At 36.3% G+C, this 142,425-nt stretch overlaps 3 protein-coding genes and 4 pseudogenes across 3 annotated transcripts; 4 read left to right on the top strand and 3 right to left on the bottom strand.

The window, feature by feature from the left end:
* Nucleotides 1-16,506: 16,506 nt before the first annotated feature.
* Nucleotides 16,507-20,592, bottom strand: LOC109057235 (dual specificity protein phosphatase 6-like). The gene is made up of 3 exons (XM_019074440.2): nucleotides 19,724-20,592; nucleotides 18,718-19,152; nucleotides 16,507-18,118 (listed from the first exon to the last, which is right to left on the bottom strand). Exons 1-3 carry the CDS (start codon nucleotides 20,121-20,123, stop codon nucleotides 17,808-17,810), a joined length of 1,146 nt encoding a protein of 381 aa, XP_018929985.2. The 5' UTR covers nucleotides 20,124-20,592; the 3' UTR covers nucleotides 16,507-17,807.
* A 4,776-nt stretch (nucleotides 20,593-25,368) lies between these two features.
* On the bottom strand, nucleotides 25,369-74,049 carry LOC122135676 (annotated as a pseudogene).
* A 637-nt stretch (nucleotides 74,050-74,686) lies between these two features.
* Nucleotides 74,687-80,477, top strand: LOC122135677 (annotated as a pseudogene).
* A 2,938-nt stretch (nucleotides 80,478-83,415) lies between these two features.
* On the bottom strand, nucleotides 83,416-88,322 carry LOC109050678 (annotated as a pseudogene).
* Nucleotides 88,323-89,885: 1,563 nt separating this feature from the next.
* Nucleotides 89,886-98,141, top strand: LOC122135678 (annotated as a pseudogene).
* Nucleotides 98,142-122,797: 24,656 nt separating this feature from the next.
* Nucleotides 122,798-127,055, top strand: LOC109065157 (caveolin-2-like). Its single transcript, XM_042715379.1, has 3 exons — nucleotides 122,798-123,037; nucleotides 123,742-123,929; nucleotides 125,651-127,055. The coding sequence occupies exons 1-3, from the start codon at nucleotides 122,888-122,890 to the stop codon at nucleotides 125,799-125,801; spliced, it is 489 nt and encodes a 162-aa protein (XP_042571313.1). The 5' UTR covers nucleotides 122,798-122,887; the 3' UTR covers nucleotides 125,802-127,055.
* A 1,750-nt stretch (nucleotides 127,056-128,805) lies between these two features.
* cav1 (caveolin 1) lies at nucleotides 128,806-135,271 on the top strand. Its single transcript, XM_042715917.1, is given in 4 exon segments — nucleotides 128,806-129,030; nucleotides 129,730-129,897; nucleotides 134,809-135,018; nucleotides 135,020-135,271. Coding segments are annotated over 4 exon segments (666 nt in total). The 5' UTR covers nucleotides 128,806-128,994.
* Nucleotides 135,272-142,425: the final 7,154 nt, after the last annotated feature.

Consider the following 142,425-nt stretch of genomic DNA (forward strand, 5'->3'; position numbering starts at 1 on the left):
CAAGACCAAACCCTCTGAGGCAGTAAAACCCAGTCTGCAGTTGTAAAGTAGGTTCTTCCCTCACTGTGAAAGCTAATGAATAGTGGCATTTATCGCGTGGTCATGTGGTCCTCGACAGAAAACAGTGGCAGTTATATCTGGTCTCCTCTATATATCTCATGATACCATTTGTACAGAGGATTAGGAAGCAGAGAAAGCGTGAGAGAGTAACATTCTCTAGGTTGTTTTATTTTTAGTTCATGTCAAACTGTTTATATGTTTTTATTTTGTTTCATTTTGTTGTATTTATTGATAGTTCTAATAGGGAAAAATAGGGAAAATGCAGCAGTGCTGTGAGTGTGACTATATATTTTTTGTATCCTAAACAGGCCTTGATAATCAAAAAACTAATGGAAATAAATATTTTTATCTTGGTTTTTACACTATGTCCAAATCAGATGCAATGTGAGCAGAAATTTGTCCACAGTGAAAGAATAATGCTCCGTGGTGGGAGTCCACAGTGAAAGTTTATGGTTCTCGCATTCTTCTGCCAATGTGGAGGAATCTTTGTGCTAAAATACTCTTACAGTTTCCTGCAACACCTGAATCTGACTCTTATGAGTTGATTCTTTTTAGTGAATCAAAATCTGTATAGTTACTGACTAGCTGTTCATATCACAATAGGCAGTTAAAGAAACATGCATCATAGTATTTTATAAATATTACTGATTAATTAGTGTTGTTATTAAAGCCAGTTATTGCATTTAAGGTAAAAAACAAACAAACAAACAGACAAAAAAAAAACGAAATGCTTCTAAAAATAAGTGTATTTGTTTTTGAAATGATCATCATTTGGCAATGAAATTGCACTTCTTTTTTTCTGATTATGTGATCCTTATGGTGTGTGCACACCCAAAACGAATTACATTATTTGCGCAAGTAGATTAGATACAAAGTCAATGCAAAGACGCAAATAGACGCAAATTCGATATTCGCCTCAATCGCGTCTTCTTCACAAGTTGAAAAATTTCAACTCGAGCGGGAAATTCACATGACACGTTGTCGCGCAAGCCAGTCAGCAAAGAGTTTATTGAAAACAGAAAATGGAGAGAACACACAATGTTTTTATTCCTGCAAATAATGCAAAAAACATCCTGTGAGTAATTTAGTGCCAGTAAAACGCTATATTAATATTTGTTTCGCTTTTGGTGTGCACACACCATTACAAATAGTTACTAATGACTTACTAAAAAAGAAAAAAGCATTTTGATGCAGAAACTCCAGATGTGTTCGATAATTCTTTTTCAGCAGATTTGCTGGTTTAACATGATGAATATGTGGAATCCACAGCATTCCAAGTATTTAACCTCAGCAAGTTAAGTCAAAGTGTTCCCGTAACACTACAGAGTTATTTCCACCGTGAAGGATTCTGGCTCATCCCTTTCACTTCACATTGATCAAACCTGAAAAGACCTTTCTCATGAGACCAAACAGTCATTGTTCTGCACCAGGTGTTCGGCCTCCTGAGTGCTCAACAAGAGCAAGGTCACCCGGTTCAAGTCCGGCAGAGCAGAAAAAGACGTGACAGCACCTGTTTGTGAAGGTGTGTCATCACTTCTCTGGAAACCTGATTATTGTGATTGTGGGGTTTAAAATTAACACCCACAAGACCAAACCTGCCGCCACACCCTGTTGAACAAATATCTTATTCAAACATTTATATTTTATTTTATTTGTTCATGAATGGAAGGATATGAGATTTACTCTTTTCCATTTACAACTCGTGACTTAATATTTAGAAGAAAAAAACAACAACAAAGAGTCATGGCCATTTCCTAATACAGAAACTACCGTTTTAACCCATTAATCTAATCTAATTCAAGTGGATCTGATTTTTAACAACTATTCAGATTAAGAGATTCTCTTCCTAATAATATATATATATATATATATATATATATATATATATATATATATATATATATATATATATATATATATATATATATATATATATATATATATATATATAAAACACACTCTATATATAGTTACAATTTAGTAGCTAAGCGGATTCAGCTTCTGGTCACCTGATCAACTGCCCAGAATGAAAATAGCTTAAGACAGAGACCAAAGCAATCACACTTCTTCTTGCAATCATACAATCTTTCTAATTATTCACTCTGTCATTGTTACTGTTTAGCGGGTCTGTTATTGCCAACAGACTGGAAATTGCTGGCTAACAGTTGTTTATTACAGAGGAAACACTTCCCACTCCCCTCATCTCCGGCAAAAACATTCTTGTGCGTCCATAAACTGGCATAAAGACTGTAGAGGTGTTTATGTGGAGGTCTTTGTAGAGGCTCCTGTGGTTTTGCCTCATAACAGCTTTACCCAAACATCCTCTACTTAATTTAAAAGCTGAACTGCTCCGTCCAAAAGAGCCTCTAGCAGACTAATGTGTCTGCCTATGTCCTTCCTCCTGCCTTAGCTGATTAGCGCTGGACACTCGCTTTTATTGACCTCACAGCTAGCAGGCCAGGCCAGACAACCACACCTCTCCTTCTCATTAGCGCCAACATAATATAAACATTTGCCTCAAGGCTGTGCTAAATAAGCCCCACAATGCACTAATACACACCAGTCAATTTTTAGTTGCCTGTTCCCATAGTTTTATGATAACTGGAGGAGGTGGCGTGGCTGTTTCCTGTCTGGAGTGTTGTAAAAAGCCTCATTTTGCATCGCATTTGTTCTGTCTCCAGACAAAAGTTCACGAGGACTCATACAGGCCCCAATAAATGTAGGTGAACGCCTGTTAATCTGTTAATGTGGTGGCGGTACCGGAATTTGGCTTCAGTTATTTAGTGGAGAGTTAAGCACTTTTCTCACTTTGTGCTGTTGGGAACTTATAACTTTAAAGCAAACTTCTGCTAAATGTGTGTGGAGCAAGATTGCCAGTGAAGCTTTTAGTGTATTAGACCTGCGAGGCAGCTGGATGTTCTCTTTTAGAGCTGGGTGATCGTGACTGTGGGCTCACACAACATGGAACTGGCACACAGATGCTGCGGTGACAGCTACAATGTTGTTGCCACCTTCTCAACACCCCCAAGCACACAATCTTTCCACTTCCTGTACCACCTTTCAGCCGTTCTGTTCAAAATCTTTAGGAATTTAGACAATATTTTACAAAATGTGATATTTTTTGTAGATTTTAGTGGATGTATGAAGTCAATTTGACAACCAGAAATGATTTAAATACTATTTGTCTTTATTTTGAACATTATACACTAATGTTCAAAAGATTTTTAAATGATTTTAAAGGCTACACGTCTTTTAAAGCTACATTTATTTGATGACAAATACAGTAAACACAGTAATATTGTGAAATATTATGACAATTTAAAATGACAGTTTCTATTTCAATATATTTTAAAATGTAATTTATTCCTGTGATGAAATGCTGAATTTTCAGTATCATTACTCCAGTCTTCAGTGTCACATGATCCTTCAGAAATCATTCTAATATGCTGATTTGCTGCTCAAGAAACATTTCTTATGATTATCAGAGTTAAAATTAGTTATCCTAATCATATTTCTGTGGAAACAATTATGTATTTTCCCCCAAGATTACTGTCACTTCTGATCAATTTAATGCAACTTTGCTAAATAAAAGTATTAATTTCTTTGAAACAAATAAACAAACTGTTGAATAAAAACATACATGTTGTTTTATGATTTAAACAAACAGCTTTTGTGAAAAAATCCCTCTTAGTTTGCTATTTAATGCAGTGTCATACAATTTATGTGTGGCTTAAGTGTTCAGATACTGTCCTATGTAACACTTCTCTCCCTCATGCCCCCCTCATGAACCCCAGATAGGAGTGTGCTATGGTGAGCAGCTGGCATACCCTTTAGCAACGCGTTTACAATGTGCCTGCCAGTGCTTTGTGGATTTCGCCTCTTGCACAGAGCATAAACATAAAACATACACATGTACAGTACAAACGCAAGACTACAAATAAATGAGATGCATAAAAACTCGAAAAGGTAATTCAATCATTCAGTGACATTTTGAAAGTGTCCACATGCTCACGAGGGCTTTTTTATATACAAAATCTCATGGACAACCTAGGCTATAAGGTATACAATTAAATTAAGTTTAATTTATAAACAAATAAATACGTTTAGGCCATTTTTCAGAGCATCCCATGGCTTTGCAATATATATTGTTATAGGAAATAGCTTTCTTTCTTTCTTTGTATATTATTTGGATGTATGTTAGGCTATTTTTTATTTGGAATATATAGTGATATTATTTGGAAATTTATTCATTCATTCATTCATTCATAAAGTGATGTTTGAACAACACCAGTTGGCATATCATCTTGCCCTTATATCCACTAGAGAGGCATATTATTCACATTTGATCAATGAAGGTGCAGTTAATCCGAGAATGATGTTTAAAACAATTAACAAACCTCTTAAACCTCATAACAAAAACACTTGTTCTTCTGTTGAGAAGTATAACAAAGTTCACAAATACTTTACAGAGAAAATCCAAAATATCTAGTTCCATTGTTACTGGTTGCTCTTTGCTCTCTAATGAGTCCCATCTTATAAATTCATCTTCCGTTTTTCTGATTGTGGCACTGTCAGCACAGATGAGATTTTGAAATTGGTCATGTCTATGAATTCATCCGTATGCTCTCTTGATCCCATGCCTACTGAGGTTTTAAAAAAAAGAATGCTTAACATTCTTGTGTCCCTCTATTACTGCAAGCATTAATAACTCCTTATCCACTGGGCAGGTTACTTCGGCTCTTAAGTTAGCTGCCATCACACCAGTTCCTACGAGTTGTTGTTGGCCAGCTACAGCAATATCTGTCCATTAACATTCTCTTAGAGCTGTTTCAGCCTGGATTTAGATCAGGTCACAGCACTGAGACTGCTCTTGTCCGCATCACAAATGATCTTCTCATTTCTGCTGACATGGGGGCTTGTAGTATTTTAGTGTTGTTAGACATTACTGCTGCTTTTGACACATCTCATGCTGTCCTTCCTGAAAGGTTACGTGTTTGGTTGAGCATCTCTGGTACTTTGTTCGAATGGTTTAAATCTTATCTTTCTAATCAATTTCAGTTTGTATGTCTGGGAAAAAATCAATCTGAACCAACACTAGTTCAGCAGGGTGTCCCGCAGGGGTCTGTGACTGGGCCCACCTTGTTTAGTACATATGTTGCCTCTTGGTGAGATCATTCGTAAATTCGGTCTAGGGTTCCATTGTTATGCTGACGATAAACCGGACTATATCAGCACGCACCCTAATCCAAACCTTGCAATTACCGCTCTTACTACTTGTTTGGATGAAATAAAAGTGTGGATGCATGACAATTTTCTGAAGCTTAATGAGTCAAAAACAGAACTTTTATTTGTCGGTAAGCCAACGGCTTTGCATAAACTTAGTTCTAATTTGATTACTGATTGTGATTTAGTTACCCCATCCTCTTAAGTGCACAATCTTGCTGTTATTTTTGATCCACAACTGATGTTTGATGCCAATATTAAAATGGTCTCAAAAATGGCATTTTTCCTTCTAAAAAATATCGCCAGACTTCGACCTTCCTTATCATTGTCTGGTGCAGAAAGGCTTATTCATGCCTTTATTATGTCAAGGAATTTTATAATTGCAACACACTTTATTTTGGTCTCCCTGATAAGTCTATCAAGAAATTGCAATATATTCAGCCACATGGGTACTGACGTATACAACTGCCCATCAGCATATTTCTCCAGTACTTTATAACTTGCATTTGCTTCCTATACAGGCATGTATAAGATTTAAAATACTGATTTTAACATTTAAAGCTATTCATGGGACTGCCCTGCCTATTTCTGCAGCTTAGTTGTCTCTTATATTCCAACTCGCTCTCTTCTGGGTCATGTATTCTTCAGCAGTCTTCATATAAATTAAAGTCGATGGGGGCGGGGAGCAGCTTTTTCTGTTTCTGCTCCACGTTTGTGGAATGCTCTTCCTTCAGTGATTGGACACTCTTTAACACTGGACTGTTTTAAGAAGTCTTTAAAAAGTCATCTTTTTAAACTGCGTATTGTAATTGAGTGTACTATGTTATTACTGTATTATTACTGTTATCTTTTTATGCTATTGTAGAGCTTTGAAAAGCACATTAAAAATAAAATGCATTATTATTGTTATTATTATTATTCATTCATTCATTCATTGCATCCAAAGTCTTTGGGATATATTGTGATTATTTGATTTTTTTGGCCTCGGATGAATATTTGTATGAAGGATAATATTTGTCAAAGATGTAAATGACTGGAAGTTCAAGCATGTATTTTTTTTTCCACTGTCACAGTCTCGTCAGATCTCTATTGTTGGATGTTCTGCTAGAACGGGGAGCTCTTATCTCTTTGAATCTCTCTTTCTGATTTTTCAACTTGAAACTCAAAGGTGACCTTTTGACCTGGCTGTCAACCTCACTGGCCCCCAAACCCTTCCACGGTTTCTTTGAAAGGGAGTTGACAAGAACAACAACTGCACTCATCACTTAGGAATTCGCAACCCTTGACCTTCCTGCATTCATCACAATAGTCAGAGGCGAGTGTCAAGAGTCACACTTTCAACTCACCGTGGCTTTCAGAATGCACACTTGCGTGTTTAAATGTTTATGGATATTCAACTTCTCAGATTGCAAATGTGACACACTCGGTAAATTCAGTAACGCTGTCCTGATTCAATGTCTTCGGTCTTTGTTTTGCGTCACTCTTTGTCTTTTTCATCACTCTCTCCCATCCGCATTATAAGAGACCCCTGAGAGCAGCAAAGGGGGAGAGAAAGAAAGAGAGCAGAGGACTGGAACAAGGCAAATGGATAGAGGGGGGTTATTGTAGAAAAAGGGATTACTGCCTGGTATTGTCCTGCCTTAATCCCACCATTTTACTATCATTTAACACCTTTCAGTGGTGGCCCCCCACTTCCCATCCTCCTCCGCACACACAATCTGCTCTCAGCCTCCCTCCTCAGACAGTGGGAAATCTGTTATTCAGCCCAGGTCAAGCAGGTGGGGGGGCTGGGTGTTGGGTGGGGTGACAAGTATGGTGGTGTGGGGTGTTTTGGGGGGAGGTCCGGCCATTTTCTGACCCCAACTTCCTCTATTCTCCACAGCGCGGCTCAGGGGCCCCATAACCCCCTTTGTTGAGATTGATGGCCTCCTGTTGTAAGAAAAACCAACATGCTGCTCAAACAAGCATACACGGACATTACTGGCAGCAAGACTTGTGACGGCATTCGTGGATGTTTCCCAAATTACTTTCTTGTCTTTCTTCAGAGCAAATGTGTTTAAGTGCACACTTTTCACCCTGTAATTGATAAGATACACTATATATAATGTACACTCTAACTAGTTTCTTTAATTTAACTTTCTGAAATGAATTTCCACCATAGTTTTATTTCTGCCATGTATAACATTCTGTTGCAGAAAAAAAAAATCATACGCAGGTAAAAATTACATTTTGAAAGTTTTTTGAAAGACATGGCCAACTAATTTGGCTTCCTTAGGCTTCCTTAGAATTTTAGGCATACAACATACAGACAGTTAAATTATAATTTGATACATATTGGATCATTTTCAGGAAAAGTTTTAGGAAATTATTGGAAATTGTGCTCAATAAAAATATTCTGTGCATATTTACCTTTTCTTCACACATTATATGTTCATCTCAAGTTTTTCTCTGGAACTGTTGTACCCTTTAAAACAACAAATACTCTGAAAAAACTTGAGGAATTTTTTTTTTAACATTGTCAAAATGACATTACAGCTGTGAGAAATTTTTATAATAAATTTATAATAAATACATTTTTTTTATATTTTTATTGTAAATTAAAACAATTACAAAAAGTGAATTCAAAAAATATTTTCAGGTAATAAAAACTGAAAATACAAAATGAAAAACTAATTCAAAATATTAATAAACATTTATATATTATAAATAATACTTAGTTTACACTGATTTTCACAAAATAAATATCAATAGATTTGAAAACATTTTAATTCCTAATTTTATAATGGATTTTCATAGTTTATGATATTTTCACAAAATATTTGAGTTATGATATAGCAATAAAATCTATACATAAATGACATTTGAAAATTAGACAAAACAAATGAAGAAAACATGATTAAAAAAGTCAGTTTTAATTTGACCATCAAAAAAAAAAAAAAAAAAAAAAAAAATCAATCAATCAAATCAAAAAACTGTTAGTTTTAATAAAAGTGTTCTTGAGTTTCTATCCGCAGCACAAAGGGCAAAGAGGTAGTAGAAGCCGAGAGGGGCGACTGCTCTGTGGGTAGCCTTGAAGCTGGTGGTATCACAATCAATCCCTTTAGCCACTTGAAAAGAATTTATTTTTCCCCCATCTATCCGTCCATCCATCCTTCCTTCCTCTCCATGTTGCCCTCCTTCTAAGTAAAAGTGCAGCTGTCATTTGTAGTTCTCAGTTTCTCTGCCCCCTGTGAGCGCTCTGAGGGCCGTTCCTGGGCCGGGGGTGGGCGAGAGCTGGGAGGGAGGGAATGTGGGGGAAATTGAACAGGTGCTGCTCCCCATTCACTCTTTCTGGAGTCCATCTCTTCCTGTGTCCCTGAGGAGAGGAAGTCAGGGCTCTGCTGAAGGGATTAGAGCTTTGGATCAAACAGAAGAGCGGCCGTTCTCTCTCTCTGTGAGGCAAACCCATGAATTGGTCAACACTTGCACTGCGCCACATCAACAACAAGCAATAATTGGTTTCCTAATCGCAACATGCTGGCATATTTCACATTTGACAGGCACTTTTTATCCAAAGCAACTTGAATTCAAGGAACGCAATTTAGAAATTCACATTCTCTGGGAAATGAACCCATGACCTTGCTGCTGTTAATGCTGCTGTTTAAGATTGAATGGTCTGGCTAATATTTTTGGAGTGAATAATATAAAAGATTCATAATCAGATTCATTCTAGTCAATCAGTCTGTTTGGATAGTTAAGGTAAATTAATCTTTTATGATTTTGAATAAATGCACTCAAAAAGGAATATATCATGGTTTCCACAATAAATAAATAGATAAAAAAAAATTCCAGCAACTGTTTTCAACACTGATAATAATATCATTATTAATAACGGCGCACCAAAAAATAACTGATAATAAATTCGCATATTAGAATGATTTCTGAAGGAGCATGTGACACTAAAGACTGGAGGAATGTCTGCTGAAAATTCAGCTTTACATCACAGGAATAAATTACATTTAAAAACATATTCAATTTGAAAACAATAATATTACTGGTTTATTGTATTTTTGATCAAATAAATGCAGCCTTGTGGATCATAGGAGACTTTTAAAAAACACAAAAAATCTGAACTATTTTAAAACTTTGACCATTAGTGTATGTTTAAGAACATACTCATTGTTAGTAGCATAATGTAGCGAACTACTTTTCCAAAACATATCTCCAGTGTAGTTGAACTGCTTATTAAATTTGGATTAGCTTAACTTGCCACCCTACTGTTTCAAAGTACCATTGCCAAAACCTTTTATGGGAGCTAAATGTAAAAATCTTTCAGTAATCCAGTAAGAATTGCTAGCACATCTGACAATGCTTTTACACTTACCACCAAAAGATGAGCTTTGTTGTTTACCAACAAAAGATGAGCCATGGGACAAACCCATCAAAGTATTATGATGGCAATATCCTGACACCAGCAATAAACCTGAGAGGAAAACAATGGCAAAGGACATTAGCCTCGCCTTTGCCTCAAGTGAATTTTGGACAGGTTGAAAGAGAGGTCAGAGCAATTTAACAACACTTTGCTCAAAGGGGAAGGTCAGGCTTGGGCAGGTGGTGGTCAGTTTAGCAAAAAGAGCGTCTGCATTCTTTGTGTGTTTGTGCAGGACAGGAAACAAAACTGTAACACTAGTAACTAGCAGCACACAGTCATCTGACACGATGGGAAGCTGGAAAGTGGGAGATATGGGATGGGGGCGCTTTAGCTGAAACAGAAATATGACTGCTAGCATCAGTGTTTTGGCATGTGGAGGTTTGTACAGTGTTGGGTTTCACAGTGGCTGGCATCCTGAAAAGAGAAAAAAGGTGGTGGTTGTTCTCAGCGCTAGCTAGCTTCCTGTTGTGGCTCTGGGTCTCTGTGTGTGTTTGTTTGAGCTTGTTTATGAGGATGTTTCTATGACACTAGGAAGTGAGTGAGTCATTTAGGGCCAGTGTGAAGTTTCATTCTTAGTATGTGTGTGTTCTAGCTTCTTTGGTGCCATTAAACGATTTGTCATACTTACATTTATGACTGTCGTAACTTCACCTCCGATTGCACGTTTTTAATGCCTGCAGGGATGTCATTTTTAAATATGGTTTTGTACATTAGAGCCAATAAGACTCGTACTGCTGAAGTGCCTTAAATTATATAGAAGTGTATCTGTTTTAGTGTTTGTCAAGTCTCCATTAAAGGTAGAAAGGACAGGGCTAAAAGGAACATATTGATTGTAATGTGTTCCCTGTTCTTAGCTTTCACTCTGGTGTCAGTCCTCAGAGAGAACACAGTGTTCTGACAGATTGTGTGTGTGTATATACGACAGTCAGACAAGAGCACATCACTGAGCCGAGACAAAATTGCATCACAAAATCATCAGAACAAAAACAGTAAGAGGTACAGTAATGAGTTTGTTTTTTTGTGATTTTATGATAATGAGTATTTTATGAACAACTGTGCCCCCCACCACCCCCCTCCCCGGGTTTGACCCAGGTTTCATGAAATTCAGGCCATGTATGAGCGTGTAAGATGTAATCATAAACATCTGGATTATACCTTTGTGTGTATAATAACATATTTGGAAAGACACTCAGTCCTGCCTCTACACTCCCAAACACAGTCCTTTCTGGAAATGATATAGTCTTCCCGGCCTATCTGGCAACATTTATTCAAACAGAGACCGGTCCATTCAGAAGCCCAGAGTGCAGTCATTCATGCTCAACACAAGCCCTGACTTCGCTCTCTCGCTCTCTCTCACACACACTCTCTCACTCTCTTGCATTCACTTTCTTTATTTATTTATCTCCTGAGTTTGCTTAGCAACTGCGCCACAAATTGAAGCACTGCAGCGGTGAGTCAACCTGCTGTCGCACTAGTGAGAAATGGAAGGACAGATGATGCTGTCAGACTGCATCCATGTGCATTTAGTCTGAACAAGGTGAGAAACCGATCCGATTCAGGTGTGAAAATGATTGGTTTCTGTTAAAGTAAGGTCACAGAGGTTAGATGCACAATGTGATTTGGCTGCTTATGAATCAACGTGCTTTTCGTACCTAATTATTCTTGAGAATTATTTATTTGCAGGCACCTCAAATGCTGGGCACACTCTCCCACTTCTTCTTTACCCCAGTTCTCTCCCTTACTCCTCTCTTCTTGTTTTTGAAGCATGAGACATATTAATCATTTCCTGGAGTGCAGCCACTCACAAGGCCGGTCTGAGCTCCTGTGATCTGAGTGAGTCTTAACTCACTTCCTATGTCTGGCTAAGTGCAAAGTGGATGAGAGCCGTGTCACAGCACCAGAAAAACAATGAGAAAGACAAAGATGCAGAGAGAATATATATCTGCAGGACAGTCTGTATGTGTGTAACCCTGTCAGTAATTCACTTTTATTTAAACAGCAATATTTGCCTTTTGGAGTTGATTTTCAAGGGGATTGTTTTATGTTTTCAATGGCATATGTTATCTAACCTTACTAAATTTTGTCAAATAAAAATATATAATATATGTTTATAATTTTATGGTTTTTTTTTTTAAATTCTAAACTTTTTATGTCTTCAAAAATGTTACAGTTTAATAAAAGATTAATAATTATTAAAAAACAATATAATATAAAAGAATATAATAAAGTAAACAGAAGTTGGTCTAGCTATACAGAATTTATAAACCCCATATATTTTAATAAATTTTATAATTTCAAATTTAACAAGTTTTCTGTTTATAATTGTATACGTATATATAGAATTAACACAAATATTAACACTAATAAATGATTAATTTAGGTTTTTTAATGATAAAATAACCACCACACCACAAGGCCAAAAACCTAAATGAAACCCTTAATACTAAACTAAAACGTGCGACTTCAAACTCAACAGATTGTCTTGTATACTCTGGTTCTGATCCTAGTGTGTCTGTCCAACAATGGTGTCTAATATTTGGGTCTAATGCCTGGTTTGCTGGAGGTAGTGTGGATTGAGGCACAATGTTTTTGCTCTTTCACACCATTTCTGTCTCTGTTGCTCTCTACCCCTCACATGTTATTTTTAAAAGCGCTTTTAAATGATAATGACTATTTTTACTCCTTTTCCATCAAGCTGCGTGGGCTCACACAGAGACAGCGGCGGATGATTCATATCGGCTGGAGTGCTCCTTTTGTGAACTGCTGCCACCACATCTCTGCTGTAACATGGCCTTCATAGAAATGAAGCCACGAAGCGCCTTGAAATGGATGGAAGCAACACAAACCGGGAGCTGTAAGCTGTAGGCTGACATTCACGCAGCGAATCTATTCATAGCCGATGGAGAAACTCAAGGTTTAAATGTCTTTATTTGATTTGTGCCTGTAGCTTGTGATGAGCAGCACCATGCTAAACCTTTATCAGTTTTCATCCTGTTATGAATTCAAATGTGTTGCGCACCTGATTGCTAATAATGCAGACACGCACTTACACACACTTTTGTTTCTGGTGGATTAGATAATATGGCAACAAGTCTGTCATGCTCTAAATCAACAGCACATCTCATCTCTGCAAACAGAAACGGAAGGAATCTGGTGGAGTTTTGGTCGTGGAGAGACACGCGTGGGCTGAGATGTAGCGCTGAGTAACAGAGCTCTTGTTTTGCCACTGCTGAAGTCCACAAGTGAGTGAAAACACAAAAAGCTAAAGCTTTATTTCCAAACAAAGCACTTCTATGTGGCCCTTCTTGGAAGACATTCCTCTCCAGCATTCCAGTGAGTGTGGAGGTGGAGGTCTCAACCACTGGCTTTGAGGATAATTAAGTTTGTAATTTTTAATGAAATGTCCCACCTACATACACTGAATGTCCTGAAACCTCTTTGTCTCTGTCTGACTACCTCTCTCTCCACACACATATTGAACTTATATATAATATACAAAAATAATTAAATGTCTGTCATTAATATTAATTATTACAACATATATTTAAAATATATTATTAAATATGTTACACATTTATTATTTGTAAATTAATACATTAATAAATGTAAACCTATTAATATAATTAGTATTAACAATTATTAATACAAGGTAATGTTTTTTCTGTACATATCAAACCCATTAATTGATTTTATATTATTATAAATATGATTTTTTAAATACATTTTAATTATTTTGAAAATTATAATAATTTTAAATAAATAATAAATGGTCACACAATACATTATTTATAATTTACATACATTTAATTACAATTACACAAAATATAACGTTCATATATATATTAAACTATATAAGCATTTTATAAACTATATACACTACACTACTTTAATAATTTCAAAATTATATATACTTCTAAGTACATTTTGTCATTATAAATGAAAATAAATAATTTTTTTATATATATATATATTATATATATATTTTATATTATAGAGATATATTTTTTTGTGTTATTTTTTTTATTTTATTTTTTGTAAAATATATGTGTAGTATTTTTAAAGATATTTTTATATGAAATGAAATTGTATATGCATGTATGTAATCTATATGTATATGTGTGAATTATATATATGCAAATTTATATGATAATTTCTTAAGTTTAATATTTATAAAACAAAGAAACAATGGGAATGAAATATATACTATATACGCTACACTACTTTAATAATAATAAAGTTGTACATAGGGTTGGGAATCACTAACAGTTCCTTTTTTAACATACTGGAATCAAATGATTTTCATGAACTTTGTTTCCATTATGAAAAATTTAGAAAAGTTTCGGTTCCAGTATGTTAAATAAAGGAACTGTTAGGGATTCCCAACCTTACTGTACACTACGCATTGCTCTACATAGATTTATAATGAAAAGTATCACCATTACTGACATCTTCTAAGCAGTTCTGGCTTGTTCGTAAGCCTCTTCGTATTCAAAGTGAGTGTGAGATGGAGAGCAGGAGGTAAAGAGATCACTTTGCCAGGGGTGAGTTCTCTCCCCACGTTGGCGGAAGTTCTTACTCTGCATGTGGGTGGTTTGGAGAAGAGCCCGTAGCAGTTAAGTGTGATAACAGCGTATCCACTGTGCCCACTGTGCTGTTTACTCACAACACTCTTCTGCCCTGTGCATAACCTCCAGGATGTTTGTCATTGAAGAAAAGAAAGATGAGCTAATAGATATACTACCAAATTTCTTTTAATCAGTACACCTCCACCATGTTTACAGAAAAAGGACAGATGTGTCAGCTTTTAATTGGTATGTATGTCTGTGGCTTGATTTACTTTTTGCAGCACCCTTTTGTTTCAAGAACCATTTTAGCTGTACCAGGTTCTTGAGATGCCTTTTGGACTAAAAATGCTCTAGATAGGTTTTTCAGATCACCATTTTGGATTCCAAAGAACTGATTTTGAAAGAAAGGTTCTGAATTTTGGTTACACTCTTAAAAATGAATGTTCCAAAATGGAACCATTTTTGTTTCCTCAATGAATCTTTCAGTAAACACTTGGTGTGAAGAACATCTAAAGAACCCTTTTCCACTATAAAGAACCTTTTGTGCGATTAAGAGTTCCAATGGATGTTAAAGGTTCTTCGTGGAACCATAGATGCCAATGAAGAAACTTTATTTTTAGAGTAAATTGTTTAGAAATTGCACAGAAAATCATCAGTGGAGAAAGGAGGTAGATCAAACCATCTGTGATTGTTTGGTTACACACCTGCCCATTAAAAGTGACTGACAACAGACAAGGTCATCTAGACAGGGGTAGCCTTCTCTTCTGCCACTCACATAACCACACAAATGGAAGAGTGCAGCTGGTGAGCAGGGAGGTGGTGGGCGGATGATGCCTGATGGGAGTACAGGAGGTGGGGTTTGCGAGGAGGGTGGCTTTGGGGTCACTGGAACTTGAGCACCGGAAATTGCTGGGCATGTTGGCAAATCCTTCACAGCGCAGCCTGTCACAAGAGGACGACAGGGACTGAAACCCTTCACACAGGATTAGCACACTGGCCAAGTATAGTCACAATCTGTTGGGTTTATTTTCACTGCTTAAAAGACTTACAGACCTGTAACAGTAAAACTGGGACACATGTTGTCATAAGACAATTGTGTCTTGGTCACTAAAAAGCTATTACATTTAATTGAACAATATTACAATAGAAACTGAAATCTATCTTTTTTAAATAATGAACTAAATTGCTCTATATATATATAAAAATAGCTCTTTAATTAGTTTATTATTTAAAAATATAGATATTTGATTATAGATTATATTATAGATTAACATATTAAATAGTATTAATATATTTATACTACACATATTAATATTAATTTAATAAATATTAATATATTTAGATTGATAGATTTTGTTCTCGTTATATTTTTATAATAATAATAATTCAATTCTATTTTTTACTAAATTAATTTAAAATTATTAAGCTATTTTTTAATTATTATATCATTACATTTTCATAATTAATACATTTTATATAAAATTGTATTATATTTACGTATAGGTGTATATGTAAATGTATATAATAATTTCTTATATTTAATATTTATAATACAAAATAAATTAATGGAATTCAGACGTAGGGGGGAAAACATTACATGAGTGTCTAATATGAGAAAATCCATTCTAATACTACTCCTACTCAGTGTTCATGTTGGCAGATATGAAAAATTGATCGTTGTTATTATTATAACAACAAAACACTGCTATTTTGCCATCAGAAATAATAATTACTCATTTTAACCCTATTTCTTACTCCCACACAGGGATTATAACCCTTTATCTGATGTATGCATCATGTATGCAAGAGGGTGTGAGGTTGTGGGGTTTTTTACTGTTTTTTGAGTTTTTTGGTTTTAGAGTGGTATCTTGTTATGTTGTCAGGAAGGGGGGGTACATTTTGCTCTAACCAGCCCTTAACTGGAAATACCAGCCTGTTCACATGGAAAGTTGTTTTGCTCACTTAACAACACTGAGTAATACTTTATCTTTTTGGGAGGGGACTTTTTCATTGTATATCTGTTCTACACTAAAGGTTAATCTAGTCTTTGAGGTTAACAGTAAATTTTTCAACTAAACACTAAGTTAAATAGTTTTTGTGAATGACTAATGAAATGTGTTTTTAGTAAATCTATGATTCTGCTTTGGACAAAACCAATAAATGTTACTTTTTCTGAATGTATTTGCATTTCGTAATTAGTTTGAATTCTTGTTTTCAAGTGAGGCAAAGAAAACAGAGAGACATTGATAGATTTGAATAGACAAAATAGCAATTTATTAATAACTTATCATTTCTTTACATTCGTTACATTGGGGGGAGTGGTTTTGTGAAACAGCCCCTCCCCCCAACCAGGCTTTCGCTTTGAAGGGCAACAAAACCCTCATGAAAACCATCACTTTTCTCACAAAAAATTGCATGTCACAGAACTTCCCTGAACAGGAGACACACAACGTTCTCCCAGCTTTGTCAACAAAGACCTCAAATCCTTGCACACAAAAAAAATCAGCGTTACTTGCTTCAACCCTCTGAAGTCCCCAGAAAAATTACAAAAAACGAGTAGTATAAAGGCGTATGGGTCCTAAATGGGCATGCATCTGAAACCCCACCGAATAGCATTCGAGGAATGCCTCGTACAGGTACAAGTTTGGACGACCCTTCTTAACGTGCAAGCACGTAAGGTCGGGCCCACTAAAAACGTACTGGTGAAAAGAAACAGCTTATGGGAACTGCTCTGAAAGGTTACCACACAATAACACTCTTATGTACAGAACTAAGGCAGGAGAATGACAACTTTGATCTGTGATGGTGGTTAAAAGGCAGGGAAAGGCGGAATTGATCCGTAAAGCAAAACTGGAATATATTACACATATACACATGGCAAAAACCTGTTCAAATTTTTGGCATTTAACTCGTCGATAAAGATAATATTGAGCGATATTCAGTTTGTTTACATAAAGAGGATGAAAAAGAGAAGAAAAATCTACAGCCGTTCCTTTAAAACAGGTATATTCTAACTACGGCAAGGCTTACCAACATCTTAATATACACATGTATAAATGTTTCAAAAATTTCTCCACACAAATAAGTTGGAGTACAGTACACTCTGCCATCATTACCGAAGGGAAGTCTCGTCCCAAAAACAGGCAAGTCTTCATTGAAGACAAAAAGAGCACACCTAGAAAATGTTAAGGTGCAAGTGCTAAACAAAACAAATGGAGTATTTGTAATTGTTCAGTTCCAGTCAAGTCTCTTTGGCACACCAGCCCCAATATATTGAATGTTCTTTCCATTTTGAGAGTCTTTCCATGCTTGAATATGTATATATATGGATATATATATAAAACGAACTACTTTAAAGAGTCTTGGAGATATAGAGTCACGTGATCTCTCTCCGTTAAACAGCAGCGTAGAAGCTCTGGGCAACCGCATGCCCCATCAGTGGCTACTCTGGTCGGCCGTCGTCTCAAGCCAACATCAATAACGTCAGGAACCCCTCGACAGGTGTCGAAACAAAGAAACGCACGTTCAATTTGAGTCAGGGCAGGACCTCACGTGGACTCGAGAGGGTCCAACTGGAAAACGTTGTGATTGGTCGGCGTGGTGAAGTACAACGGTTGGGTCGGAGCCGGTACTCGGTTGTCACACGGGCTCTTGAGTCCCAACGTGCGCTCAAAGTCCAAAAGTTGGCCCATGAAGTTAAAATTGGGCGAGATGTTGGACTTCTTCATCTTGACTATGTCGTACGCAGTCATGGACAGGTTGAGCTTCTGCATGAGGTACGCCACCGTTACTGTGACGGAACGGCTGATACCGGCCAGGCAGTGAACGAGAACGCCACACTTCAGTCCGCGGGCCTCATCTGAGGGGGGAAAAAAAAGACGAGATGGTTAGTTAACTGACTTATGAATATGCAATTGTACATAAGCTTGGTTGTCAAGAATTCATTACGGTCCCAGCATTGACAAAAGGGGCCTCATTCAGCAGGATTTCTAGTGCATGACTGCAGGCTGAGAGGAAAAACAACTCGCCATTTTCTCAGGGAACGTGACGTGGAAATGGGCTATTAAGGTTAATCAAATGATCCTTCCGCTTGCCAGGTTACTCGACAATGGTAGCATTTGGCCGTGTAAATGTAGAAGTCATGGCAGCGCCCTGTCAAGGCTAACAGGATGTCAACACTGCCCTGTAAATGGTCCACATTGTGTGGAGAAACATTGCTCTGTCCTAGATTACTTTCAATGCTGCTTGCTTCCTTCCTGTTGAGCTCAAATTACCGCCTACCCCCTCCGTCTCCCGTTTCATCATAAGCCTTTGTGTCACAATTGCACAACTGTGGGATATGTTACTATGCAAACAATAAAAAAACGGTGCCATCCGTTTGGTTTCAAAACACTGAAAGACCCGGTAGTTTTAATCAAAACTGGGACTGAATGAAAAGCAAAAAAATGTTTTACTTACCAATAAAGCTGATGGCTTCTGGGAAAAACTGAGAGAGATTCTGGCTCCAGTGATCGGAGATGGGAATCTGCTTGTACTTAAACTCCCCGGCGTTCTCGAACATGTTAGGAAGATTAGGGGTCACGTTCAAGATGTACTTGATGCCAAACTCCTCTAGTATATCCAGGTTTGTGGAGTCCTTCGCGCAGCCTAGATACAGATGCGGCAGGATCTCCACAGGGAACGAGGGCTGGGGGTTGGAAAGAGGGCTGCCGTCTGAGTCGGTTGCGCTGCTTGGGTCTCGGTCGATGTCTGACTCAATGTCTGAGGAGTCAGAGCTGATCCGGAGCCCTCCGAGACCCAGCACCTGGGAGGTCGGTGAACTGCTGCTGGAGGAACCGTCGAGGTTCGTCTCACACATAGTAGGGAATTCAGCTTGAAACTTGCTGAAGCCACCTGTGAAGTTCAAGTTAGAAATACATTTAAAATGTATCCCTTAAAACTAACCACATATTTTTATCAGAGTACTCATTTTTTAGTTACAAGTAATGACGAGCAGTTTTTTTTTTTTTCACAAGTATCCATTCATTACATACAAGTGCTCTTTGTTTACTAGTATTTACTTATTTGCATTTCAGTTCTAAATTCACTTGATTATGTATTAGAGTACACTAGTGTGTATTCCTATTGTTACTAGTAATATTTTCCATATGTCTGGCACTGTTTTTAATTCTACAATAAGGAAGCCATTCAAAGTAAGTCCAAATGTAACTAGTACAATACGAAATGTGACTACAACTGGGATATCTGCTAGTGTATCATAGCTATTTTTTTTTAATAAAGATTCACTAGTAAAATACATTTCAGTTGGAATACACACTAGCTTGATGTATAAACCACAGATTTCCATAGAATTCAATGGCAAAATATGAAATCTGTTATTATTAACAATGAAAAGTCATTTAGTTGCCGTAAACCACAAAAATACACCAAGTAAAATCACAAAACACGGTGAAAGTGAACGTACCCTCAAGATAGAAAGCCTTGTAGCCCTCGTCCTTCATTCTCCTCAGCAGTAAACCCAACACGGAGCCGCCGTCGATGTTTTCATTCCACTCTCGGCTGTACTCGTCGTACAACACGATAGTGTCCGTCTTGCACCTCCGCGCGAACCTCTCCCTGTCCTCCCCGTTGGAAAGCAGGGACTTGATGGGCAGGTTGCCCTTCTTGAGTCGCCGGAGCATGAGGCTCGGGATGGCCACGTTAATGGCCGTTTCGACGTGCGACGATTCGTAGAGCCCCTGCGCTCGGCAGTCCATTACGAGCAAACAGTCCCTGCGCGTCTCCAGCTGCTCCTTCATCCACTCTACCGTCTTGCTTATGGCCATGACCGAATCGAACTGCACGGGTTTGAACTTATCAAGCATTAGTGAAACACGGTGCGGTACCGGGAGACCTTAAACTGCGGAGAAGACGCGCTGCTGCAAGAGGCCGTAGACGTCTCAGGCCTGGAGCATTGAGATTCTCAAGTCAAATTCGCTTCTGCACTGCCGAGATGGTTAAAATCCTCGGGTTTTGCTTCGAGAGTCAAGCGCAGACTCGCTCTACTTCCACCTCATTCATGCGACTGCGTGCATTTATCAATGACTCACACTAGCCAGTGAGTGCGCGAGCCCCTGACGTTGTTATATAACTTCTCTTCTCTCGCCGTCGATTTTCACACGACTCGATCTAGATATCCAGTCGAATTTCGATCGCAGACGTGTCACGCAAGCAAAACGCCTCGTAGCTTAATTTCCTTTAGATATCTATCCCGGAGAAAGCAACACTGCGTCCTCCGCTGCTCTAGTCCTAGATGCTTGCTCTGTCACTGCGAGCTACTGAATGGATACAAGCACCAGGCGTTTCAATGGATACATTATGTCGGCCAGCCAATCAGGAGGCGCCGAGCAAGCGTCGCTGTGGAAACGGGGCCGGATGGAACGGACTATGTTGATGAATTGTTAATAAGTTTGTCATTCACAAAAACGGAAAGGAATTTCCGCCCCGGATCAGCGGAGTGCAAACAAACAGTAGAGAGGCACCGCACGGGAAGGAAGGAGGAGTGCGCGTGTATTTGGTGAGGGGTCTATATACCTCATGCTCAGGTTACACACTTGAACTCCGTTTAGCCGCGTTTCAGTTTCGTCCGGCTGCGGTTTGTAACTCGGTTTGTGGAGTCTAGTACGCCGCTGGCTGCCGACAGTTAAACCCAGCTAACAAAAATAAGTTGCAAACGTTCCCATTAAATTATGAAAACGTTATTTCTGAATGTCCTCTGTACTTTCAAAACGTTAAAAGTTTTAAAAACTTGTATTTTTATTTGTGTTTTATTATTATTCGAACGTTAATAGAGCATTCTATTTAACCATTTCGTCCCCTTGGAATTATAAGGTTCTATAAAAAGTCCCACAATGTACACAACTTTAAAAAAATCTATCACATAATGTAAATACACTGACACAGAATAAGAATATGCGAATAACTCAATTTTGACAAAAATGTCAGATAGAACCTCATAATTCCAAGTGGACGATTTGGCAAGTATTATGGGAACGTTCATGTTTCAATGAACATTATGAAACAAATAGGCTAATATCAATAAAAACGCATTATATGACTGGCTGTCTGAATAAAATATTTCAGTCAGTTCCATGACCGATCTATAAATAATGTTTTGTGCTAACGTTTTGAGAACATTATTCAAGACCACATGACATTAGCTACTGGAAGAATGTTATTACTTTAAGAGAACTTTGCCAGAACGTTCATCCAACGTTCCCTGTTAGCTGGAATCGAACATATTTCATATATGTGCTGTGTTTTAAATTAAGCCATTTTTAATTTCACATAGGCTATACACTGTAAATAATTTACATTTCATATTACATTATTGGTATGCTTGTTTCACACACACACACACACACACACACACACACACACACACACACACACACACACACACACACACACACACACACACACACACTAAATAGGCCTACTAACTAGTTTCACTAACTAAACAAACAAATTCAAGTAGCCTAAATAAATATGCATTAAAATAAACATTCAACAAAACGATAAAAAAATGAAATTGTTAGTCTATGAAAAATGACAGCTGTGCCAGACAAAACAGGCCTATAGGCTTAATATTAAATAATCCATTCATTCATTACAATTGCATAAAATGTAAACAAAACACCCTAATGTGGATAACTGATAAAAACACAGTAATATAATTGTTTTATTGTAGTGTTTTTACCCCTTTCTTTCAAGCTATTAATTATATTCGCTCACTCAATCCGAATCAATGAAGGTGGGAAGAGCGCTAAATGAGCGCCTAATAAACATAAATAGAGCCATCAAAATAGTTTAACACCAGATGCGAATTGTGAGTTTCTCCTTGCCTCCTGCAGTCATTTCCTTCACTGAAGCTCGTGTCTTCTTGTGAGTCGAGAATAGCGTGTGTGCAAGCTTTGAAAAAAGATCACTCACAAATCCTTCAACAGCTGCACCGGATTCCTGCGCCTACATTAAACCAGATGTCTTTGATAATATTTTTACATGCCATTATCCACAATTTTATATTTGCTATCGGTTTCAGTAGAACAAGGTTAATTTGAATTGCATGCTGATAAACTAAAGCCGTGGTGTTTGTTTAAAAGGTCAGGGAGGTCTCTGGTGCTCGGAAACGCTGAAGCTCGAAAACAAGCAGTCGAATGTTATTCAGCGTGTTCAATTTGCATAAAGTAGGCGAGTTTAGAGAGACAGAGGAAAAATATAAATGTGCTGTTTACAGGCATGGCCTATGGTGAAGCAATAAATTAACCTCTGGAACTAAATACAGCTATTAATACAATAATGCTAATAAAATATGTGTTGAGAATGAATGTAGTAGGCCAGATTAGGGTGATCTGATTAACATGTTGTCAGACATCCTGTCTCCTGTGTCACTTGGCAGTCAACTGCCCTTTAATTGTCCATCAATGCTCTCTGTCATCATTCACATGCACAGTGGTCACATGGGCCAAAGGTGCATTCAGTTTCACCATATGAAACACCACACAGTACCTAGATAATGGCCATTATCCTGTAGCTTGTGGAGATCCTTCTGGGAAGGCTGAATTGTATTCTCATTGTAATCCACTTTGGCTGCTTTACTGTTTGAAGATACTGCATCTGGATGAGCTTTTGTCTTCAGAGACATGTTCCCTCCATTTTCCAAAATCTGAAATCTTATAAACCACTGATTCTTCCACTTGTCAGTAGTAAAATGAATAAATAAGTAAAACAAAAATAATAAAATAATAAAAATAATTAAAATGGATAAAACTTCAAATGAATCTTCTTGATTACTAGGATGTTCTTCACACAAATATACAATAATTGCATTTACTTTTTATGTTTTCAACATAAAAAGGAAAAAAATATATATTTTTGGAATAATTATTAATTGTTAAATTAATTCTATAATTATATTAATAAAATAAATGACAATAACAAATATTATAATAACATGAATAATTATAGTAATAATAATAATAATAATACCCATAACACACAAAAAAAATGGCTGGTGGTTACAAAAATACAAAGAAAAGAACATTTTGAATAAATAAATAAATAAATAAATAAATGGAAGAGGCAGACTGCATCGTATATAATTTAAAGTCAATTATATTTTTAACAAAATTTTAAAAATGCAATAAAATAAACAATTAAATAATAATTAAGTAATAGAAATTAATGTTAAGTAATAAAATAAAAAAAATCTATAATTTTAATGACAATATAAAATATAAAGAAGGAATATTTAATATTTAAATTATATTTCAATTATATTTTTTTTTATAAAAATATAAATTTTAAAAATTTAACCTATGTAATAAAATAAATATAATAATAAATATAAATAGATTTGCTTGCACTCATCAGAAAAATGGCTGCTGCATACAAAAAAATATTTAAAAGAACATAATATTTTTCTCTTAAAATTGAAAAGGTTTTATCAAAACGTAAATGAATCCAAAATATTTTTTTTCATTCACATGTCCGTACTGTATGTGTGCACAACTGACAGAATAAAACTGATAAGAACTATTATTTAGAAAATTTCCTGATAAATTATTAGCTTTGCCACCTTATTGTTATACATCAGTCTGTAAAGATTGTCAATTGTACCTTGTACCTAAATTGTTTTTAGTAGAGTCATTTATGCTTTAAACAGACACATGCAGGTCATCCGGCTCCGGCAGCATGCCTACAAACTGATAACAACTCAGTTCTTCCTGCTATTATCACAGTGCCGATGATATCTTGTGTGTCAGAAGCAAACACAGCATAAAACAGCTCTGTGCTGAACATCCAAAAGTCCTGAACTTTGCAGGTATTTTCATTTAGCCAAATGCGTATTACAGTACATTTGCAGTCATGTATGAATTTCATTGTTTGTATTCAAAAACATTCAAATACATAGGGAGGGATATTTTTTAGAATAGCGTGTATATAGACTTGTGGTTCAGTGGAAAGAAGTGACAGCTCTTTGTTCCCCCCTTCCTAAGTTCCTGGGTGGGACTGGATGTTTTGTAAGTTTCTGCCGCTCACCAGGCCCACTAGACAGTGAGGTTTGAGACAATGCCGGCTCCGCTTTTATCTGCGGCTCCATTGGGCCGGGTCTATGTCCTGCATCAGGGTCTCTGCTGACCCCCCACTATCACTGACAGCAGCTCACATGCTCTTGGGATGAAAGGTCAATCTGATTGTGTTGTGAATCACTGAGGTTTCTCTTTTCTTAAACTAACTGCTGCCCTCACCTCCCCCTTCACCTATGATACTGTGTGACTTCCTGCTCCCATGATCTTTACTTCCTATCTCACTGTTGTAGCTCTTTGTATGCTGATTTCTGCTGGGGGGTTGGTGCACTTTCACAAACAGCAGAAATGTTAATGATGTGTGTAAATAAAGCTGTTTGAGAAGTTAAAAGCATGTGACAAAAGTCATTAAAGTGATTATTTCTATATTCAGTAAAACAACGGCTGAGGTAAAGTGTTTGTTCTCAGCATAAATACATTTATATGTATTATATATATATATAAAAATATTTGCTCTCAAATGGATGAAGCTATTTTTCAGATATGATTTGATTCAAAATATTGAATACAGTAAATATGTGGTTAAAAATAAAGAGAACAAATAAATAAACAAATTTTCTTGCACTCTTTAAGTTTTTTTTTTTCTTAAGAATTTATATTTTTATTCAAGGACACATTAAAATTGATCAAAATTGAATGCAAATAAGATATTTATAATGTTACAGAAAATTTCTGTTTCAAATTAATTCTGTTCTTTTGAAATTTCTACCCATCAAAGAATCCTGGGAAAAAAATGTATGATGATTTCCACAAAAATATTAAGCAGCACAACTGTTTTTAACATTGATAAAAATAATAAATCAGTATATTTGAATAATTTCTGATGTGACACTGAAGACTAGAGTAATGACTGTGCTTCACAGAAATAAATAGCATTTTATAATATCTATTTAAATAGAAAACAGTTATTTTAAATTGCAATAATATTTCACAGTATTATACTGTTTTACTATAAATAAACTTCTTTCAATCATTAAAAAATCCTACTGACCCTACGCTCATGCACCAAAATAACAACATATCATAACAACAATTACCAACATATATATTTAAACATACATGAAAAATAAAAAGTGGGAAAAATCCCATGAAAACCATCACAATATTGCCTAATTGTATAATTGTGAATATATAGTGAATACTTAACATGTCACCCTACACCTATATGAGGCACCTCTTAATGCAACAACTTCTAATAATTTTAGCAGTCTGTCTATTTGAATAAGACTTGTTTGTACTTTTAGCAGGACAATAAATAGGTTTGCCTTAGGCTAAGAGGAGGGACACATTAAAGGACACTCTTGGGAATCTAGCAGAGGTTTCAAAGCTGGGCTGGTTTTAGTGGATCAAAACAGGAAGCAGAGCCACGAGGGTCTCTCCAGAGAACCGCAGTAAACAAACAGCCCCGGTGGGCCCTCCAACAGCAGCCCTACAAACAGGAAGTGATGAGAAATTGTTCAGATGAAACTGAGATCCAATGTTTGGAAGTCATCAACAAGTCATTAGGTCACTGGACAGCTTTTATTCCGATTGATTTGCCTTCCAGGACATTATTCATGTGATTTCATGCATACATATGGACATTCAGCCACAGGAATGATGTCCAGGACATATTATTGATCAGGATCACCCCGCAGGGCGTGTTGTCGGACTACCCTGGAACACGAAAGCCCATTGTGGTGGTTCAATTTCACCAGTGTTTCCACAATCGTCACTTCTCATTAACACATTTCAAGTTCCTGAACTTCACTTTTAGAAAATTCCAGTTATGTGTAAGAGTGTTTCATCAACTTTAGGCACTAAACACGTGAAGTTTACACACAAGAAACACAATTTTATTTTGTTTTAGAAAGTTTTTGTCTATTAACAATGTCCAATAATATTTATAATATTTATTTGATAAAAATACAGGGGGAATATTTATACTGTCAAATATTATTACAATTTAAAGTAAATGTATTCTATTTTGGTATATTTTACAGTGTAATTTATTCATAGGATGTAAAGTTGAATTTTCAAGAGCTGTTACAGTCTTCAGTGTCATATGAAAACTACTTAATATTTTTGTGAAAATATATTTTTATATTTTATATAATATATACGATTGTTTGATAAACAGAAAGTTCAAAAGAACAGCATTTATATGAGATGATTGATTTGAGATTTTGTTTTTGTACAAATGTATATGTCATTAATGCAATTTAAAGCATCTTTGCTGAATAAAATTATTAATTTATTTTAAATATATATATTAATGACCCCATACTTTTTAACATTTGTGTATATCACGTGAGCATTTTGTTTTTATTTTTTATAAAAAATTTTCCCCCAAAATAATTAAAAAATTCTAGTCTCATTTCTATTATTTTTATCTTAATTATTTTGGTGTATCTTAATCATTGTGATGTAAATAAATTTTTTCTTTGGGGAAAAAAAGGGCCAAGTAATTGGTCTTGCAAAGGATAATTTCATAGTCAGCATTTAATGTATCCTAAATACACAAAAATAAATATTTTCACACTTTGCATCTTTTCTCAAGCATTTAAAAAATATAATTCATGTTTTTATGATTCAAATACAATTTCCATATTTTAAAATTAAAAGTCTTTATGTTTGGGTTATTAAAACAGTACAACTTATAAATAAACTGAATGTGAAAAGTAGTAAATATAACCAATGAAAGCACTGCAAATAGATTCCAAGTTTTAATGTGGACACAGAGTTGGTTAAATGTTTAAAGTTGGGATTTGTTATTTTTTTTATATATCAAAAAGTAGGAAGTAAATGTGCCTAAAGTCAAAGAGACACCCATAAACATTCTCTCCTGTCATCTCTTTCACCGCAGCGAGAGAGAATGTTCTAATCTCAACACATTCTTGCTGAATGATTCGGAGCGGCTGAGAGCTGTTGAGAAAGACCCTTCTGCAAGGCGTCATTCCAGACCCAGCTGTTTTCCTCAACCCCTTTAACAGAGGTCCTGCAGATCCTGAAATATGACAGGAATTTGTAAACAGTGGCAGACAGGAGGCCCCGGGTGAGAGAGGGGAGGGTAATTGAAACAGAGCAGGATGAAGGTTATTATGTGTTTGTATGGCAACTCAGGAGTTGATGGCATGTAATTACAGTGCTGGCTGAGAGGGGAACACTTTATATCCTCTTGCAAGTCCCAGCAGCGACCCACTGGTCTGTGCTGAGATGTAATGGAAAGGCAAATTGCAGAGTAATGGAATGTTTATTCTGTCCTTAAACATCCAGTATATTTGCACCTCAGCACCTTGTTCTCTTGCACTGATGTTGTACACTATAATGATGACTGCAAACTTACTACAAATCCTGTAGTGCCTGGTTTGGCAGATGCATCAAAATAAAAACAAAAAATAATCTAGTACTATTAAAAATCTAGCACCAGCCAAGCAACTGTCATTGAGATGAATGGTAAGGCAAGAGATAGTTTTCCCTGCATATTATCACAGACCCCATTGGTTGTGACACAAACTTATTTATTTATAGATATTTCAACATCACTACATATATAAGGTAGGAAGCAAAAAAAATCTTTATAAATAAAATAAAGAATTAATCAAATAATTTAATAATTATAATTAAATTATATATAATAGTATATTATAAATAATAAATTATATCACATTTTATATGGTATTTGGTTTTTTGAATAGTTTTTGTACGTTAAAAACAAAACAAAAAACAGATAAGTTCATGTAAGATGGATGTTATAAATCGAAACTCATGCGGTTTAATTTGTTGAAAACGATGTGAAAATGAATCCTGGCCCTCAGTGAGGGCTCTCTCACATCTGTAACGAGAATTATACAAAAGTGGCAGGATTCATATTCATCCTTGCTTCACAAAGACATAAGAGCTGCTCGGAAAGCGGCTTACAAAGCCGGACCACCCACCAAGGCTGAGTGTTCGTCCAGCACATGCCCATTTTTAGCCAGGTAAGTCAGACCCAAAGCGTTGCGTCAGCCCTCAAAGAGTTTCAACATTTCCTCAAGCAAGACGCCGGGGCTATTCTGGATAGAGCCGCTGGAGACGGTCGATAGACTGGGAGCTCGAGTGCTACACCACCCCACTAGCATATTCACAGCATCTCTTTTATCCCTCTTTAAGGGGAGTCTCTCACAAAGGTCACACTATACAAAGGTGTGAGGTTCCAAAAAGCAGTTCTGCTACATAATAATATCTGAGGTACTTTGCTCCAAGACCACCCACAAGGTTGTGGCCAGTTCCGCCGCCTCAATGGGAACATTGTTTCCCCTCTTTGGAGAAAACCAGATATTTCATCTAGCCAGATCAAGACGGCCTGAAACAATTACTCAAGTGCCATTCGAAATTTCTCACAGGCAATTGAGACAAATAATCAGAAAATCTTAAGGGGCTGCAATCCTGCTCGGTTTAGTGCTCTACAAAGTGAAGTGTATTAAGGGTTAATGCAAATGGAGAGGGTGGCACTCATTGCGTTCTTGGATTGGCATGCTGGTCTGCTCATATTTAATGCCCAGACTAAACAAGTCCTCAACCTAAATACAAGACTGTTGAATCTTTCAGTTGAGTTTACACTTGGCTGTTCCATCCCAAACTGTACTATTCACTTCTTGGTTGAGTTTAAATTGCCAAACCGAAAAGACAAATGACTTTTTATCTTGTAGTTGTGGTTATTTCACAACTACAAGTACAACACTAGTACTTGTGACTAGTGACAATAAAGGGCTACTACTATTTCACACATTTGCCATGTAATTTCTCATTATTTGGACATTTGTGGGACATTAGAACCATAATGTATCCTTCAAAATAAAGGTTCTTTGTTGGAATTGATGGTTCCATGAATAACCTTCAACATGTATGGAATCTTTTAATCAAACAAAGGATCTTCAGAAAAAGGTACTTCAGATTCTAAAAATGTTCTACACACACACACACACACACACACACCCCTAAAAGGTTTATTGAAAGGTTCTTTGAGGAACCCATGATGGCTCCAAAAGGTGGTTTTCGCAGTGAAGCTGTAGAAAAGGTTCCCTAAAGAACCTTTTTAGTGAACAGTGAACCATTTTAGGAAAACTTTTCCATTATAAACAAACTTTTGTGCAATGGAAAGTTTCCACAGATGATAAAGATTCCTCATGGAACCATGGATGCCAATAAATAAGCTTTATTTTTAAATGTGTAGGTGTACAGTGCTCATTCGAGAGCTTTTGGATGCTAGCAGAGAGTCAGCGCACTTGAGGGAAAACAGAAGCTGCGATAATTACAGAGGCTGAGGTCGGGTGAGCCTCCACCAGCTGCGGATGTCCGTGCCGCTCGTCAAAATCACTGTCAGCTTGCGAGTGTGTTAAAGCTGTCATGGTCTGGCGGATGTAGGTTTAACAAGAGAAAAAGAGCAGATGCAACAATCATTTCCACCTTCTCATTTTCACAACCTGCAAAAGTGTGCGAAAGGAAAAAGGGTGAGATATTGCAGGTTGTCTTTGTATTTTCACTTCGGCAAAACTAGCAGGAAACACAACTCAAATATTCTTTTCTTCTTTTTTTAACCACATATAATGTAAATTGTAGGTGGGAAGCACAAAAATGAGAAGACTTGTTACCACGCTAACATTTGCATAGTATATGGGATAACTAGCATAATGATAACTCCCAAAACGACAACATTACAGAACATTAAGCATAAAATTCTCAGCATGAACCCAATAAAGTTTAGGCATTTGAAACTAGGCTGACTGAATCTCTTGCATAAACAGTGATTTAGCAGTAGCTCATCTAGCATGATGCACCACACATCTCGTGTCAAATCAACAACAAAAGCTATTCTGAAGAGCTCATATAAACAGACAGAAAACATCCTTTCAGTTAATCTCACAGCGAGATGACAGTGGTGAGACAGGCTTGAGACAAAGAGCATGCTGCCCACCTCAGCATGACGTTCTCTCGCCAGCTTGTTGGATGAAGGTTTGCGTACAAAACCCTGTCATCCCATCATCCAGGCGAGCTGCCCGGATGGTCTCGTGCGCAACAGCATGTTAAGAGATTAGGAAATGCTTCCTAACCTGCTTAACACAAAACTACCTTTGGCTCAAACGCAGGTTCACCTAACCAAATGTGACTGCCACTTCCACAACAGATCACTGCAAGCAAATGCTAGTGAAAGCACAAACTTCTAGAAAGCACAGAAATCACTAATTAGATATCTTTAATATCTCAATTGTTTCTATTACAAAAAAATCAGATTAAATGGAGAGTCTCCCACTTTTCAGATTTTTCTAGCGAGTTCATTCAATGTGTGCTGTCAACAGCAATGCTACAAAAACTAGCAAACTAGCTAAGAGGAAATATCTACGTAACTATTGTACAATATAATTTCATATTTTATAAGGACACAAAAAAATAAGGTTGACAAATACATTACATCACATTAAACAGGCTACTGAACTATTGAAAAACGTAGCTGAGCGGCTAGTCACTAATGTAGCCAAAAGAAGCTTACTCTCCAACACTCGGCAAAAATTCTCTCCTTTCTTCTTTTCCTGATAATTTCAGGAGTAATTATGATGCTAACTGAATATATAAACATAAGCTTTGCTCCCTATTCCCTTGTTTATATAAATATATATATTACTGGTTAAAGTAATATAAACGGTCATATCTGAAAGCGCCAAAACTAAGTAGTAAATGTCTGTTGCGATGTTTAATATAAAAATAAGTGTAATTTGGTTATATTAGATGTGTCTTTTATCTTATTCAACCATAATCACAATAGTTGCATTGTAACTGTTGATTCTGACACACTTTTTTACCTACAAGCAGCCATGTACAAACCATACCTAGGACTAATTAAACTCAATAACATCGCCAGAGTCCACTTCTGGTCAAATAGAAAGCGCCTATTATACACTAAAATGTATTGGCAAAGTACACAAAGAACAACCCAAGTTGATGCAAAAACTGTTATGGATTTAGTAATGTCCCTAGAAATCATTGCTAACATTTACTGCTACATAAACACAACCATTTGGCATTGCTTTTTTAATTAACCAAATCATAACATGATGAACAGCAGGACATTAGCATGTAGCACCCAGCTACAGCAACCAAACAACATGACTAGCGTTGAGAGGGTTTACACCAGATGCAATTACTTCCTAACTTCTTTCACTAGCTCATCCTCTTTTCTTGTCCTCCTCTTCTCTATCCTCTCAGACTCCGTTCTGGGATGGGGCTTGGTGACAGATGGGTTTGGGACATCGGGCTGAGGGTCGGGACGTAGGGAAGCGGCTAAACTAAAACAAAAACAGCAGTTGGCAGATACCACCCCCTCAGCCGAAGAAAGCTGAGTGATTAGAAGAGTTGAGAATGGCCGAGAGCACCTGGAGAGGATTATAGACAAGTAGACTCGTACACAAAGCACTCTGTTCTCTAGGGCAGTGGTTCCCAACCCTGGTCCTGGAGGCACCCCCCCAACACAGCACATTTTCCATGTCTCCTTTCTCTGACGCACCAACTTCAGGTCTTGGAGTCTCTACTAATGAGCTGAATCAGGTGTGTTTGATTAAGGTGAAGATTCAGGATGTCTCCGACCAGGGTTGGGAACTACTGCTATAGGGCACTGCTTTGTTAGCACTTTTTGGGATTAGCAGGGCCTGCCCATAACACACTTGCACATCAGTGTGGGATTGATGGTGACCATTTGCTTACATAAAGGCTTACAGACGGGAAGAAGACATGACATAAGTGGACTAAGCATGTATTATCTTACTATGTGTCATAAAAAATGAGGTAACTGAGATACACGGTCGTTGCATAATGCTGCTTGGAGTATTATGCCGCATCTAATAACACGCAGTAGGTTGAGACAATTGCAGAGCAATTTATGAAACAAGAGCCTGATTCATTTGAAGGAATGTGACCAATGGGGAGAGAACAAAAACAAACTATGAAGATTTCAGCTTCACCTAACAAGAATTAGTGGTGTGACAAAACAAAATGATGTAATTTTAAATATACTAATACAGGTGCGAGTCTCACAAAGACAAAAAACATGCATGTCATATTTCACCCCAAAAAACAAAAGAGAAAATAAATTTTATTTAAATAATAATATTAATAAATAAATGTATTTTAAAATATATTTAAATGTGTGTGTGTATTATAATAATATATATATAATATATATATATATATATATATATATATATATATAAATAATTATGAAACTATTTAATAATATCTTTATAATTAACATTCCATTTATAATCTGCATTATCAAATATACAAATTATTAAGAATATATTACTATATAGCATATATTAAGAATTGATTAAAATTATGTATTAAAATTATATTTCACATAAAGAAAATTAAGCTTATGTTCTTCATTATGAAATTATTTTCTTGACAATTATGGATCTTCTCATCATAGAAAAGAAATAAGTATATATGAAAAATCTATTTTAAATTTTATCTATCCAGATCTATATTTATATACACATAAACACACAAATACATACATACATATATTCATGCAATGTACAGTATTATTTGTTATTTGTTTGTTACTGCATTACACCAGTAACTATTTAGATTTGCTGACAATGCCACAGATTCTTAATGGTCCGTAAAATCTTTTTATTTTCAAAAGATATTTTCTATTTTGGGGTGAAACATGACCACTTATTCATGAGATTCCCCCACAGAAACATTAAAAAGTTAATAACAACCCAAAAATGGGTGTCGATGTTTGCAGTAGACTGCTTTTCAAAGCATGAAAGGCTCAGGAAGCTAACTTGACCTAACTTTCTCAAGCTAAAGTGAAACTCTGTCACGCAGCCAATCCAATCAAGCCAGATGGAAGGCTGAGCCACAGAGGACAATGAGTCTCACCGTCACATACATTCCTTAAGGATGAATTGACAAACAACGCTAGTTCATTCAGACCCACACCACCCGGCTAGACACCCAAAAACAAGAGTGGGTGTAGAGAAGTAAGATTACACAGACGTCTCCACCTGCCAGCTCTCTGTCAGGAGGCATCAAGGGAATAGGCTGAAAGTCTTGCTTAAGGAAAAGCCATTAGGATTGAGATGTGGAGATGAAGTCTGGATGCTCGAGTGGCACATGACTGGACAGGCACATGGACACTAGAGCAGAAAAGACGGCTGTGATGCTGTCCTGCAAACACAATGTACACAAATACAAAATGGCACAAATGTGTGGTATCCCTGTAGTCACCACTTAGTGCTCAGCTGATTTGACTGAGATTCATTTTAATAAAATTAAACAGCATTTTAAAAATATGCTGGCTTTGTAACAAATAAAATCAGGGAGACAGGGACTAGTTGTCACAGTTTTTACTCTAGTGAATTATTAGGTATATTAATGCATATGCAATTTTTAGTGTGAATAATAAGAGTCAATACCCCAATTTTATTCATTTATTTTTTTAAATGATTTGTCAGCTTGATCTCATTAGTATTCGTATGTTTTCCTACATAAGCATTACATTAAAAATGCTAAAAACTTTGACAGTATCTAAAATGGGAAAGTACTTGAAATATGCACAGTTTTAGAAAAAAAAATATATATATTTATATAATAAATATATAGGCGGAAAATAGGTATATTTTAGTTACAATAAACTATTATACTTCCAAAGATATTTTTAATCAATTTCTAAGAATGGATTATGTTTCTGACAAGCCATATCTGCCAAATAAAAATGAATGTTAAAAAAGTAATGATTAAATAATATATATAATTGATTTACTGTAACAATTTTAAATTTATGCAAGTTAACTCATTCACAGTAAATCAATCAATCAAACATCAATCAATCTGCCAAATGAATATACAGGTCCTTCTCAAAAAATTAGCATATTGTGAAAAAGTTCATTATTTTCCATAATGTAATGATAAAAATTAAACTTTCATATATTTTAGATTCATTGCACACCAACTGAAATATTTCAGGTCTTGTATTGTTTTAATACTGATGATTTTGGCATACAGCTCATGAAAACCCAAAAAAAAAAAATCTCAAAAAATTAGCATATCATGAAATGGTTCTCTAAACGAGCTATTAACCTAATCATCTGAATCAACTAATTAACTCTAAACACCTGCAAAAGATTCCTGAGGCTTTTAAAAACCAGCCTGGTTCATTTACTCAAAACCGCAATCATGGGTAAGAGGTTAACCCAGAAGGCCATCATTGACAAACCTCAAGCGAGAGGGTAAGACACAGAAAGAAATTTCTGAACGAATAGGCTGTTCCCAGCGTGCTGTATCAAGGCACCTCAGTGGGAAGTCTGTGGGAAGGAAAAAGTGTGGCAAAAAAACGCTGCACAACGAGAAGAGGTGACCGGACCCTGAGGAAGATTGTGGAGAAGGACCGATTCCAGACCTTGGGGGACCTGCGGAAGCAGTGGACTGAGTCTGGAGTAGAAACAGTCCAGAGCCACCGTGCACAGGCGTGTGCTTTTGAACCAGAAACAGCGGCAGAAGCGCCTGACCTGGGCTACAGAGAAGCAGCACTGGACTGTTGCTCAGTGGTCCAAAGTACTTTTTTCGGATGAAAGCAAAATTTTGCATGTCATTCGAAAATCAAGGTGCCAGAGTCTGGAGGAAGACTGGGGAGAAGGAAATGCCAAAATGCCTGAAGTCCAGTGTCAAGTACCCACAGTCAGTGATGGTCTGGGGTGCCATGTCAGCTGCTGGTGGTTGGTCCACTGTGCTTTTATCAAGGGCAGGGTCAATGCAGCTAGCTATCAGGAGATTTTGGAGCACTTCATGGCTTCCATCTGCTGAAAAGCTTTATGGAGATGAAGATTTAGTTTTCAGCATGACCTGGGCACTGCTCACAGTGCCAAAACCACTGGTAAAGGGTTTACTGACCATGGTATTACTGTGCTCAATTGGCCCTGCCAACTCTCTCTGACCCTGAACCCCATAGAGAATCTGTGGGATATTGTGAAGAGAAAAGTTGAGAGACACAAGACCCAAACACTCTGGATGAGCTTAAACTGTTCACCGAGGTCCTACGGGCCTCCATAACACCTCAGCAGTGCCACAGGCTGATTGCCCTCCATGCCACGCCGCATTGAAGCAGTCATTTCTGCAAAAGGATTCCCGACCAAGTATTGAGTGCATAACTGAACATAATTATTTGAAGGTTGACTTTTTTTGTATTAAAAACACTTTTCTTTTATTGGTCGGATGAAATATGCTAATTTTTTGAGATAGGAATTTTGGGTTTTCATGAGCTGTATGCCAAAAATCATCAGTATTTAAAACAATAAAAGACCTGAAATATTTCAGTTGGTGTGCAATGAATCTTAAAATATATGAAAGTTTAATTTTTATCATTACATTATGGAAAATAATGAACTTTTTCACAATATGCTAATTTTTTGAGAAGGACCTGTAGCACCAGAAGTCACATTTAATAAACACAATAAAAAATCAGCCTATTAATTCCATAAATATAATATTCTATGAATTTAAAATAGTAAAGTGCTTAGGTTTTAGATGCTGTCAATAATGTACATTTCAGTGTCTATGCAAACCTATGTGTGCAATAACCCCCCACTTACAATTAATAACAATGAAAAAAAATTATGTATTTTTCACCCACAGGACGTTCTGTTCATCTTATCTTTTCTACAGTACAAAGAAAATATGTTTTGACAAGGTCAGATTTCTCAAACCAGGTTGTGGGGAGACAGGATGGATGTTCTTGCTTTTGCAATGCGACCCTGGCAGCACCCTTTCCAGTTAAAGGCCTGGTCCCATATGGGGAAGGTGGGAAGTTCCGTACTTTCTTATCAGCAGCAGGGACAGACCGGTTCCCACATTTCCTCCTCCAGCTGAATGGACACGAGGAAAGAAAAAACATATCTATGAAAACCGGAAGCTCATGAGACTTTACAGGAAAAGGGCCCTTTTCTAGACTTTGTGAAATGTAAGCATAACAAAAAATAAAGGGTAGTTTGAGATGTGTGTGAGAGGAAATTGTAGAGACAGAATCGATCGTTTTTTTTTACTCCGTTTTTTTCCCCCCCAGAAACAATATTTGGAAAATCACAACAAGTGGTATAAAAACTCCCTAACACCAATGATTTCCCACACAAATGGCATTCCCGGGGTGAATAAAAAGACCTATTGAGACAAAATGTTTTGAAATAAGCAAAAAGACAGACATAACAATCTGTTAAAAACAACTTTACTACCCACTTTAATGTAAAACACAACAACAACAAAACCCTGTTAGTTGTGAAATAAAAACACACTCTTCCCTTTTCATGTTCCTCTGAGGTTTATTAAGTGCAGCTGTTGTAATCACACACACCTCTGTGTCCTTTGAACTTGACATCTTCTCTTCTGAAAAAAAACCCATCAGGCTCCTTGTCAGTTCCTTGTATTTAATCAAAGAAAACTAAAACACATTTGGGGTCAAAGGATTTGCTACAGGCCGTGCAAATGTGTGACTTCAAAGGTGGTGGGCTTAAAAAAAAACAGTTTGAGAAAAGAGCACAGGGGGTTTTCGGTTAGCAGAAAAGACTTGTTTTAAGGTTCTGGGAAAAAAACAAAGGAGGAAAAGTTGCTGGGTGGGGGGTTATTAGCCCATCACACCTTTTAAAATACCTTTCTTAAAGAGATTTTGACAATTTAACAGTGCGTGTTAACCCAAGCCATTGTTCTTCATTCATCATATGGGTCTTAATTTCCATTGCAAATTTTCAGACTCAACCCTTTTGCAAACACCTACAAGATTCCATCAGCTGTGGTAAAAATAGTGCAAATACTCCGTTATTATTAACAGCGAGTGCTATGAATGTGTTGCAGTTTTTATCCTGCATCGAATTTCTCCACAGGCTTTTTAATGTTTGAGGATAATAATGATTAGAAGTAAAATTATGAAATAAGATAAAGGTACAACGCCTTAAAATTACTATTTAGATCTTAATAAGTATTATGACTTACTGACAGACAGACAAAAAAATAAAAATAAAAAAAGGTGGAAAGACACTTTAAAACACAGATGTGAATGGTTTTAAAGGTCATGACATGAACCACAGATTTCATGATAAGTGCATGTGGGATTTATAACAAGACTAAAACAAATGAATCTGACTCAGCTTTAAAGACCAAAATGATTAGATACAATTCTGGTCCCCTAATTCTAATGGCCAAGCAGCTTTCCAAGAGTTTTAATGTTTTCTCTACCCCAGATTGCTTGAACTAGGGTTTCTCTCACCAATTTCGGAAACTTCCACTTCAGTAAAGCCACTTTCACACTGTCATTCCGGAAAATACATGGGTAATGTGTCCAGCAATTTTTCTCGGGTCACTAGATTTTGCCCCTTTCACACTGCCAGTGATTTCCCAGAATATGTGGGTGCGTTCACACACAACCCATAAAGGTCCCGTAATGACACGTGACATCAGGATGTGACGTGTAATGTACGAGTCCAAAACGCTAGGCATGTTAACTTTCACTTAAGATTTAAGCTGGCAAACGATCTCAGCTTCAGCGCGAATAGTGAGGAGCTAACTGATCGCTGCTTCATTACAGTTTGCATATATTTTTTCATCGCGAACGTTGATCTGCCTTCAAAACACCTGGTAAAAGAGTCGCACGATACGGTGCGTCATTACAACAACACACCCTTTACAGCATTGGTTCTGGCTTTTGTTCACACAGAGCTCGTTCCGGGACTGAAACCGGCAATGTTACTAGGTCCCCAACCCGGGACTGATCCTGGAAACAATCCCGGGACGTGTTTGCGTTCACACAGAAGGTGATACGGCAATTTTCCGGGACCAACGTGCAGTTGTGAAAGGGGCTTAAGGTTGAAAATACAAATGATGCAGTAGGATTTGTGTTTACAGACTTTTGAGGTCTCTTTTGGGTCAAGCAAAAACGTCACAAAAACCCACTCATCATTTTAATCATACACTAGATTTAATTATATTGCATGGAATTGATTTTACTGAGATGTATGTATATATATATATATATATATATATATAAAAAATGTGTGTGTGTGTGTGTGTGTGTGTGTGTGTGTGTGTCTATATATATATATATATATATATATATATATATATATATAAAAATACCTCAAAGTGATGATGTTATTGACCACTACCTTGTATCGTGCATGCACTCAGCGTTATCTTCCGGGTAGAATTGTTCCAACTACTAAAGATAGATTCACAAATAACCTGCCTGATTTGTTTCAACTGCACTATGTATCCATAAATACACATGAACTAGATGAAATGACTAGCAATATGGGCACTATCTTCTCAAATACATTAGAAGCTGTTGCCCCAGTAAAAAAGGTTATAGAAATACGTACAGTAATACTCATTCTCTCAAGATAGAAAACTCGTAATCTTGAGCACAAATGGAGGGAAAAACTCACTTGGCAGTTTTCAGAATTGCATGGAAAAACAAGTATGTCCAGCAACAGACAGGTTCTAAAAAGCTCCCAGGGCTGAGCATATCTGCAAACAGCCAAAACAATCCAAGGTTTTTATTTAGCACAGTGGCTAGATTAACAAATAATCAGACGTCACTCAAATAAATATTCCCTCACAGTTTAATAGTAATGACTTTATGAATTTCCTCACTGATAAAATAGATAGCATCAGAAATTCAATAACAAACATAGACTATACAGTGTCTTGTAATTCAGCTTCATTCATCACACCCAAAGAAACATTGCAGTGCTTTACAACAGAGGACCTCTGGTTTAGAACCTACCTGTCTGACCGTTACCACTTTGTTTTTTAAACGGGGAATCATCTCAATTAACGCCAGTAAAGTATGGAGTGCCACAAGGATCTGTCTTAGGCCCTCTGCTATTTTCAATATACAGTACATGTTGCCTCTTGGTAGCATTATTAGCAAATATGGGATTAGTTTTCATTGTTATGCTGCTGATGATATTCAGCTATATATTTAATCAAGACCAGAGGGAACTTCTTAATTATCTAAGCTAACAGAGTGTGTTAAAAATGTAAAAGATTGGATGATTAATAATCTACTCCTTTTAAATTCGGGATAAGACAGAAATATTACTTATTGGACCAAAAAAACAGTACACACAGAATTTCTTAGATTACAGTTTGCATCTATAGGGATGTACTGTTACTTCCTCTGTAGTCTCGTGTAGCCGGACCTTCAGACTCACGGTAGAAGGTCTGGGAACATTGGCCACTTGGCAAGGACCACCCAAGAGGCCATAAGACTGACAGACAAAGCAACCAATCATGTTTTGATTTGTGCCGCATCATGTTTAGGGGTGTCCAAATGTCCCCACAATAACAGACCATGTGTTAAACTCTTGGACGTACTTTAAAGATTCTGTACCGAGAACTTTAAATATTTCACATACTTTTAAAAACCCAGCGTTTAGTCGATCCTGATAAGCACTCATTATCACAGTTGTAAACAGGACGGCTTTCTTCTAACATGAGAGGGTTTAGCATCAAGGCATATTTGTTTCCAGGAGCAACATTAAAGAAGGCGACATGCACGTCTTCCAGAAATCCTGTATAATTTATCCAATATGATGACGACTTCGAAACTCCCAACGTTTTTCCAATTTTTGTGTGCCGTATGCATCAGAATTTCAGCCAACATCTGTGGGCATGACGTCTGAGGCTGAGACTACTTCCTCTACAGTCAAACACTTGGGTGTTAGACTTGTCTTTTGAAAATCATATTTCATATGCTACAAAAAAACAGCATTCTTCTATCTTAATAAAAACAGCGCCAGGCTATGGAACATGTTAATAGTTCCATAGCTATAGTTCTTCAATAAACAAGCTACAGGCTGTCCAAAATGCAGCTGCTAGAGTCCTTACCAGGTCAAGAATATTTTTATCATATTACCCCAATTTTTACGATTTCTACACTAGCTACCTTTTAAGTTCCATATCAGTTACAAAATATTACTATTTACTTTTATGGCCCTAAATGGTTTAGCTTCTGTATAAGTTATAAGTTTTTTATATTTATTTTTTTGGTCACACTCCCTAAGGTCGCAAAACTCGGTAGTACCTATGATGGCAAAGTCCACTCAAGGAGGTAGAGCATTTTCAAATTTGGCTCCCAAACTCTGGAATAGCCTTGCTGATAACATTTAGGGTTCAGACACACTCTCTGTCTGTTTAAATTCAGATTAAAGATACATCTCTTTAGCCAAGCATTCACATAATGTATCTCATAATCTTGTACTCAAGTTATATCTGATGAAATGCACATTATAATTTTTTGCTTGGTTTGAATACATTATAATTTTTTGCTTAGTTTAAACAGCAGCCAGGGTAATTTTTCTGTATTTGCTTCTCTGTTTCTGCTATGGGATAGAAACCCTGAGGTAACTAGGAATTAAACAAGCTTCAGTCTTCAGCCCTTACAAAGATCCGAGATGACCGAACACCTGCGAAGAGAAGATGCCAACCCCTCTGAGCAACTCCGATGACACTAACTCTGAACCAACATACAAAACTAGCAAATTTTCCCATTTGTTTGATCACAGCATATAATCATTGCTGTTAATAGTGTTCACTGTGTGTTTGAATATATGTCATTAACTAACTGCATGATTTTCTGAATATATCTGCTATACGTACATCACCTTGACAGTCACCACTGATATCCTACTCCTAAATGTAATGTAGAAACTTTCATTTTCTGTGAAGCTGCTTTGCAACAATTTGTAGCGTGAAAAGCGCTATATAAATTAATGTGAATTGAACTGAACTGAATTAAGCTCTCCGACACACAACAGGTGTATACCCATCTTTAAACTTTCCGCTTCATAAAACCATCTTGTTAAAATGGAAATCCTCTCAACAGACGTTCCCCTAAATTAAAAAAAAAAAAAAAATGGAGCAAGCTTCTTTTGTGCAGATGGCATTTCAGAAACAATATGAGCTAGCTCTTTTCAATTACTCTATCTTTATCTTTTTTTCCTTGAACAGAAGGTCAGAGGGAAATTCCTCAAAGTGCTCTGATTTAATGCCAACCAGGCCTGGCTAACAGGAGAAGGAAAGGGAGAAAGACTGATGTCTGTGGGGGAGCTAAAGATAATGTTTACCTTGTCCCTTGTCTCATAAGCAAGCAACCACATATGTGGGGTCTTGCAATAGACCTGCATGTGCACAAATCCATAAACAACAGACACATGCTTGAGCAGGCAGCCCAACACAACCACTTTTACACCGGCAGACATGCATATGTTTCCATTATCCTCTCTTTGTTCTTCATTCATGAGTTGGTTGCTCTAGCCCTCTTTTGGTGACCCCACCGGAGACAAGGGGCTTGTGTTTTGTACAGAGAGGTCACAAGCACACCTGCTGTCTGTACGAGACTCTGTGCTGCACAGGAAGTGGTGGAGAGAAATTTGGTTGTAATTTTGCAGCACAACAACAGTGACATACTGGAATATTTTTGTTGTGTTTTAAAACAAACATAATTTGAAATTTATAGTGAAAGTGAAAATGTATATATTAATTATTATTTATTTTGGGTGTATTTACAATTATTAATTTACATTTTTCTGTCATATATAAATATAGATTGCAGATAAATCAGGAAAATTTGTAATAATATTCTTTATATCTATATCCATATCTATATATATATATATTTTTTTTTTTTTTTTTTATGCTGTCATAAAAACATAACATATATAGAGGATAATACAACTAACTTATGAGAAAGGGTAATAGGTAACATCACACTCTGAATGGTTATAAATGGCTTTTAATCATCTGTCCACTGTAATGGATGTGTCACTAATCCTCAATGATGTGACCCTAGAAAGTATTTCTTTTTTTTTTTTCTTGGGAAACTGGTCTAATGAATTGTTTTCTCTGCCGTTGGATGCATTGTTTTTATGTAAGACTGTTGGGAAGAGTTAAGCAGAGCTGCTGTACACAGAAGGATGCGGGACACAAAGCAAACAAGAACTGCTGAGCCCTTCTGTCCATTGGCTTCCTGTACTTACTTCCGCCTGACCTCCAACCAGAGGAACGCCACAAGGGCTGCGGCTGATTGAGAGAGATTAAACAAGGCTGTGAGCGTGGTCTCTGAGGACACTTATTCAAATAAAAAAAAAATAATAAAGAAAAAAAAAAATAGAGTAATTAAAAAAAAAAATTATAAAAAAAAAGCCAAATATTACATGCACATGTACAAACCATCCATGCTGCCTGGGACTTAGTCACACCAGAGACTCAAGGTGTAATTCATTCATAATGGTCTATATTGACATAATACATGTGATGCAGCAGACACAAACCAATCTGGATACTGTAAAAATCTGTGCATGTTTGTCTGTTCTATCAGTCTCTTTTCTGATATGTCTTGCTTGCTGTTGTCAAAACATGACCAGGATTTGTTGTCTTAGCTGCAGCTGTCCTCGGCTTTACCATGACTTTTTTTTTTTGGGGTGAGCATGCTGTGTATGATCCCTCAAATCCCCCTGCTGCCCTTCCCTCATAATGCTTTGATAAATAAAAATATAAAATAATAAATAAAAAATATTAATAAATATAAAAAAAAAAAATATAAAAATAAAATGGTCTTTCATCTTGTGTACTTTTTATTGCATTGTTAAGTCCAATGTTCTTATTTGGATTGACACAGCTGGATGTCTTTAAAACTAAAACAAAAAAAAAAAAAGAGATGAAGAATTTGGCGTGTGAAGAATTGGAGGCCCCCTCTGCAGGCCAGAGAAAATTACCACTGAAAGTGAGGACCACCGGGGTATCCCTCACAAAGATTGTCCCTCGGCTTCCTGATCAGATCCATCAATTTGTTGTGTCTGTTTGTAGAAGCAGGGACCTGGTTGTCAAGGCATGTCCTCAGTTTGTCTTCAGTCAGCGTAAGACGCTCTTCGAGGACAGCAAAGGTCTGAGAGAAGAGAACCAACACAGTTTAAAGTCACATTTTACTGACAAAAAAGGTCCATTGTTCATTGTCAATAGTGTAGCAATGTATAAAAGCACAGTTCGCACAAATCACTTTCTGTTGGTCAATGCAGTTAATTTTGCGTTTAAAATTTCCTCTGCATGAGGAAAGCTATCGCCCTTACACAAAATTCCAGATTGTGAGGACTGGATCTGACTAGAAAAACAAAATACATCTGATCTGATTTGCTCTGTAGATCTAGGAAAACAGGATTATTTGACCAAAAAAGCAGTTCACCTGGGTCAGGATGTCCAGCTGCTGCACAATGTTCTCCAGAGTGCTATTAAGGCTTGATGGGATACCAGAGTGCTCCTCTCTAGATGTTGTCATGCCACCAGGAAGCCTTTCATGTTGGTCTTCATCCTCCTCTTTTCTCTGGGTCGCGTATGAGTCCAACCTAGACTTGAGATGGGCTGATCTCTGCGGCTTGTTGCACTGTCATGGCTTCTTACATCCTGAGGAATGTGGGGACCAAAATTAAAAGATCTGTTATCATTTACTCATGATGTTTCATATCTGTATGACATGTTTTCTTCTGTGGAACACAAAAAGAGATGTTTAGCAGAATGTCCCTGGTGCTCGTTTAACAATAAACACCCCAAAATAGGTAAAAATTTTTTACGCCATTTCACGACTTCATAAGACTTTTAAGGACTATTTTTAGGGTACTTGCTCGAAAAACATTGGTCCCCATTCACTTACATTGTATATAGTGAAGCACCAAAATGATTTTTTTTTTTTTTTTTACAGAAACACCTGTTTGAGTTGAATATTTCCCTTGCCTAAATTTCAGTGCATTACTTTTACTATTTACTTTTACTATTTTATGTAATAACTTCTCTTTTTGTATTCCTTGCATGAAAGAAGTTCATATGGGTTTGGAATGACATTGGGTCATTCAATGTCATGCCTGTCATTCTTTAGAAAAAAATATTAGCAAAATCAAAAATTTAAGCTGGGCAAGTTTCTGCAATTTGATTGATTTGACAAAGAAATGACCCACTTGATTAAAAGTAGTAGAAGTAAAATCCACATCAACATCATCTTTTTGCTAATAAGATATGATGGAAACATGGAATCAGTACACGGGGCCTTTGTAAACCCATCATGCATACAACCAAAATCCTGACCAGCTCCAGAACAGAGACATGAGGAGGACGAAGAAGAACACGATGAGGAGGAGGGGAGGGTCATTACATTCCTGCCCTAATGCAGGAAGAGAAAATCGATTGCAGCCCCTTACTTCCTGTGCAGCGTCCTGACTTCAAAGCTCAGGCATGAGAGACAGCATCACAGCCTAAGAAGGGAGGGGAGGAGGTGAACAAAGCTGTCAGTGTGTAGAAAGGTCCGTTCAGGGGTTCTCCGACACCCACCAGCCACATCTGGGCAACATCTGCTAGCCTCTTTAACACGCTTCATGCTCAGACCTCACTCAAGCTACGGTCCAAACCTTGCATCTTCTTCTGTGTATTCTGTATTCTGTGTAGTCCTTGGAAAATAACTTCATAGCATGGATGATTTTGTTCACAAATGAAATCAATTACATTTAGAAAATATATAGGGTGAATTTTCATTTCATACTAAAAATGTGCAATTTCACTGCCAAACAATTAGATAATTTAAATACACAAATAAATTAAAAAAAAACTTTTAGGGTGGCATGAATGCAATAATAAAACTGGCCTTAACTTTAGATGAAGACTTTGTCTAATATTTTCATAAATAAGTTTTATTAATTGTTAATTTAAAAATTAATTTACACTTTTATTATTTTATTATTTATATAAAATTTTACTGACAAAACTACTAAAGTACATCCTTAACTACACATATCAACAACCAGTCAATAGCCCTTTTTCACATATACAGTCTTTACTGGTAAATTACCATTAAGAGATCAAGTATAAACAGGACTTTTTTCAAACAAAAATACCCGGTAAATTCATTCTGGCAATTTACCGGTATGAGAAGTTGTAACATTATTACCAGCAAATTACCGGCGATGTGCTCTGTGTGAATGCAGAACAAGATGCACTGATGTAAGACATCTACTCTAGGCCATTCTGACACAGATGACGCATTTACTCTGCGCTGTGTAGTTTGGTTTGAAGTCGTTTACACTACTGGCCATTCTGAACCCTTGAAAACTGAGACTTCGAAATTGCCATGGGACCCTTTTAGTTTGAAAACAGTGTAAATAGACCAAACCGGAGACTTTTGAAAATGATGGCGGGGCTGCCCCACATTCGCTCTGTGTACCCTCGACAACCGTGTAAACAATAACATCATGCTCTCGTTGTACCTACATGAACGCTCAAGTGACATGACCGTTTGGGTTTGTGTAGAGGTGGATGGAGAACGTTTCTGAAATGCAGTGAAAATACAAGTGCAAACGAGGAACATTTTCACTTTAAAATGCCATGTTAAAATGAACACGCACTAGTGTAAACAGGGCCTTAAGGTCATTTCCAGTTATTACTGTGTGAAAGGGGCTAATAACTATACTGATTTAAGTCTTACAGTTAAAAAGCTGTATGATTTGAATCACATAAAAAAAGGACCAAGCAGTAAGTACATATGGACACAGACCATAATGGCTTATCGCATAAGAAAATCCAATAATATGATTTTTCTAGGGCTTTCCAGGAAAAATCAGAGGTAACCTTTTCAAAGCAGTAACAGCTCTAACATTAGAGCTTTAAGCACACATAATGCTGCCTTAGCAAAGCAGAAAGGTCAGATCTCTCTGCCTTCAATCTCTCCTGAGAACTGCAGGGTTTATTATTATTTGTTGTTTTTGTTTTAAGTAAAGTGTTGGTGTTTGAGTTTTGAGTTTGGGGTGGGGTGGGTTGTTTCAGTTTGAGCATTTTGATTATGTTCATTAGGCTCCGAGGCCAAACTGAGGGTCTTTATGCCAGTGCAGATATAATTTATGTCAATAGGCTTGCTGGCCGCTAAGCAGGTGCTTCACTGGGCAATTGGGAATATTTATGAGCTCCCTCAACAACACTGAAACCCCCCAACAACTCTTTGAAAATATCACTGTTACTCATTGAACACTAAGGAAATGGAGCATAATGACTGGATACTTGACAAGATCAGAGCAGCCCCTGAAGTTCATGTCTGGGTCGGATAATACTCATTAAGAAATGGGGAAGACACCTTCTCAACGCCCTCCTCACAACAACATCGGCTCCTCATTAGCACTAATATTAGAACAAACGATGTGTCCGTGCCCGGTGAAAAATAAATTCCTGCCATGTATTAAATAAGAGTTGATAGTATTAAAGTTGGGAAGGAAATGAATGTGAGCTCTAAACCCACAGTATTTTCACCATTTCACTAGCACAGTATCAGAATCTGAGACGATGAAGGCAGAATGCAAAGAGAGGTTACTCACCTAGTTTGTGAGATAATCTATACATCTGGAAACGGAAAATTAAATCAGGGCTCTATAATGTGACCGAAAACAACTGCGTGTGACTATTAAAAAAACATTTAGGAGCACCAATGCAACTGACCCGATCGGCATATTTGATCAGGGGAGCTTCAAATGTTTCTACTTAACTTTTTTAAGTTTACTTTTACTTTTTTACTTTTTTTTTACTTTTTTTGCAGCATTAAGTACTGTATCACAAAGTACATCTTGATTACTTGAACACAATGTTAATCAGAATCCACTCACTGCTCAAAGTTTTGTTCAGTGCTGAGTTATGCAAGTTCATGAATCCTCTCATAATTATAAACAAAGTGTAGATGGTGTAAATAAGAGCGTCATTGTGCAGTTTAGGGAGCTTTGTTGATTATAATGTATTTTTGTGAGTATGCAATGAAATAAAATGAGTAACAGATCTGAATGATTATTAAGGGAGTTTGCAAATGTGATATTGATTTAGTACAGTTCAACAAACAATAAGTTAACATTAAGTGACACATTGTGACACAAGTGCTCCTAAAAAGAAAAGTAAGTGTAGAGTTCTGGAAATGCAACTCAATAGGGCCTTTCAGTACTAAAGTACTGGGATGATTTTGCGCGAATTGTTTCCCAGTACCATTTAAAGGGTTGCATTCGCACCGACAGTGTGTACCGGGAAGTGACATTAAGCCGGTCGACAGCGATGTCATTTGTGTGTGGCTTTCAACAACGTTAGCAAAGAAGAACAAAAGTTTTACACAACAAGAGGATGGACATTGGATCATTGTGATGAGAGGAGACGTTGGTGTTTTTTTTTGTGTCTCATCCGGGTTTCACAATAATGGACATGGAATGTTATCGTTGGACGTATACGTATAAGTGATTAAAAGAACGGAAAAGGAGGACTTACGAATCTCCAATGACAACTGGCAAGTGCTTACATTTGCTACAAGTGCCTGCGTCCGTATATGTTTTATCGCTGTTCGTCATACTTGCTAAATAAGTAGACACAATGTTTACAGTACCGTTAAAAGGTGTTTTAAATAATGTGGGTAGTTCCACAATTAGTTCCGGTACTATGAAAAAGGTTCCTCGCCGGGATTTTCGAAAGGCCCTATATAAAGACTCAAATTTAAGACTCAACTTTAACGTTAGGAACTTTAACTTTTTTTTTTTAAACTTAAAAAAAATTTTCATATTCATTGCAATTTAAAAAAAAACATGCCGGCCACAAAAATGCTTTGTTCAGGGGTTGTTAGTTTTAGAACTGAATAGCTTTTTCTGTGCTGTGATTTAGCAGGATACGAGACTAATAAAATATTACTTTAAAAGAGCATAATATTAAATATTTTAAAAGACAGTATTATTTCTATTTTAATTATTTTACTCTTAATGCTCAATGAAATTCCTAAAAAATAAAAATAATTTACAATTAATAAGAAATATTAGAAAAGTTAATATTAATTTGTGGAAAAAAAATTATATATAATACGCAAATAATGTGTTACAATCTTTACATATAAAACACTGCGCATAATCTATAAAAATGTATCAAAAAAATTAAATTTGCATTGCACAAACACATGTCAATTCAGCCAGTGAATGATAAGTCGGTTACATTACAGTCTGGACAGCTCTCCATCTGAGTATGACCGCTATGTCATGTTATCTTCATTTTGTTCCTATTTCAATGATTACATCAATGACGGCTATTTTTGCAAGCCAACTCTGGACACTTCTTTATGATCTGACCCCTCATGCTTGGCTACTAACTAGTGGAAAGTGAAACAACCACACAAAAAAGTGAAACCAACACTCTTTCACTTCTGAATGTCGGAGGCCACATCCTGTCAGTGGAGACCAAGACCACCAGCTGTCTGCAGCAACCATGAGCTTCACACAGGACTCGTCAGGTGACGGGTGAAGCCCAAAGAGGACCCACTTTTGCTTTGGTGTGCTTCAGTGCTCAGGGAATGGGCTTTGAAATGGGTCTTTGTCCCTAAATGAGAAACACACACTTCTGAGACAAACACAAACACACACACACGCGCATGTACATGCAAACCCTGACCATGGGCTTCAAAAGCAGAGCTGTTTGGTTAGTCTTTCATATGAAAAGATAGAAAATACAAAGCTGTACTGAAAGATTGGAATATCAGAGATGGCTCCCGCACTCAATGGGTAGGCGGAAGCAGACCGACGCTTTCCTTTTTCCCCTCATGTGTTCCGTCTGTTCTTGTATCAAACCCACTCATTTCGCTTCGCGGCGCCCACACGCTGGGCTTCAGGGTAGATAAATCTCCGTTTTCAGAGATAGCACAAAACTGCAGCATTTTATAACCAGCTCTGTGACTAAGTGGTTATGTCACAGTTTTCGACTTGTGACTGAAGTGTATACGCCTCATTGGGAACAAACAACACAACCAAACACTGCACACCCTTAAAACCCGCAGATCTCTGTCAAGTACCCTCTCATCTGCTCTGCCATTGCGCTGTGTTCTCAATGAGTGCCGATACTAGCAGTGACCTGAAACCACTAAATGCCATCACTCTCCACAGGACAGGATATGATATAACTTGCTTATGCCAAACCAAAACTGCACTGACGAACCTTGCTTCATCAATCTGGAATATAAAGCTATGGATTTAAAAAACAATCAGACAGAATGATGTAATATAAATTAGAGGATTCTTTGTTAATTCAGTTACATTAGAATGAAGAGTGGTGAATTCGACTGGTGGAAACTCAAATCAAAAAGTCCTCCTATTGAAGAAAAAGGGGATCCCTGCTACAAAAACACCGGCAAAGAGGGACAACGAATACTGCTCTTCTGGGACCAATTTCCTACATCAGAGGCACAGTTTCAGATACCACAGAACTGGGATGAGTGGCATCAGGCGCATCTCTGCGCACACACACCTAAATGGTTCCAAGTGCCCTAAAATCTGGTTTTGAAGGAATGCTCACAAAACCAAAACGTATGAAAAATGAAAATAAAATGTTTATAGGAAATATATATATATATATATATATTTTTTTTTTTTTTTGAAAGAAATTTAGGGCATGTCCTTGTGGTGATTGAGCATCAAGAAGGTTGGGTGACATTGACGTGGGGTTAAGGCAGAACATCAGGGCCATCTTTAGGAAGGTGCAAAACTTGCCCACCACAGCGAACGGGCCGCGTTACTTTTATTAGTTTATTCTAGTAGTATAGTAGTAGTAGCAGTAGTAGTATATGGCATATTTGTAATACAGTAAAATATTATAATGAATTTAAATTGTTTTCTGTGTTAATGTATTGCAAAATGTAATTTATTCCTGTGTTGCAAAGCTGAATTTCAGCAGCCCTAACTCCAGGATTCAGTGTTCACACGATCGTTCAGGAAATCCATTCTAATATGCTGATTTGTAGCTAAGAACAAACATTTCTGATTATTATCAATGTTTAAATATTTTTTTTGTGGAAGCTGTGATACATTTTTTTTTTGAGGAACAGAAAGTTTAAAAGAACAGCATGTATTTGTGCTTACTGTCACTTTTGATCAGTTTAAAGCAGCTGAATAGTCTTTTATTCTTGCAAAAGAAAAATATTTTACTGACCCCAAAGTTTTAATGTTTTTCTTTGAAAGAAATAAATACTCATACTTGATCTAAGCCTGAGAATCAGTTTTAGCTTTGCTGATACTGTAGCTTTGCTGTTTTTCCATTTTTCACAAAGAATATGAAGAGTACAGTAAAGCAAGTTCCTGGAAACCATGTCCATCATTTCCCTATCTACAGCATTCAAACACCTCCGTTCATTTTACACTCAAGAGCCTGTGACTCACGGTGCTCGGCAGAGTCGTGATGGAAAAAGTCAGCATTAAATAACTTTGCGAGTGAGACCAAAGTTCGTTGCACACCACCTGAAATGCTTGTTTTGTCTGGGACGTGGCTTCATTTGTTACTGTTTGTGCCCTGTTGCCTAGAATGCAGGCAAGGTTAAACATACAGGCTGCGTTGTAGGTGGTGGTGGTGTCAACAGAGAATGTGTAGGAGGAAATTTAGCCCCTCGGAGAAGGCACAGATGAGTCACTGGGAGAAAAATGAAGGTTAAGTCTTGAAGGTGCAGTTTATGCACTATTTTAATTTGCCATAACAAAGACACAAACAGAAATTCGTTTACTACTGTATACTCGGGTAAAATGCCACTGTAGGAGTGGATAAAAACATAGATCTTAAAAACAGGCTTTGCATGACACATAGTCAGCCTCAGTGTTGAGCAAACTCAGAAAATGAAGCTAGCTAAAGCTATAAATTATCGTTTACAGTGGATAACGTTAAGTACAGTACAGTACAAGCTTTAAAACAAAAACATGCTAAATGCTACAATTTGGCTTCTTTTTGATAAATATGAAACATTAATTCATAAAGGCTATTTTTATTCAGACTAAAACTCTTTGACCAATTCATTGCAAACAATCAACATTCAAAAAGAATGATTAGTTCAGAACTGGGACGTTGGTGTTTCTCAATCTAAAAAGTTCACAGAAAATACATATTGTAATAGAAAAAATAACATTGCAGAAACATTGTCAATGCTACCTAATCAGTGTAATAAACTGAATTGAAAAAGCAAGAAAGCTGGAAAGGCTAGTTCAGTGTACCGTTTAAACTCTACAATCTATAGCAGAGAGAAGTGGTTTGTGTCAGGTCAGCTCACTGTGGTGCTGTTCGTAGCAGATACAATTGATGCTCAGTGTGTGGCAGGCCTTAATGGTTTCAGAGCAGGAAACCATTAACATGGCATTACGCGGCGGATGGAGGGCAGGAAATTAAATTCGGCTGTCTTTGAGTAACTGATGTCACAGTTCTCCCTGTGGGTAATTGATTATTACTGCCTTCCGCTTGCTAAGAGCACTGTAGATGTGGGTCATGCAGGAATGGGGAAAACAGAAAGAGGTATGGTGAGTTTGAGATTGAATGATTCACTAATCAGACTGAATTCACTAATCAATTTTGGTCACAACGGTTTACAGTTACCTGGATTCAAAGAAAAGTTATTAACGATTTAAACTTCAGTCTGTTTGCCACGCAAAGCTATTGTATGGCTTAAGAAGACTTGGAAAAATGCCACACGAGTTGCACGGACTGCTTTCAAGATACGTTTAACTTCCTGTGCTACACTTCCCTGTCGCTGCTTCGTTCTTTTGCTATCTGTTTTTAGAAGTCAAACAGGAAGAAGGGAAATTTAAAATGTAAAATTGTATATTTATATTTTATGAGACATTTTTCTAAAATAAATTGATAAAAATGAAAATAAAACAATTATACTATATATTTCCTCATATTTCCCTTATAAAATATTAATATAAAAAAATATACAGAAACACAACAAATTATCTATTACTTAAATATACATACAATATACAATACAAGTATATAAATATTTAATATAACACACACACATTTTTCTTTTCACTGTATAATTTAACTTTGCTATTTATATGCATTTTTTGCCTTTCAATTTAATTTTGAAATAATTTATTATAATTTATTAAATAGGTGGTCATATCATCCCAGTGAAAAAAAAGTATGGCTTTTATAATCATGTTTTTTCCTCTTCATCATTTCCTGTCCTCTCAAACTAAAACTAGCCAAATAGAAACAAAAACTGTATTATGCAGCCAAAAAAAGTTTTGTCCTTACATGAGGTCATTCAACTATATTTATTACTATAATGAGGGACTTCTACACATCACAGTGAAGAGCCAAAGCCAGACTGGTACCAATAACCAAACTATTCACAGAAAAAAAATAAAAGGTTATGAACACACACATGCTGATTATCATCACATATCAGTCAGGTTGCATAAGCAAAGGATGAAGAAAAGAGCCAAAGTCCAATAGTATTGGAAATTCAGGAACTGCAATGTACAAAAAAAAAAAAAAAAAAAAAAAAAAAAAAAAACCTGGCTGTCCAATGAGCACTTAAAACACTGTGCTTATCTTGGCTTTAATGAACAACCCTACTGATCTTACAGCCAATGATTAACATCAGGGTCAACAGCCCACTGCCTGTAAAAACTTTGCTATCAGTAGGAGATATCACGCAGCCAGCTGACACCTCATTGAAACGTGTTGGATCAAACCCCCATCGGCAAACTGTTGGTCACACCAAGAGAGAGTCCACATCCTCTCTTCTGCTTTTTTGGCCTCACAATCAAATGTTCTTTTATGTGTGGGAGAAAAAAGATAAGAAAGCACTTACAAAAGGTTAAATGAGAACATGATGTACTACTATGTTGTAAAAACGTTTGACACAAAGGCTGTGTTGTGTGCTGTACATGTGGCACATTGTGCAATCTTAAGTGACAGTGGGAGCTCTGACTGTGTTAATAGCTTTGTCATACAAAACTCTCATAAAACGTGTGAAAAGAAAGTGGGACTAAGGTTATATGACATGCCAGAGGCTGACTGTCAAACATTACAATTAAAGCAGATAAAATTGTTTAAAGTGATAGTTCACCCAAAAATGAAAATTCTGTCATTAATCACTCATCCTCATGTCGTTCCAAACCCGTAAGACCTTCATTCATCTTCGGAAACACAAATAAAGATATTTCTGATGAAATCCGAGAGCTTTCTGACCCTCCATAGACAGCAAGGGAACGTTCACGTTCAAGGCCCAAGAAAGGTAGTAAGGACAACGTTAACAGTCCATTTCAACCTTAATTTTATGAAGCTATTAGAATACTTTTCGTGGGTGCGCATACGGACTGATCGTGACAGAATACACTCCCATCTTCTAGCTAAATTAGGGCTAACATACCATATCTTTGACATAATGCCACCGACTACCTAAAAAACCTAATGTAACAAATAAGAAATGTAATTAATTAAAACTGACACAATTTTACAAAAATCATACATGCATAAAATCTCATTTATATATAGTTTTAGTTTTATATAAAAAAAAAAAAAAAAAGAACAAAAAAAATATATATATTTAATATATATATTTAATATAATATTTTAGGAATATGCTGTCCACTTGCTTATAATTTTTATTATTATAACCAAATATATAAACATTATGAATTTTTTTTTTTTTTTACTTTTTTATTATTTTTTTAACTAATTATTAAAAACAATAACAACAACATCAACAACAACAACAATAATAATAATAATAATATAAAACAGGATACAAATTTGAACTATTTTTTACTTGGTGTCCAAAAAACACTACTTATAGCACAAGATGCTGCAAAATAATAATTATTCTAATAAAAGTAACAATTGGCATGTGTAATTCAATTGCATCATTTTTTATTTCTAACATTTTGTCCCACCCTGTCGCCATCCTCGCTGCACTTCCACTTATTTTAAAGGTGCATTCAGCACTTCTGTTTCTGATCTCACCCCCTCCTCTTCTCTTTTTTCCTCTCTCTCCATCACCCACTTCTGCTTTAATTTTTAACTCTCTTGCTCAACGTCGGCTGTGCACAGCTGCAGCTAAGACAGAGCCAGAATACTGTGGATTTTCCATTTAGGAATAGGACATTGTCAGAAATTGCCTGGTCCAAAGCTCGTGGACTGGTCTAGACTGAACATAATGCATATTAGCTACATCAGAACATTGCGATTAGTGAGGCACGAACCGCAGTTCACAAATGCAAAACGTGATGAAATTAGATGAGCTGGCGACACCTCGATCGCTGTCAGATGTGAACTCACAAGAGCCACTGCTGTGAGAAGAATGCTGAAAGCTAAAATGGAAATAAGATTGGGAAAGGATTGGGAGAGGTGAGTGGGGTTATAGCCCTGGTGTTAAGGTGTACTTGATCATTGAAAAGTGGTGTGGCAATTACTGGAGATTTGCTGGTGTCAAATGATTTTCTTCGAAAATGCTGTGGACATTTTCTTCAATCCAAGTACATAATGGAGAGCAGCTCCAAGTATACTTTATACCTGTATATGATCTGACCTGAGCCTCATAATCTTAAGAATATTATAGAATTAATAAATATACATTTTGAATAATATAATATTTATTACAGACAGAAATTTCAATAATGTGCCCCTGATAAAATAAATATATACATATTCATTCATAAATAACATTTGATAATAAATGTAAAGAATTAAAACCGATGCAATTATATAAATGTTTTATATAAAATATCCAATTAATACATTTTGATCATATGTAGAAGATTCCTCTGAAAATAAAACAATTAATGAATGAGGGGGAAAAAAGCCCTCATAATTTATTTCCTTCATAAAATATTAATATAAAAAAATAAGAATGATATATTTAGAAAAGAAAGAAATACTCAAGAAATGGAATTAAACTGTTCAAATGTTTTGACCTTCATATTTACTACAGGCTGAAAAAAAAAATTCTTGCACTTTCTCTCCTGTTTGCTTTTCTGCTACCTGCTGAGTCTAATACTGGCAGGGGGGTGTTTTTTTTTTTTTGTATCATAAACCTATTTTAAATCAGATTTTTCAAAGAATTAGGCAGTTTTTTTTTATATTTACCCCCTCTCTCTGCAACACATGCCAAATTACCACACTCAGCTGGCATGAAAGAAAATCATTTCCACATTACGGTGCTTAATACATTAAACAAGTACAACCAGTCAGAACATAAAACGTCTTAACTATGAGCTAGTAATGAATACCAACTGTTGTTTTTAATCTGTAAATCAGTGGATCAAAAGTAAATCAGTCCTCCATTATTTTGAATAAATTTTTCTGACTTGAAGTGGAGCATAAAGTTATCTCACTAATCCCTGCTTACAAGCTCGCAGCACTGCAGCAAAATAGTGCGGACAGATTGAAAGTTTCAGGCGTTTGATTGACAGCTACAGCAGCAGGTGGCGCAGGGTCCAGCTGAAGCCTCTGCCCTTCACCAAGCTCTGCCAGGGAGTCTCAGCCTCAGCATGCAGCCTCTCAGCTCCACCATTACTGCCCTAAACCCGTCAGACAGAACCTTCACGTCAAATCAGCTTAAAGAGCAACAGGAGCTGGTGACTCTGTTGTGGCATATGGTTCAACCTGTTCCAATTACCCACTTAGAAAAACACACTTCCAAAATGCTGATTCAAAAGGTATCTGTTTTAGGTACCTAATTTTAGCCAAGTTATATAGTTCTGCATGAATCTTTTGTGGAGAAGGCAATCCCAGAATGCCCGCAACACGTTCAAGATGGTAAAATCATCTTAAAAAATGTACCAATAAAAAATTGTTCAGTGATATTAAAAATAGATGGACTAATATTAAATTCCAGCTAGTACTGATAAACTGATAATAATTTTTATGGTAGATAATGATAAATAGCTTTTTTAAATTAAATTAAAATACCCTACTAGTAAAAATAAACCATTTTAAATTATACAATGAATCACATTTAAATGATACATATAGTAGTTATTATTATTAATATTAAATTAAAAGGTAAAAAAAATATTATAGATTTTATATTTTAAGATTGAAAGAACATATACATTTAATATTTCTGAGATTAGTTAAAAATTACATTTAACAGCATAAATAATAAATGATTAAAGATTAATTTTTTTGATTAATTAAAGTAATTAATTAAAGAGATTAACTGCTGTTAGATGATGGCAAAGGAAATTGAAATGTAAAAATAGAGGAAATGAGCATGCACAATTAAAATTCCAATAGTGACAGATACTGATACATTTAAAAAAATAATAATATTAAACTAAAATAAATCTCTAATTACCTTCCAATAATTAATATAGTACATATATATTACACATCCCTAATTTATTAAAGTATTACTCTATTACTTAAGCTTACATGCAAAATTTAAATTATTTGGAAATCAATACATCATGTGTCTCCAGAGGCACAGTGCTTCCCCAGCAGTGTGGATGCTCTCACGTTCCATGTGACGCTGGAGAGATGAGAATGCAGAGATGAGATGATATTGGCGGGTGAGGAGTCTCAGAATAGTGTCACTATGTGAAAAGGCCACTGGCTCATGAGTGCGGCATATCCATAGGTCAAACCCCATAAAGCAGAATATCAAGGCTCCCTGTGCTTTCCTTTCATTTGAGCTGGTGCCAGAGGCGGCAGATTACTGAGAAGAGCTTCCTGTTGCTCTAAATAGGTATGACATCTGCAATTCAAATTGAAAACGTGTAAAACTACAGGTGCCTCTCTTCCACTTGCTGCTTGGTGTTTTTGTGTGTGGTTTGCCATGTATGAGTCAAATAATGATGTTTAAAAGTCCGAAATAAATGGAAAGTCTAGGATATTCAATATAGACATTGCTTTCTGTGATCAATTGAGGGCCTCTAGCCTTCAGTAAGCTCTCATGCCGTCTCACTATAGTGAAGAATTACTATTTTGTTAGTGTTGCTCAAGCAGCACAGGCAAGAATCAGACAGTAAAACCTTTTCATTCTAGTTCAAGCCGATTAGGCTAAACGCAGAAAAATCATGCCCATATTGGTCTTTTTTTTTTTTTATCATTTTAACAATTTGATTTCTCTGAAAACCTATTAGTCCAAACCAGACAGCTTTAGAGAAGTCTGCTTAAATTTGTTGCCTCAAAAGGCCAGTGAATTCCATTAATGTTACATTAAAAAAGCTAAAGAGTCATCACATTTCAAGTGAAGCTGATAAACAGAGGAAATTTAATTTATTCATTATAAAAAAGACTAATGACCTATTCGGACTATACAGGCTTGAAAAACTAATGGTAGCAACAATTGCTGTTGGTCAAATGTGAAAATTCAGACAACATTACATTCAGGATCTATCTGTTAACAACTAATTGAAATTAAGAAAGCTACTTTTTTTTAGAATTAGGGATGTGTCATACTGTTTTTAATGTTAAAATTACATCTGCTGTCAAGTAACAAACACAAAAGTTAATCTCTAAACAATAATAAGTCAATCACAGAGTTAAATATATTTTTATTAAATCCTCAAAATATTTTTAACTAAATGTATTTTTTTGACTTTTTGCTTTATTTTTAATATATTAATAGTAATAATAATTGTTAAAATTAATGTACAGCATCTTATTATTCTTGCTTATTATTTTAGTAGATGTAAAAATAATGTATGAAATATAGTAATTATTATGTTATTGTTATTTATATATTATTGTTATTAATAGAATTACTATTAGCAGTAATAATAACAATATAATAATATATTTTAAGTATTATATATTGTTTAATATTTATATATTGTTATTAATAAAATTTGTAGCAGAGGTAATAATAACAGTTGCCATAAAAAAATGTATCATATCGGACATAATATTCAGTATCCTGCACCCATGAGAATGAAGTACATAGTACAAGATGGATGGAATCCCATTTTTCCAGTGCTAGAGAGGATGTTAAACATGACACTTAAGCTCAGACTACAGCATGCCATTCCCAGAGCAAGGCTAAGCAGACAGCCCATCATTCTCCAGACAGGAGAAGTTAGTAAGATTGCAACCGGAACAGAGTTTGGGCATCTCTGGCATATCACATACACCTACTACTTGAAAGGTGTGAAACTAGTGGCCAATTTTATCCCTAACCAAAAAAAAAAAAGACGGCATCTCCTTTCCATCACTTCCATGTGCTAGAGTGATGGATATCAGTAAGCAGTAAAAAAAAAAAAAAAAAAAAAAAACACAGGAAGCGAAAATGGTGTGGCATGTCTAGAATGAGCTTTGGGTTTGACACTTGACCCACTGCGGCCTCGAGGGGGTCAATGCGGGTTAAGAGAAATATGGGAAAGAGGACCGACATGAGGAGATGCGGATGTTTTCCAGCACTGGCTTGGAAAAAATGTAGACACACTTTGTTAAGTAAACATGAGAGAGTCACATACGCCATCCCTCCACAATTCTTCCATCATCTCCTTGAAGGTTAGGTTGAGGTCAAGCAGATCCTCCCTCTGCAACCTAAAGTAAGAGCCACTGTTTACATTTGTGCTTTTGCATGGCAATACTAAAGGTGGTCAGGCAGCGAAGACCCATTACTGTGGTTCACCCGAAACCCAAGGCTATTTACAGTAAGTCAATAAAAGATTCCAGTGTTAAAAGGGGATGCAACAGACAAGGGTGGCCGTAAAACAACTTTTATCATTTTAATCTTGGTCTTACGACAATGACCACAACAGAACAAAGCACGCAACAGAGGACTTCCCTGACCCAAAGTGGGCTCAACAATACAGTAATTTCTAATTCAAAGCGGTTCTTCCTGTGGTCTCTTATTCAACAAGGGCTTCTGCTGAGTGACCTCTATAATGGCTTCACTTACTTGTGATCATCACTTGGCCTGATGACCCCTTTTTAACCCCAACTATACTCCACAACACCTGTTTTTTCACAATGGGGTGATACACAAATACAAACAGTGATACACAAATGGCAGCAATGCAGATGGCCTATTGAGTCAGGGCTATCTTTTTGTGATGTTTGGTTGCAATTTGCAAATTTTTGCTTTTAAAACTTATAAATTACAATTATTATAAAATAATATTATTATTTTATATCTTATATTAATATATTTTTTTTCTAAGTTATTTTATTATTTTTTTTACTTTTATTATTACTTTTTTATATTTGTATTATTATTATTGTGTGTGTGTGTGTATATATAATATATATATATATATATATATTATATAATATATATATACACTGTATGTCTGTGTGTTTGTGTATGTGTGTGTGAGTGTGTTGAAGTTGAAAAGACTAACAATCAGTGTAAAAAATTATAATAAATTTGTTAAGTGTTTATTTTCAAATATTTCAAAACTATTAGTTTATAAATTATAAATCACTTTAAACATTGCAAAATCAATCCAACAATTTAAAGTTTGTTTATTAAATTAACTTAAACTTTATTTAAAATGTAATTAAAAGAATCAGTGTGAATAAAATGCATAATACTAGATCATTTTCAAATATACAGTATTCAAATTATTATTAAATTATAAATTGAAAAATATACATTTAAAATGCAAGCAAAAAATATTTATTTAATGTATATTAGATTATATATATATATATATATATATATATATATATATATATATATATATATATAAAATCATAATTCATAAAGACTTTTAAATGTATGTATGTATTTTATGTTGAGGTTAGTGAAAATTTTGGCAGGGTAAGCAGAAATCTGAATTACTGGCTGAAAGGAAAAAGGAGTTCACCTGCATGTTAAAAATAACATGCTGAAAACCCTCTCAGCATCTCTAAAATCATCCACCAGCGCAGTTGTTGGATGAATAGTTGGGCATCCTACCCATCTCTATAACATAGATAGAGTGGTAATTTGAAAGCTTATAGTTTGTCTAGCCAGATTTAAGTTAGTTATGATTACCTGTGTCTACATTTCATGATGTAAACCCTCCATTATGTATTATATACAGTATTCATATATGAGCCTCCCAGGTTAACCCCCAACACATCTGGCTGAGCAAAAGTAAGAAAATTAGGGCAGTGTCAACTCTCCAAAACACAGAGAGAACATTGCAGGACATCTGACTTCTGCCGTGTCAGCCAATTATAGGGATACACATCCTGTAATTTGATTCTGGCTAATCTAATTGATCCATGCAAAAATCAGGAACATCAGCGAAGCGCTTGTTAAGCGCGTTTCCTAACTCATTGCCCTCACATGAGGTAGTCTGTAAATAGCACAAAGAGAAAGTGGCAGAGCGAGTGGGATGAATGCAGTCCTCATGAGAGATGTGGGGGAAGCAGAGGTGAAGCAAGCAACCAATTTTCCCCCCAGCAGCGGTGCAGGTTTCTAAAATACAATCATACAATGGCCAATGAAGAAGGATAATGAGATTTCAGAGGGCTGTAGTGTCTGATATTCTAACTCAAGGTCTGGAAGGATGTCAGAGTCAGAGGGGGTCAGGAAGATAAAAAGGTATTCGAAATTGGAGTCGATGATCGTTACGTTAAATTTTCCAGTCATTTCGCATGTTTTGAAACTGTGAATAGTAAAATACCTGGTCCTTTTCTGATGTGGGAGGACTGTTATTTCCAAATGAGCCCCAGCTATTCAATGTGTTTGAGGTTTAGCTTTTCAGAATCAGGCATCTGAAATAGTATCAGATACAAAATACAATAGTATTAAATCAATTAAAAATCCAGATACTGGGAAAAAATATGTATGTGTATATGTGCATAATTCCCCCCCCCCCCCCAAAATCTGTAGTTTCTACATTATACTGTAGATGAAACAGTATATACAGTAATAAACAAATCATGACAATAAAACCTGTATGACACCAATCCTGTGAATTACATACACTCTCACACACAAGTTCCAAAAATCATTCTGATACAACAAACACACAAAAACAGTTGCCAGTTGGAACCATTCCATTGTTCTCCAAGGACTGCAAGTGCAAGAGAGCAGACAGATGGAGAGATTCTGACCCTGGGTCATTTCTCAGGTTGAGGAGGTTTCTCTCAGTTCTGTGCTAATGGTGATCTAGCTTCTGGGCCTGATGGAAAAAAGGGGCCCCACATTGGCTACAATTATCCTGTCTGCTCATCATATAAATCATATTTACATAATACAACGGTCTATAATAGGAATTTCATATTTGCAAAAGACCTCATCCTTTGGGCTGCTGGTTGCAGTGGAATAATCATTTATTTATTTTAAGGTACAATTTTGTCTAAATAAACTGACAATAATCAGGAAAAAAAAGGTATGAAAGTCGTCGTCAGAATACTCCATCTAATATAACCCAGATTTCACGCCTGATGGCAGATGGAGTATTCTGAAGACAACTTTCATACCTTTTATGGACCTTGACACTGTTATTTCTTGCCAGTCTATGGGACAGTCACAGCCCTCCCGGTTTTCATCCAAAATATCTTAAACTGTACTCCGAAGACGAATTAAGATTTTACGGGTTTGGAACGACATGGGGGTAAGTGATTAATGACTAAATTTTAATTTTGAGGTGGAGTATCCCTTTAAAGATATATTATTTTGTTTTTGGGGTGGGGTTTACCTTTAACGAAGTGTGTTGAACCTAACATTAACTAAAATTAATAAATCAGTATAAGTATTGTTCATGTTCTCTAACGTAGTTAACTAATGTTAACAAATGAAACCTTACTGTACAGTGATTTCTACACTTATACAAACGTAATCAAAATGAAAAAATAGAGAACATGAGCTTGCACAATTAAAATATCTAATATCAACCAAGAAATAAATCTGGATATAATTGAGGTCAATAACTGATATGGATCCAATTCATCATGGATCCTAAGATTATGGTACGTCTTACCAATAAACTATTGAGATATATTCCTGATCATTCTAGTTCTGAACAACATGGTTAGCACGCAAACATGAATATACAAAAATACACGAATCCCTTCATGTACACCAGGCTTTTTTTTTTTTTGGTTAACTGGTGTAATACCTTTTGAATTACTGCTTGCTATCAGGTTTAAAAACAGCAAAACAAGTCACTTACAAACATCAGAAAGCAATGTAGGTAAATTCACAAATACACGGAAACAAGAGGGTCACTGTGTGGGATTTAATTTGAGCTAAACCTCATGGCTATACACAAATGCTGGATAATCTGCTTTCGAACTTGCTAATACAAAATCTAATGCAAATTAGCTGTGGGAAACTATGACACACAATGAGTTTGTCACTAATTGTGAGCCAGCAAGACAACAGGAATGTTACCATATAACTCGGAAACCACTGCAGGATTTCATTGGTTTTCATCTTTAAAACTGGTTCCCTTCACTAGATCTTGGTGTACAACAACAACAACAAAAAAGAGACTTTTTGTATAAAATCTCTTTTATAGGTTGCATTAATATCAGCTAGGGAAAGCAGAACATCACGCCAAGGAAATGCATTTAAATCAGTGTTTGAGGGGTTAAAAGGTCATGTGTAAACAGACTTTAACACACTTTGAGATAAGGACTGCACTGACCTCAATTGCATATTTGGAGAGTGCTCGAGATAGATGTGAATAATGCTGTTGGTGTACTCACTGCTCTCACACGAGGAGGCCCTGGAAGGAATGTGCAGCTTTATGGTAAAGTGCACTTCAGCTGGGCCTTGCCTCCTTTCAAAGTTCCTGTCAAAGCCCCCCAGGCCCAGTTCAACCCGAAGACTTCCACTCATCTTCAAGGGAGTAGGGTGTGAGGGTTAGAGGAGAAACAGAATGAGTAATGCTAACATTTCCCAGAGGAAAGAAAGAACGCTGTGACTTGTGCAGGATTAAGACTGTAAGGCCCGGACGGGTTGGCAGAGAGGCGCCTGACAGCCCTCGTGGGTCTGTGGCTGGAGGTGGATATTGGGGCTTAGAGGAGAGCGGGACATGAAGGGTCGAGGTTCAAAGGGTCACAGACATTCCCTGCGTGTTTCATCGTGAGCTGCCGAAGCCAGCTGACGCCAAACAGGGAACAGTGGTGCTGCTGGCATGCATGTGGTGTTTGCGTAAAAGAGAAAGGAAAACAGAGTCGGAAAGGGTTGGTGTGAGAGAACGAGACAGGGAGGGCCGCACTGTAAAGGGCCGTACACACCGGGACGAATATCGGCGCGCGTTATTCGCCAGCGTTTTTCAACGCGTTTTTTGTGTTCACACCCAAGCGATTTTCGCTGACTATGAGCCGAGTGAACATGCCAAATTCATTCCCTGACATTAGATGGCGCTTAATGTAAACAGTTTTTTATACTAGAAATACAGTTCTCTTTTATCAAGATTTTTGTAATCGCTGTCGCGTTTGTCATATAGTTCTTTGTGTTCCGACACCAACGAGACCAGCAAACTCTACATTCATCTTGCCTTGCATCTTCTTCGTCTTATTTCTTCCCGGCAGTGTAGACGCTACTTGGCGTATATCTTTCTTCGCCGTTACGTATGTGTGCTCAGCAAGACAGTTTTGTGTTTGAGCGCCCCCAAGTTGTGTTTTACTGTAACTTCAGAAGCTCCAGACACGTGTGCAAAAGCGCCATTCTCATTGGTCGTATAGTTTTTGACGCGGAGCGTCAAACCTAAAAAACGAACCCGAGGCGTTTTTTAAAAAATGATGCTTTTACGCGTGGCGTTTTTCGCGTCGGTGTGCACACTCACATTGGCGCCCTTTGTTTAGTCACGAGGCGTTAAACGTCGGCGAATATCGCGCGCGAAATTCGTCCCGGTGTGAACAGGCCTTAAGACTTCAGGAAAAACAAACAGGAAAAGAGTGTGAAAAGTATAATAGGAAGAAGTTCAAGTGTACAAAGGTCATTCAAACAATAATGGATTTTTGATTTAACATGATACAGTTTAATATTGAGTTTGGGTCAGTTTCATCTGGAAAAGCTAAAAAAAAAAAAATATGGTGAAAAATCATTGAAATTAAGTTAACATAAAAGGTGTCTCTTTGTCCAGCTTTTACAATCAACAAAACTAAAGAGCTTTGGGAGAAGACAGAGAACATTTGAATCAGGAAGAGTGAGACTGGCGAGAAGGGAGAGAGTGCTGGTGTAGGAATAGAAATGAATGACTTCCTAACAGGTGGGCCGGGGGGATGCAACTTACCCTCTAACCCTGACCAGCATTGAGTTTCAGCTGTACCTCCGGAGTCCATGACCCTCCTTTACTCTCTCTCAAGGGAAGCTGATTTGTTTTCTTAGCCCTGTTTATTTCAAACACTCATGCCAAGCAAAAAAAAAATATTCTTATCTAAGCCTGAGGTCTATTTTTCCGTCAAACCCAACCTAAACTCACCTCTTCTGCACCTAAAAATAAAACTTCCACAAAACAAATTAACCAAGAGTATGTGTCAGTTAATTTTTGTTTAGTTTTCATAGCCGTTTTTGAGCTTAGAAAAATTTGCTCATTTTTTTCCATCAGTGAAAAGCGATGTTTTGATAGCTCATCCTACGCAGTTCACAGAGGCGCTTCCACCTTCCATTCATGCTACGTTAAAAATAACTCATTACAGGTGAAGAGGAAAGCGACAGTAAAATGGAGCATCAAAATAAATCATGAAATCATGCATGCAGCACCTCTCTATTAAAGTACAGGGTCATGGAGGGATGACCCGTGTTTTTAATTGCTATGTTTTTACAGAGGTTCTACTGCACTGAAGAGGCCGTACTGTAGCTGTGGTGTTAAAAAACGTACACAAACCAACACTTTACTGCATAAAAGTGCTCATAATGTGTAAACCTGTTTTTTGAGGAGTGTATATTTAGCATCATAAAAAGCATTGAGCAGGTAATCAAAAGTATTGAGCAGTAAATCTGTTTCTTCCATTGAGGTGGTTCAATGCTGCCTTTGAAAATTGTTTTAATAAGCTTTGCAAGTCCCCTGTAAAAATGATGAAATAGGGTATATAACTATGCTTTCAAATGTTTGGAAATCTCATAACTGTTACATTTAAATGTGTATATTTTTATATAAAAAAAAATAACATTAAATAAATACAAAACATAAAAATAAAACCAAATTACACTACATTTCAAAAGTCTGAGGTCAGTAGATTTTGGATAAGGAATTAATATTTCTATTCAGCAAGTAAAGACATTTATAATGATACAACAAATGTCTATTTCAAATATATACGGTTCTTTTGAACTTTTGGTTCATCAAAGAATCCTGAAAAAAATAAAATAAATCTAAGTTTCCACAAACATATTAAGCAACACAAAATGTTTAAAAAACATTTTAAAAATCTTACCAACCCCAACAATTTGAATGATAGAGAAAACATACAAAAATACAAATAAAACAATAATATTGTTTTTTTCCCCCTCCCAATGAAAATAACCACTTATCATCGTTTCCAAACATTTGGAAGCTTTTATTGAAAATTAAATAAGTAAATAAAAAAAAAAAGTTTAACCAGTTAAATAAAAATAAATAATAATAAAATGTACAACCACTATTTTACTGTTCTGCTGTAGAACAATATCGGAATGGAATGGACTGTGTAGATGGACAGCACAGTGAGTGAATTTCAGGAGAACAGCTCATAGTTTGTCTTTGAGGTGTCCCTGTTACCTGCAATAGTACAGGCCCACTATTTTTAGAATCAATGTCGACGGACTGTCAGCGTATTTTAAGCTATGCCCCTCCGGGCCACCATATACCCTTGAGAGAGCTCATGGAGAGAGAGACAGAGAAAGAGAGAGAGAGAGAGAGAGAGGGGAAAAAAAAATGTCAGGTGAGAGAGGAAAAACAGACTCTAAACCAGATTCTGATAAGGTTCTTTCAACTCTACACTTAATGTGACGGTGCTCCGTTTTGACAGGTACTTAAGATGAGGTCTGGACTGTTTAGGAACCATCTGCTTCAATAGAGGAAGTGAGATCAGCCATTAAGTTAAAGTGCCAGTGTGACTCAATGGATGGAGCGGCTCTATTCTAGGAGAGGGGTCAATAGCCTTTGGTGGAACTCGAAAAGCTGCAGATAAAACAGATGAATGGAAAAACGAGATGAAAGGGATGGACGAAAAACAACACTTAATGGAGAAAAAAGAAAGGAAGAGGGGGTAGACGGACACAATGGGCGAGAAATGAGATGAAATATTAAGGCGGACACACTGAGTTCCGGGTGCGCCCTACACTAAATAAGTGATGAACCTGCCCGGGTTCCTGTGTCTTTGATGTGAAAGCGCCTGTTTGTCTGCCCGAGTCCCTGCCTGAGGTCCCTGGGTCAATGCAGGGGATTATGGACGGATGAGACTTTTGCATTGACCTTTTCAATTATCTGCCTCAGTTTACACTTTCAGGAGAATCCAGAAAAAGGTGCAATTACACCAGTGCTGATGCCGCCCACATAACAAAAGGAAATCTGTAATAACACGACTGCGGTTGCATAACCATAACACATATTTCCACACTTTAACACCTACATTTCAGCAGTGACAAGGTGTGATGAATGTTTCACCTTATAGGTAGAGTAAACAGCTCGAAAAAGCACAACAATGCATCGGATGTCTCTCCCAATGCAATGTGATTCAAATCAATGAGCACTTCCTGCTGACGGCTCTTGTTTTTTTTGGTTGAGAAATGGCAAGTCCTACTCTCTCTCCCTGTAAGGCTATCTTTCTCAAAGCACTCCCGGTGGAAAGTGAACCTTCCCCTGGGCCATGCTATCTTTAGTGATTTACTTCCGTCATGTCATGTCTTGTCACCGGAGCCGGTGGCAGGCCTTCAAGCGAGTATCCTCACCTCGCGGCCACACAATCTCCTGCTCTTCACAACACAGGAAGAGGCTCTTTGCCTGCTTCCTGTCTGTCACCCCTACAAGCAACCTTCAGAAACATAATACCAGGTGGTGTGCACACATTTACAGACCCTCAAACAAACATGCACACACTGAGTTGCATGTAATGTAATCAGCTATATGATATATAAAATTAAAACAGTTCAGCAAAATTAAGTTTCATTTTCAGGGTTTTTACTTGATTAGTTTAACTGTTAATTTATGTTGATTTAAGTACAAATTTTAAAGCACTTGAAAATGCAAAAACTAAAAAAAAAATCACTTTTCACATACTTGTCTTTAACTACTATGTACTAACAGTTTAAATTAATAATTTGATATAATGCACTTATGTACATACATGTTTTACATTGTACTTTTATTTAAAAAAAAACTGTATGTAATTACATCTATATTTAATTTCTGTAAATACCATCTAGATTTTTTGCAATACAAAATGAACACATTGTACCAAACAACTCATTTTTTTGATGCAAGTACATGGTATTTAAAGACAACTAATAAAAGGAGGACCTATTTATATTGTACAAAAAATGTGATAATTCACCACTGCGGAGCTTCAGTATAATTAAATTTTACTGTATAAAGAGCACAAAATGACCTTCTGTTTGGCATCCCATTTGGATTTGATTTATAGCTAAATTGTAGAATGGCTTCACATCACACTTCCTAAGCTGCTGGAACTGTGCTGGATAGCAGCGTACTGCTGAATAATTCATTTAAATACTGCTGTTGTGATATTCATAAAAATTACAATTATTCATATAAAAATTGAACATTAAAATAATTAATTCTTGTTTGTAATTAAAATAATATATAAAACAATATTATAATTTTTGCAAATGACTTACAATCATGACAAACACAGTTATCAACAATATTTTTTACCATACACATACACATCTCGACAACTACCTCACCATGTGATACAAGTTTCAATATATTGTGATTAAATTTTTTGTAATTGGATTCCGACTACCTCAATCTCTTTTGCACTGTACTGAGAATGCTCAAAAGAAACAAAACATATCGATACAAGTGAGAAAATCGATAAATATTACTGAAACAGAATATTTTTAGATTATTTAATAAAACATCTATGATATATATATCATAATATAATATTATATATATATATATATATTAGCGGGATATATATATATATATATGGGTAGGATATTATATATATATAGATATATATATATCTATATATATATATGGTGGGGGGGGGGGTTTTTTTACCCCGCTTTTTACTGACAGTAGAACGTTTGCGCGTGAACTGTTGTGGGAGTGGGATGCAACTAACCACTGCTAACCACCAGACCTAGGAGTTATTTGAAACGCAAGCTAATACTTTTGCCCGTGACGTTTGAGGTGCTCTCGGGGTCCTTTGGGTCGTGGTCCTTTCCTTGCTTATTCAGGCCGGATGCCTCTGGCGTTTGCTCCTGTTTGCCTATGCATGGCAAGACCTAATGCATCAAAGGGAGTCAACAAGGGCCAAGATGCTAAGAGTTCCCACCGATTGAAGATCGCATCCACTGCACACACACACAAACACTCTCTCTCTCCTTCAAAAACTGAAAGGAATCCAGAGAATCAGTCAAGAGGAAGTGATGGCAGGAAGCGTCACACAAAAAGGCGCCACGGGTCATACTTCTCTCTGCCGTCCCACTTCCTCCTGTTCTCTGCTCCCACGCACAAAGCCAGGAAGCAGAATGAGGAAACTCTGTCCTAGTTTGGACTGTGGGATGCTCAAGGCCAGGTAATGACAGGGTTTCCCCTGTAAATGTGCCCTGGATTCGGGAGGGCATCCTGGACTGGACTGTGCCAAACGTTGTTAAGTGTGAAAAAGGAAAAAGTAAACACGTGCTTTATGGCTAATTTTTCCTAGTCAAACTTTCATTCAGAAAGCATCTGACTAGTCAGTGGGTTAATGTTTACCTCATGTGAATGACTCACCATGTACCATGCCGCTTTGGGCAGCCCTTTTTTGTTTTCTGGGAAGAGGCCTGCTCACCCAATGTAGTTTGATTCACAAACAAATGACTCCTATGAGCTGGTTATATTAATGACTAGATTTAAAAAAAGAAAGGTTCACCGGTTCAAAACTGTGTGAAACACTACCCGTTTGTGTACTATTTACCAGCATTAGCAAGAAATCTAATGTCTTTCATGTCTTGTCATAACAAACAAAATACACCCAAATTATAGCAAAATCTAATCAAACTGAATAAATTGGAACTGAATTTAAAGCTTGTGAATCGAATCAATCCAGAAGGGACTTGCAAAAACAATGAATGTGGTTAAAGATGCATTGCAACACTAGCTAGGACTTCATAATAAGGGCAGTGACACCGCTGCACCTACACGACCTGAAGCAACTGAAGTCACATGATCAACACAGTATCCAGTGAGTCCTAGTGTCAGAACTAATCTACTAGTCAATGAGTGTGCAGGCGTCCAAGCCAGACAATTGTTTTTTCTATGCAGTACAGTGTGTACAGACAAAATGGACAAATGGAAGAGAGGGAGAGAGAGGACAGTGAGTGAGGAGAGAGCTAGTCACAGTGTGGAGGAGTCTATTATTAGTCTATGGCTCCGCGGCAAAGTGAGGTCACATCAGAGCCCAGCTTTAGGCACGTGTGTGTGCTCAGTGTGTTTTTGTGTTTCATGCTCAAGCTACTCTCAACACAAGCCGAATCACTGCGCTCAAAAATAAATAATAAATAAATAAAAAACAAGAGAGAGAGAGGGGGAAAGGGCCAGAGAAAGAGACTTCCGTAAACATGAGAGGCACCCACAGTCTGTTTGCGTGCCGTCTCGCAGCATTTCCTCAATCCGCTTGTAAAGCAGAAAAGCGCAGCTTTTTGCACAGAAGCACGAAGACATTCCCATAATTCGGATCAGAACACAAGGCACGCAGTAAATTAGAAAGGTTTGGAGAGCTGCCAGCCACACAAACCACACGTGCTGAGCTGAATATATTAAACAATCCGAATTTTGAATTTTTTTTTTTTTAATCTGCCACAATAATAGTAATCATGTGTCTTATTCGTTATAATTATACAGTTGGGTTCAAAAAATTTTAATGAAAACCATAAATTGGAAAATTAACATGAACTGCATCATTTCTGAAGATTTTGTCCCCATTTTTTGTTTCATGACAACATGCTAGATTTTAAATGTGGTCTCCGATTTGTAGAACCTACTGTATTAGAAAGTGAACGATATTTGCCGGAGAACATAAGTGAATGGAGTAGACACAACCATAAAATGTTGAAAATACTAATAAATACTGATGAAATAAGGAGTGATGATTTAAAAGGAAACATGACAAAAGAGTGTCAGTGACTGCAGTGACAGTACACTGTTCAACATTAGCTAGGGCCTATATTTTCCCCCCTGGTGGTTGACTGAAACTACGTCTGACCAACATTAATCAGTTCCTGTCAGAGTTCAGATCTTACCGCTCCCCCTTCTTTTTCGCTGTGGAGGAAAAGAACACGGCCCACTTCAACCCCTGAGGGTTCACCAGACTGGGTATCATCAACAATGGATTGAATCTAAACGAATGAGAGCATTGACACCAACAAGTTGATTATTACAAACCCGAATGTAGCAAAACATACTGACTGATATGCACTGGATTAATTTACAGTGTGACGCTGCTGTACCGACCCCCGAGGGGAAAGTCAGTACTGTTAGAGATACACATGGGTATTGTAGTAGCAGTGCAGTTGTGGCCACGACCTCTACTGTGCCATTCTGAGCACTGTGTCGGTTGATTGTGGATCGGGGGGTAAATGTCCATCAGGTGTGGAGGTGGATCTGGATGTGACTCGTTTTCTATGCCTGCTCAACAGAATCTTTGTAAATTTCAGCGAAAATCGAAGTTGGTCTTCCACATCAGGAACCTGAACCAAGACGATCAGCAACAGGTGATATCTGCCTGATGTGATTGGCCAGTAAAACAAGCATTATTAGATCACAATTACCTGAGAGTCAGCACCTCCTGAGTCAAAACAAGATCTCCGTCTCGAGAAAACGCCACAGCCAACACTGGACCCCTGAGAACGGGGAGGGGAGGGGGGGGCACATTTATATAGCCTTTCCTTTAAAGAGGGGGTTTAAATTCCAGGACTTTAGGACTAAATACACATCAAATTAAAGGAAAGTTTCACCCCCACAATGAAACATGTCAATCTAAACCTGTTTGCTGCGTTGTTGTTTTTGTTTTGTTTTTTTTTCAGTAAAACTTTACAATAAGGTCCAATTAGTTAACATCATGTAACATTAAACTAACAATGAGCAATACATTTGTTACCGTTTTATTCATCTTTGTTAATATTAGTATTAATAAAAAATACAACTGTTCCATTGTTATTCATTGCTAGCTCAGGTTCACTAAATAACATTCTGACCTAATGCTGATAATTAACATTAACTAAGAATAATACATGCTTTAGAAGTATTTTTTTGTAAAAAAAAAAAATAATTATTTGACTCTGCTATCAATGACAGTTTATGATCATGTCTCTAAAGCTCCAAAACTGGAAAAAAATAAATAATTAATAATTTAACTTTCTTTAAAGATAATTCATTTATTTGGAAAATGTCTTCATCTTTACCATAGACAATATAGAAAGTAAAAAAAAAAATAAAAATTAAAAGTAACAACAATAACATAAGGGAACAAATATTACCTATCAAATTAAGTAGCATTAAATAAAATTATTCTGAAAAGTGAATATTTATTTTTGAATTCTTAATACCAAAATTATATGTAAATATTTTCAATTAAAATAAAATTTTTTTGAATTGTTTATTTCAACAAAAACCGTAATGTTCACTGTATGGCAAAATATATATTTTTTAAATTCTCCTTTGTGTCCCAATGAAAAAGGGATGTTTGTTTGAAATGACATGAGGATGCTGACAGAATTATCATTTTTTTTTGGATAATTCCTATAGTGTTTCAGATGGGTTTCAAATTTCTAACTCTATTAGCCAAGATGGTGACACCTTGTGGCCGTGGAAGGGTGTCAATAAGCCTCCCCTCCATAGGTCCAAGATCTTCATTTGACTAGTTCGCTTGAACCACTGATCAGATAGTTTCCAGAAGGGGGGAAAACAAAAAAAAATTGGAAGGAAAAGCATTAATCCCTCCACCTATGAACTGCAAGACAAATTCACATTTAAATGCTTTCAAAATAAGAACTAGTCCTTTGACTCATTTAAAAAGAATGACCATATGTATGGTGTCGAAACAATCTCTTTCTAATACCTATGTATGTTGTATTAACTTTGTTTGTACGAAAATCCCAGATTTTTCAATGTGTTAATCCGCTCCTGATGATGCAAATGCATGTGCCACTGGAATTGAAGTCCAACAGAATGTTGCTGACCTACAAACAGACAATTTGAAATATCAGTAATTTTGAACCCCCTCCCAAAAAAAAAAGTTTAAGTAAAAACCTCAACACTCAATTCTCACCCTCCGTAGTCTGTGGAAAATGTTGATGCACTGACGTGACGATGTATCCCAGAGGCGAACTGTCCTGTTGTCTCATCAGCACAGGAAGCAACAAGACGACCATCTGGTGAAAACCTTGACAGGGACATACAACAAGCGACAGTGAGAGAGATCCCACTTTTATGTAACAAAACCGGAAAGCTTACACACATAGTTCTCATAACCTCGCACAGCGCACGACCAGTTGGTGTGCCGATTGAGAGAGGTAGAGTAATTCTTCAATTCTTCCGGTCGCAACACCCCACACTTTCACAGACTTTTCATCTGATGCAGTGACCAGACCTGTTGGCCATCGCTAGAGAACTGAACACTCTCGAACTGCTTGCTGTGTGGGCTTTAAAACACAGTCGGCTTCACCTTTTCTGTAATGAACATGATGAGAATAATGCATTAAGATACAAATAATACATTTGAAACTCGAATAGGGCATCTGTTCACATAATCACTCACCATGCTGGGCCTCACCACAGTCGAACTGTCTGGTCTCGTGGATGAAGATGCCACCAAGGAACCACTTGGAGAAAAATGGACTCCTGTAATGATATCTGTGTGACCACAACCGAATGCACCTTTAGATCGGCTGGGGGGGGGGGGGGCCTTTAGTGGGAGTGAGGTTCCAGATCAATAAGGTGTCTTATGTCACAGGATCCAGTAGCTGCAAGAGAAGTTGCAAGTGGTTAAACTGGGCTCATTCTCAGACTGGAAAAAGAAGATAAATATGACATACCAAGCTGTTTATTATTGGGGCTGAAATCGGCACAGGAAACAACATCTTTTGTGACCTTTAAAATGTCTTTCAAGGTGGGATCCTCCTAAAAAGGATATTGTAGAAGACTAAGGTGGGAAAAATCTGAAGTCCAAAAGTCCGGGCAGAATTAGAATGTTTATTTTTTTTGCATTTTTTATTTTTATACAAGTGTTTTTTTTTTTCCCCACAGTACGATTGATAATTTTAACATAATAACGTGACAGTGAACATTTATTTTAATTTTTTTTTTAATAAAAAAATTAATTGCTTTTAGATTAACTGATTGATAATCTGGTATACCAAATTTTACAGCATTCTAACTAATACTAACAGTATTCTTATTTTATTTCATAGCATTTTGCTCTACATGGAGAACACGGTAATTGCATGATAATACAATGGTACATGTTTCAAAACATCAGACACGTGGTGCATGTTCAACCAAAAAACGCATGTCACAAAATAACATGAGGTAGTAAGCTTATTCCATAGTGGCTTTGTTAGTCTATTTAATTGTATTGTTTTTGGTCAATTAAGCGAGGTCACTGTATCCCCATATACAAAACATAAACACAAAAGTTTCCCCGCACAGTTCGCACCGTACCAGCTATAATAAACCAACAAATTATGTCCATGGTTCCGCATTTTAAAATGCTTCTGTGAGTCCCTCTTACCATAACAAGACGCCATTATCCCGGTAAAAGTCAAAAAAAGCTTCTGAAGGGTTTGGTACAGTTTGGTCAGTAAATAAGTGAAACTCCTTCATGTTGAGCCACTGTTCAAACAAGCCGCGTTTCACCGAGACCCAAACAAATCACGCTCAGAATCCTCGAGTCAGCGCGGCTAGTTGAACAGAACGCCGACAAATTAACTACCCCAACTCCGTTTCCATTCTCACTATTTATCAACTTATGATCCCTAATTTTAAATACTTAATTTGGAACATATAAACGTCTGCACCAACGGAAACGGCACCGTGTGTAACCCATCCCCTCCTAATGCAACAGAAGGCGTGTTAGGATTAAATCTAAAATTTGCAAGCTTTGTCTTGCTAAGATTAAGCTGTCCTGTAGAGTCAGGTGAGTTAACTTACCATATATCCCCTCACAAATATTTTTAAACAATTGACTTGCGAAATTACTAGGGTAAAATACATATCTATCTGCAAAATATTTTAATAGTACTAATTTAAAAAATATAATATATTAATAACGGTCAAACCGGCTCCTCTGCAAAGAACAGCTGTAACCATTGGAAATAACGGCCCTCTTGCTTAGTAATCAGCCCAACGGTAAACTAGTAGAACTCAACATTGAGATAGTAGAGAATGCAGTCACTGCTTGGATCAATCAAATCAACGGACACAATCAGTAAAGGCGTTTGCTCTCCAAAAGAGGCACGCTTTGAGGTTTTGATTTTGGAAGCTAAGCGTGTCGAAAGCCGCCGAAGCTCAGCGTGGCTGGAAGATGGTCAGTGAAGCGGGGGATTGGCAACTCTGAGGTCAGTGGTTTTATTTTTAATGCAAAGTTGTATTAGCAAAACATGTGAAGGTTTGTACCGTTTTAAAAAAGCTAGCTCAGGAATTTTGATAGGGAGATGCTCGCGGTGTTAAAGGGAATGTGACACCGTTTGCTGTTGCTCCTTAGCCGTTTGCCATCACATACATATGCCTTGTCTAACCTTGACCTGCCACACCAGTTTACCACTGATGCTTTCATGTTGTTTTAATATGTACCCATGTCTATCAATAAATTAACCTTCTCTTCTAATCTAATTGAATGTTATTATGAGCTTAATGGTGGCTTTTATGAACACTTTGCTGCTCTATTCAAACTCTATGTTTGTTTTCAATAGAAATCCTGTTTCTCAAAGATTGAGACACTGCCAGTGTTTAACCACCGGTTACACTGACCCAAAAAACCAACAAAACAGACAAAACACTCATAACTTTAGCTACCACTCATTTTATAATAATTATCATATGATACACAACGCTGCATTTCATCTGTAGAAATGTTTCCCTTGAAATGGGTGCTTCTTTCCCCCAGTATTTAAAGAAGAGGATCCCACTAATCCCAAATATCAAATGTTAAAAACTCGACTTTGATACGGTATATGCCACTTTTTGTTTTTTATTGTGAACATCAAACATTTTTTTGATTTTGATATTCCATTGTATATATGAAAAGTATATGATGATTAACCTAATTTTATTTTCTAGGCTCCAGTCTTACAAAGTACATGGAGAGACTAGAGGAGGCAAGGAAAAGTAAGTTATAAATTAAATAATTTCATATATTATAGTGGAGAAAACTATTTGATAAATGAAAAATGTCATGGTGCATTTACATTGAGAAGTAAAGGGTGATTCTAACACTTTAACATTTTGCTGACCATTTGATAAAACGCTAACAGTGGGTGTTTTACATTAAAAGTAATTACACAACATCTTGTGTGCATCTTGTGTGAACCGGCACTTGCTATTGGTTCAGCGATTTTGTCTCTAGATACCTTGTCCTACTGAATATTTACTTACTTATGAAGAAGCGAAAGTCTCCTTTGTCCACGTTGGTGCCTCTGTTTACAGGGTCCTTGTGATTCCAAGATAAACAATCTTCCTTTTTTTGGCTACATAGCAAAGGATGGTGATTGTACTGTAGATTAGTAATATCCTCTGTCCGAGGCGGCTCCTGTTATGAAACCACACACATAACCTCATCGTTGGTGTCATTAGCATCTTACAGTGGTTTTGGTGGTAAGGCTGTGACTGTGGAGTTCTTGCCAAAGATATAAAGAGATGTTGGTAGAGCTCGCCTCAGTTTGTAGCATCAATTGGCATATTAAAGTCCAGTTTAGAGAGTTTAACCAGTATCAAAATGGAGTTTGATATTTTGGGAGTGAATTTGTCTTTAAATGAAGATGAAGTGAGAAATGGTAACACTCAGGATCCAGGTAAAATGCATCTAAATTATTGCAAAAAAATTTGTTCAGCAGCAATCTGTACATTGCCTCACTTATGTAAATTTTGTGTCCCCAGACTACAGATATAGGAAGGACGAGTTTTTTTAAAAGACTGAAAGTGACTACATTTTGCACAGCTGGTACGTGAATAATAGATTAAATAAAGCAATCTTCTTTACTTTCAGTTGTAGTACAGTAAAAACACTAGTTTTGTGGAATATTATTATAATTTAAAATGACTGTTTTCTTCTTTTTAAATATAATTTAATGTATTTTATTCTATCATGGCAAAGATGAAATTTTCAGCAGCCATCTGTCACAAGAGCCTTCAGAAATCATTCTTATATGTTCATCCTTGCTGCTCAAGCAACATTTCTTATTATTATCAATGCTGAAGAGAGTTTTGCTGCTTAATAGTTTATGCAAAAGTTTGATTTCATTCATTTGAAATAATATTTTTATAACATTGTAAATGCCTTTTACTGTGTCATTGCGTGAATAAAAGTATAATAAAAAGATCGTTGACTATAAACATTTGAACAGCAGTGTTATTTTTATATATTCCTGAAAATGTTATGCCCTTTATATTTTTATGTCTTATCTTTTTTTTTTCGAGTGCAGGTAATCCAAGTTGCTTCAGTGTCCCAGCAGAATGACAATTTGAATAAAAGATGAAATCGAGGATTAGAAGGTAGAGTTTAAATTCTTCTTTTATGTTACTCTATTTTTTTTTATTAGTATTTTTTGCTGACATCATTCTTATTATTCTTATTATAATTTGCTTATATTTAGGGAACAATGATTTGAACAAAGCCCTATGAAAAGAATTAAACTTAGCAAACCCCATAGCACCCTAACAACCATGGTGTTAACAAGAATTCAGTTAATTTGCTGCAAGTGAACATAAAGCTTCTAGGTGTACAATTAAATACTTTTGTGAGAGAATGCAAAAGTTGTTTGAGAAAATGCAAATTTCCTGGGGTGGGGGGGAACCGCAAAGTTTAAAAGTTTGCAAGTGAACAAAAAATTTCTTTGGAAATGGATTACTTTTGTGAGAGAAGACAAACGATTTAGAGTGAAAAAATAATCTTGGAGGAAAAAATACTTTTGTGTTTACTGCCAAATATTGTCGAGATGGTCATATTTTCCATCAACCATATTTTCTTAGAGGAGTCCCCCCACTTAAGCAACTGCATAGAAAGTCCCTGACCAATCATTTGTGGTTGTTTTCATTTTTGTATATGATTTTAGATGACATTGTTCATTATTCCTTCTTTCTCCGCATCACCGGGCCTGGACGTCTCTCTGATCAGACGAATGGTTCCCCCCCAGCCGACGCTATCCTCCACCACAGAGTATCACAATGATGAATCCGCGACACTGCGTTTTCTCCTAGATCTACACTCCAAAGGTAGCCGAATCACCTTTGTGTTTGTAACTAAGCACCAATAAAGCTATCTCTTTAATTCGACCAGCCACATCAGAATATCCAGTTTTATGCATCTAACCGATGCCCCCGCTAACATTTCTTCTGTTGTGCACTCACAAGAGTTCTGATTGGCTAGACAGCTTTCTCATGGTCCCAAGCTCTATTGAGCCTGTTTAGGGGGGCAGTGAGTGCAATCAGACTCTGTCCTCAGAGACCCTGTGGGGGAAAAACCATGAGATATAGCCTGTAACAGTGAGAACCCCTGACTGTCTTCACTCGGTGTAACTGAGAATCTCCGGGTTCATTTATAGTGTTATCAGTGGCGTGGGAGAAATGGATCTGGACAAGAATGGACAGAAGAGCATCCAAAACTCTCCAGTGTCTACCTCCAGCTTCACAGATTGCCCCTACCCTGACTGCCCATATCTGTTGCTGGATGTGCGGGACAGAGAGCAGTATGACCAGTGCCATATTATCAGTGGTAGGAAACTTACCTAGAAATTTTAAGACATTAAAGTGATTAATTTTTATCTGTTAATAAATGTCTGTTTTTTGCTCATAGCATATAGTTACCCCATTGCGACGTTATCAAGGACAATGAACCCATACACGAAAGAAGTGCTTGATTATGTATCTCTTTTATTCCTGTTTTTCCTAGTTTTAATAATATATTTTAAATATATAATTATATTTTTTATTGTAAATATTTGAAATGTACTTCCATATTTCGTTGTTGTTGTTGTTTTTTACTTTTTATAATTTGTATTATTTATTATTCATTCATTCACTAGAACTCAAACTTTTATTGCAAACCCATGTTGTGCGTGTTTGAAAACTATTATATTTATTAATATTATATTATATATATTATTTATTAATATATGATCATTATACAAACTTATATATGTGTGTGTGAAGGAATTAATTGAGTAATTTATTTCATACATGAACAATAAATAAATAAAATATTTGTTGTGCTTTCATTAATTGATAGGATTGGAACAGTATCTTGAAATTGTAAAAGTCAAATGTTGAAAAAAAAAAAAATTTCCCCCAAGTCAAGTCACACTGTTATTGTGTTTGAATGAATAATGGTTTTTGTCATTTCAGTTTCTTGTGTACTCGTGCCCGTCACTATTGTTAAAATCTTTTACAACTATGCAGAAAAATGCATCGGGAAAGATTATAATTTTGTATGATGAGGATGAGAGGATAGCAAGTCAAGCCGCCACCACCATGTGCGAGAGAGGCTTTGAGAATCTCTTCATGTTGTCAGGGGGTGAGTCAGACGAGAGACTGATAGCAAACTTCAGAAGTCCATCATGAAAAAATGTAATTACTTCTCATAGAAGGGAAAATAACAAGGTCCTTTTCAGATTCATATATTTATACATAGATCATTGGGGTCTCAGGAATCTCCAATACATACATGTGGGTTCATCCTGTCAGTATAAGATTTGTATTTAATGCCATTTATTCTTTATGTATCTTTTCTTTTCTCAACAAGGTTGTTAAAAGTGATTGCACAGAAGTTCCCTGAGGGAATGACAACCGGCTCCATTCCCATCTCCTGTCTGCCGTCACCCTCGGGACCTGGAGGTCGTAAGCGATTGGTTCCACAGCAGACATCCCAGCCAGCAAAAAAAAGTGGCGGTTTACCTCAGAAGACCTCAGCAAAATCCAATATTACCTAGAGGAATGTGTTCATACCCAGTGAGCCCAGCAGTGAGTCATCCATTTCAAATCTGATGAAACCAACATAACCATTTTCACTGTATTATTGAACAACTTACCGGTAGATGGCAACACAATATCTAAATGCAACCACGGCCATCTCAGTATGATTTTTTGGAAAATTATTAATTTAGTTTCATTTTATTCGTTACCCACATCTACATACAAATATATGTAATACATGTTTTAATTAATGCTCATCAGAGATGCATATATGTGACAGTAATATTGTGAAATATTATTGTAGTTTAAAATAACTGTTTTCTCTTTAAACGTATTTTAAAAGGTAATTTATTTCTGTGATGGCAGAGCTGAATTTTCAGCAGCCATTACTCCAGTCTTTAGTGTCACATGATCCTTCAGAAATCATTTTAATATGCTGATTTGCTGCCGTAATTATTATTATCAAATATTATTGGTGCTGCAATTTTTTAATAATGTTGATATTTTTTTTACTGTTTTACTATTGGTAATCGTGTATTTTTCCCCCCATTTAAGGTCGTCTCAGCAGCAGAATGTCCACTAGCAGCGCCCGCTCCAAAGCGTCTACAGTTCGGAGTGGTCGACAAGGCTCGTCCATAGCAGGATCAGAAAGTGCTCGTTCACAGAGTAGTCGACCTTGGAAAATAGCCCTCAGTTTCGCCTTCATCATTGTCATCTTCAGTGCAAATAAGCCTTTATATTTTACTTTTGCGGGATTCCTGTGAACATGGACACTCTAAACTACTGGTATTTTTTCACTCTTATTATGCCACATGTACATTCTAAGAACTACACTGGGAGAGAAAATGAACATTTCTTGGTTCTGGTAGTACACACAAATAGCACTGTTTTATTATTATTTCAATTTATTCATATATCTTTGCACTGCAGACTCCAAATCCAAACTACATGTTTAAGATCTAAATCTGTTTCTGATTTGCCACTAACAGTTTTTTGGCATCTCACTGGCCATTTATACTATAATGACGTTATCAGATGTCTAGGGTTTTGACCATATGTAGGTTCGGGGTTTTCTATATGTTATGCAAGTAATAGTGGAAGGGCGCCACTACTCTGGGTGGTAATGTTTGGTTCAATGAGCCATGCTGCTTTAGCTACTGTATGTTTATTTGCTCACTAGGTACATTATGTATGTTGCAGTGCTTTCGAAATATTTTAGATGTGCTGACTTTGCCTTAAAGGCAGAGCTTGTCTTTTTGTTTAGTGCATTTATTTAAATGTTCAATGCTTTCCAAAAACAGTGCAAAAAGATTTTTCTTCATAATCGGCATTTACTCAACTGTGATTTGTATGTTATGAAATGTAGATGTGATTGCGGGCATTAATGAAGATGATGTTTCTGTGTGAAACTTTGCTTTGTCTGTTGCAGAGCCTGATGAAGGAAGTTCAAGTGCATTTATTGGAGTCAATGTATTTGTACATGAATTGGTAGAAAGTGCTTTGTGTTGGCCTTGTGTTGTCCATGTCCATTGACTGAAATCAGTTTATCCCTGTTTCTATTGTAAACTTTGTTTTTATTGACTGTTTAAGTAATTTAATTTAATCAATGAAAACTAAATAACCTGGTTGGTTTTGGTATGTTGTATTGAAGGCTGAATAAAAATCAATTTTATTTGTATACCCAAGTGATACCTACATGATATTTATGAATAGCATATTCCACATGTATGTTCAGAGTATTAATATTTAATGTTGTAATGTTCATCGTTTTTTAGCCTTATGTTTTGCACGATGTTTGTCAGTATTTTTAGCAGAAGCTTTAAGACAGGGGTCTCCAAGTTCAGTCCTGGAGGGACCTATTCCACAAGGAGACTCCCTCGGACGATGGACAGTGAGGCCATCTCACACCCCTGATGCAGGCTCATTGAGGTGCTTCAGCTCCAGGGTGATGGCTGTGCGTTGTCCCTCCTTGTCCTCAGGCACAGGCTGAGAAAAGATGGCCTCAACCTACCTAACATTGTTCGGGAGGCAGACACACTTTTGCAGTTTAAATCTAGATTAAAGACCCATCTCTTTAACCTGGCTTACACATAACACACTAATACACTTCTAATATCCAATCCGTTAAAGGATTTTTAGGCTGCATTAATTAGGTAAACCGGAACTGGGAACACTTCCCATAACACCTGATGTATTTGCTACATCGTTAGACGAATGGCATCTACGCTAATATTAGTCTGTTTCTCTCTTATTCCAAGGTCACCATAGCCACCAGGTCCAGTCTGTAATCCAGATCAGAGGGTCATGCAGTCAGCCCGGATCCATTACGTATCCAGACCAGATGGTGGATCATCTCCTAGAAAGGACCTTTACAGCTCCTGAAAGACAGCGGAGACCAGGACAACTAGATGAGCCCCAGATACAGATACCTGTAAAGACCTTGTCTCAGATGACCACCACCGGGACAAGACCACGGGAGCCTGTTGAGTCCTCTGCACAATGTGACATTGAGGGAGTGCATGTAAGAAAAAAAAAAAAAAAAAAAAAAAAAAAAAAAAAAAAAAAAAAAAAAATGAAAAAAAAAAAAAAAAAAAAAGAAAAAAAGAAAGAAGCTGCATACTGGAATTGAACTGCTGGTTTCGTCTGGTCAGAGGAGAACTGGCCCCCCGACTGAGCCTGGTTTCTCCCAAGGTTTTTTCTCCATTCTGTCACCGATGGAGTTTTGGTTCCTTGCCGCTGTCACCTCTGGCTTGCTTAGTTGGGGACACTTCATTTACAGCGATATCATTGACCTTGATTTGAAATGATTGCAAGATACTATTTAAATTGAACTGAGCTGGATGATGACATCACTGATTCAATGATGAACTGCCTTTAACTGTCATTTTGCATTATTTGACACACTGTTTTCCTAATTTATGTTTGTTCAGTTGCTTTGACACAATCTGTTTTGTATAAAGTGCTATATAAATAAAGGTGACTTGACTTTGACTTTACAGGCTCACAAGTCACAGCAGGTTGGAGCTTCCCGTCAGCAACTGGCCATGGTGGCAGGTGTTAAGTAACTCCTCCACATATTCCTCCCAGGCTTCGGCTGTTTTGTGAAAAATGAACACAGTTGCTCCTCTAACAACGATTGCCCCTCCTGCCTTATTCCTCGACGGGGCAACATTAATGGATGCAATTTCCATTGATCTTCTCATTTTTGAGGGTCCGGTCTTCTGGCTGATAAATGGTCGATATTAAAATGATAATCTCTTTTATCTAAATACATTTAAATAAAAACAAAATTATATAAGTTGTTTAAAATAGGTTGTTAATGATATAAATTATAATAGTTGATTTAAGTAATTTTTAATGCTTTGTAATGCTGATAATCTCTATTTTTATGTTTGATTTTTTTTTATTTGTTGAGGGTTAGTTTTATTTTTTTTTTATTTTTGTTTTTTTTTATCTAAGTTTTAAGTGAGTTTTAGACTGAATTCTTATAGTTAACTTAAACTAAAATCAAACTTATTTTATGTCAGCAAGATGCCAGGCAACATTTCTCCTTTTATTTAGTTTAACTTGATGCATAAAAAAATAAAAACCAAAACTGAAATAAATAAAAAAAATGCACTAAATTTACACAAAAGGAAACATCAACAAACGCTGGAATTAACATTGTTTTTTGTCTATTTTATTAAATATAAAATAGACAAAAACACAACAAAATAATAATATCTCAGTGATGCTAAAACCCCACTGCCATTAGATAATGGCAAATGTAATCTAAATGTACAAATAAAAGAAATAAGAATGATAATGAAATATCTAATATCAACCAATAGTGATAAAAAACTCTAATAAACACCAATACTTCATATGGTACAGATACTGTATATCAGTCAGTATCCAGAGATTTGTAGGGCTGATGAGAATTAAATATCTATTTAAATTGGTAATGTATATATTTAAAGCAACATCCATAAAACTGTAAAAGTTTTGTTGTTGTTGTTGTTTTATTAACAACTCCTTTTATTACTTTGACTCATCACAGAAATATTGTTGTATTTTTTAATATGGATTATCCCTGGTGTGCTTCATGATGGCCCATTAGAGCCAGCCAGGTCTCTTTAGCAGTGGGGACATTTGATTGGCAGGCAGGAGGAAAACCATAGGTGCCAGTGTCTCTCAGCTCAAAGGTGTAGGTAGTACTTGATGCCCTGGTTGTAGGTCCAATCAATAGTGCCTCCACTGGCTTGATCTGTAAACAGAGAGATTGTTAGCAGGGTGCAAAACTGATATGAACTGAAATGAATCTTATCAAACTTACAGATGGTATTAATGATGCTTCCATATCTGTAGCGAGTGTTATACAATGACTGCAGGGCAGAGACAGTCCTCTTGGCGAGCACATTCTATGGGGACAATACAGAATTGATTTTAATGGCTGCTACATTTATCTAGAATATTATGTTTCCACATGCATACCAGTTCAGCATTGTCCTTGGCAGGAGTGCGTGTGTATCCGTATGGATAAAGGAGCATCTGGGAATAGCTGTGGATGGACACAAAGGCTTTGAGTTTGCCGTGAGATTTCACAAAGTCCACAATGGCCTTGACCTCGCTCTCAGAATTACTCTGGGGTCCACGGTACGTCTGGTCGGCAAGGTTTGTCATGGAGCACTGGAATGAAGTTGGAAAACAGAGAAAGACAAGAAAGTATTACATACAATTGGAATCTTCAAAGTCCCTTACAGCAGGGCCATAACCACCATAGTCATTGATTAAAAATAATCAGAAATGGCCAAATTGTCCAATATTTGACTAAATGTTTTTTAGGCTGGTCTGCTTCAGCGGGTCTACTAATGGAAGCCTGTTTCTGCTACGGAATAAAAAACAATAATCATAAAAAGAATTCAGACTTTGTTTCTCAAAATTCTGAAAAAAAATCTTGCAATTCAGATTTTTCTTTCTCAGAAGTTTTTAGTTTACATTTCAAAATTTCTATTTTTTCCCCCTCATGATTCTGATTTCTCATACTTTTTTATTGTTTTTTTTTGTGTTTTCCTCCACAGAAACAAAACCAAGTACTAATTCCAGCGCAGCGCTTCATTTTTGAATGATTAAAGAGTGCAAGGTAAGATGTAAGTAGCTAAAAATGTAGGCTAATATGTTGTTTTATGACAGAACTGTTAAATGACTTAAGATAATATTCACTGATGCAATCAACTCGATTTTATAGTCAAATTTTTGCATTTTGAATCCAAAATATAGCCTGTAATTCATAATTGAAAGTGATGAGACAAGAAGGATTTTCCGTATTTAACATATTAGGCATATAAATAAGATGAATGTGTACTTATTCTTGTTCTTTTACTGTTATTCTTTTTTTTTTTCTTTTTCCTAAATCCATTTAAATCCTTTATTTATTTATTTCCTTTAAATAAAAAGAGGATTATTTTAAAATATGCAAAACACTGCAATGATGAAAGCATCTCACCTCCAAAGCCAGCGTCCCAGTTCCTGTTGGGGTCAACACCCACACACTTGGAGCCAGGGTTCGGCTTTCTGGTTTTACGCCACATGCGGTTCTTAACCAAACAGATTTGCAATTGAAAAGCAGTCCATTGGAAAACATTGTCAAAATGTTATTCTGAACTGAATGTGTATGTGAAAGTCTTCTAGGCATCAGGCTTTTTAAACTCACATGGCTGTGGGTGAATGCAAAACCATCAGGGTTGGTGACAATCTCCAGGAAGATATCATAGTTGTTAAGGATGTCGGTGAGGACGGGATCACGTTTGAAGTTTTTCACGATCTGCATACAACATAATGCATTGGTACATGCTTTAGTATATTTCTGTTCAAATCTGTTTTTAAAACATGATGAGTTGTTTGTGTTTGCAAACTTAAAGATGAATAGCTTTACCTTTTTGGCGAACCAGGTTCCGCTGGCCTGGGTGACCCATTCTCTGGAGTGGATGCCAGTGTCAATCCAAATACCTGGACGGTTCGCTCCAGTGCTGAACTGAGTGAGAGGACGTGAGGACACAATGATAAATGCATAATTATTTTACAAATACTGCATATGAATCGTGATACGGTTCGCTCCAGTTGTGAGATGAGTGAGAGGTGGTGAGGAGTCAATGATGTGTGAGAAGTGACACATGACACAAAGTCACCCAAAACGACTCACTGTAAGATTCAAAGCTAAATTATTATTTTTTCTGTTAAAAAATGAATGATGCAGAAATAACATGTCATCAGAATTTAGAAAAATTAATTAAAAATTAAACTAAAAGTATTGTATCATAGTGTAGAGATTTTAGACTTACAGATTTTTTTAATTATTATTTATTCGTCTGTTGATGTTAGGTGAACTAACTTATTATTAATGTTTTCTTGAAGAAAATGAATGTTTAATTTTCAAATGACATTTTCACTCCAAATTGTTAATATAATTGATAATTCACAATATAAAAATATTTCACAAAATTAGTAATGCGGAAAAAAGTACAAAATTAGAAAAATGCAAAATAATTGGATTTTCACTAGAGATCTCAGACTTCAAGCTGCAATAAAATTAAGCACATTCATCATTATTCCATCATGATCGTGAAATATGGGCCTATATATGGGCCAAAAGCTAAATTATGACTTATCAATTTTGCTGACCAGTTTTCTGTTCTCTGCCACAAGCATGTTTATGAAAGAGTAAATCTGAGAAAAACATGGTGAAGATCAAATGACGGTGCATATTTTGTGTGTAAAATTGTTTAAAAGATACAACATGGTAAAATTCTGAAAAACATATTAAACATTTAAACATAGTCACTTCCAAAAAGTCTTTGATGCTAGAAATGCAATACAGTCATATAATTCAAGTTGTGCAGAACTTACCTCACTCAGGTTATGGTAGGCGGTGTAGACAAAGTCATCAGTACTTTTTGGAGAGGAACGATTTTCACCATCTCACGTTCCTCATCATCCAGCAAGTCCTTACAAAACAGGAAGAATGAAAAACATCTTATATCAACTTATCCATTATACTTTAAAGATGACCAAAGAGTCAGTATTGTGGTGTAGCCTAAGGATTCCCAAACTGGGTTTTGCAAGCCCGTGGGTTGTAATTTTTGTGTTGCCAAAGAGTCAGTATTGTGGTGTAGCCTAAGGATTCCCAAACTGGGTTTTGCAAGCCCGTGGGGTTAAAACAATCAAAGCAAAACACAAAAAGATGAAATGTTTTATTTTTTGTGACCATTAACCAGCATCAGAGAACCCTGAACATGCATTGGTCAATTATTGAAATATTACATTAAAATCTCAAGGGTTACTTCAAGGAAATATTTTAGATCAAAGGGGTCCAAACTGACCAAAAAAGTTTCTTGGTGTATCCAAAGAATGGGTGTCATATGATGATTTATTATCTCCAGTATAATCATGCAATCAAAAAGTTTAATTAATAATCCCACCTGGACATCCATTATCATGACATCATACTGGATCTGATTGTTTCCCAGGAATTTCTTGACGTCCTGGAGATTGTGAAACGGGACATGGACATCCACAGGCAAGGACTCATGAATGGGCTCCCTCCAGAAGTCCAACTGAAGACAGAAGGAAACAAGAAAATCAGATGTTCACAATCACAACTTCCAATGTTTATTTAATAAATGTGACCATGGACCACAAAATTGGATAGATAAGGAAGTCCAACTGGAGACAGAAGGAAAATCATCTGAAAGCTGAATAAATAAGCTTTCCATTGATGTATGGTTTGTTAAGATATGACAATATTTGGCCGAGCTACAACTATGTTTGAATATCTGAAATCTGAAGGTGAAAAAAAAAATCTAAATATTGAGAAAATCACCTTTAAAGTTGTCCAAATGAAGTTCTTAGCAATGCATATTACTAATCAAAAATTAAGTTTTAATATATTTACAGTAGGAAATTTACAAAATATTTTCATGGAACATTATCTTAAGTAATATCCTAATGATTTTGGCATAAAAGAAAAATCAATAATTTTGACCCATACAGTGTTTTTTGGCTAATGCTACAAATATACCCCAGCGACTTAAGACTGGTTTTGTGTTGTCCAGGGTCACAAATTCATACAAGAAACATAAAGAATGTAGCTCTCTCATCTTGATGGGAGACTTACCTCAAGATGTTCTTGTTCAGAAAGCTCCTTCAGGAGAGAGATCTGCGCCTCATCTTTTGCGGTGATCCGAAGAACCTGGTTTCTGTAGAGACAGTACACATGCCGATATGTTGCTTGCCATTTGAATTTTCATTGCAAATTAACATATTTTGTCCATACAATGAAAGACGCTGACATTTTTCAAAAACAACAACTTTTGTATTCCACTGAAGAATGGTTTGGAACAACATGAAAGTGAGAAAAGGATCATTTTTGGATAAAATAACCATTTAAGACTGAAGTGACTCACTTCTCAAAAGTATTTTTTGCCAAATTGGCCACAAACAGAGTAGTTAAAAATAGTATTCCCTTCATCATCTTGTGTAAAGCAAAGCTATCAGCATTAAAGATCACACTTTATATTTTATCACTTTAGCTATGACCATGATGATCCTTCTTCTAAACTCTCAGCACTGAAGAAACCACAGCTTCCTCCGTCAAACTCTATGCAAAATGATGCACTGTTTTTGTGTTTTGGTGCATAACCATGCAGAAAACACATATTTATTTTATTCATTTAACCTAGGATGTTGCAAACAAGATTTGTGAGCTCACCCCTCAAAGGTCTTTTTGCCAAACACGGCCACACACAGAGCAGTCAGCACCAGTAGCCCCTTCATCTTGCTTGTGTAGAACTTTCTAGCCAGAGTCGCTCTTTATATACTCTCCTGGTGGCTGTGACCTTCCCACAATATTATACAATACTAATGCTAAAGTTTGACAAATGAGAGCAATGCAGCTGTTTTTCCTATATGATACTTAGTATAGTAACATATGGTTTATTGACTAGTAAAAGTAATCAATAGTGCCTCAGCTAGTTTGGCCCAAGATAGAAAGATTAAAACAAGCCAAAATCAACAATGATGTCCAATTGAGAAGACCATGTTGAGGCAAATACTGTATGCTAAATTATTTTGTTAGGCCTTTTTAAATAATAATAATAAATAAATGTGTGAAAAAAAAAAATTAGTTTTATAGTGATATATTATATTGCATTAGAATATGAAGTATATAATATGAAGTATAATTCTCTATAATAATAATTATATATTTTATTGTTTATATTTATATCTTATATTTATATAAGTTTTTTATAAAAACATCATTATTATTATTTTTATTTTTTTTATTAGTTGGTTGATTGATGTGTAATTATTTTTTATAATTTTATATTGTGTGGGAAATATGTTTATATTTAAATAAGCAGATAGACAGAGACAATGAAATTCAGGCACAAACTTGTTATAATCAGACATTATTATACAGGTGAAGATGACCAAACCATGGTAATCATTCACTTTTGCAGTTTTCTCGTCTGTGAAACCTCATGAGTCATAATCTGACAGGAATGTCACTCCTAAATGATGATTAATCATCACATACCCACACATGTAAACAAACGCATTCTTTCACACAACATTACTATTTTAGCCACAGCTAGTCATGGTACTGTTAGTCAAACCCCCATCAATTTTAATAAGTAGGTAGAATGGTTATTAGAAAGAAATAAAAATATACAAAGTTTATTATCTAGCTGCAAAAAAAGATTTTGTTGTGTGGAAGAGAAGAGAAGGAAAGCACTTGTTTTGACCTTGTAGTTGACATTAAATCAGCTCAGGACCTCGTAGTTGATATTAAATCAGTTCAGACAGGCCTGCTGCTTTGGTTCTCACAATTTTGTGTAACACTGCCACAATAGACACAAACACTGAATAAGCCACGGCTTCCTGTATGAAGCCAGCGCAACTGTTTCCTGCCCTCTGCCTCATAATATGCAGTTACAATGACTTGCTCTGACCTGCTCTGACCTGTTAGGATGTGTATTTTTTTAAAATGTCGAACAAGAAAAAGCATGTTAATATTTTTGATGTACTGTATGTGTTTATGTGTTATTTGTACATTTTTCTATTTTAATGCATTTTTTTTAATTACATATTATATTAACTACCTGATTATATTGGTGAAATTTTAAAAGAATATAAACTTTCATTTTGAATTTTTATTTAAATATTTAATATTATCTTACTGAGCAATTTTCGCGCACACACAATTATGAACAAAGAAACATTATGATGTAAAAAAAAGAATATTTCAAATGAAAATTTACTATTACTAATTCACTAATAATATCCTGCTAGTCACGTCTCAAAGCCTGCTGCTCTCCCATCTGTCCGCGGGCGTTTCACTTTGTAACAGAGATATCTCATACATGACTCTCTAATTGGTAGTTCACATCTACATCTCTGCTCCTATTGGCTGAACAGCGCACATTGGCAATGAGCGGAAGTCTCTCAGCGTGAGCGAGCGAGTTTGAACCAGAGGGAGAGGTGGGAGACTGTCCCGTTCAGCAAAAAGTGGCACCTTCAGGGAAAGTTGCCCGTGGGAATAGAGTCAGCGCTGGTTATCACATCTAAACAAGCTCGACAAGAATGGAGATCGAGAAAGAAGTTAAAAAAGGTACGCTTACTGAGCTGGTCATGGTCTTGAAGCATAGTTGCAGAACATTCGGCAACGCCCTAAAGGTAAAGCCACTACTATTGTTAGACATGGCGAAACATTTGCCACATTCGAGACCGAGTGATTAAAAAAACTTGGTTACATTTAGTGAGAAATGGGAAGTGGTCATTAATAGGAAGTAAAACATAGAAGGAAGACCCGGATTCTCCTGTATTTGATAGAAACATGAATTGAATTTCATGGCTTAGTTAATAGAGCCTTTAGATGTACTTTTTCCAAACAAGACAACCTTGAAGTTGTAATGAATATTATGTTTCACTCCATAGACTTCATTCACTTGTCTTATATGGTTGTCACCACAGCCAGTGGTTTTCTTTCATCACTTATTGCAGCAATTCAAACACAAGCCAAGTTGTAATGGTACATTTGAAGTTTAGTGGTGGTAAAATATGTTTTGACATACAGTACATGTACGTTAGAAAAAAGAAGAAAAAAAAAGAAAGTGGGTTTTTGCAAGAGGTGATGTAAAATGTGAAGTTCCTCAGCTTGAGCATCTTAAAGTTTTAGTTCAACCCAGAATGAAAAATAGATCATCATTTACTCACCTTCATGTCACACCAAAGATATTTTGAAGAAAAGTTCTTCAAAGACAAGGGATGATGACTGAAGTTGTCAAGCCTCACAAAGGATGCAAACTTACCATAAAAGTAGTTAATATGACTTGTGCACTTTTGTGTTGTATGGAATTAATAAAATTTAAAGTCTTTTTTTTTAACTTAAAATCTTGAAAATCAGATGTATCTGTACAGTGACTCAACTGGTCTAATTCACGAACCATTCTGAATGATCTAGTTATAACAGTTAGCATCTCACTAGAGTTTTGATGAATTAATAAAAAATTATTTCAACCTATTTCTCATGCAAAGCTATTGTATGGCAGAAGACTTCAGTTATATATTATATAATGTGTACTATAATGTAGTAGTATTATGGGCTACATCAATGGTGCTTTTACAGTGTTTTTGTATCCTTTTTGAAGCTAGAAACTTGCAATCATCATTCAATTTCATTGCATGGAAAAGAGCAACCAACAATCATCCAAAAAGAAAAAAATCTTCCTTTTAAAATAAATAAATATATTATATTGTATATGACATTTCCACACTTGCATAAAATTGCAAAAAAAAACAAAAACAAATTTTGTGTAGTAATATTTCAATATTTGTAAATGCCGCATAATTTTCACTATGTTTTGAACTCATAGTTCTCAGGTGCTAGAGATGGTACTGTATAAATATTACAGATTTATAGACCGAAATGCCACAGTGGGCCTCATTGTCTTGCCGTTACAAAGTAACTTCTCAGATCTGGATTTTTAAGCTGAAAAATGTTCTTCTTTAACACAGGAGATGTGCTAAACCCTCCAGGCATTCTCCATCTTGATAAATACTTGACCTTATAAGGCGGTCTCCCAGCTGAGGAGGTTTACTCTTGAGAACTGCCGAGACAGGATTGAGCATTATAAAATAAATATTAGAATTTCTAGAGAAGTAGACTGATGCTCAGATGTTTCTTAAGTATATACTGCACTTGAAATCTCTTGTAGAAATAGAAGGGTATTTTAAGAGGCATTCTTCTCCTTCCTTTAATTATGGAAATTATGTCCTGCTTCAAACTAAAGAGCATTTGGTAAAGCACATAGTTTCTTTGTCCTAAATAGTAAGTTCTATGAAGTTTTAAGAAGCACTTGATCATGTAACTAAGGAGAATTCTTAAAAAAAAAAAACATTATGACATCAGCCTCTTAATGAATCTTGTCTGCTTGTCTTATGAAAAACAGACCCCAGAGAAATGCAACTTCACCTATGTTGAATTTGACGAAGTTATGCAACTAATACGTAAAAAAAATTGCTACATGCTACATGTTGGTGTTTTTGTTTTTTTTGAAGTCTTATGATCACCAAGCCAGAACAAAAATACAATAAAACAGTAATATTGGGAAATTTTACAAATAATTAAATATATATATTTCAATGATGGCAAAGCTGAATTTTCAACATCATTACTCCAGTCTTCACTGTCTTATGATCTTTCAGAAAATTATTCTAATATGCTGATTTTTTGTTTGTGATGCTTAATAGTTAGTGGCTTTTATTTGATAAGCGCTGAATAAATTATTACTTTCTTTAGAAAAAAAAAAACGTACTATATATGTGTGTGTGTGTGTGGTGTGTGTGTGTGTGTGTATATGCAGGTATGTGAAGGTTCAGCACCTCCTTTCCCTGGCTTTTTGTTTTAAAAAAATTAATGCTTAAAAGATATTTTTTAAATTTTGTAGAAAGAGCTAGAAGGGTCACCATTTAATTAAAATACAAAAAAAGGCAAATGCTTTTTTACATTTCTGATGATTTGACCAACTCTTATCTTTGATATGTGTTTGTGACTTCGGAAACAGGATTTGCTCATGTCTCCTGTTCTTTTACCAGATAACCCTAGGCCATGAAATTGGAGCCGGAGCTGCCTGTCTGAAATGCAAGGACAAGTGTGAAGGCTTTGAGCTTCATTTCTGGCGGTTTGTGCTTGCTTCCTTCCTACATATTTGTGTTAACGTTCATGCATGTGGTTTTCATTGCGAAAAATGTCTAATCATGTTAGGCCATCACTGATTTGACTTCTCTGTTTTTTTTATTCGTCTTGACAAACTCACCAACATGCAATACCGTATCTGTCTAGCAAAAAGTTGTCCCACTGAGAGAGCTCTGGCCATTAGCTGCACTCTGTTGGTTTTCCTGAAGTGAGAACCACAGGTGCCAAGATGCCTGTGCCAGAGCTGTATCACTGCAGCCGTGGTGGTGTGTGCCATTCCCAATCACTCTCGTGGGGTTCCAGGAATTCTATGAATGAAAAGACGTCAATGTGGATACAGGTCACTGGATGCAGGGCCAGAGACTTCATCTTTTCTGACTAGCCATCCAGTGGCTGAACAGAATTAGTGAGGTTAAAATGAGTGGGGTTTCCATGGAAGCTTATTTCCTTCATTGAATAAAAACTTTTTATCTCACAATTTTGAGTTATATTGTATATTTGAGTTACATATCCTTGGAATGATATGTTAAACAGCCCAAAGTGTCATTCAATTGGCCACATTCTACTTTTATAGCATTTTATTTTCTTCCCTTATAATGTTAGTCAAGGTTTCTTGAACCAAAAAGTCATAATTTAGTTTTCATTTATATAAACCTTGATCATAACACAATATGGTTTGTTTAGTATGGGTTTTTAGTTTGTATGTTATAGAAATGCACAAAAAAAGTCATGGGGAAAGTATTTCAATATTTAGCCCACACCGTTCTTTTCCAAGTAATTGCAGAATATCTATGCATGTCTTAACTTGACGTGCACAGCAATCCAAACTAATGTTATCAGTCTCTTACCTTAACAAAACAGGCATGACTCATCCTACAGTAAAAATATGCTCCTATCATTCACTGTAAATCATTTGAGCTTTTAAAATACAATAAATAAGTTAACACAAGCTTTTTTTCCCCCAGTATGCTACTGCTCGGTTTGGTTTTCATACACTATAGTTCAAAAGTTTGGGATCGGTCTCTTATGCTGCATTTATTTGATCAGAAATACAGTAAAAACAGTAATTTATTATGTCAAATGTTGAAAACAGAAACAGACCACAGACTTCTGAATGGTAGTGTATGGTTTTTAAAGTGTTTCCTTTCCTTTGTCATCCTTTTCAACAGAAAGATTTGTCGAAACTGCAAGTGTGGTGTTGAAGACCATGACGTGCAGCTCGAGACTGAGGAGAATAAGAAGGTGGGGAAGCTTTTTGAGGACACCAAGTACACAGGCCTCATTGCCAAGCTGAAGAGAGATGGCATCCCATCTTATAAAGGCAACCAAGTCCACCATCTGCATCCCGGAAGCCACCATCAGCACTGCTACTCCTGTTCCTGCTGCTTCCTTTATCCCCGGGTCCAGCCAGACCTCCACCCCCAGTGCTCATTCTGGCTCATTCCCAGCCTGCCGGTGCCACTGCTGCCCCAGGGGCTGCAATTCACTCCCCTTCTGCTGCGCCCTGCAACAAGCCATACTGCTGCCCCAGGATCAGGCCGTACAGCTGCATCAGCACCAGGCCATAGTGTGGTTTCATCTTCTGCCATCCCAGCCAAAGTCCCTGTTGCTGCCACTACTGGTTGTCCAAGTCCCCACCCCAGTGCCTGCCAAAACAGATGTGGTTAAGTCTGTTACCTATGAATGGGCTCCACCTGGGGTCAACCAAAGCTTGGTATATTCTATTCTATTATATTTTTAATATGTTTTATATATATATATATATATATATATATATATAATGTATATGTACACACACTTTTCTTTGGACTTTATGGTTGAAGGTGAAGTTTTTTAAATACTGTACTATACTTGGATCCACTAGAGGTCACTATTCTCCACTTAATGTTTTCAGAATAAAAAATGAATGAATAATGCATAAGTTTTTTTTTTTTTGGCCTACATTAATCTTTAGTTTTTCCTGTAAACGTTCTGTTACAAAAATATTCATAAAACATTTGAATTGTATTTTTTAATTATTATACAATTTTAAATATATTCTGTTAAATATACTATATATGTATATGTATATTAAATTACTAAAATAATTCTAAAAATGTTAAATTAACTTCCACATCTAATTTCATATTTACCAAAAAACGTCACTTCTGTCCTCTCAGGCTCTGCGATACATGGAGCTTCTGCCTCCGGAGCGGCGGCCCATCGCTGGTACGACAGGAGCAGATTACCGTAAGAAACAGATGGCTAAGCAGCTTCCTGACCATGACCAAGACCCCGAGCGCTGCCACGAACTCTCGCCCGGTGAGGTGAAGCAAATGCAGCAGTATGTCCGCAAGTACAAGGACGAGGCGCTTGGCATAGGTGACATCACCCTGCCAGAAGAGATGGGACAACAGGCAGGTATGGCTGGGGGAAGTGGGTCCACAAGGCCTCGGGGCAGGAGGGAAGCCTGTGTGCTGGAACAACAGGGATGCCAGGAGACAAAGGTGATGCTATTGCTACAATGGGAAGGGTTGGCACCCCAGGGGCTGCTGGGACTTTACCCGCTGGACCTGTTGGTAACTTCGTAAGTATGCCATTCCTGCATACCTGTTTTGTTAAATGCCATTTTGTTTAAGGAATGTAGAAATACTATCAAGTGATATAAATGGAAAATAAAGATTTGGGCTGGTAACTGAAAGTTGTGAAAGGGACAAGATTGTCATTGATACATTTTAGTATTTCATACAAATAGCTTTTGTAACCTTTCAATCTCATTATCCCTTTATATCTAAATGACTCTCAATCTAATTTATAGGTATTTAAATGTCACCATCTATTCATGAAAAATCCCCTTCGGAGCTGTTGAGCAGCAGTATTTATTTCCACCACATGTGCTCTGCAGGAGCATTCTCCAGCTCTTATCTCCGGATTCACTTGATTAACATAAGAGCAGTTCAGATTCTGCCAAGCCTGTGTTAGTCAGGCAGCTGGAATGAACGTTATGTTCTTCCAGAGATCTTCATAAATTACTACACTTAGTCTCTGTGGTTATGTTCAAGCTCAGGTGAATTTTTTCCAAAATCTATTGTAAGCATCTGAAATCTCATGATTGAAAACACATGTATGCCATCAGCCTAATGTTTTTTTGCCTTTTTTTTTTTTAAAGAGATAGTTTACCCAAAAAATGAACATTGTGTCATTGTTTACTCACCCTCATGTTGTTCCAAACCTGTCCCAATCTTTTTCCCTGGAACACAAAAAGAAAACTGAAACGATCTTTACCAGCTCTTTTTCTTAAAGCAGCATGTCATTGCAATCACATTAGTCAAGCTCCGGCAAGCAACCTAAATTTGATCCATACAATTCATTTACTATATTTCAAGTCTTCTGAATTCAAAAAACAACTTTTTTGGATCAACCAACTGAAATGATGTTGTTATTTAATGAAAATCTTGCCCTCTGCTGCAGCTTTCCAATCATATCTACCAAAAACAGGTGATTGGCATATGAAGTCATAAAATTTGTTTAATTTCCACTATTTCCTATTCATGTTTGCAAGAGTCTTACTCCACCTGGGCTGATGAATTGCTTAAGTAAACTGTCTCTGGTTATGTTCATTAAAACCAACTTGCCCCCACAGTCTTTTCCCTCTTTCATTTTTCATTGATGTTTCTGCCAAGCTGAACTCCTCACTGGATCTCTGCTTACAGTCATGTCACCCCGCTGCCAGCTGCCCATGAAGAAGGGAGAGCCGGCGGTGTTCGCAGAGCGGGCAGGCTATGATAAACTCTGGCACCCGGCATGCTTTGTGTGCTATACCTGCACCGAGCTACTGGTGGACATGATCTATTTCTGGAAGAAGGGTCAGCTGTACTGTGGCCGCCATTATGGAGACAGCGAAAAGCCTCGATGTTGCAGGTTGCGACGAGGTGAGTGGAAACAAATGAGTTCTCACGGTTAATGTCACAAATTTGCTTCCATCTGATTAGTGATCTAGAAATAGTGCAGGATCTTTAATAACTTAATCGTAACTTGTTTCAAAAACCTAGAAACTTTGATTATTTCCATATTTAAATGAAATTTAATGTCATCTCAGATGTATAGACCTTACCACATGTTTTTGAGTTTAAAATCTCAAACAATCTTAGTAAAATAATGAATGCAATTTTGTCGAATCTTGTAAAATTGCTTTTAACATACCATAAGGTTCAAAAGCACAATACTGAGGGGGAAGTATGTGTGTGTGTTTGGTCTCCAGCTCATCTTTAGTAATGAGTACACCCCAGGCTGAGGGCCACAATTGGCACCTGAAGCACTTCTGCTGTTTTGACTGCGACTGTGTGCTGGCTGGAGAGACCTACGTCATGGAGAATGAGAAGCCTGTTTGCAAACCCTGCTACATGAAGATCCACGCTGTTGGTAAAGAGGAGAAGTTCCTTACGTTCTCATCCTCTCTCTGTCTCTCTGCTCTATTCGATACAAAGATGACTATGAGATTTATTTATGCCAGGGGCCTTGTAGCTGAAGGATTTTTTAGCTTCTTATATATAGATATAATATTGTACACTTCTTGTAATTCCTGGGCACATTAAGGCATTTTAGGAATACTCTTAATCAGCGGAACCTGCATAAACAAGATGGCATACCATTTCATAACCATTTTATGGTGGCCCGGGACTTCAGACAATGTGAATGAAACATTTAGCAGCTAGTTTTACAAACCTGTCACGCTGTCCGAGTATCATTCATGTCACGCCTAAATGGAAGTGAATTCCTGTTAAGCCTGGCCTATTTAAAACTAACAGGTTCAGCATGTGTTCGTCAGCTGTATTGGTTCAGCAGGTGAAGGAGATTTAGGAAGTGCCAGTGACATGATAATCAGAGGACAGGGAGGGTGGAAGCGCTTTTAATGGAGTCATGTGATATCAGGACACCACCGATCTCTCTCAACGCCTGCCTGTGCCTATGACACACACAGCTCTTATGACTCATCTGTTAGCACATCGGCTTGGCAAGGAAAGTTCAGACATTCAAATAGAGCAGATTTCTTAATATTTTATCATACATTTTATTTAATATAATATTTAGAATAATTATTGACATACACTGGGTTTATTGTGCCTGTTACAAGTGTTATTTCAAACAAACAGATGGTGTTATACTACTTCCTGTGAATTTATCTGTATCCCTCTGCGTTCACAGTGTTGTACGGCCTGTCAGAACCCTATCGAGCCTGAAGTCAGCGTGTTCGTCATCCGGAGCTACGTAGGTACCACTGGCACACGCCCGAACCAGTGCTTCCAGTGCTCCTGCTGCTTCCAAGTGCCTTGTGGGCCAGCGCTTCATGGCCATGCAGGGCATGCTGCTGTGCTCCATGGAGTGCAAGAAGAAGATCGCAGCCTCCTGAAGGAATATCTAGGATTTATTTTTTTAGGAAAGTGCCTTAAAGCACCACAAGCCAGTTTGTCCCTAATGCATTGCACACATATATACTGCCATCATTTTTAAAGCATAATGTATTTGTAGGACCAATCATAATGTTCTTCATAGTTATTCAAGGTTCCCTGTTTTTGTACTGAGTTTTGCCCAATAATAAGCTCACTACAAGAGTCGTAGTGACGGTGACCCAAAATTAAATCAGCTCTGTTTTCAATTTGACTACTACTAACTGATTTAGTATGTAATTAAACAGAAACAATGATGGCTTTTGTTATTTGGCTACTGAAAAATCAATATTTCTCTCTTATTTTGCATCTCGTTTCTTATGTCTGAAAATGTAGGCACACTTTATTTTTTTTTCCCCGTTCTGTCCCCCGTAGCTTTCATTTTCGTAATCCAATAAATGTTGTTTGTTCCAGTAATATGAATAGATTTTTTCCGCACCCTCAATGTTTTCCACCTTCACTACAACTCCCAAGTATTCATTGTTTATTGTGACGTACAAGTTTCTGCGGATCTCATCTGGGGGGACAGGTGTTATACGCGCGCGTGTTACATGGTGATCTTGTTGAGGCTTGTTTCACATAATTGAAAAAAATTCAATCCAGGCCGGCACTTGTTTCGGAGGGAAAAAGTCAGCTCATCGCGGGCGTGTTGTGTTACACTTAGCTGTGGAAACTGGGCTGCTAATTCAGAAGCCCCGAAGCCCGGTTCTATTGTGTCTCTAATGGTGGCGGCAACTTAGAAGGACATGCTTCCGTCATTTCTCGTCAATCGTAACTCCGAGTCCTGCAGTCACACGAGGGTCTCGGATGTTTCACCTCCCCTCACCTCACACCACACTAGGGTGGGTTTTCCCATGAGGAGGAATTCTTTCCTTCAATGGTCACACCCTTGTGCAGGAGAATTTATTTCATGGTGCTTTCCCTGCCAAACACAAAGAACACTTACTTACGCGCTTGCTTCCTTAGCACTGTGTTTACCCTGTGAGCCGAGAGATGAATCTGTTGATTTGTACCTCCCCTGTGGCGAAGTGGAAGAAAACCCAGATGCAAAAGTGTTTCTGCTGTTAAGCAAAACGGTGAGCACAGGCCCCACACACTGAAGACGTCCCAAATGCCCTGGTAGGACCCTACTGGTTGACAGCAAAAATGTGACAATACAAGGATTCTGGATTATACTCGGGTACTCACAAAAACTGCTTGAGATTGTTTGGTACAGACACTTGCGATAAATGACAGTATTGAAAAATAAGATGTCAGGACATCTTGCCTGTGTATATATCTCGGGCTAACTATGCTGTTGATGATTCTTTTCAGCTTTATTTTTTAAAGCGTTTGTTTTGCCAGACCCCCCTCCTCATCGTGGTCAATGTTTATCTGGCCAATTTTAGCTGAGAAGAAAATGTTCCTAGATAAGCATGTATAAAACTAAAATCGGTTCATTGGGTAGTGTAATATAAACCATTGTTATTGTAAGATAACGTTCTGGTGTTAGCACATTATAACTTGGCATCATGGCACACAGTTAAACTCAAGATAACTGAGAAGAGATTTGTTAGATGGAATAGAAAAAAAATAAACAAACTAGTAAGATAAATAAGAGGTAATTGGTGCAGATACTGTAGAGATAGACGTTAGTGTGATTAGGGGTCGGATAGATACAACAAAGTCAGATAGCTGCAAAGATGGTATGATAGATACGTATGGATGGGTAACCTACAGATAGTGTTGATAGAGAAGGTAGTCAGATATCTATGATTTTATACATGGAGAATTTTAGCAGCAAGTAAGATGCTCCTGCAGGAGGCGCATCTTTTTCCCACATTCTATATGTTGTGTTCACACAGCACAAGCTTCATTATTTTGTTTATAGCAAAGTGCAACTGTCACTAGTGCTTGTGTGTATTAGGCAAGCTGCTCACCATTTTTATTTTTTTTGAGATGGTATGGACAACCTTGTTGGTTTTTGAATAAAATTTTTGTCAGCCAGGTCTATAGGGCTGATTTGAGGTTTGAATAACATTCTTATCAATCTATCATTTCCCTCTTTGGGAAATATGTGATTAGGTTTATTGACTATGCTGTTCTTTGACAAGAATATTGTCAAAGAAACGTTGTTCAGTTCAAGTTCTTTGACTTTTAGTTGTACAGTACTTTGTTTAGAAATGATCCATTGGCATGAGACCTTTCCCAGATGCTCCAGGTAAGGGTGATAGGAATGTGAATAACAAGAAGATAAACGTCAGCTGTCTCACTGACCTGATAAGCTTCTCCAACAGCATTCCTCCTAAAAAAAAAAAGAGAAAATGAGAGAATTTGACACGTTACAGTGACGGAAACAGAAGTGAACCGATGTGCTGGCTGCCAGAAAGGGCCTGACACTCTTTTCCAGTCACTTCGTTGATGTTTGCTCTGCTATAAAAACCCTCATATGACTATCCTTCCTCTTTTCACATTTAACTCTTGAATATTGCTAAAGGATCTGATCATGGCTGGCTTTCCAAATTGTGCTTTTTTAGGGCTGGCACTGACACAAATTTCATGATTCGAATCGATTTAGATATTCGATTCAGTTCCAATCTCGATTCGATAATGATTTATTTTGATATATCCTATTGCTTGGGTTTTAAGAATTTATTATTGATTCATCAAAATGAGAATTTATATTTTTAACCCAGCCCTGCTGTGTTAGCATATGGTGTGCTGATTTCCCTTTTGAAAAAACAGCAATGTTTGTTAGGTATGTTTTTGAAGCATGGCTGCTGGTTTGAGCTCCTTTAAGCTGGTCCTTAGCAAGTGATGAGCTGGTTTTAAGCTAGTTACTTAGGAACAGCACAAGACCCAGCTTAAACCAGCTCATGACCTGCTAAGGACCATCTTAAAACCAGCTCAAATCAGGGTTGAAGCAGGATGAGAATCTGTTTCACCCAAGTATTTTCAGGTGTACTCTGTCATCTGGGCATGCTCATACCAACTTTGGCAAGCAAATAAAGCAAATCCCTGGCACAGCCCAAAATCAACTTCTTTAAATCATATCTTGCGGTTGGCTTTGTGTTCGTTCAGAACCCCCTTTTTGTGCTTTTTGTCCATCTCATACACTCCTCCTTTTTCCTGCCTTTTTCACTGTGTGTCAGCTCAAATATGATATTAAATGAGCTCTCCACACCCATTGTTTGATGTTCTTACTCACTCTATCTATTCTCTGCTCCCGTTGTGTGTCTCTTTTCTCTCTAGGGCAGTAATATTGTGAAGCCCCACCCAAAAAACACTGTAGCTCACCCCAAACATAGCTGAAGAGCCATGTGGTATCCAGATTCCACTAAGAACCATTTAAGACATTAGTGGCAACTTTATTATTCACTGGGAGTGTTCTTTGGCATGATGACTATTTATTTTGAGTTAACACAAAAATGGTTTTAAGCACAGTGGATTAGAATGAGATCACTCCCTTTTTATATTTTCAAATTTGCAAGGTGTTTTGGGACTTTTCGGTTAACTTTTTACATTAATTATGAAATAAACTATAGAATTACATGTCAATAATACATTATATTCGGCACATCCAAATTGAACACCATGTATTTGTAAAATTATTGGAAACCTATGCCACAGTTAAAATAGATGGTTCACCCTAAAAATTGTCTTTCTTATATGGAACACTCATTGACTTCCATGTTTTTTGTCCATACTGTGGAAGTCAGGTGGGCCCCAAAACTGTCCACTGTACTTTCATTGCACTCAGTGACCGAATTCACCTCGTTCGTTTTTTTCAGTCACTCATTTAGTGGACTATATTAGTGGAGGGAATAGCAAATGAGGGAATGAAGTCAACTACATGAGAAAGGAATGAATTCAATGCATCGTATCCGATTTCATGGTTATAACAAAGGCAAAAACAGCGAATTTTGGATGAAGTCAACTATAGAATACCCATAAAATTAATAAAGTATACATATTTGTGAGTTTCCACTGTTATGGGCATCTTTAAGACAACAGCTGCAAACTGGAATGGAACTGAAAAACTTGTGCACACTACTCAAATAGTGCCTATGATAATTGTCTGACGTGTCGCTGTTTTGCCTGATAATTTACAGGCATTCAGATAAATAGGTGCTTTTGAGTCATTGTCTCAAAATGAACCAATTTGTTCAAAAACTCAGATTTATTCAGAAATGAAGCAAATGGCTGCATGTTGCTCAGAGATGCAGCGCTGATTGTGTTTGGGCTTAAACAAGCAATATTGCAACCAATAACATTACGTTGCTCAAATTTTAGCTACTTGTTTTTATGTTTACTCACTGAAACTGCTCAGAAGTTCTTGAGTAATGTCTTAAATTTGTTTGCATTGCAGATGTCCATTATGTTTGATATTTTAAACCTGGCGTAAGCTTCTAAAATATCCTTTTTTGGACCACTGTAGTTACGAAGAGCAGTGGGGTAATCACTTTCAGATTTGATTGCTTTTTGTCAATGTGAGACCTTTTAAGGTGTTTAGTTCAAAAAAAAACACAAATCTTTAAACTATTAAGTCAAGAAAGATGGATCGCAGATCAAAGTTAGAGTAATTTACAAAGTACATTAAGTGGACTTCATACTGCTTACGTAAAGAATGCAGAGAATCTAGAGATCAATTGAAGATGATAACATATATATTCCCATACATTCTTGCTGCACTTGTGTTACTGCTGGACGTGATGTTTATTCAAAACAGTGTTTGACACAGATTTCACGGGCCCTATTAGCCATGGGGCTCTCCAGGTTCAGTTTGCATAGCCTAGAAACTGCCTCAGTTTTCCTGCCTTTGTACCACTGTCTCAGTTTCCCCCCTAATTCACCTTGGAAAAACTTACAAGCAGAGGCAAACACAATCCATCAGTTCTATCTCCTCAGCAATTAAAACACCCTCAGAGACACTAGTTTGACCAAGAAAAGTGAATATGTCTGGTGATAAAGACTCTGAACTGCTTTGGTACAATCACACTCAGTGACATGAATGCCAAAAACACATCTAGTTAACCCATTCAACAGATCCTCTATTGTTTGATTCTTCTCCGACATCTCCATTGTTTACATCTATACACTTCATTTTTTGAGATAAAACATAGTTACAGTGACAAGTTTAAGGGTGTTTTGCATTTGTTTTAACCATCCACTGTATAGCTTTCATTGCTTAGGGAAAAGAGCCTAGAAAAGCGGCATGCAAGTTTGAGTTTCTTGCTCTCTCGACTTTATCTTACAATCTTCAAAGAGCCAGTGGGGCACGATGTAACCAAATACATACCAAGTTATGCAGTGCATTATGGGTAATACTGTTTTCTTTGTTTTATACAGCCCTGATACACCTAGAAAGAGGACCATCCTATTGTCTCATCAACTCACAATAAAGTACATACGGCTGTAAAACTCCGTTTGTTTTCTAACTGGATCGTATATACAGTATTTGTTTGACTGGCCTGGATAGTAGCTCTTTTGTTGTCTGTATGCCCATGTGTTTTCTAGTTATTTCATGCTGTGATATGCTGAACTTTACAGTAATTATGATGCACTTGACTGAAGCACTTAACCTTTTTACATAAATAAGAATGAAACCCCACACGTAATATGCCTTTTACCTGGTAAGAGAGATAAGAAGTCTTGAAAAGCTGTGCTTCTGGAATTTAGTAAGCTAGTTGGAGAAAATTTTAAGAGCTAGAGAAACGTCTTCCCACAGAAATGGTTTGTACTTACCCATATTTAGGCATTGAAAAAATCAAGAGCTCTGCTCTGCTTTTTAATCTCTGCCGTCTTTTTGCAGCAAAAGGTTTTACTTGAAGCTTTAATGTGTGTTTAAATAAGATGGGTTTCTAAAGGTGGTGAGGGTGTGAAGGGATCAATGCGGTACTCTATCTTCTTCTCATTTTCATGACCATTTTTAAAAGCGGTACAGAAAGCAGGGAATACCTCTTCATGAATGGTGCTGATGTCACTGAGTATCAACCTCTCTGTGGAGGAGAAGTACTAGAGGTGACATGTGAGGGGGTCAACATCCTGTTCTTTGTAACGTTTCAGCTCTTTTTTTTTGTTTTGTTTTTTCAGTCTCCATCAGCTGTTTTCCATTCACCCCTCCCTCTTTTCAGAGGTACGAGCAAAGTGATATTTTACATGTGACATCAAACCGTGAGACGGTACCGTCTTTTAATTCCCGTACTGCATGATAACATTCCACTGGTGATTGACACAGAAATGTCGAAATAGCCCAATTCTTAGCCTTTAACATTTGACCTTTGACACTTGTCACATCCACATCTGTCATGACATTTACTTTCAGAGCTATTTTCTACTAAAAAACCAATATTCAGAGTTTGCTTTTAGAAAGAGTGTCCACCTTATTGAAGCATAAGCATTTAAGCATAAGTTAATAAAAGCTTTTAATATGCTGTTTGCTGATGTACAGAGCTGATTAAAGTCATGTTCACCCTAAAGAGAATAACTGTAATGATAACGATAAAGATATAGCCCACAGCACAACTATACTGATAACGGCACAGACGAACAATATGAGCTGATGAATGATAAAAAAAACAACTGATAGCCGTTGGATTTAAAGAGCTTGAACATTTCAAGTATGCAACACCAAGAAGAAAAAAATGTAATCTTCACATTACTCTTTTCCCAACTATCTGTCAAGCTCCTAAAAGGACTATTTGAACTGTTGCTGTGTGGAAAAGCGCTGCAATGAAAAATTATCAAATCATCTTCTGATGTGTTCCACGGAGGAAAGAAAGTCAAATATATTTGGAATGACATGAGAATGTTGATGACAGAATTTTTTATTTTTAGAAGACTCAGGTATTTGAATCGATTTGGCCTGCTTTCCTGTTTGATTTGCTAACAAGCCCTTTGTATTATTTCATGGCCATGCTTGGCTTGTTTGGCATTCTATACATCACAATCATTTCCCTTCCTCTGAGACTGATTCACCTAGAGAGCTGTTCCATGCTTTGCTGAAAGATGCACTTCATGGAATGCCGGTCTTTGTATCAATGTAACTTTTCGAGCCAAGTATTATGAATAATAAGAACTGTCACAGACTTGTTTGGCTGTTACTTAGTTGCACCTCCTTTTGCCTTGAAACACTGAGACAAGAGGATTTGAGCTGTAGTGAATTAGAGGATAAGAATGTGTAATGCAGCAATAAAGGCGTCTCATGATGTTTGCCGTTTCTTTTTCTATACTCCAAACCTGACATCAGAGGCATTCATGTTTTCTGCATTGTTTTTCGTGCTCTTATGAGGTTGCTGGCCTTGCCTTTTTTTACCAGGCCTCAGTGATGTTTAAATCTATACTATAAACAGTCTTTATATTTTTCCTTATCCAATTCACTGAAACTGAATACCATTTATTCCATGGAATGAATTGGTAACAGCATGTCCTAGTGTTTTTCACAAACATGCTGTACTGATAAGTCTGTGGCTCTGGAATTCTTAGTTCTGAGGTAAATAGAGTAAATGCAGAAATGTATGGAGCAATCTTTTCAGCCGGAGTCTTTGAACCCTTGCTGGTTCTTTTTTTTTTAGGACTCGCAGTGTAAGGGTGATCAGGCAGGTTATGCTAATAGCCTTGTAGATACATTTACATTAATTGCTGTGAAACAAAATCATATGCAGTTGTTTATGTTCAATATTTGCTATCCTGTTTTGCATCTTCTCAGAAACCTACACTATTTTGTGACATTTTTTTCTTACAACTTGAAGATGATGAAGTTATGCATACTGTGCATTGTTTTACTAGAGTTAATGTGAGAATGGAAATCCTGCTGGCTTCTTCATGTCAAACAGGCTATAACTTCTCTTGAGTTTTCATGAAGAATTTTTTGACGTGCGAACACACAAGTGAACTAACTTCATCAAAACACAACGGCTTGCAGTCCTGTTGTTGTGGCAGATCAAAGCTTTTAATAAAATGCAAACTTACATTTTACCTTGATATATTTAAGAGGGACTCTGTCTTGTATTCTAATTGAGCGTAGTGTTTTGTGCCCCCAAACTCATGTGTATGTGTTTCAGCCTCAATAAATCTGATAGCACTGAAATAAAGCGGATCCTGTTAGTACAAAACCGCCTCCTCAAACAACAGCACCAGTTTATTTTCCCGTTGCCATGCCAGCGCTTTGGTAACAACAGCACCAGTGTGGAAAGCATTAACAAGTTGCATGGTGAAGTGGGGTTTCACCGGGCACGGGGTGGAAAATGCTTAGTGATCCACCGCAGCTTTCATTTCTTACAATGCTGGCAGTAATAAAGCAAGAAAACTACTGTAAGTTTGAGGTTATGTATGTGATATCGCATTCATGTTTTTGCAGGAATGCAATGGTTACCAGCATTTCCATCAGGTTTTTTAATGATAGTTTTATGCTTTGGGACAAGTCAGTCGCGGATAGATGGGTTGGCTAAAAATGGTCAAATGAGCAAACATAGCAGATTTCAAATTCTCATACTTCATCTTTTTCATGTCCATATAGGCTAATAAAGGAGAACAACATTAGGAACCCCACTAACTCCATGAAATACACTAATTTTTAGACTTCTTTGTTTTTTTAAATATCTATATGTTTGTCTCCCTTGTTGTTGTTGTTGTTTTTTCCACAGCAGGAAATAGACTGAAGATATCCATCTTTCTACACATTATAATACACAGAAAACACTATTGATCCGAATGACTTCTTAGTCATGTGTTACACGGCCTTTTTGAGGAGAATCCTGCACTCATGTGGAAGGAGTTTCCCAGGCTCACCTCTCTCCCTAGACAGCATTGGGTTGGGTTCAGTGTCTTGCTCCTCTAGGACAATATATATTGAGCCAGCCATGCGTTACGCAAATTTCATGTAGCTAATCTTTTTTGTTGTCCTCTCCTTCTTCCCTCCCTCTGTCTGTTCTTCTCCTCTCTCGTTGCTGTCATCTAAACTGAAGACACACATGGGCCCTTTCACTACCACTTCTGGAAAATTCCTCCCCCCTCCGTCCTTGCTTTAGGGAGGAATACGCTCATTTTAGCTCCCCACTTAATATCTTGTGGTGCCCGCCCTCACGTAGTTTATTCACCTCGTGGGCATCCTGTGGACTGATGGGGTGTGCCAGGCAGGGCTTTTTCAATGGGCTTCGTTCCCTGCACAGTTAAGGTACACTACTGCTCACCACAATAACCCCCAAGGCAAGGCAAGTTTAGTTTATATAGCGCATTTAATACACAATGGGTAATGGGATCAAAAAACCAACAAACCATAATTCAAGTCTTTACACATAAAAGTAATTAACAATCAATCAACAACAATCACATACAATAAACAAGCAAATTAAACACTTCTAAAAATAAACTAAAATTGATTTAAATGAATTAAAACAGTTAGAATTAAAAAGATTATACATAAAATACACGTAGCAATCAGTTTGGGCGTAGCACAGGTAACTCATCTCACTAAATGCACAGGCTAAACATATGATGTTTTTAAGATCTGGATTTGAAATGTTTGGGACATGTTTTAAGATTTTTCGGTGTTTTTTGAAAGAAGCCTCTTACTGGCGCCCCTAAGTGCATTTATTTTAATCAAAATGCAATAAAAACTCATTTGTGGAAGTATTATTACAATTTAAAAACAACTGTTTTCCATTTTCACAAATGTCCACTTTTCCCTGTGACGGCAAAGCTGAATTCACCAACTAATTACAGCGCTTCAGTGTCACGTTCCGTCAAAAATCATTTTAAATATGCATTGATTTGCTGCTCAAGAAACAGTTTCTATTATTATCAGGTGTTGAAAAGAGTTCATCATCAAGTTGAAATATGAGAGATAAATTTTTACATATACAGACTTTTATTATATTAATTATTGTGACATGTATTTGAAATGGAAATCTGTTGCAACATTATACATGTCTTTAACGGTATACCTTTAAAATCAGGTAAATGTGTTTCTTTGCTTGATAAGAAAAATGCACTTAAAAAGTTTTTTTGTATGAAATGACTAAGAATCAAAATTTAAAAAATTGCTTTGGGTTAGAATGAGAACTTTTTGCATACATAACATGTAACTTACATTGGACTTAAAAAGTAGACACTTTTTGTTTGTAAAACACAAATGAGTATTTTTTGTTTTGAAGCAAATGTTTTAACCTGTCCACATAATGAATTGTCGATAGGGTTTAAAAACAATATTGGTTAATGAGACTTTCATTGTAATGAAAAAACAAATAACCCTGCGAAAAAACATTTTTATGATGTATATTTTGGTGTTCCACATAGAGAAAGCAGATCATACAGTTTTTGATGACTCGAGTGTGAGTTAAATGATGCCAAGAGTTTTCATTTTTGTGTGAACTATACCTTAAACCTCAAATATTGTCTCCCTCATAACCCAAAATGCTCCATCTTTTTGGCCTCCAGAAGTTCCAGTCCCAAAGCCGGTTAAGCTACTTCAAACAGACATATCAATGGTCAAGACCCCGTGTTCCCCCTCTAACCAAAACATTTGGAATCTTTCCATGCAATAGCATTGTAGCAACTCACAAATGAACTCCACGGAAACAAGGGAGGAATTCATATTTTGTGATTTCCCAAATGTCCCTCAGCAATGCTGTCCACTGTGATAATTGGTTGCGTGTTAGCTGCTTCAGACAAACCTCTGTGTTCACAAATTTATGTGTGTTGTATAAGAGAAACAGAAAGAGTGAGAAAATGTGGGAGGCTGACACAGATAGCTACACGCCCTGATAAAACCTTTTTTAATATCTTCCAGATGATATTGCTATGCTGATGCTTGGTTTGGAAAACAACTTCTGATTCCTTGTCAATGCATCCAGCTGGTGCGTGCCCAGTTGGTTTCATGTCATGTGTCTTGCATTTCCAAAATATCCACCATGAACCTGCCCTCATTAAATAAACAGTCAACAGACAAGAGAATTATGTCAATGAAGAAAAAATAAATCATGAATAATGGGAGTATGCCACGTATCATTTCCCACACAATGTGCCATGCTTGGGGCGGTAACTTCATATATAATGGACTTCCAGTGACTCACTGTCTTTTTTCTTGTACAGGCTAGCTGCTCCTATTCCCCTCAGGTGCCAGTCTTCTCTTATTCAACGTTTAATGCAAATAGTCGTTTTTATTGCAGAGCACCAGTATCTTTTTTTACTTTGTTTACGCTAATTTAAAAAATATTGACTGTGTTGCTTAAAAACTGAGTGTGTTTACATGCCGATTAAGGATAAGATTCATGTTGATGCCCTCATTTTTTTCCTTTTTCTTGCGAGCAACAAGTCACAATATTTTTTTTTTTGTTGTTGTTTTTTTCTTTGTTTTAAAAGCCTATTATAAGATTAAGTTCATATTAGCCCTATGGCTTCATTTGCTTGAAAGAATGACTTTATTCTTGTGTATGTTATAAAATGTATTCTAAATCTTAGCTCAATCATAAATTCAGATGCCGAACTTGATTGGCTAACTGCTTACAAATATTGTCATTTTTGAGAATTATTGCACATAAAAAGTGGTTTGGAATCGAAATGGGGGAATACTTAGCCTGTAGCCAATACAAAAACCAAAAAATTTACTCACCCTCAAGTTGTTTCAAACCCGTATGAGTTTCCTTTTTCTTCTGTTGAACATAAAAGAAGATATTTTCGAGAAATGAGCAATGTTTTTTTAGAAATGTATTTGTCAATACAGTGGGAAGCAAATGGCCCTAATGGGATTTGGTTCCCTAAGTTTTGACCCAAAAATCTTTTTTTTGATGACATAAGGGTGAGTTTAATGATGACAAATTTTTTCATTTTTTAGGTGAAATATCCCTTTTAAGCTGCAGGAATAGGATCCCCCACTTTTATGTGAAACAGTGACTCAAAAACATGTAAAGGACATCTTTTTGTTTTGTTATTTTTTTTGTTGTTGTTGTGATGTGAAGAATTTATGCTACAAATTTTACATTTTATTATATAATCTTTTGGTCTTTTCCCATTCAGTAGAATGCCTCCTCATCAACATCACGTTGAAGAAGATTAATGACGCCTCTTTACATCTGCTACGCCTCATTGAAACTCCCTCAAACCATCTTCCCACCTGTTGTTTTTAAAACCTGATAATGCATTGTGTGAGCAGCAAAGATTGAGCTGCGTCAGCTAGGTCGGAAGCTCTTTGCCAGTAGCCACACATGGTAAAAGTAGACATCTCTCAGAGAACCGTTTTTCACATCTTATCTCCTGCCCCACAAAAGAGTTGCAGACGTTTCCTCAAGCTACTGTGAGCTGGAGGACAATTGGAGCCAGAAGATGAGGTGTGTCTTAGGCCTCGGGGGGGTAGATTTATGCTCCTCTGTCCCATTTGTATTGGGCTTCCACTGAAAGGAGGTTTTCCGCTCTAGAGGAGGAGTTTTCTCTCAAAGCCAACCCACGTGGCAGGCAGGGATGTCCTCGATAAATTTAGCCAGCTGACGTTGCTCTGTGTTCCTACCTTACTCGGTTCCTCCTTTTGTTCCTGATGTCTTTGGTGAACTGTATCACTTTATCATCTCCGAATGATAATGTCGAACATGTGCTTCTGTGCAAGGAAAAAACAAAGTCGTTTGAGTAGAGAAACTCATGGTTTAGAAACCAGACCACAGTCCTCCCTGCGGAGTCCTCAAGCACAAAGATCTGGACCCCCCCCAAACTGACTTTCATTGTATGGAGCAAAAGCTCTAATCGAAATATCTTCTTTTTTGTGTTCCACTGTAAGAAACAAAGTCAGAGTTTGGAACTACAAACACGCAGATGAACTATGAACATGTACTTTATTACATTATTTCTCCACTAATTTTAAACCCACTGGATACCTGATCTTTTATTGCCTGAATCTCATGATCTCAGATTCATTTCTGCACATGGCACATCAGGGAAAATCTCACAGAGAGCTCACATTCATCACAACTCGAGCACATCCTCCTGGTAGTCCGTTGCAGGAAAGATGGGTCACCGCAGCATTATGTAATGGGCCTTTGCTGTCATGGCAACGCTAGTGGGAACTGGAACTGTTGTATTCGTGTGGCAGGAGGCTATGGCGTGGTGTTGACAGAATGTTCCTCACGTTTGGGTTTCTGTGATTGGCCAGGCTATAAACACTCCGTCATGGAGTTCCCTCTCTTCTACAGTTCGTGTTTGGAGTTTCTGCGCAGGTTTGTATTTCTAAGTTTTTGGTCACATCCACCACTCATTTTTTTTATTTTTCCACAGGATTTTATTTTTTCTGCAAGTTTTGTACAGTACCGGCCTGGAAAAAGGATGTTTTTCTGAAGAATATCAGGCCAGATTCAGTTCACCAAAAGGACACCTTTGACATTTGCTATCAAGGTTTCAACCTTTCAGTTAAAAGAGCCAGTTTGCCTTTATGATAGTTTTTTATTTATTTATTTAATTTATTATGTTCTATAGAAAAGCAGTAATGATAACAAAAAAATTATCCATCTTCTACAGAGAATAGTTTTGTAGAATAAATAATACATAATAGAAAATAGAAAATATTTAAGTCATTTAATATTATTTCATAAAAAGTCAGCTGACCCCTCACAGTCCCAGGACGCAATTGATTTAATTTTAGATTTGATTAATTCCCTTCTATCCTAACTTTGATACTCTGCCATTCATCTCTAATTTAGAGGTTGCACACTTTGCAGTGCCTTGATTTATACAACCAACTGCTGTCTATTTATACAGGGAGCCCGTGTTGTTGTAGAAATTAAGGCACGATTTTGTCCAGGGCAGGTTCCTTTATTCTTTATCATCTGCATGCAGTTGCAACATTTATTTGAGCAGAGCAGTCTGTATCATTTGTGAGAGATGGGAATGTTAAGTTTTGAGGCGTGTATGACTCACTGAACTTAAATGTGGGACACAAAAAATGAAACAGACATTTTCTCTAGTGGTTTGTAGTATGCTGACAGTAGGTATGATGGATGTAAAGACTGAACTTGAAGAACAGTTATGGTTCATTACATGTCAGACAATGTGTTTATAATGTATCCTGTATCCTGTGCCTCAGTGGTAGAGCATTACGTTAGCAGTGCAAAAGGTTGTGGGTTCATTTCCCAGGGAACACACGTACTGGTAAAAAAAAAACAATGTATAGCCTGAATGCACTGTAAGTCACTTTGGATAAAAGCGTCTGCTAACTATATGTAATGTAATAATTGCTTGTATCTAGTGCTAATGGGAACAGAGGTCTGATAATAGGTTTGTCACCGGGTGAGCCCCTTCCTGATAAAGAAGGCACTGTCTGAATCACCCGGACCCTGTGTTTTATGTGGTTTTGTATTGTATCCAGGGCAAGGCAGTCTGAAGTTTCCATCCTTCAGCTTGGAGCTTAGCACATCAAGTTTCCTGAACTCCTGCCAGGAAAATGTGTGTTGGCTGGCAGCTCGACTGTGGGAAGCACTATGGGCAAAAACTGATGGAGTTTTGCGGCAATGCTTTATATAGCCTTACAGCTCGTGCTCGGACCTACCCCTTTGGTGTACATCATAGCGATAGAGGTATCAGTAGAGGGATACTACGCAGCAAGAGCTGCGATTACAGGAACTAAATGAGGTGAAAACAGAGACGCCACAATTTAAACAGAAAATGGCTTAGTAATATGTGCGTTATTATGGTTTTAAATTACCCCACTTCGCATATAAACTGTAATTCTATCGAGATTTTTTTTATTTTTTGGTGATCCACTCATGTGAGTCCACTTACATGAGTTTGACACCGCCCGGACAGTGGTCTGTTACCGTCCAGATAAGCTGTTAAATTTCATGTTCACTGCACAAGGAAAACAAATGCTATTCCCCCGGTCTCTGCTAATTACTGCTGTCCCCATTTCAGGAAGAAGTTTGTCCCCCTCCTCCTGTTTTCTCTGTTATCCTACTGTAGCACGACTTCCTGCATGAGCACTGAAGCAGGCCGATCCACTCAGAGAGAGAGAAACAGAGAGAGGTTTCGGTGAGAGAGACCCTCACATTATGAATGAGATAAATTCATAAGCCGATAGGCTTTTATTTAGTGCATTATACTAAACGAAAGTTATTAAATTATTATCTGGAAATATATAGCTTTTTTTAGTTGATATGTTTGCACAATATTATGAATCTTATAGATATCAACCTATTTAAAATAGATTTAGTTTATTATTTATTACTGTTAAATGCTAGGACTGTCATTAAAATAAAAGTAATGTCATAAAATATTTACTTTATTACGTTGACAATTGCATTTATAAGAATTTTAAATGTATATTACTGTCACTAATGTCATGATTTCTTTTCAAAAGTTTTTCAAAAGCGAAGAACAAACGGTAACTATATAATTTGTTACATATGTAAAAGAATAATAATAATTAATTAACATATTTAATACATTTTAAGGTAACTTTGTATTTTAAGATTTTATAATATATATTATAATATTTTATTGTTTTCCTGAAATTTTCCATGTACCCTCAAGCCTCTCCGACCCCAGTTTGAAAACCCCCCCTGATACATACATTACTGGAATTATATATAGATTATATAAATATAATATATATATATATATATAGATATATATATATATATATAATATAATAACAGTACTTTATATTTTGTGATGTCCAAAGCATCTGTTCTTATAACAACAACACCACAGTAGTCCTAAGAAATGTTACTCATTCTACAACAAATGGAAGACCAGATGCCAAAAAACAGAACACCTAAAAATTTGCATTTCCAAATGAATCACGAATGAATGAATGAAGACCGTCTTATGTCTGTCTTGGAAACGAAACCAGTGTCACCACAGTGCTCAGAGTCTTCCTAACAGGTTACAGATGCCTTAGAGGACTTTCATGGCTTGCGTTTGAATCGACATTGGTCACAGGACATACTTCCTCTGGAATATTCATGAGAATGAAATCTAACAGTATAGTGGGCCACCTTTAAAACACGTACAGTGTAATGATGCCATAGCAACTGAACCCTCCCTTTTCTCCACAGTATGATGTGCAAACAACTGTGGGCTGAACAACCAATCTATCATAGATTCACTCAGCCATACCACTGCTGGATGGCAGCACATCCGACCGGAGACGTCTGCAAGCAAATGATGAGCAAATACACAGATATTTGGCAACAGCTCTGAGAAACATTTGTGTTTCAAAGGTGATGTATTATGAATCTGTGAAGAAACATAAGCACTTTCAAACTTTGAAAATCAACATCAGTACAGAAAGCTGGCAATGTACCAGTCCCTTTAAGGCAAATCAGTTACCATCAGTTAAGGCAATAGACGTAAAAGTGTAATTTTTTCTACGTTAAGTCTTAAAATGTCATAAATATCATAATATCATCATGTCAGCATCATAAATGTAGCTCACATCATACTACAAATAGTGTATTTTAAAATAGTGTATCAGGCTAGCAGTTAAAGCTAAAGCTCATCCTTTAAAAAGATCATTGGCTCTTTAACTAAAAGTCGAGGCTTCCATTCTTACAGCTACTATATTTGTTGTGATTTTCCCATTCATTTTTCTACGAGAGGTCCATCTCCTCCTTTACAGTGTCTCTGATCAAGCTAGGATCCTGAAGTACCCCTAAAAACTCCTTACATGGTTTGGGTGAAAGCTTTAACTTGCTGAGCTGCTGATATGGACATGCTCCTGCCGTCACTGCAGGAAAAAAAAAAACCTGAGGACTGTGTGTTTATAATTCCATGGCTGAAAGTCCCTACGGACCTTCATGGTTTTGCTTGCAGATTTCCCCATCAAGTTTAAGAGCTCTGGAGACATTTGCCTAAAATAAGACTACAACTTAAAAGGTGGAGGGACTTGCAGCGATCACGCTTTTTTTTTTCATTAATTTCAGTCCATTAATTCTTTGAATATATGAAAATATGTAGCTTTGCATATCCCCATTATCTGACTAATTAAAATCCTATATCAGGCCTGAATAGGACACACACAGTTTAAACCCCTTAACAGTATTTTAGTGTCAAATGACTGTGTAATCTTTTCAATTGAAGTTCACTTTTACAACACGTTTCAGTTATAATTAGGTGCACTGAAAGGTATTTTTTAGCCTTCATAAGGAGGCAGCCTGAGGCATGTGCTTCCATGCCTTTGTACAAGCGGATGTGATTTTCTATTAACTTGTTAAAACACAGCAGTGCCGTTTTAACTACCTGTCCACAACACCTGCAAGCATTTCCACAACCCAAATACGGTCACTGCCATACTTGGTGTCTACATAATGTCATTAAGCACATTTGAGCGCATTACATTTCATTGTGCAATACAAAGGTACACTGTAATAAAAGTTTTTTTGGGGGGTAACCTAAAAATATGCTCGATATGGTAACACCTATCAAACATTTAATTAATATTATTCATATCAGTATTGTCAATATATAAGTGTGTGTGTGTGTGTGTGTGTGTGTGTGTGTGTGTGTGTGTGTGTGTGTGTGTGTGTGTGAGTGTGAGTGTGTGTGTGTGTGTGACCAAATTACAAATTACCATTTTATCTTCATCACAGTAGCACATGTGTACATAAAAGTATCATAAAAGATGTGACTCATGCCCTATTGTCTTCTAAAATGTTTGTGTAATAGACATAGAAAAGAGCATTACTAGGCTAAAGGACTTAGCATTAGCCATGGCCTTTGGATCGCATTCAAAGACATATGCCAGTTTGAGAATGAAACTGCCAACTCCAAAACCTTTTTTAAACGTAGATAATAAGCTTTTGCAAGCCAAAAGAAGTATTAAGAAGATCACATTCCTCAAGATCTCCTGTTGAAAAGTCAGCTTCCTCATGACCACGCCCTTTGTCTTTTGTCTCCATGTTGTTTGCGCTGATATTGGGATAGTGAAGAGCAGTGATCTCTCACACATCTGTTTTCAAATACTCATTACACCCTCAATCAAGCGAGCAGGGTAAGCGCTGGTCTCATTATTGTGTGTTCATGACCGGAGCTTCCTTTGAACTCTCCCTGGGACACTCCACCCACCCGTGCACACTCGTTTAATCCAGGTCACATTCATGCTGCGGGAAGTGTGTGGTCCAATAGCCGCATATTCGGTTTCACACACTGTTTTCCATGAAAAGACAAAGGTTTGATGACACTGAGCTTGGAATTCATCCTGCAGGGTTTACGGTGTCAAATAGTACAGTGAAGGCCATACAGTGTACTTAGCACAGTTTTCCTTATGTGCTGATGTCTATAATGATAGATTGATGGATTTAGAGTACACACTCTGCATAAATGAGACAATTAACCTCTCATCGGGATCCTAGAGTCTGTGTTTGTGGAGCAAGGTGGAAAGGAGGCAGCAGAGGCCTAAAATAGCCTCAGCAGAACCGTTTCAACACTGTAGCATGGAAGGAAAGAGAAGGAAAACTCTGTATGAGCTGATAGTGTGGTCAGAAAGAACTGGAGCATGAGAGAGGTGTAATTAAAGACTTAATTCAACTTGGGAATTCCACTTTAGGGGAACCCTAGATAAGAGTTTGCCTGTTTGACTGCTTTAGAGCCCATTAGCAATATGCTAACAGCCCTCAACTCATGATGAAAATCACTACAGAAAAAAACAAAAAAAAACAAAAGGGCTTTTCTATCTTAAATTATGTTCCCTTCAGCCTATACCCTTCTGGCACAGGATCAGGGTGAAGTGTTCCTGTAAAACATTGCTGTTGCTAAGTTTGGGGCTTCCCTCGCTAGCATGGTTTTTATCTAATTCGGGTAGCGCATTCAATAGTAGTACTCATATTCCAGTGTAAACAAGTCTGGAAAACTACTAGAGCAGTGGCGGTTGACACAGTGTTTGCTTTAGACCACATGGCTACTCCGGCATCCATCAGGTGAGCGTTTTCAGTGTCACCTGGTTCAAATGCCTCACATTTACACATTGCTAACTGACAAAAATGATAAAGAAAGATATCATTATTTGATGTGTGCACTGTTAGAATCTAGCAAATGCATGTTTTAGGACTGTTTATGTTTGGTGTTTATATATACTCAACAAAAATTTTCCTTCTGTATATATATATATATATATATATATATATTATATGTAGTTTTATCTTGCTTATGCTTAGTCAACTTTCCTCATAAATTGTAGCATCATAAGGTTTGTAAGGATGTGTAGTGAACCACCAAAAAGGACCTTTAAAGTAAATGTTGTTTCTGATAAAAGCTTTTGGCTCTAAAAAAGACAAACAGAGCACCGTTCCGGCACATTGAGTGCTTATCACTCTCTTTTGTTTGTTGCAATCCGTGCCTTTTTAGAAGTGGTGCAATGTAGAAAAAAAGTTCATGAGGGCAGAGTTGACACCAGGACACTTTCATGCTACATTTATATAGTAACTGAATATATATGCAAGTTACTTACATACATACATAGAATTATATGTATAAGCGTACATACTGTGTGTATTCAAGTTTATGTTTAATAAAGGAAACTTTTTTTATTATTTTATTTTATTTTTTGAAATCTTATTTTTGATTGCTAACACTATGCTGTTACTACTGTAGCTTTTTACATCTTGAGCTGTTGCACATTCTTCCATGTTTGTCATTTTCTGGCCTGAATATGACAGTGACTTTTGTTTGATTTTTGGGTGTTGCACATTCCTCCATGTTTGTCATTTTCTGGCCTGAATATGACACAGGAACAAATGAAAGTACTGACACAACCTTAAATATATTCTAATTATATAGATTTTAATTTGATGTGTGTGTGTGTGTGTGTGTGTGGGAGCGTGCGTGTGTGTAAAGATTAAAAACTATATAATTAAATCTATTTAATTAAAAATATTTCATGTTTCTTAAGTTGTATTTAAGTTGTATTCATTTGACCTAATATCAGCTGCACCACACCCACTGTTCAAGAATACTGCATATTCGGAAATACTACTTATTCTGGACTAATTATTTTCCATACTATACAGTAAGAAAAAAGGCATATTTGTATGAAGGTAAAAGAGTAGCAAAACTCGAGAACTTGTTGATTTGAATTTGAGAACTTGTCTTATTAATATTTTGACATGAAGTAACCATAGAAGTCCGGAAACCGATATTGAGGACACACATTGAGAAAAACATGAAATGATTACCATTAAAAACAATATTTACAAGAAAACAACGTTTGCTTTCTCTTTTTTTTCAGTTTGTTATTTACAGTTTTTACAAAAAAATACATATTAATATTTAACATTGAACTAAATATTTAAAAAAAATATTTGGAACATATTTAAAATAGACTCCTATGTTCAGCCAAATGTGATAAAGTGATAACTAATGAGATTTCTAAAAATTGTGAGTTTATGATCGTATACAGTGTATTATGACATCGTCTCGCACTATGTTTTCATAAGGAGACATAAAAAATTACTGCAAAGTATAAATATCATTGAAGCTTAAAACTATGAACTGATACCATGTTTATCACTAGGGCAGCTCATAAACTTAGACATGCATGAAGCAAGATCACTGGCCAGCATTTCCAGACTTGGCTCAAAATAAAGGGAAAAAGCACACCTGAAGCTTTTGAGTAATGCATTATCTGATACGCTCATCTACATGATCTAAACTATGAAGGAAAATGGTTTGAGGGGTCTGTCATGTGATGGAGATGAATATCCCACCATATGTAACTGGGTAACTGTGTCAGAGCTGCAGGATTGAAGCTTGTTAAGACTCAGGCTTGTTCATGCAACACCACGCCAAAAGCTGCCCCATAGTTAGAGTAAACATGGAAAAATGTATTTATCTCTTCCCATAAAGCACATACTCTGTCGACTAACAAAGCCTCAGGCTCTGGGTGGATCCCTGATGTGTTTACCACACCTTCACAAACACAGAGCTACGTGGGTATAGATGAAGAGATTGGTTGCTTTTGACAGGTTTATTGTGCTTGGAAAATTTACAAAGCACTAAATTCGATCTGTATAGACAAAGGTTCATGCTGGCAGAGAGCATGAAGGCTAATGTATTCTCTCTAGTCTACTTTAATTTCCTTAAGTTGATTTAAGTTCAGTCTTTATAAGCAATGGAGAAACAAAGGGCGTTTTTATGTCTGAAAGAGTTATGCAATGTTTAAGCAAAGACTTCCATCAGTGCAATGATTTAAAGTGCTGAAGACTTTGAATTGAAATCTTCTGATCTTCTGTTTTGATTACCAATTCCCTGCCAGTAAGCTCTTATTAGATCTTTATATATATATATATATATATATATATATATATATATATATATATAACTGTGCATGCTCTACAAGTAATAGCCAGGAATGCTTTTTCTGTAATATACACACTAAACGTAATTGTACTCTAATGCTTGTGAAAATGTGATGACAATAGAGCAAGACTGCTATGGGCTGATTCTCATGATTACTGCATGTCATGGTTTATTATGATGTGTCCATATTCACAGAGCTGAGAGCTTTAGCAGATGAGGTGACTGTCAGGAAGTCCCATCTGATATCATTGTGCTCATATCATTGTTTTTCTGCAGGTAGAATTAGATCACAGGACCACGGAATCTGACCTTTGACTAATTCATCAGGAATCACCAGCACTGTTTGTGCTGTAAGATAAACAGTTTTCCTTACACTCTGAGTATATATTTGAGTGTACACTTCTTAAACATTATTTTATATATTTATTAATTCATAAATATCATAACAGTTTTTGGAGATTTGCACAACATGACATTTTACTGTCTGAACTAACCTTGCCTTGTTATTAAAATTATATGATATCTTAAAAGACTTATTGACTCTGAAACACAGTCATGAGGATCTACAGGGGTCGCGCTATATTTCCTGTTTTATAGATATTTATTTATTTATTTTCCCCTACATGTTGGGTGCAGCACATGACTTATAGATTTGGCTGAACAAAATAATTACAAAGAATATTATTTTATTTTAATGAATAATAGAATATTATTTCAATGTTTTATTTAATATATAATAATATTTAATATACTTTTTATTTAAATTGTAATTTTTTTTCATTATGATATCAGGGCAGTTGTATTACCTTGATAGTTTTGACTTCATGCTCCCCTTAAAAAAAGAATAATATAATAATAATATTTTAGAAATTAATTTATTCAAGTATATTAAATTTGATTGTGTTTTTGAATACCCTTGTGGAAAAATAGATATACTTAAATGTATTTGAAATTTACATATTACTTAAAAATACCCTGCAATTGTACTTTTAGTATACTAAACTGGTATACTTATAATCTGCTAAATTGGAACAACTAATTTTGTACTTGATGCGCTTTAAATGTGCGGAAGTAGTGCTGAAGTCCGACTGGTATATTTGATTGCGCTAAAGTGGAACTATTGCAAGTATACTTTAGGTACACTTTAAATACTGTATCTTGCATTTAAAGACCAATATTATTCAAAGATCATACAGTCCTCATCAATAGTGATATTAAAGCACATTTCATGTTTAATATTATGAAATGTACATTGTGCACAAGTAGTACTTACACTAGTTCTTATGCTGGAATGCAATGGTTTTCTTTCTCCAAACATAACGCTACTCATTTAAACAAAATTGTTCTATTTTGATCTCATTGTCCAATAAACCTTTCTCCAATATTTCTCTGGTTTTTCCACATAATCTTTAGCAAACTGCAGATATACCAAGCAGCATACCAAGTCCTTGTGAGAAGTGCTTGAGTTTTAATGGCTTTACTTAGTTTGCTGGCAATAGCTATACCAGAGCTAATAAATTTCAGTTTTGTGAGATACTTTATTGCTCAAATAAGTGCAATCTTACAAAGGCAGCTGTCATTCACCTGCTAAGTTGTCGTAAAAATGACACATATTGATTTTATTACTTTGCTTCCAGTAGCTTGATGGGCCGGTCCTATATCATTGAGGGAAAGACTGTTGAACTTGTGAACTTAAGTTATTATGACAGTAAAAGATTGCACTAGAATAGATAAATCAGACTTTCCTGCTAAACCCTTCATCACAGATAATATAGATTACAGTACTTGATACGTTTTTTGAAGTGTTTTGTGGTTGATTTTTTTTGCTATTTTTTTAAGTTTAATAGAATATACAGAGCACCCACATCAAAGTAGAGATCATAGTGGCCGTTCATGATGCTGACAACATTTCATCACCACTTCAAACACACGCAGAGGGAAAGGTCTTGGCATCTTTGCTTTGCTGTTGGAAATCAGCTGTGTGTTTATCCATAGGGATTATGGCCTGTATTGTGCATGTTCTCTTTGATTTGATGTTTTGGATCATTTGTTTTTTTGTTGGAAATCAGCCGTCATGGGCAGCCGCTTCCTCTCCCATTTTTCCTCCCGACTGTTACAACACATTGAGTTAGTTGTTTACGTGTGTATCACCTCCAGTGGAACTCCCTTCATTCCCTCTGGTTTTAAAAATCAACATTATATTCAGACATTTGCTAAGAATTATAAAATCTACAAACTACTATTCAAAAGAAAATGTTTAGCAAAATGATGAAAATGACCATTCACTTTCATTGTGCAAAGGAACAGCTTGAACATTTTGCAAAACATCTTCTTTGGCATTCAACAAAAAGAAAGCTGGCTAGTGTGTGTGTGTGTGTGTGTATATATATATATATATATATATATATATATATATATAGTGTGTGTGTGTGTGTGTGTGTGTGTTATATATATATATATATATATAGTGTGTGTGTGTGTGTGTGTGTGTGTGAGAGAGATTTTATGTTTATGTTATTTACTTGTTGGTTGCATGGCCTGTATTGTGCATGTTTTCATTTTTTTTTTTCATTTTTGAGTGAACTGTCCCTTTAAAAGTCAAATAGGAAGGCAAAGACCATCACTGTATCAGAGAGTGACCTATTGTCTTACCTTAAGACAGGCAAATTATCTACCAGCAGTCTTCAACTGTGTCTAAAAGCTGAGAAATGCTGCTTTCTCGGGTAGTGCACTGAGTAATAAATGGTTCTAAGAAATACAAAACCCTTGCTGTTTATGTTTAAACCCAAGCAATAATTGAAAACTCAAACAATATGGATCATAAATTCATTTCCTCTGTCGCATGCAGTAGGCTGCTTGCTTAGTGGTAAAGAAGAGAGAAGTGTCATCAGCTGAACAGTGCTGGCCATGTCCTGTTAAGAAAAAAAATGACAGTATGATTGTTAGGAAACCTAAAACTGAAATTAATATTTTAGAATGGATATCAAGGACCTGTTGGGAAAGTGTTGCCGCTCCAAAAACATCAATAATGAGGTGGCTTTGAAAGGATTTGTGCCAGTTACAAATAATTTATTATTTTTTTTATTATTAGTTTTTTTAGAAATGTTGGAATAAAGAACATTATATTAAACCATTAATAATTATTATTATATTATATTATATTATATTATATTATATTATATTATACACGTAATATTGTATCTTTTATTTTAATGAATGAATGTGTAAAATGTGAGGTAAAGCCTGAGGAAAAAAACAAACTGTGTACACCAGAGTCTATAGAGGAAATAACAATAACAATCTGATAACATTCCTTGAGTTCTGTTTCAATTTGTCGAGATAAGGATGGCTGGACGGATTTATCCCTAAAATATTTCCTTATCACTGGTCCACAGTTGTTTGGAGCAGTGAATTGAACCCCGTTTGTGTTTTGTCTGCGCGTGAACGCGTCTTCCGTGAGGGGCGTGGACGCGTCCTGCCCTGAGCGCACAGTGCGCGTACAGCAGGCGCAACAGACGGCAGTGTGCGCAGCGCAACTCTAAAACTAAAAAAATGGGGCTTGAAAAGGAAAAAATGGAGACCAGTGTCATTATGGATGAGGAGGAATTCAATAGATCGATTGAACCGATACTTGGAAAAAAACCGCCCGTGTATTCAGAGGTCCCGGACAGAGATCCTAAAGATATTAACGCTCATCTAAAGGTAGGTGACACCGCGAGACTTATGTACTGTCACTTACATACTATCACTTATTTGTAAATACCTGCGTCTAAAACTGACTAAACATGAGTGATACAAGCGCAAATAATGTGCTCATATTAATTTCTTTCGATATAAAAAGTTATTTTCGCGCACCACCAGTCTGTTTTATTAGAATAAATGTGATTGCACATGCGCGATAATAATCTTTTTTTTTTTTTTTTTTTTTTTTTAATTCAGTTTCGAGTACTTTATGTTTTGCAAACAATACTGCATTAATGCACAGACACAAAGGGGGGAAAAACACCGACAGAAGAAAATACATATAAAATAAGGTGTCAGTAGTTTTAATATTAACAATAATAATAAAATACATCAAGCAAAATACACACATAATCACACACATACGACGGTTGTAGTGAATATCAGCACATGTGTGATTTACTTGCAGGTATGTTAAATACTTAATATTAATGTTAATATTAATAACTTACGTTTCAGACAAAATTGTGTTTCTTGTTCAAAAGAAACTATAAATAAATAAAACAGACTTTATTGGTCTTTAAGGGTGTGAAGTTTTAATATAATAATATTAAATATAATATAATAATTTGGTAGTTACTTTCTTTTTATACATGTTGGCTAATTTAATAGTCTAAAGAGTTTGTTCACTATTGATTTTTTTAATTTCATGTTTGATTCCACAGGTTGGTTTTGAAGACATCATTGCTGAGCCGATCTCCACACACAGCTTTGACAAAGTTTGGATCGGCAGTCATGCTGTGTTCGAGCTGGTGAAATACATCTTCTACCGGATCCTCACCACGTTTCTGGCCATTCCCATGGCATTCATTGCAGGGATTGTTTTCGGGATCCTCAGCTGTATACATATTTGGTATGAAAAGGGTACTTGTTGGGGAAGGCTGTTGGCGCACTGTTGTATTTTCCACAGCCCAATTGCAGAATATTTGCCTTGGCCACTACCCACTTAGATAAAGACTGGCATTTAAAAAAATACCACAGAGAAAGTCTTGCATACTGGTTTTGTACAGCACAGGTGGCCTGCATTTCCACCGTGGAAAAATCCGCACATAACTCACACTGGATTGTTAGCATTCTACTCAAGTGTTTTTCTCCGGCCTCTTAGCAGTTTGACATATGCAAGCAAAAAACTTGGCACAACTTGGCACTTGACCCTTGTGTAGTTTAGGTTAGGAGCATTTTCAGGGGGTCAGTGTTCCTGAAGTGACATATTAGCACATGTGGATGTTTGTAGACTTAACAACCCAGCAGTAGCAGAGTAACCCTATTAGTTTAGGAATGAGTAGTCCTGTCAAATTAGATAAGATCTAATGTCAAGAAGTCAGTGTCACTTGTAAAAACAAGTGAAAAAATAATTATCATAAAGACTTGACAATGGGCTGTTTTACTTCTGCATCTAGCCAGAATTCTGTAGCAATGTGCTAAAATGATTTTTGCAAATGTAATGTGTTACAGACATGAATGACGCTTGTTGAGGAGTGTTTACTTTTCCAAACTCAATCATCTATCGACACCCTAGCAACCACCTAAAACATCAAGCATTTAGCTAAAAACCTCACAGAACCTTAGCAACTGCATAACAGCATCCTAACAAGCATCCAGGGGTGCGTTTCCCAGAAGCATTGTTAGCTAACTATGGTTGTTAGTTCCGTATGTATTGGTGGGTGCGTTTCTGCTTTTGGGAAACGCACCCCAGATCTGCAAGCACAGTGATAAAAATCACACAGAGCCTTAGCAATTATATTACAGTGCCCTAGAAACACAGATAATAGTGCTTAACAACATTGAACTTTAGCGACTGCATAGCAACACCCTAACAACCACCTCGATTGCTAAGCATAGAGCTTGAAACCACACAGAACCTTAGCAACTACATAGCAACGCCCTAGCAACCTTTTAGAACACCAGCAAAGTGCTAAAATCCACACAGAACTTCAGCAATCACCAACAACACCAAGCTGTGTTATAATAACACAGAATTGTAGCAACTGCATAGTAACACCCTAGCAACCACCCTAGAATTTCAAACATAGTGCTAAAAACCATACAGAAATGTAGCAACTGCATAGCAACCTTCTAGATCACCAAGAAAAGTGCTAAAATAACTCACATCCTTAGCAACCACATAGCAATGCCCTAGCAACCACACACAACATTGAGTTTTGCAATCCAATCACAGTTCCTATAGAAAAATGACAAATTCTGTTTAGTTATATATTAGGTTAACATTCTAAACAGAGAATTTTCCTAAAATTTAATTTTATAAATGATAAGTTTATTAAAAATAAACTGTTAGACCTGTGCTGTAGATACTAGAAACACTTTATGTATTATCTCAGATCTTATTTATTTGTTATGGACGAGTCATGCTGACTGAGGGATTTGCATATATGCTGAATGTTAAGAATATCAAAGGTAATGATTCTTGGAACCATGAAGGTTAATGCTTCGCACACATTCCAGGCTATATTTTAACCCTAGAACAAAGAGAGAGGAACAAATTCACTTTGATATGATTGTTGTGTAATTCTCATATATCAGCACACCTGATGATGAGCTGTTTTCCCTCCACAGGGTGGTGATGCCAGTGATCCAGGGCTGCATGATGACACTGCCCTCCATCCACGTGATCTGGACCAGTCTGATGGACATCTTTATAGGGCCGTTGTTCTTCAGCAAAGGACGGTGCTTGTCATCCATCAATGTCAAGACTGTGCAAAACTGACCAACTCTAACTCAGCATAGAAGTGTTGCAGAATTTCTTTGACATGTTCTTTTGGCCTTTGGCCTTTTGGAGGATTATTAGCTGAAGGATCATTTATCCTTGACTTCTGAAGCACAGAGAAGAGAAAGAGCTTTTCCTTCAATTCAGTGCACAATTGCAATATTCATTCTGTTGTTTCACCACTGATTGTCAGCCTTGTACTGGGCGTCGTCAGTGATGACATGCTTTTTCACTACTGTTCTGTAAGTCTAATTAACCTTTTATATTATATATAATGCAAGACTTTTCAAAGATTATAATGTAATGATTAAGATGTTAGCCTTAAAAGAATAGTTCACCCAAAAATGAATATTTGCTGAAAATGAAATCACCCTCAGGCCATTCAAGATGTAGATGAGTTTGTTTCTTCATCGGAACAGATTTGGAGAAATTTCTTCAGTGAAAGACAAATAATGGACTTGTTTATTACAAATAAACAGCTTTTTGCTTTACAAGATGTTAATTGAAGGACTGAAGTTTTGTGGATTATTGTGATGTTTTTATAAGCTGTTTTGACTCTCATTCTGATGGCACCCATTCACTGCAGAAGAGTCATTGGTGAGCTAGTTTAGTAACGCTTAATTCCTCAAAATTTGTTCAGAAGAAGAAACTCATCTACATCTTCGATTACCTGAGAGTGAGTAAATTGTCAGCAAATGTTAACTTAAGGATGACCTTTAAGGAAAAGACATTGTGCTACTACATGATATATAACATTGCAATAAGCGCAAGATGTGCTTGTAAGGAAAAAAATGATGCAGCTACTTTCAATAGGGCTGTAGTGTTGTGCGATTTCTGAGTTAATATTTATATTGTTTGGAAATGATTTATCAAGAAGAGTAAATTAAATGATTTGATGGGATTTTAGTGTACAAACTATTTATGGTTTTTAGTTACATTCCTATTTTAAAGAGCATTTCTACACAAATATAACACATTTTCTTCTGTATTAATGACTTCTTTTCATAATGATAAAAAAGCGCTCAAATAGCGATTAGTTTGAATTGCTCTTTGCCATTGATTGTGCTTTGTTAGTGGCTCCGTGGAGTGAATGGAATATTTGACTGTGCAATGGAACATTAGAGGCTCAGGTGCCGTTTCCTCACCCCTGTTGAATGATGTCATGTAGCAAACATGCTGAACACAGCTCAGCTTATGGAAGACAGAACTAAATGTCTCTCAGTTCAGCAAATAAAATTATTTTTGGAAGTTAAAGGATGGATTGTTTTCTTTGCAGAGAGACCATGGAGATCAATATGTGGCACATGGAATGTTTACCTGATAAGATTTATAGATCTTGTGCAATGAGAAAAAAAAAAAATCCTTCGGGTGACATGTTCAATGCGGAATGCAGGTATGCCTAAGGATAACAGTGTACCCACACACAAAAAAAAGTGTATGTTTTTGTAGAAATATCGAAGTGTTCTACTGAGTTCTTAACAGCTAGATTTTATTAAAAGTTTCATCACGCATTTTGACTTTGTAGAATAGTAAGTTTACTATGAAGTACAAATAAATGGATTTTGTCAATAAATTGCAATAATTACTACTATAAATTAATATATAATACAGAAATATATCTTATATATTTATTATTTTATATAATACAACAATGATGAAAAAATCATATAAAATAATACGAATATTTATATTATAGTTTTAGATAAAAATGTTTAAAAAGAACTACAAAAGTGTTGCTTTTTTACCTGAGCTAGGCTATACAGTGACCTTTGGCCGCTACCACTGTCGTTGATTTTTTTGCATATTTTGCATTGCCTGTCACATCCCTCACTTTGCCAAAATCTGACCTAGATACAGAAATATTTGTTAGGCACAGTTAATGCACACTAAAAGATATAAATAAGTAAAGTAAATGATAGTAAAGTTGGACAAATATGAGAAAAACAAGAACATTAAAGGGACACTCTATCCCAAAATGAAAATTTTGTCATTAATCACTTACCCCCATGTCGTTCCAAACACGTAAAAGCTTTGTTCGTCTTTTGAACACAATTTAAGATATTTTGGATCTTAAACAGAGGAGAGGAATTAGTGAATAAAGTCGTTATTTTTGTTTTCTTCATGTACAAAAAGTATTCTCGTCGCTTCATAACGTTACGGTTGACTCACTGATGGCAGATGCTTTTCATACTTTCCTGGACCTTGACACTGTTATTTATTTGGCAGTCTCAAGCCTCCTGGTTTTCATCCAAAATATCTTAAATTGTGTTCCGAAGACGAACGAAGCTTTTATGGGTTTGGAACGACATGGGGATAAGTGGTTAATGACAAAATTTTCATTTTGGGATGGAGTAACCCTTTAAACTGCAGCGTTATTGTTGCTTAAAACATTCCAAACTAAGTGCAAGTCTTGCCTTGAGGTACATTGCGGTATGCAAACCAACCTTAGTCACATTTCAGGTTTATACACCTCAAGTCATGTATGAATTTCCTTACAGAACTATATCTTTTCGAATTTAAATACTGGACTGGAAAAGCAGCCAATAAGTGTTCAGGTAGGCTACTCAATGCTATTTTAAAACCTTCTCAAGATGCACCTCATAGAGCTGTATGATAGTAGGGTGGCATGTTGAGTAACTTATAAGTTAGTTTGATTTGTTTAACATTTAAGTTTGGTCACTACACAGTCCTCCATTTTGATGCTTTATAATTGTAATGCTTTTACCATTACGGTAACTTGGAACATAGTGCTAATGAAAAACGTTCTGGCAGTGTGCATGGGATTCGTTCAGGAGAAGTTGGTACAGTGCTCAAATATGCCTCCCATTTGGGAAAAATCACGTCAAAATATTTAACCACTAATACTGCGTAGCTCTGTGAGTGGCAGGCTAATGGAGGGTTTCAGTCTTATCCATTGAACACACACACACACACACACACACACACACACACAGCTTGTTTGACACACACACTGAGAGGAGCTCACAAATTGATTGTTTGATTGTCCAGGAGAGATAAACACGACTCAGTAGATAAAAACTTTATTGGACGTTAGTATGCAGAAAAGAAGACTGTTTTAAGGGAAAGGACTCCCCACTGTAAGCAATATCCCCACGCCTCCCACACTGCTTCCTCTCTGCTGATTGTCTTGTTTCCACACACTCATCTGAGCGCACTTCAGGCACGGGACAGCATGACTAGCGGATACAAGGACGGAGCACCTGAAGAGGTAAGAATGACACCTCAGAAATGTCAATTCAGGATTTCTTGAGTAACTTATGCAACAAACCTTTAGCTAAGTTGGCTGCGTATTACTCAAACACGTTTAGTGGTTTATCAACACATGAAGGCGATGTGTTGGAATTAAGTTACTATACTTTCCTTTTTATCGCGCTTGTTTGCTTATGGGTCTTATCTTTTTCTGGCTCGTATTTGTACAGCAAGCCGCACTTCTCCCTTCATTTTTCACTTAATGCACACTTTCGCAAACTCAGCTTTAAAGAATTATAATATTTGCTACAGTATGAACTGTTAACTAATCCAAAATAACGTGCCGGTTCGTAACGCATGTTGTCGAAACGCAATGCAATTAAATCTTAAGAACATTTTATTTATTTTTTAGTTCAGAATAACTAATATATTTTAAACAAGCCCTAACAGGTATATATAAATATATATATATATATATATAATATATAGATATATATATATATATATAATTTTTTTTTCCTGCCGCGGATTAAGAGCAGAGCACATTGTAAAATTGCGCCCCCGTGCGGCGGGTGGCTCTGATGTGTTTCCAGAGGGGTGTGGTGCTTTTTTTTTTCTATCCGCTTAAAACCATCCCATGGCAGGGCAGTGCCGAGTTGCGCCCCAGTCTCCCCTCCAAGCTCATGAACTTCGTTTTCTGTTTTCTTTGGAACCGCAGGATTACGCTCACTCACCGTTCATCAGGAAACAGGGGAACATTTATAAACCAAATAATAAAGAAATGGATAACGACAGCATCAACGAAAAGACCCTTCAGGATGTCCACACCAAGGAGATTGACCTGGTCAACCGGGACCCAAAGCATTTAAATGACGATGTGGTCAAGGTACAGTAACTTTTTCTGCTCTATGCAACTTTTTCTTTCTTGGCAAGTCACTTTAATAATAATAAAATACTTTCGAATGGATTTATCTATGTGTATCTAAATGTACGGAATGGTATAATGTAATATGAACTTTTTGTTTTAGTATGTTTTAGTATGTATTATATTTTCTAATATTAATATATTATGTTGCATTACAATATGTAATTTATTAACTATTTGTATTATTATTATATAAATATTATAATTATTAAATGTTATGTATTGTTATAATAAATATTAAGAAACATGTTCAGAGAACATTACAGTTTATAAAAATAGTTTTGCATTACACCTCAACAGAAAGTTTGGCTTCATAACCTAAGTGGTGAGTCAGTGGTCAGTTTGTCCCGTTGGCGCTGGAAACAATTATTGCAAGCAGCAGCTGTCTTTGAAAACTGATACAATGGTGGCTGATACAAGTCCTTGTAGAATCTATCATTTTACTTGCAAAGCCTTAAACGCACTTGGATCCGGTGTCACCTGGTCTCTATCATTGCATTCTGGAGCGCTGGTGTCCCAACTTGAGGTGTTTTGGAGTAGCAGTTGGTTTCTAAGCTGGTGTAACATCTTAGACCATCTTGAACCAGCTGGTCAAACTGATTTTTAGAGCATGGTAGCTGGTAAACCAGCTCAGAAACCAGCTGTTCCACAGCTACCAGCTTAAGCTGGATTTCCCAGCAGGGTGGAAGCAATTATCACTGGAGCAGCTGTCTTCGCAATGTGAAATGCTGGGACTGTGGCACGAGTTTGTGAAATCCTACATGCAGTAATAGCACGGTGCTCTCATTTTGAAGGGCATGTGGCGTTGGTAACTCCAAAGCAGTGAGGAGCTGTCAAAGTAAGGCGTTTTTTGTAGAGGAAATATTAACAGTTTCCTGTTTTTGAGCAAAGGCTGCACACCTAACATTCTTCACGAAAAAGTTTCCTGGGCGTGGGGCGATGCCTTGCATAGCAACTTTCTCAGAAAGAAAAGTCAACAGGTCATCTGATGATATAGAAATACACTCAGCTTTCGAAAATGATCCCCCTGCATCCATCTCCGCCCTTTTCTTCCCATCCCTTATTTCTTCTTTTATTTCGTGTCTTTCTCCCTCCCACCTCAACATGACACTGAGTCACATCCCCGAGGACACATACAGTTGAATGCTTCTTATGATTTGACTGAAAATTTAATCCAGAGAATGCTGAAAGCAAGTTTTCTGCTTATAGTTTGATGTTTGCTAAGAATTATGGGATTGATGTCACAAGTCAAACTCATTTGTGCACACAGTCTTTTATTTTGGCCTTAGAAGGGGTTGAGCGCTCACAGTGGTCTTGCGTAGGAGAGCGTAGCAGGGAATTCCCATCTCCATTTTCACAAATTCTTTGCACACAAGCACACAGACACACACAGACACACACACACACACGGGCCGTTCCTCCAGACCATGATGCCTTCGTGGTCCAAATGCACTCCCACAGACATCCACATCAGAGATCCTTGTGTGCAGAAACACATGCGTAGCTTTCCCTTGGAAAAGACTATTTTCCACTCATAAAAGTGCATTCTTTTAATAGCACACTGGAGCAGGATTCCACATGGGAGTGTGGCCAGAGCACATGTAGACATTCCCAACGAGTGGCGTTATACTTTGTAGTATGTCTGTTTTTTTTTTTTTTTTACAGAAATACTATAATTTTTGGCTGACCGATATAGGAAAACTTTAGCTGATGTGATACAGTTACAGTATTAAGGCTTTGGTGGTTTTTTTTAGTCACTGCATATGAATTTGCGATTTGAAATGAGTCACAGACTGTTGCCATGGTGATCAAGGATTGAGAAAAAATAAACAATTGTAGCTATAATTGCTTTTTCATTTAAAACCGTTTTGGATCTTCTACAATGGCATTATTTAAAAAAAAAAAAAAATTGCCTGTCCAAGTACAACATATTTGAAGTATACTGTATATGGAGGATTATTTAAAAATAAGATAACAAGCTCTATATTTTATTTATTTTATTTTATTATTAAATATAGCTTTATTTTTAAACATTAAATAAACAGTTTTAAATATGTCTATTTATCAGTTTGAAAAGTGCTTTATTTATTTAATTTCTTAATTTATCTTATTTTTTTTTCATTTTGTTAAATATAGTTGTATTTTAAAATATGATTTATTCATTTACATTTTTATTTCACTTTGTGTTATTTATTGTTAAAAAATTGCTGTATTTTTAAACATTATTTAAATAAACATTTTTAAATGTGTTTTTCAGTTTGAGGAATTATTTATTTATTTATTTGCTTAATTTTTGTTTGTTATTTTATTTTATATACAAATGTTCTTTTTAAATATAGCTCCATTTTTTTAAATATTAATTAAACTGTTTTAAATATGTCTATTTATTTGTTGATAAGTTATTTATATACTTACATTTTTATTTTATCTTGTTCGATTTTATATATTTTTATTGTATTGTTAGAAATAGTTGCATTTTTAAATATGATTTATTGAAAAAATATATTTTCATTAATTTTTTTTTCATTTCATTATTATTTTTCATTTTTAAATTGTGACAATTTATTTGTCTGTTTGAAAAGGGGTATATTTATTTACATTCTTGTTTTTATTTATTTATTGTTTTGTTTTATTGCCTTTTTAGACCATTTTAAATAAACAAATTTAAATGTATACTTATTTGTCAGTTTGAAAAGTGATATATTTATTTAAACAGTTATTTTGACTAAATTGATTATTGTTTTCGTGTTTAAGTCCACTTGTACTCATCCATAAACTGTTCACTGCACACTGGTGATTTATTAACTATGTGTGGACTGGTCATATAATCACAAGCCCCTAGGATTGAAGAATGCAAGTTGATACTTCTGTCAGTACAGTGAGGGTGTTATCAGACAACACTGTGCAGTCAGCTCAAGAACTGTTTATTTGAACTTTGCTGAAAGTCATCGTTGTAATATTCAAGTAATGGAAACTATGTGTCTGGCCAATTGGGATATACTGTAGATAAATGAACAGGGAGGATAGGCTTATATAAGACTGTATAATTTGTCGCTTCTTTGCCAACTTGACCCATGATGGTTTCAAGCCCTTGGACAAGTAGTAATTCATCATTTTACTATTACAAGAACTCCAATTTACTCGAAAACACTACCTTTTCATACCTTTTCACCAGACATGTTGGTGTGCCTGTAAGGCTTCTTAACTAACTTAACCAGCAAGCCTTTATTGGTGAACCAGCTTTATTACATAGATTGTGCTGGTTAACCTGTGTTTTTTCCTAGTGAACAACAAGACTATGCTGTTTAAACTAGTATAAAAAGTCTAAACTGGTCTTTTAAGAAGGAACTATTAGTTGAAAGATCACCGTTTTTTTTGCCATGATGTATTTCTGTTTTTAGATTTTAAGATGTTTTTTTAGATTTTTTTATCTAGATTGGTGTTGTTAAATGTTGTCTTTTTATTGTTACTTTGACATGTGACTGTGAAGGACGTGGTGTGTTTGTGTGTGCTTTTACCCTATATAATCAAAGGTGCCACAACTGAAATAAATCTGCATTTTAAAGCAAGTGTAGGGTACTGTTAAATCAGGATGTGTGAGGTTTGCCAGCCCGAGGAACATCTAAACCAAGCTTTGCAAGGCTTATTAAATGAGTTTTATATATACATGTCTTTTCTAAATGTTAGTGTGTGGTGTCAGGCACTATCTGATCCAGTCTGTGGTTGATACTGGAGGTTTAGAGCAAGGTGACTTGGGCATGAACCCGGTAGTACCAGTCTGAGTCAAGCAGAGCAGGCTGCTGGACAATGTAAAGATGCTGTCTGTGAGGAATGTGGAGATGGCTGAAGGGGAGGAGGAAGAGTCATGCTGCTTTTCTTAATGTCAGTCTACTTGATATGGATAAAAACCTGCAGAAATACAGTTTTTATGATAATTTATTGATCACAAACACTTACATATAAATGAAATATAAATATATGTATAATAAAATTAATGGGCTTCAGCATCCACATGACCCCTCACAGGACAAGTGGGCTGGAGAATGGATGGATGGATAATAAAAGTATAGATAAATGTGTATATTTTTGATATATCTTAAATTTATATTTAAATATTTAAATATTGTTTATTATTTGAATTATTTCATTTAATTGTGGATGGCATAACAAATTATGAGTTGCATTAAAGTAATTACTGAAATAGATTTATCTGTATGTTTTTTATTTATTTATTTATTTATTTAATTGTATGTATTTAGATAGATAGATAGATAGATAGATAGATAGATAGATAGATAGATAGATAGTTGATAATATTATTAATAATAATATAGAAAATTATGTAATAATATAAATGCAGTCATTTATGTTATATAATTCTTTATAATATTATTTATTATAAAATTATTCATTATATATATTAAAATTATTAAATAATTTTTTGCATTAGAAAATATTTTTTAATGCATTACAAACATACCTGCTGTATTCATATATATATATATATATATATTCATTATTTATATATTCATATATTCAATATTTTGAAATATCAATAATAATTTGAAAGTTATTTTTAAATAAGCAAAGATTTCCTAGCAAAAACATCCATATTGCAACACAGAGGCAGATTGCTTTTAAATATTATTAAGTCTTTTTACTACCTGAATATCATGGATAATCCACCAGGAGGCAGAAGACAAGCAGTAGATTGAGGTTTTTCTGAAAAAAGTATTGATCATGTAATGATATAAAGGTCTTAGAAAGTCATTAATGGGTTAATTGGAAAACAGTAAATTGTTATTAGAAGAATACAAAATGTTTTAATTCTGTTACAAAATGATAAAATTCTGAAATCCCTTTCATTTCCAGGTGGAATTTGAGGACGTGATCGCTGAGCCTGCTGGTACTTACAGCTTCGACGGCGTGTGGAAAGCAAGCTTCACCACCTTCACAGTAACCAAGTACTGGTGCTACAGGCTGCTGACAGCCCTGGGGGGGGCCATCCCGCTCGCCCTGGTATGGGGCATCTTCTTCGCATCCTCCCTCTCCTTCATTCCACATCTGGCGGTGGTGCCTTGCGTTGAAGAGCTACCTAATCGAGATCTTCATTGTGTCCAGTCGAGTCTACTCCAAACCCCCTCTTGTGCACACCTTCTGCGAACCCGCTCTTCGAAGCCATGGAAAGTGCTTCAGTCAACAAGTGTCCTGGGAGTCACCCCACCTCCACCAAGGTGGTGTAGGACAGAGAGAAGGAAAAGAGCCAGAGGGATGGGGTGGGGTGGGTTGTTGTGTGGAAGGGGAATGGAAAACAATGTCCAATGCAGGAAGATAAAACAAACGTAACCTCCCTAAAAAAAAAAGAGAGCAAAAAAAATGAACAGAGATGGAGGGTTGCACTGTATTTAGGTGGCCCTTCGATAAGGCTCTCCTCTCTGTCTCTGTTCTGTCCATAAGCTTTGTCTCCTCTCAGCTTTGGATTCCTTGGGGTGTAGGGGACGTGTTTTAAAAATGCTCATTTTTTGTAGTTTGTTAGCATTTATCAACGTAGGAATACTGTTTCAGACAGACTTTTAAAAGAGCAGTTAATGCAAAAATGAAAATTCTGTTATTTACTTACCCTCGTGTCGTTCCATGTTCATCACCCCACAACCACCATAAAAGTGATCCATGTGACTTGTGCGCTTTTTTCTTCTCCAAGTCTACCATAGTCATGTGATATGAATTATAGAGGGGTGAGTCATATTGACCACTTTTATGGTACTTAAATGATGCTTTTTTTTCTTCTTCTTTCTTTTTTCTTTTTGGAGCTTGACAGTGATCACTATAATTAAATTATATACTGGTTTATTTATTATAATTATATATATATATTATTATATAATATATATATATGTATCTTAGAATATGATATAGGTATATATATATATTATATACTATATATATTCAAATTATAAAATATAATATACATTTTAAAGTAAAAATGTCAAAGTATAAAATACATAAAAATTACATTTTTAAGATGCGGTCACATTAGTGAAATTTTGGCAAAACTTTGTGTGCAAAAAGCATGCACTATTTATTGTCAGTAGTGTTGCGATGTTCAACCCAAGCAGTTTTCTGTTGATCAATGCGGCGAATCTGCGCGACCAACTTGAATTTGTTGTAAAATCTCTGTTGGGGAGAAATCTTTTTCAAAATTCCCAACCAATCGCATATATTCATATTGAAATAACTGGATTTCAGACGTGAAATTTTGCCGAACAGTAAATGTGACTGCACCTTTAACGGTAAATTGTTTTCAAAATTTTATAAAGATATGAGGTTGAGTAAACAATGACAGAGTTATCATTTTGGCGTGAACTATACCTTTAAGATTTGCCTGCTGGGACAAGGCTGTGAACTTCCTGGGTTTTTTTTGTTTGTTTGTTTATTTTTTTGGTCCCCTTTCATTCACTGACATGTCCACTTAGTCGTCCCAAAATAGTTCAATTGTGGTGTGTAAACATTATATAGTAGATTCTAATAGTTTTGCTATGTTCATCCTCATCATTTGGGTACTATTACCCTTTAGTGTCATCACTGGGGTTTATGGAATCCAAAAGTTTTTTGTTTGTTTTTGGGAAACACCTCAAGGGGGATTTTTTTTTTTTTTTTAAAGTAGGCGTGGCCCTGCTGATGTCAAGACTGCCCATCACACTGCATGTTGCCACTAAATATGGTGGCTTGCCCAAACACGGGGCAAAAGAGGTGCCCTCGCTGAACCCTTTGCCAGCTCAGCATATACTAACAAAGAGACTGTTCCTGGCTCTGACACATAACGCTTCAAACCAGCCATCATGGCAGCAGCTTTTTGAGTGGCAGAGAATGTCTTTACAACTTCCAGATGAAGCTAGCAACTATAGGACACCAACCTAGCGAGATCTTCCAGCAGGTTGTGATGACTGAACTTTTTTAAGCACATTACCAGAGCCTTAACATACACTTATACTTTATTTGCAGTCTTTGAAGATGAAGAACTTGTTTTTTGCGTTTTTTAATGTTGTTTCTGTAGAAAGAAGTGACATAATTTAGTTTAGTGTTTTGTCCCGTAAACAAACCTGTCTGCTTTTCTGTTTATTCACTGTCATACACAAACACACACACACACACACACTGGCAAATACTGGCAGCAAACTAACATTTCCAGCATCAGAGGCTGCTGCTTAAGTGGGGTATATAGATTTTGTACTGACATTAAGCTCACTTCTCTCACCTTTTGTCTACCTGCTTCGATTCAGTCACCTCTTTGTCTACCTGCTGTCTTAGTATCTATTGTAAAGCATTTTCTTCACTCAGTCTGCCTCTGTAGATGAGATAGTATTTTATTCATATTTTTATATGAAAACTGAAATTCTTTTTCCTTGCTTTTACTGTAAAATCACATAATGCTGTGCACATTAAAGAAAATGTAATATAAATCAAGTTGATTTCATTTGTCTGGTTTATTCAACAATTTATTTGTAACACTGCTGCAAATTCAGAAATAGCCTTTGCTTTCTCGTAATAAAAAAGCATTTGATTAAATGACTTTGATTTTGTTTTAGGACATTTGTTTAAAGCCCTTTTGGGCTGCTTTAACCTCTGTGTGGTCATTTTAAGACTTTCTTTATTTGTGTACAAAACAGGCACAGTCCTTGAACCCACAGCTATTAATATTGCAGTATTTAAAGAGCAGCTAGAAATAAACTAATGGTTACTGAAATAAAGTGGAGAGAAATTAATCTATGCTCTCTATAGTGAGAACTTGGACTGTATGCCGAGCATAATTAGATAATATTATCGTTTTTACTATTTAGCATTATTTTTTTTTATTTATTTTTTTTGTCATTTTGACCTTGTTTTATATATATATTTATATATATATATATTTAATATATATAGTTAAACTAAATGGAAATGAGAAATGCTTCCTTGGCAACTAGATATAATAAAATTTGTGTTGTTTGTATATTTCTTTTTATTGCAAGTTTTTTTAAGGTTTTTATATGTTAACTATATTAACTCTGGCCTATGTCTTCTTCATAAGCACAATAAAGACGTTAACAGCATCATCTGAAAATATTTCCTTTCATTTTCACACAGAGATATTGTGATAGCCTGCCAGGAGAGCCTACATTTGATAGGAAAATTGCCCATATTCAAATCTTTAAAATGCTTCAAAGGATTATTTGCACCCCCTGCGGGCGCCGTGGAAACACACAGAATCACCCGGTGGATCGTGAGAAGTGATTCCCAAATCGTACCCTTGAATCGGATCTTTTTTTAAAATTAGGAGTGTTCATAGATACAATTATGTAGCCTAATAATTAAAATTGAGTAAAAAATAATAATAATAATAATAATAATAATAATAATAATAATAATAATAATAATAATAAAATAAAAGTAAGCTGTAGACACCCAGAAGTTTGGGGAGAACCTTTTTTTTTTTTTGAGTACTTTTGTTTAGCTTTTTGGAGAACACCATCTGCAGCTACTCTTTGAATCGACTCTTGGACGACTCGGACATGACCGGACGTGTCAAAGATGCTGTATGTAGGCTTGACACCGAGTGGTTGAACTAGGTATTGCAGTCCAAATTCAAAATTTTGGAGAGGGTTTTTTCACCCGGCCCCTTCTCCTCAGACTTGACGCACACGTAGGTTGCCAGGTTGACGACACATACAGGAACGAGCACACCTGACGATGAACGAAATGAAATTCCCTGTGTTTTCTGCCAACTGGCAACCCGGGGTGTCGAAATACAATTGGGTAAACTGGCAGTGGGCGGTTTCACAAACCAAAATAAATACCGACATTTCGGCCCGGAACCGCACATTTTTTCAAGGAGAATAACTGACTGTACCACTGTTTTTCAGATAAACAAGTATGTTAACTTAGCATGTTTCTTAAATATCTGCAAACATATTATGGTATTTTTTTATGCTTTAGTAGAGTCAAAATCTTACATACAGCACCTTTAATTGTTTGATTCAAGAGTCGTATGATTTGTGAATCATTTCGACCATTAAAATCATTTTTTTTAAAAAAACAAAAAAGGTCCTTATCGTTAAGAAATCCTTTGAATTTTATTTATAGTGCAACTCTTTTCTTGTTGATGAATTGTTTGCCATCAATGATGAATTTATATTTGAAATTTATATGTAGCTTAAACAAATATTGTATCATAGGGCCCTGTGTGCAAGACAAATGAAGGCGGCCTATTTGTCCAGTAAATATTGAGATGTTAAAAAAAGCATTACTGTCACCATGCAAAACTATTCTGTTAGAGGACATCCTCTTGGTAAATAAAGACAATAGCAAGCTTATGTCTTTTCAGTTATTCATTGTATCCATTTGAATCAGGGAGTCATTAAATTGATTCAATGTTTAATTACATCTATTTAATATGGCATTTGATACAGGATGCTATGTACATTGATATAACTATTACACCCATTAAAATTTAATGTTAGTGAGCAACACAGAAGATTTATAATTTAAGAGACTGTTCATTTTCCTCTATAGCCCTATGGGCATCACAACATCTGTTTCTTTCAGGTGTTGTTATCGTCAGAATATCTTCTGCTATGAATATGCACAAAACTTTGCACTGAGTCAGATCTTCATTATTTGCTGCAGACAGATATCTCAACTCTTACTAAATGAAAGCACAAACCCAGTCAAGTTCGATCAAATCCCAGCTGTCTGAATAGAAATGACACAGAACAGATGGTAGTAACTTTCTGAGCAGCCATCCACCACCACCACCAGGTGTTCATTTCCACTGGCAGCACACGGTTGAATCATCGTCACCGTAGAAACAAACACAGTAAAAAAAACAGCGTACCTCCTGTCTCACTGTATATTCAGCTGCATGGAAAATTTTAATCAGGGAAATGCCTTCAATTTTTGTTCAAATTTCAATTGTTTTAAAGGAAATAAATGTATTTGTCCGTGTTGTCTTTTGGAGGATGATAACTGTTTTTATTGAATCTGGAGCTGGAATTGGTTTGTTTGTAAGGGACAATGAAAAAGGTTTTCAGGACAATGGTCTCTACTACTGAGTGGACAAAGGAGATTTTTTTGTGATCTTGTGGTATGGGGAGATGTGAAAATATGTTGTGTGTGTGAGGGAAAAATCTACATTTTCTCTATCCTCTTGTTTAGTTTATTTTATACATTTAAAAAGGCAAATGCTTACCAAAGTGCTACACAAGCAAGGTTTATAAAACAATACAATATACAAGAGGATTATTACAACAAAGAAGATAATCAAATGCATAAGGTTTAAACAATATCAATAACCACCTTCTAAAAAAAATATTATGTTTTGAAAAAAACTATGCTTGTGAACCAAGTACACTCAATTGTACTGAATGTTTACTTAAAATCTTAAAAGTATTATAAAAAAAAAAAAAAAAAAAAAAATTGCACATATTAACTCTTTACACTCTTAAGTGTAATTAAAGAGTATACATTCATGACTGTTTCTAACACTTATGTACATTTCTAAAAAAAGTGCACCTTGCTATAAAAGTTTTACTTTAAAGTACACTGTAAATCATTATGTTTTAATAATCTTTTGTTATGCTTTAAAGAAGGTACACTTGATGTTTTGACTGACAATGACTTAAATGTTATTGGATATTACATTTAAAGTTTCTCTTTTTGAAATGTACTAAATTGCAAATGTTATATATATATATATATATAATATATATATTTTATAATATATATATACTACAATATTTTTTTAAATAATCTAAAGTGTACTGTAGTGTATTAGCTTAAGGGACCTGAAGCTTCATTGCATTCAACAAAATAAAAAAATAAAAAAACAAGATTATTTGATTTAAATAAATCACAAAGCCTGTTGTGTTGTCTATAACAGACCAGGTTTTAAAATCAATATTATTATGATTATGGAATGTATTATGTGACCCAGAGGAAAACAATGCCAGCTGGGTGAACTAATCAGCTTGAGTGCTGTAAAACTGGTTTGAATGTATCTCTAAAAGTAAAGATTTTAAAATGCAGCTCTGTGTTTACCCTTTTAAAACTTTCCTGGAATAACGCTGTCAAATCCAATTTTCAATATACTATAGTTTTGAGACTGCCCAGGGTAGAGGAATATAAGTCCAGGTTGCTTTCTGCAAAAGATACTGTGTCTTATTTTCTTTTCTGATTTAAATACATTTGATTCAGATCTAAAGTGTGATTGTTAAAACCGCATTTTATTTTTCTGAAAGTCATATGTGTATTTCTTTAAAGCATTAGAAATTATAAACTGCAATAAAATCATCAATCCCTGCAGGTCAGCAGTCATTCCTCACAATATATTGATGTCAAGAGGATAGTTAAATTACAGCTGCTGATGTGCACAACAGTTAAGAGCCCTTTTCCAAATGAACCATGGCAGGTTTAAGTGATCAGTCATCAAGGAGGTTTTACAGTATAGCAGAATGACCAGGTCAGCACTTACCTGGATTTTATTGACCTTAAGGTCATAAACAAAAGCTGAGACTCAGTTAGAGTGGGTAGTAAATATATAGGGCTCAGTTTTGTACATTATCTGTGGTGTCCTCCCTCCACTCACTATGTGTCAGACACCAGATCACACGTTTTATTGATGAGCTCATAAATCCGGAAAACCAGAACCAGGACTAGGTCACCACTAGGTGGAGTTAGGACACCTTAAATAGCTGTTCTGTGGCCTATATGAACTTTGTGGGTGACAAATAAAAAACACATTATGACATTACCACAAATCTGACATGTTGGCCAAATCATTTCAAAACTATGTTTTTTTTTTTTTCATGATATCATGATAAGCTTCCTGCCTTCAAAAAAGACAATAACCGCAAAATATTTGTCAAATGCGTCACGCGCACGGGGCCTTTTAAAAAAAACAGTAACATACCATGGCAGGTGGTGGATGAAGATCCTGCATAGCTGAAGAGAAAGTCATAGGCTCAGAATTTCACACTTCGGGTTTAGTGAGTACCGAGAGGCAGTGTAAAGTTGACCACAGTAAACTTCCTTCCATCTGAATTACCTTCACGCTACAATAAAGCTTATAGATGGATGGCTATATATGATACATACTGACAGGCAGTCCGATGTGCTGAGATACACTTCATAAAGCCTCTGAATGCGGAGTATTGAGCCGTTGCATGTAATTATTGATGTTTTGAGCTCACTTAGTCATTGATAGACGGTCGATGCATATGAGTTTAATGCTACACCATGCAATAATGTACTAGCAATTAACCAGTTTGGTCATTAGGGTGATTAATGACACTATAAATCAAAATTACAACCAGAAAATGCAGCTTCATTCATCCTGACATCAAATGCAGTGTTTGGTAAATTAATGAAATAAAGAACAGTAGTTAGTCTATTAATTTTAAATTTTTTTCTTCTTTCGCTTATTCTCATAAAAATTGTGTGGGTTTTTTTCCTTAT

The sequence above is a fragment of the Cyprinus carpio genome, chromosome A25 (assembly GCF_018340385.1).
Source record: "Cyprinus carpio isolate SPL01 chromosome A25, ASM1834038v1, whole genome shotgun sequence".
In the NCBI taxonomy this organism is placed as follows: domain Eukaryota; kingdom Metazoa; phylum Chordata; class Actinopteri; order Cypriniformes; family Cyprinidae; genus Cyprinus; species Cyprinus carpio.

Coding starts and splice junctions, on each gene's coding strand:
- LOC109065157 (XM_042715379.1), top strand. CDS start 122,888: ATGGGGCTTGAAAAGGAAAAAATGGAGACCAGTGTCATTATGGATGAG. Junction 123,038..123,741: donor ATATTAACGCTCATCTAAAG/GTAGGTGACACC, acceptor TTGATTCCACAG/GTTGGTTTTGAAGACATCAT. Junction 123,930..125,650: donor CTCAGCTGTATACATATTTG/GTATGAAAAGGG, acceptor TTCCCTCCACAG/GGTGGTGATGCCAGTGATCC.
- LOC109057235 (XM_019074440.2), bottom strand. CDS start 20,123: ATGCTTGATAAGTTCAAACCCGTGCAGTTCGATTCGGTCATGGCCATA. Junction 19,153..19,723: donor CAAGGCTTTCTATCTTGAGG/GTACGTTCACTT, acceptor TGAACTTCACAG/GTGGCTTCAGCAAGTTTCAA. Junction 18,119..18,717: donor AGAAGCCATCAGCTTTATTG/GTAAGTAAAACA, acceptor TTCCCCCCTCAG/ATGAGGCCCGCGGACTGAAG.